This window comes from Myotis lucifugus, unplaced genomic scaffold (assembly GCF_000147115.1).
Source record: "Myotis lucifugus unplaced genomic scaffold, Myoluc2.0 scaffold_181, whole genome shotgun sequence".
Classification (NCBI taxonomy): domain Eukaryota; kingdom Metazoa; phylum Chordata; class Mammalia; order Chiroptera; family Vespertilionidae; genus Myotis; species Myotis lucifugus.
The window spans coordinates 2,540,389-2,653,565 of NW_005871229.1; the positions used below are offsets into that span (position 1 = coordinate 2,540,389).

Sequence of the window (113,177 nt, forward strand, 5' to 3'; positions counted from 1 at the left end):
GGTCTTTCTGGCACCTGCTCCCCGGGAGCCCCCGGTGCGCGCGAGAGGCGCGGGGTCTGCAGCGTCCCAACTTGGTTCGGGCAGCCTCGCTCCCCTCCCCGCGGGCGCCCCCGGGTCGGGGGCTCTGGCCCGGGGGTCCTCACGCCCCCCCTGCTCCAACTTTGCGGGGTCCCCGTCTCCCTCCAACCGCGCGCTCGGCTCAGAGCCGTGCGCCGACGTTAATGGCGGAACCTTGGCACCGCTGGCTCCCCACCGCGGGCGGCCGAGGCCAGGGACGCGAGCCCTGGCGCCTGGGCACCTGCCCAGCCTGAACTTTCAGCTCTCCTTCACGCCCGGCTCCCCGGAGGCACGGCACCTGCGAGCCCGAGTAATGGCGGCCTCGTTAGCATCGCCAGCCGCCCGCGGTGGGGGGCCGAGGCTGGGCGGGCTCTGCTCCCGGAACGTCCCTCCTGCCTGGCTTCCAACTTTGAGAGGATCCTCCGTGCGCTCCGCAGTGATGGCAGGGCCGCCCGCACCCCTTCCTTCTGTCCGGGCGGGACTGGGGTGTCGGAGCGCTGGTTCCCAGGACCTGGGAAAGTTGTGCTTCCGGCTGGAAAGAGGCTCTGGGCTCCCCGTGCGCCTCCTTGACGGGCGAGGGGTGCGCTCCTCTGGGATCAGAAGCCGGACAGTGTGCACTGCGCGCGCTGTGTTCGCTTCCCAGTGGCCAAGGGTTGGAGCAGGGTCCCTGCAGGATCCAAATTCCAGGGACGCCTGGGGGCCTTGGGTCTGAGGGTCGCAGGAGGCTCCCCAGACCGAGCCCTGGAGACCGCAAACCTTTGCCCGGGCCCCCAGGGCACTGTGAGGTTCTCCGTGCGGTCCGGGGCGGCACCCAGCGTGCAGAGGGGAGCTCCAGGGGAAGGCAGGAGAGCTAGGGCAGGAAGCTTTGGACGGACGCCCCGGGTTCTGACCCTGGTCTTAGGCGAGTCACTTCGCCTCCCCAGCCAGCATTCTGCTGTCTGTGAAATGGGGCAACAGTGCAAACCTTGATCTCGGCGCTGTTACCAGCATCCTCATTGCGCTCATGGATGTGAAAGTGAAGCCTAGGGTGAGTGCTCAATTCACAGGAAACTGCTGGTATTTTATTAGTTTTAAATCCAGATCCCGGAGATCTGATGGTCAGTGGTTTCCTGCCCAAAGAAACGGGGGGACCGTCCCTCAGGCTACAGCAGGTCGTACTCACCTCCAGTGGTGCCCAGTGGGACCCAGGCAGCCCCGGGGTATGAGTATAGGTTCTTTCCCGAAGATGAAACCCTTACAGCCCCGCTCAGCCCGGGAGCTCAGGCCCCTGAAGAACGCACAAGCAGGGACCACAGAGGCCAGGCCCTAGGGCGTCCCCAGGCAGAGGTGCAGGGCTGGCCAGTGGGCGTAGGCACATTGTCTGGCCTCCTCCGATGGCCCAGGAGGGAGGAAGGGGTTGAGCCTCAGGCTGGTCCCCAGGGAAAGGAAGGAAAGTCTCCAGTAGGGGTTGGCATGCACTAGGGGTTCACAAAGATGCAAAGTAGCGTTGACTCTCCCCATCGTTATTTAGAACTTGGATAAAACAGGGTAGAAGCCTCCTGCCCGGCCTGTGGGAGTGGCATCCATTCTCCTCTGCCCTCAGGCGTCTCAGCAGACAGATTTGAGAAGCCTTGGCAGGTCTCTGAAGGGAGACGTTCTGACCCTCCATGCCCGCCACCCCCCCCCCCCGTCCTTTCTACCAGCCCCAGTTTCAGAAGCCCGAAGGATGCACAGCTTTGTGCCATCTCCAAGGCCCTGCCACATGCAAGGTGTTCCTGGAACACCCTCAGGAATACTCCCCCCAGGTCACCCGCACAGTGTTCTGAATCCCATTTTGCAGATATGAAAACTGAGGCTGGGCAAGCCAAGCAGCCTGCCCACAGTCACCTTCCCGGTAAGTGGCACAGCCGGAGACTCCGTCCTGGTTTAAGGCTTCCTATTTGGGGAATTTTTACACCTCCCTGAGCATGTAAGCCTGTTTATGTGTGCTCCTCCCAAAGCAACCACAGCCTCATTTCCTGATACATCTGTTCAGCCAGAGGCGACCCCAAAATCAGGGGCGGACTTTGTCTCCAGAAATTGTGATTTCCCCGAGTCCCAGACCTTGTAGAGAAAGAGCAAGCAGCACAGTAAAGAGGTCCGGTAAGGATTTCTACTTGAAATCAACTTAGCTCACTGCTGGCTGTGTGGCCTCGGCTGGTGACTTAACCTCTCTGAGCTTCAGTTCCATTACCTGCAAAATGAGAACAATAACGCCCACCAGGAATTGTTTTGAAGGTTTTGTGATACGTTGTTCTGGAAACAATAGCTTTATGCCAAGATTGGTGGTTGTACAAAATAGGGAATCCCAGAAGTCTTCTGTAGCAGCCATTTGGGGCCAATAGTGTGGATATGGTTTCCGGACTAGCCTGCCCTTTGCTCTTCCTGCCTCTTTTTCATTTTCCCCAGATGGCCACAGCAACCCCCCACCCCCCAGTTTGAGTTTTTCATTAGGGAAGGACCACCCCTGGGAAAGGTGAGAGGCTAGGAGTGGACTGGTGGGGTAGGCTGCTTTCTGAGGGTCTCTGGAGCTGAACTGAGAGGCGCTGTCCAAGGTACCACCCAGACAGTTGTCAAAACATTTCCTTGCAGATTCTGATGTTCAAGGATGCAGGAAGATTTGAGTGTCGGTTCACCTGGGTGTTATGAGCACGCATAGGTGTGGCTGTGCTGCCTTTTGGAGGGTATGTCTTGGGGTGTCTTAGGATAAGACTCCGTGTGCTGCCTGTCACTCAGTTTCTGTGGGTCTGAGTCTTGGATCGCTGTTGAGAGCCACAGGCGACCATCTGTACTCTTTAGAACTGGCGCTTTTTCCTGTTAGAAAGTTGAGTTTGGTGTCCCAGGACCAGTTTTCATAGTGAACCAAGGAGCATGCTTGCCACTGAGGGTCAGTTGGGTTTGTGTGGTTAACAATACGAAGGCTGCGGTGATGGTAGATGTGGCCATTCTTCCCATTCTAATATATGATAGCAGCGAGTCGTCATCTGGTCTAGCACATGCTCTACAACAGCCAGGGGACCCTCAGCATCAGACTCCACAAGGTCCTGGTTAGAAGAAGAGAGATCCCACCCCTATCTAACGACTCAGCGTCCGCAGGGCAGATTGAAGTTTCCATGTTGTTAATGAGACTTCTCCAGGACACTGTAATGCCCTCAGCTCTTGTGCGTCAGCCCCATTTTACAGGTGGAGAAACTGAGGCCCAGAAAAGGTATGTTACTGGCTGAAAGTCACACAGCACAGTATTGACAAAGCCAGGATAGAACCTGTGTCTTAACTCTTTGTAAAGTGCTTATATGTGATAACATCACATTTAGCCCCATCGGTTGACTCATCTGCCCTTTCAAAGAGGAAATTTCTTTTTAAAGTGACTCAGTGGTTGAGCATCGACCTCTGAACCAGGAGGTCACGGTTCGGTTCCGGTCAAGGCACACACCTGGGTTGCGGGCTCGATCCTCAGTGTGGGGCATGCAGAAGGCAGCCAGTCAGGGATTTTCTCTCACCATTGATGTTTCCCTCTCTTTCTCCCTCTCCCTTCCTCTCTAAAATCAATATATATATATTAAAAGTGACCTTTATGAACCAAGTGACACAGGAGCTAATAAACCCTGTCTAACTACCACTGGTTTCACCAAAGCCACTGGTTTGAGCTTATTTGGACAGCTGAGTCCCCCCCCCCCAATACACACAGAACCTTTGCAAGTCCTGCTCAGGCTGATGTTGCTCACACACCTGTTCCAGGAAGGAGAATCGTGAGCAGCATCCTGTAAGTCTGGGAAATTGAGTCCACTTGACCTTATTTAAGGAAAATGATCTGTCAACAGAAAATGCCCCTAAGTCCCCAATGAAAGTAGAGGCAACAGGATACAGTGGGCGTAGATCTTGGCATGGCCGTGTTTAGTGATGATAAACCGATCAATGATTCTCTTTCATCATTGGTGTTTCTCTCTCTCCCTCTCCCTTCCTTTCCCTGAAATTGATAAAAACATAAAAATGTTTTTAAAAAAGGAATGCAAGAAGGAGAGACCCGTTTAGTTAGCCAGCTGATGAGGGCCGTGCCCCTTGCACTCACTCAGCCCCAATGTTCTGTTCTGTGAAATGAAGGAGCGGGGACTCAAGGGCAACTCTGCAGGTGTGTTTGAGTTCGCATTTTGGTTTGGTTGGTTTGGTTTGGTTTTGTCTTTTTGTTGTTGTTGCCTTTGGGTCACAGGCCGCAACATTAAATATTGTTTATGTCTTGCCTGGCCCTTCAAGACATTTCAGTTTACAGCCCTGAGACTAACTTCCCTCAGACATGTTTATCATAACGTTCTGTGTCTTGCCTGAGACAAACGTGTGCCCGGTCCTCGTCCATTGGTTGCATCCGTGATTTCTGCTGACGGGTCCTAAGAGAAAGACCGCTCGCTGGGACGGAAGCACGGGGCCAGTTCCCATTTCCAGCCGGGGCGGCGTTTTCTCTCCCCACCTCTGATTTCTGAACACTGTCACCTCTCATTATACGATCACCACTTCTCAATTGGGGTTTGCCCAGAAAACAGAGGCCTTCTTTGGGGCGATCCACGATGCTTTGGGAGCCTTGGTCTAAAGGCACCTGAGAGAAATCCCACATATTTTCAGGGGTGTCCTGCTGAGTGTCCCAGCTTCTGCCGGGACCTTTGCCCAGTAGCATTAGCTAATATTCGGGAATCTCCTTATGCAAAACCTGCAGCTAAGTGGCTACCATGGGGACGGAAAAGGCGGGCCTTTCTGGAACCTGTCTCCAGGTAGAAATGAAGAAAGGAGCTTGCTCAACATCAGATAACACTGCTGAGCACCCCATGTTTCTCAGCAAGTCAGGGAAGCCGCTTCTGCATCGAACAAGCAAGCTCTGACCCCCAGCCCGTGCCAGGCCCCATGAGAGAGGCTGAGGCCAGAGGAGTGGAAGACCCTCAAGTGCTCCCAGTGCTCGAGGCAGGGGTCAACTTGCCAGTAACTAGGACGCAAGGAGACCAACAGTGTGGTCCGTCCATCCTCTCTGGTCAATTAAAGGGCCATGCGAGTCCCCATTGGTGCTTTTTTTTCTTCCCCAGGATTTTTAAGGCATAACCAATTTTACCTTCCCGGGTTAATTCAGATTATTCCTTGGATACCAACTGCCAACCTTGCCATTTTTTTCTCTTTAATTTTTGAAGCAGTCTCTTATTTCTAAAACACTCGGTAAGGAAAATGAAAGCCAATTATTAATTTCCATGTCCCGGAATCCGGGTAATGAAAGGAGTCAATAACTTCTGGGTGTTAGTTTATTAAGACCAGTCTTAGCTGAAAGGGCCTCCATTGTCGTTTTCCCCGTGTAGGAATTACCTTTGTTTGTGCCAAGCCATGATATAAAATGATGGGCCTGGGTGGATGTTTTCGGCTTGATATTTCTGTTGTTTTTTATTATTTTTAACAAACATGCCCAAACCCCTACGGGTAGATATATGTGGCTTCCTTCACTGCGGCCTTCCCCGCCCAGGATTTCTTGGAGGGTCCCGGGCCCGGGGGGGGGGGGGGGGGGGGGTGGTACCTTCTTCAAGACTCGCCCTCAGACATGAAGATATTTCTTTTTGAGTGGCAAGGCCTTATCAGTTTATATTTCAGAAACGGCAAGAAGTCATCTGGAGCCACATCTGGCAGTTAAAACGGGTGATAGTCTTGGATGAGATTTAGTTTTGAGGGACAGGGGGGGCTCTTTTTAAAACCACGTGGTGTAACCAGACGGGATATCTTGTCTGGTCCCAAACTGGTGTCCAGGTCAAGCTGTGAACCCTGGACACTCCATCTTGAGACTGACGGCCAGAGCCAGCTCCCAGGAGGCCAAAGAGCTGCCCCTTCCCCCCCCCCCCGACCCAGAGCCCTCAGCAGCCCACTGCTGGCCCTGGCGGTAGATGAGCTTCTCTCCGAAGCAGCGAGGCCAGACTCACTACTCAGGTTACCATCGTGTCAAAAACCTTAGCTGGTGATGTGGTACGATTTTCCCAGTATAGTTAACTTTCTTAGGTGTAATAATGGAACTATGGGTTTTATGGGAGATTGTATTTATTCTTAGACTATGTTTGCTTTAGAATTTAGGGCTGAAGCATCCTATTTTCAAATGGTTCATTGTAAAAGATAAGGTAGGTAGGCAGGTAGATGAGTAGGTAGGCAGGCAGGCAGGCAGGTATGTAGGAAGAAAGGAGGGAATGGAGGGAGGGAGGGAGGAACGGAGGTGGATAGAAGATAGGTAAGGAGGGAGGCAAGGAGATAGATGATAGATCGATAGATAAATGATGGATGGATTGATAGAAGGATGGATCAATCAATCGATTGATAGATATGGCAGACAGACAGACAGAGCAAATACAGCAAATGCTAATAGTCATTGAATCTGGTTGGAAGTTTATAAGTGCTGTGCTCTTTAGTTTTCTGCGTCGAAATATTTCATAATAAAAGTTGGGCAGCCAGAATAGCTTTAGTGAGACTTTCCTCTGTGTTAAATTTCCCATTTCTTAGGAGAATAATATTCACCCTCCCAACTCTAGCCCCCCCCCCCCACACACATATACACACCTGCACACGCAGACACACACACTCATGGGCACCTCTTTTCCTGGAAGAAATCACCCTGCATTTTGCAGAAGGTCACTGTTCTCCGTGGCAGGCTTTTTTTACATTTTCCCCTCTGCATTTTAATTAGGGCTGTGAGTCACTGTGCTTTATGAAGGCTGGTGACAATGTCATTTACGGCTGTTTAGCATCCCAATTGAGCCCTCTTCCGCGGTGCATTGCATCTCGGGCACTGAGCAGGCGACAGTTCCCTCTGTCAGAGGCAGAGCAGGCTCCCAGGCTCTTGAGGAATTCGGGAATGAGCTTGAGGTTCGTCCCTGCAATACCTTCTCAGGTTGCCTCTTCCACCGCCGGCTTCCTAGCCTTGGCGTGCCCGAACGCATATGAATTCTGAAGGGTGATTCAGAACTGCGGCTTAGACATCCTCTCGGGGTCAGCAAGCTTTTCTCCCGGGCACAGGGGTCTGACTTGCCGTGACGTGGGCTCTGGATGGGAGGGGCGGGGGATGGGGGCAGGATGCTGGAGCCCATCCGGGCTGGATTTGAGTCCACCCACTGCCACTTACTCACCCTGTAACCTTGGGCAAGTTATTCAGTCTTTCTCTAAACCTTTTCCTCTTCTGTAAGCAGGAGGATAACTCCACCTCACTGGGTTAGTGGGACCATGAAATGGTTGGTACAGCCCAGCCGTTGAGTGTCGAATTAAGAACCAGGAAGTCTGCCCTGACTGGTTTGGCTCAGTGGATAGAGCGTCGGCCTGTGGACTGAGGGGTCCCAGGTTCGATTCCGGTCAAGGGCATGTACCTTGGTTGCGGGCACGTCCCCAGTGGGGAGTGTGCAGGAGGCAGCTGATCGATGTTTCTTTCTCATCGATGTTTCTAACTCTCTATCCCTCTCCCTTCCTCTCTGTAAAAAAATCAATAAAATATATTATAAAAAAAAAAAGAACCAGGAAGTCATGGTTAGATTCCCAGTCAGGGCACATGTGGGCTCGATCCCCAGTGTGGGGCGTGCAGAAGGCAGTCAATCAATGATTCTCATCATTGATGTTTCTATCTCTCTCTCCCTCTCAGTTGAAAAAATTATTGGCACATATTGGGTGCTCTGTCAGGTTATTAATAAGGATGAGGATGACCATTTGGATAATTCCACTTAGACATGCCTTGACCATTAGGGTTGCATCTGATAGACCCGAGGTGCAATGGGGATTAAGAATTTTGGGTTGAAGTATCTTATTTTCAAATGGTTCTATGTTAAAGGCAGGTAGGTAGGTAGATAGACATGTAGATTTGTCAGTCAGGGTCAAACTAGGATACAGAAGACCTGCAGCTGGGATTTCCAAGATGATGTAATGGAAGAATCATTTAAGGACACAGTTTAAAGTACTGACAAGGGAGGGTTAAGTGCCAGGGTCTAGCAACAGGGGCAGTGTGACCGCCCAGCCTGATGAAGCAGGGAAAGGACCAGTATGACCAGAACCCTTTGGGCCCAGGAATAGGGCAGCTGTGCTCAGAGAGGAAGGCAAAGTTCTCCAGACCACAGGCCTCAGACAGGAGTGAGCAGGGGAAGCAAGGGTGACCTCTCTCTCCTCCCTGCCTCCCTCTCGTCTCCCTTGTGCCTCTCATCGGCCAAACCCAATCAAAAGCCATAAAGGCCAGCCTCTTCCTGGGGCCCAGGTACGTTTTGAGAAGGTGGAGAACAGATCTGGAGGCAGAGGGAACAGGAAGAGCTCACTGACCATTGGCGATAAACTACCCCCACCTCACCAGAGCCGAGCAGAAGGATGCTTCCCCGCACTGGGCAGGGGGGGGGGGGTGCTGGGATGTGCCCAGTGTTCTGCAGGGTCCTCATGGGATCCTGGCAACAAACCAGGCATTTCCTTCCATTCCAAATGCCAGAACATATCTCCAGGTACCGGGGAGTGGGCATTCTAAACCCCATTGAACGGGGCCAGGGCATTGCGACTTAACCAGCAAACTGTAGGGTAGAGTGCAGGGGAAATAAGGCATGCACTCTGTCCGGGAGGCAAGGATTGTTGAATAAGCTGCTGAAATAGGTTTTGTGTTCTGTCAACAAGTAACCAGTGTGGTGTCTGTTGAACGTGCACTCTGTGTTGTTCCGAGCGCACATCGGGGGCGATGGCCAGCTGTGTCGTGCCAGCCAGGTGTGCGTCTTGTGAAAGCAGCTCTCGGGTGACAAAGCAAAGCATTCTTGTGGCGGTTTCCCAGCGGCCCTGGGATTTTATTGCCGACCTTCAAGGAGATTAAATCGGAGGAACTTTCACGGTGAAAGCAGCGTGCGTTGTGGAAAGAGCCCTGGAGTGGGAGCTGGAGTCTGGCGTGGCTTTGGCAACGACAATGACACTGGCCAGCGTTCTCGGCACACTCCCCAGGGCCTGGCGCTGCGGTAAGTGCTGGGCTCACATCAGCACAGGTTTTCCAAAATGTGGTGGATGCTCCACGGGTGGTACCCTGTTTTGTGTTGAGATAAAACTCACATAACATAAAATTTGAAGGACACGTTAGTGGCATTTACTACATCCACGATGTTTGACAACCATCGCATCTACCTAGTTCCAAAACATTGCCATCGTCCCAGTGGGAAAACCCCGACCCATGAAGAAATGAAAACAAGCGTTTAAACAAAAACGTGTACATGAGTGTTCTGAGCTGCACTATTCACAACAGTCCAAAGGTGGAAACAACCCGATGTCCATCGACGGATGAATGGTCTGCCCACACCATGGAATATTACTCAGCCACGAAAAGGAGGGGCGTGCTGATCTGTGCTCCAGCACCGATGATCAGAGAGACCAGACACAAGAGCCACGCACTGTGGGATTCCAGTGAAACCGCCGGAACAGGCAGATCCATTGAGACGAAATGATCTGCCAACAGAAAGTACCCCTAAGTCCCCAATAAAAGTAGAGGGAACAGGATACAGTGGACGTGGATCTTGGCATGGCCGTGTTTAGTGATGATAACCGATTGATGATTCTCTTTCATCATTGGTGTTTCTCTCTCTCCCGCTCCCTTCCTTTCCCTGAAATCGATAAAAACATATAAAAATATTTTTTTAAAAGGAATGCAAGAAGGAGAGACCCGTTTAGTTAGCCAGCTGATGGGGGCCGCGCCCCTTCCACTCACTCAGCCCCAATGTTCTGTTCTGTGAAATGAAGGAGCGGGGATTCGAGGGCAGCTCTGCCAGGTGCTGAAGTCGGGGTGGGGCAGAAGTAAAGGACTGTTTGCCTTGCACCCATTTTTTAAGAACTTTTTATTGTGAAGTAATTTTGGACTTGCAGAAAAGTTGCAAAACAGTGCGGTGAGATTCTTTACACTCCTTCTCCAGCATCCTCCAATGTAAACACCATTCCCAGCCATAGTGATCAAGAACAGGAAACTGACAGTGATAACATATTATTAACTAGGCTACAGGCCTTATTTGAATTTCACCACTTTTTCCACGAATGGCCGTCTTCTGTTCCAGGATCGAATCCAGGAGGCCACACCATTTAGAGTGCTTATTTCTCTCCGTCTCCTCGGATCCGTGACAGTCTGTCTGTTGTTCCTCGCCTCCGGTGGGTTTGACACTTTCAAAGAGCACTCGTCGGTCGTTTTGTAGAATGTCCCCCAGTTTGAGGTTGTTCAGTGTCTTCTGATTGGAGCGAGGGGGTATCTGTTTTTTAAATTTACTCACTATTCCTTTGGATAGATAATAAAAAAAAAAGGTAGCTAGCAACTTCATAACCATGATTCATGGATTTTATGACACAGTTATAGTAAATATTAAAGGTAAAAAGTGAGCCAACTAAAGGAAAAATGGTAAATTAGTCATTGCATAGGCAAGTCATAAGTGGCGTAGAGATATACGACATTATTTCACGTAACCCTCACAAGAGCCCTACAAAGTGGATCCTGTTATTATTCACCATTTTGCAGCCGAGGAAACAGACAGAGATCAATGTTGGCCCAAAGCTACGTAGTCAGTAAATGGCAGAGTCAGGATTGGAACCCAGGACCTATGCCATCTTATCCACTGCACTAGGGGCCCGATGCACGAAATTCATGTAAGGGGCTTGGCCCCCACTGCCACCACGGCTGCCTCTGCCTCAGCCCCGCTGCCACGGCTTCGTCCAGAAGGACATCCGATCTAATTAGCATATTATGCTTTTATTATTATAGATTCCCCATAAGCCTTCCTTCCCACCTGCGATGTCAGCTTAGATACTGACGTCACTCTCTTTCCAAAGTGACGTCATTCTCTTTCTTCCATGATTTTTATTTCAGGGGGAAATTTGCAGAGTTTTGCCGGGTGAGGCTGAACCAGGTGGGAATGTGTCGCTCAGTGCGGAGGAAGGGCTGTCTTCTAGGGGCTGACTGGGTGCAACGGGAGATGAACACCCAGCCCATTCAGGGAACCCCAAGGCACACACTCAGGACAATGCCTGGGGCCTGGGCCTGGTGCTCCCTGTGGATGGAGGAAGGAGGCTGGCTCCCCTCCAGCTCTTGTGGAAAGAGTAGGCATGGGCTGGTTTGACATCAAAAGCAAAAGCTCTAGCCCTAACCGGTTTGGCTCAGTGGATAGAGCATCGGCCTGCGCACTGAAGGGTCCCAGGTTCGATTCCGGTCAAGGGCATGTATCTTGGTTGCGGGCACATCCCCAGTAGGGGGCGTGCAGGAGGCAGCTGATCGATGTTTCTAACTATCTCTCTCCCTTCCTCTCTGTAAAAAATAAAATATTTTTTTTAAAGCAAAAGCTCTATTTCCAGAGGAAGGTGTCACTCCAAGAAGGGTCTTTGTGACCACCCGGAGGGGAGAGAAGCAGCAGGTGTGTGGGGTTAGGTCCTAACCGTTAGGATGACGAGTGTGTGAAAGGCTGTACCGCCCTCAGTAGCTTTAGCCCAGGGCAAAAGGTCAGGTGGGCAGCAGCCACGGGGCACAAGCTGGGACATGCAGAGAGCCCTCGGGAGGGTGGGGGCCTGGATCACCGGTAGCAGGTGTCAGCGCTTCATTCCTTTTTATGGCTGAATGGAAGGCCACCGTGTGGATAGGGGCACCCATGACAGGACCCAAATCACCAAGCACACCTGCCCCTTCATTGAGCAGCTTCTAAAGATGACCTGTCTTGCTTCCCTTTAAACCTCACTCTCCAGCAGGGGTCCCACAGTCAAATACCTGCAGGGTCCTGGCAAGAAACGAGTGAGTGAGGGGGTCACCTGGGGGCCGAGAGGAACGGGGGAGCTCATGCCCTGTCAAAGGGGCACCCCCCCCCCACTCCAGCCGTTTGTTGACATTCAGGCAGGTGGAGGCAGTGTGGGCACACCTTGCAATGTTCTGAGAAAACCAGAAATTTGCATTTCATGTGAAACTCCCAGTTTTTAACTGTGTTAACCAAAAGAAACTCATCTGTGTGCCTGTGGGGGTTTGTAGACCCAGGCGAGCGATCACCTGGGTCTGCAGCACTTTTGTGCAGAACAGTTTATAGTTTGGGTCGAAATTGAAATCTCATTCGAAATTGCCGTTTTTGTCGATCACAAAAGAATTGACTCTGCAATTTTACAAGGTTCAACCTAATATCACCCATCACACTCCCAGTGGTTCTCAACCTTCCTAATGCCGCGACCCTCTAACACAGTTCCTCATGTTGTGGTGACCCCCAACCATAAAATTATTTTCGTTGCTACTTCATAACTGTAATTTTGCTACTGTTATGAATCCTAATGTAAATATCTGATATGCGGGATGTATTTTCATTGTTCGTGACCCACAGGTTGAGAACCGCTGCAGACTGAAGTGTTCTGCTTGAAGCATTGCGGGACAGCAAAAAAGTAACACAGGCATTTAGAGGCCAGCTGGTTTCTCAAACTACACTCTGCACACCCATCCCCGGGGTCTTCTTAAAATGCAGAGTCTGGTGACTAGGTCTGCGTGGCCCCTGAGACGGCATTTTAAACACCTCTCAGGTGATGCCCACAGGGCATGCGACCACGTCCATCATCGGTCACTGTACGAACTTCATCAAGACCCTCCTCTTGAGCTCTCTCTTTTCTGAATCCAGTGCTGTTACCCAAGTATGCGAAGACTCATTAATTCATTCTTCCTTTTGTCATGGGCCATGTGACCACCTCCCTGCAGCTGCTTGGCAGGAAGTGAACGGCTACCAGGGCTGCCTTCCTGCATAGCAACCACCATCTGGAACGGTGCTCTGGACATGACATGGGCTCTCCAGGTGTCTGTAGTCTCCACCGCTCCCTCTCGCCTCCCACCTGGGCGACTTCATTCAATGGCTGTAGCCTTGGAGATTGAGACTCTGGTTTATTGAGCAACTGCTATGTGCCAGGCACTTTGCTGTGCACTGAGGGTATCCCAGGAAACCAGGAAAGCCTGATCTTTGTCCTTCAGGAGCGTACAGTCTCCTAGTTCATTAGGATGATCTGTTTTTAGAACAAAGCAGTTACTCCATAAAGGCTGAAAAATGAAGGAGTTGTTATTTATGGCTCTTTCAATAAACCCTACATACCGATAATCAGCTTTTTACTCTCATGAAATTGTTCTTTTAAAAATTTACCTTGACAAGCAACTTGGTTAAACCTCAACACGGAGCTGTGATTTGGAAGATCCAGTTCTTGATGTCCCACCTCGGACAAGGGCCACTACAGACATGGACAGTTTACAGAGGGCTCCTTACAGAGCTGATCTTACGTGATCTTCACAAAAACCTGGGAGGTCATTATTTCTACTTTTTCAGCTTCCCAGAAGGAACTGGAGATTCAAAAAGTTAGATAGATGACTTGCCCGGGATCAAATGGCCAGTCAGTGGCACAGCTGGGGAGTGAGCCAAGTCAAGTGTATTTTTCTGTAATCCTCTCTTCATTTTCAGAATTGGGTAAAGAATAAGGAGAGGTTGACTCTTGCAAGATGCTGGACCACCGTTAAATTAGTAATCACTACTCGGGAAGACTAATTCTGTCGAAGGATTATTCTTATCTTTTCTTTCACCCCAATTTTACTCACCCTCACGTTCTGTCTGTCGGGGAAGCCAGACTGGAATGTCACCGCGGACACCGCCTCCTCTCTTACCCCTTCCATCCAGTCAGTCACCAAACCTTGTTGGCGCAACCTCCTAAATATCTCTTTAATCCACCCACTTCCTCCCTTCACCACCCTAATCCTGACCAGCCTCCTCTCTCGTTTCTGGCCTGCAGCCGCCTCCTAACTCCCCGTAGCCAGCCTTGTCTTCCCACCCAGTCTCCATCCAACAGCCAGAGTGATGTTTACAAAATCCAAACCCGACCCCAGAACTTCTCTTCTCAAAACCCTCCCAGGCTTGCCATCACCCTAAGAATAGAGTCCAAAATCTTTAACGTGGTTCTAAAAGCCCCGCATGAACCAGCTCCTAAAGACCTCTCCAGCTTCAGAAGACACTGATTTTATTCTCCCGCCACAGTAGACTCTATCTGGTGCCTCCAATGCCTGCTCCCCTCCCACCTCAATACAGTCTCTCCTCCCAACACCCACTCCTTCATCTGGCCAACTCTGTATCGTGACTCTTCCTCTAGGAAGCCTTCCCTGACCACCCCCAAGACCGTTAGCTATCCTGTCCATGCCCCTGTTAGCACACTGCATTTCTATTTTGTTCTAGTCACTATACTTGTTGCTAAGTCTCGCTACACCCACCTCTGCCACCTCTGAGGGCAGGGATGCTGTCTGTCCTGCCCACCCTTACATCCCCAGTGCAAGATCCTCACTGACCCAGGTGGGGGCAATGTAAGAGTTAGTTAATGAGGGGATGGCTTGGATGAAAGAAAAGGAAGAGAGAGAGAGAGTAAGGGAAGGAGAGGAAGAAAAAGAAAGTAGAAGAGGGTGAGGTTTATTGGAGGTAGAAAATGTGCCATCTGTTTTTAATGGTTCTTAAGGGACGTCTCAGAGACCACTGGTAATATGTTTCCTTTGTATAGTAACAAGGCCATCCTCTGGGCGTGGTTATGTTTGCAAATCTGGCCTGAAATAGTTCATTTTCCTTGAGGTGTGATCTAAATTGACTCAAAAAAGAGTAGTTAACAGTGCCATGTACATTATGGGTATCATTCCACCAAATGCTTTCCCGTTTAATTGTCCCATGTGATTTGTTTCCATATTACAGATTAGGAATCTGAACCTAACGGGTGGTACGGGGGAGTCCCGAACCCTCTCTTCCTGGCCCCACAGCCCAGGCCTTGGACCACACGTGACACTGCCAGCCATGAGGTCTGGCGGAGGCGAGGAGACAGACATCTCTGGGGATTTGGGTGCCATGGAGGGTCCCTGGATGGAAGCAATTTAAGAATCTCAGTCCTGCCCTGGCTGGTTTGGCTCCGTGGATAGACCCTCCGCCTGCAGACTGAAGGGTCCCGGGTTCGATTCCGGTCAAGGGCATGTACCTTGGTTGCAGGCTCCGCCCCGACGCTCCTCCCCAGCCCAGGCTCTGGCTGGGCTTGTGCAGGAGGCAACCAATGATGTGTTTCTCTCACGTCGATGTTTCTCTCTGTCTTACCCTCTCTCTTCCACTCTCTCTCTAAAAAAAAATCAATGGAAACATATCCTCAGGTGCAGATTAAAAAAAAAGAATCTCAGTCTTACGCCTTGGAATTTTCTGTCTGTCTGATGGATATTGTGCTCTACAGCCGGCTGAACTAGCTCATAAAAACGAGCTTTGCAAAATGAAGATGAAATGAAGGCTCCATAATCCCCAGGTCTGTTCCAACACGGAGACACCCACCCTGGAGCTCTCTCCTGTGATGGTCTGGACCAGCGACCAGTAGCGCCCCGGCCCACCCAGTGGGAGCGACTCAACACCAAGGTCCAGGGCCTGCCTCTGCAGCTGCCTCTCCTGAGTTCCATGTCCCCGCACACCAGATCCTTGTCTTAGGGCGTTCCCAATAGGCAATAAGCAAAACAGTTCACAACAAAAAGTAGGCTTTCCTCCCACCGACCCCCAGCCTCCCCGCCCCCTTTCCCAGGAGCAGCCTCTGTTACTAACATCTTGGGTGTTTTTTCCCAGAGATTTTCCGTGCACCTTCGAGCTTATATGGGCGTATGGATAACTAAGTAGGGTGCATGTAGAAATACATTCCTATGCCATGTTCTCTGACTCGCAAGTTCAGTAATATCTCTCCAATATCTCCCCACTGACCCTTTTAGATCTTATTCCCCTGTGGTTCGTGCCTGCCAGGATTCCATTTCGGGGGCGTGCCACCCTCACGGTGGGTATTCAGATTTTCCCAATCTCTTGATATTCTTAACTCTTCAAGGAAGAGAGAGAGAGAGAGAGAGAGAGAGAGAATATGAATGTGTGTGTGTTTCATCTGCAGGGGCAAGTTGTGTGTGTGTGTGTGTGTGTGTGTGTGTGTGTTTCATCTGTAGGGGCAAGTTTTTTTGTTTGTTCGTTTAAATATATTTTATTGATTTTTTTACAGAGAGGAAGGGAGAGGGATAGAGAGTTAGAAACATCAATGAGAGAGAAACATCGATCAGCTGCCTCCTGCACACTCCCCACTGGGGATGTGCCCACAACCAAGGTACATGCCCTTGACCGGAATCTTCAGTCTGCAGGCCAACACTCTATCCACTGAGCCAAACCAGCTAGGGCTGCAGGGGCAAGTTTTAAAAATTGAATTGCCAGGTCTAAAAATTGGCGGCCAGGTCAAAGATCTGTGTGTTTTCAATGAGGGAGTAGATATTGTCACACCACCACACAGAGAGACCGTATGAAGCAACGATGTAAGGGAGTGTGGATTTCCCAAACCCTCAGGTGCAAGGTGTACGGTCAGGCTTTAAATAACTGTCCATCCTCCTGCTCCTAACTCTAAACCACGCTCCTTCTCGCCTCTGAGGTGTGGGCATTTGGCCGGGAGTATCAGAGTCATCACAGGCCAACCGTAGCCAGGAATCTGGGGGAATGAGGTGTCTGGGATGATCCCATGGGACCAGGGTGTCTGTCTGTGGCCTCCCCAAAACACAGAACAACAACTTATCCCCCGATTTGCAGGGGTTGGCGGGTTTGTGTGTGACTTGGCGTGGGAGAAGGCACATCAGCTTCTTTCCCGGGGGTGTGCTCTCTGGGGAAAGACTGCAAATTAGCTGTTTGAGAGATGGGAGGAAGTTGGTGGTTTTGTTGAGGGTTTTTTTGAGAGCACAGTTGGGTTACGTTTTCGGTCTTTTGTTTGTGTTGGAGGCAGCAGTTTTTGTTTCGCTTTAAGACGTGGAGGACTTGAATTTGTTTTTACATGAGATTGGGGGGAGACGGGATGCAGGGCTGTAATCCATTAGCGATTTTGTGGGTGCGCGCACTGAAAACACCGAGGCGTTGACAGGCGGCTGTTCTGTTCTTTAATATTGCTCATTTAAAGGTCACACACGTGATAAAAATAATTTAAATGATATTCAAATTGGAAGAAGAAGGGTATTCAGTGCTTCCTCCTACTTCTGACTTCCAATACTCCTTGTAGGATGCAGCCAGTGATGCTCCTTCCTTCCAGAATGGTCTCTGCATGTACGCACTGGTTTCTTTTCTTTCCTTTTCTTTCTTTCTTTTACCTAATGGTATATCTTGGAGCTCATTTTCTACCTGCAAATGGGGAACTGCTTTATTCTCTTCGATGAGACATTTATTGGATCCTCAGGTTAGATTTTAAAGGCCGTTTGGGTGGCAGGAGGCTGAGTACTGGACGGTCACCCCAGGGGACACCCTCCTGTTCCCTGGCTCTCTACAGGGTTCGCGCTGGGTTTTCTCCTTCCCCGTTCTAACCCCGTCAGCCTCATTTGCAGCGGTCAGCCTCAAACAGTGGTGAGATGTTTGCTAACCTTCTGTGTCAATTTTCCAGTATCTTTAGATGGAAGTATCTACTGCCTGGCTAAGTAGATTCCCGAGGGGACATACGGGACTGGGGGACACGAGGAAGAGCTCTGGTCCAGGAGCCAGACGCTAGAACCAGACTCCAGACCACGCTGCCCAGCGGCAATGCAGTGTGAGCCACAGGCGTGATCTTGAACTGTGTAGTGGTCTCATTCTCAAGAGTCAAAAGCAACAGGTGGATACATTTTCTAATCATTGTGCTTGACCCAATGTATCCAAGACATTATCAGTTCGACATGAGTGACAGAAACTGGAAAATTAGGGATATTTTATGTTCTTTGTGTCCTGCTGGTCTTTGAAATCCAGTGTTCATTTTACTCATACAGCTTATCTCAGTGGAACCAGCCACAGCTCAGGAGTCCCGTGGCCACATGTGGCCAGTGGCTGCTGTATCGGCGGCACAGCTCTTGACCCCTCAGCTGCTGCTGATTCCCGAATCCTCCGACCTCAGTGCAGAATTGGAAAGCCACGGCAGCCAGGGCAGGCAGGCCGGTCTCCCTGCTCAGCTGAATTTCTGCATCTGTGAAACGGGGACGGTCGGACGTGACCTTGGTCAGGTCGCTGCAGAGGAGGATGTGCTTCGGGGAGGAAAAGGAGGGAGGCCTGATTGTGTGGGATTATTGTTAGGATTGGGATTCACCTTGGCCAGGCCTCAGGGTCCACTCCCTTAGGCCCAGGGCTGCCTCCCCGTCACTCCTCTCAGCCTCGAGCACCTTGTCAGCAGCACCCTGCTTGACACACAGTAAACTCGGTCACTCGGGACTGTGACTGTCACCATTCCTCTGATCGCAGAAACGCGGCCCAGGGCGGGGAGCAGTTTGCCCAAGGTCGCACGGCAGTGAGACTGGGGTGGTGGCAGACGCTGGCCTATTTTGGCTCCCTGCTCCTCTCTGAAAGCCAGCCGCCGTTTCCACGCAGCCAGGTAATGGAGACAAATACACCGAGACCACTGAGCTACTTGAACGAGGCCCGGTCCAAGAATCGTTTCCCTGGCACTTGCTCGGGCAGCACGCACACAGGGTTTGTGTAAAGTCGCGGCTCCAAAGAGCAGAGGCCGGTTGTAGTCAGTGCGCCCACCGTGACTGGCGTGGGAGTCCTCGGTGTGATTTCAAACAAAGGGCCTCCTTCTAGGTGGCACGCGATGCACTGCTGGCGAGACTGCAGTGGAGTAGAAAGTGAGCTCAGTGGTCAGCCAGAGAGCCCGAGGCGTGACACCGTGCAACATGACAGGACGCCGTGTCTTCCTGAGCCTTCGCTCTGTGATCTTGCCGAGCACCCTGCACTCACTGGTTCATTTAATCCTCCCAGTTTCCCAGGGAGGTGATCATTACATGATGATCCCATTTTACAGATGAGGAAACTGAGGCTCCAAGAAAATAAAGAACTCACCCAGAAACACACAGATAGGGCCGGAAGGGGCCTTTAAAATCTTCCCTGGAGCAGAAGGGTGGCCAGCACTCCAGGTTGGCCCAGGACTGAGGAGCCCGCTGGACACCAGGCATTTGCAAGCGGGACAAGGGGCTCTCCCTGTAGTTGCTTAATTTATTCATCGGTAAAATGGGCATAGCCAACCCTGACACTGGTCCGGGTGAGAATAAAAATATGACAGCAGAGGAGGGTGTGCTTTGGGAAGGAAAAAGAGAGACACCTCGTATTGTGGGGGTGTTTTAGGGTGAGGATTGGCCACAGTGAGGACTCAGAATCCACTCACCTGGTCCCAGGGCTGTGTTCTCTGTCGCTCACTCTCATTCTGTCCCTCGGACTTGGACTTCTTCCTGCCTCTCGAGCCCAGCCCCTTTCCAATTCCTTCCAAATTTCAAGTTGCCTTTCTAGAGCCAAAGTCTGAGAAACAGCACCCCACTTTCCCAAGCACCTGCCAACAGCCCTGTCTGATTTGAAAACAGCTAAGAAAGAGAGAGGCGGGGCTGGGGGGTGGGGTTGTGAGTTGCTTTATTGCTTTTTCTTGAGCCAAGCCCAGCCTATGTGCTTAGGGAAGGTCCGGCCCAGGCCAGCGTGTGGAGGAAGCGAGCATGGGGGCCTCGCCCACCAGGAGCTCCCCTTCAAGTCTCTTCTTTAATTAAAGACCTCAGCCGAGTGCCCACTCAAGAGCGGTCGGGAGGTCCCCGCTGGCTCTGCTTCCAGCTACACAGTGAACATCCTGGGTTTGGTACCGGGAAGGAGTGGGCTCACGGAGAGCTAAGGCAGCAGGGGGCAGGGCGGGCCGATCCTCTCCCCGGCCAGGAGAGCACGGTGGTTCCAGAGCCCCTGCAGCAGGATGCTGGCAGACACTCCGCCCGTCGCCACGGGCCACACACGCACACTCACACAGCAGAGAAATGACACCGCGCGAGGCGATGCATGAATACACAGAGAGACACACACAGCAACACCAGATGGAGAACACAGCCTGGGCTGGGCCGGGCAGTCATTATTCCCTCACCCACACAGAGGGACTGGCGGAGTTACGTAAAGCAAGCTGTAAAATGGGGGGGGGGGCCTAACTTGCTAACCAGCCCCGTGGGGAACCCAGGAGGGGGTACCTCCTGCTCATGGGGGTGTCTGCATCCACGTCCTGCTCTCAGAGGTAGCAGGAGCCTGTCATCTGCCTCAACCCAGCCCCGGGGTGACCCCGGGAAGCTGCTAGAAGGGAAAGGAGGGAGGGAGTTGTTAGCAGTGGCAGATGGGAGCTCCCTCCCTGCGCTAAGGCATGGTGAATGCCCGCAGAGGGGTGGATGGATCTGGGGGTAAGGAAAGGGCTGTACGGGTTCTCCACTGCCCCCCACTTGTCCCCAGTCCACCTGCCCCAGCCCGGACACATAAGACACACCTGCATCCCTGCCCGCTGTGTACATGCCACAGGCGCACACTCCTCACCTGAGCCACGGCGGCCTATTGGCCTTCGGCTCTCCAAGCTCACCACTCAGCTTCCCTGAGCCTGGAGGAGCTGGTGGGAGTTGTAAAAATACAGTGGGGCCTTGACTTACGAGTTTAATTCGTTCCGTGACGGAGCTCGTAACTCAAATTACTCGTATGTAAAATCAAAAAGTGAACGAGTGAGACACGTGATGCTGGGCTGATGTTGTGTTCACTGTGACGTTTGCTGCGCCAACTAGCAGTGGGGTATCTGAAGCTGGCTCGTAACCGGAATTTTAGCTCGCAACTCAAAGCAAAAAATCGGCCGAGAGACGGCTAATATCTCGAAAAACTCGTTAGTCGGGACACTCGTAAGTCAAGGCCCCACTGTAACTAGAATATAAATGTTTTAAACCTAGACTATAAGTTTAAAAGCTTAGGCTCAAGAGTGGGACCAATCTGAGTTCAAATCTTCCCTCCGCCATCATTCTCTGCTTGACCTTGGACAGGTCACTGACCCTTCCCAAGCTTTGGTCTTCTTGTCTATTGAAGGGTTACTGTGCGAATCAGAGAAGAAACATCCTGTTAAGAGTGCCTGTGCTCAGTAACTGTCCACTCTGTTTAGTCTTTGGGGATTTTTCTCCACTCAACAAGCACTCGCTGAGCACCTGCTCGGTGCTTATGTTCACCTGGGCATGCACAGCCCACTCTCCTGGTGTTTCTCCGTTGGGGTTTCAGGTGGCCTGTGAAGTACCATGTCCCCCAACGCGTTATAGGGACCTGTGTCTGGTACATATACCCAATTGGGTTTGTGATGGTGGCCAAGTCTGCCCTTTTGAATGTGGAACGAGTCAATAATTATAAAAACGGTCATAAAAGCCAATTGACATCTTTAACCGGTGGCTCCGCGGAAGGCAGTGTCCCCTTCCAGGGGCTGTGGCGGGGGCTTTGGGAGCAGCCAGGTAGGAGAGCCCACAGCTCCGTGCTGGCCGAGCTCCTGAGCCGTGGATGGAACATGTGAAGCAGAGAGACACAGGCCACGGGTGTGACCAGTTGGAGGGGTGGCTTCTGGTGGTGGGAAAAAATAAGAGAGGTCTTCTGAGTCTTGCCTTCTGCTTCCTGGGGCTGAGAGGACTGTGAGTGGTTACCCAGGGCTTTGGTCATGGAGATGAACCCAGGCAGTTTGCAGCCAACTGGGAAAGTACCCTCCTCGAAGAAAAGGGATTTTGTTTCTGGGTTGGTCCCTCCGGAGCGTCTGACGGCTGGACGTCTCCGTGTGCCGGCTTCGTGTTGAAGGTAGTGTTGGGCACTCCCACCTCGACCTCTTCTTAAACTCTCTCCATTCTGTCCCTTGTTCCTTCTCTTCAGCTCAGGAAGCTCCGGATCTCGTCTGTGTCTCACGGGCTGGCGATGCCCAGGGAATAGCCCCCAAGAGCATGCGCGGCCTCTAGACACTTCCACCAGATTCTTCCCCTCACAGTCCGCCTGACCTGTTGCTTAGGGACACGTCCCACCGCTTCTCCTGACGTCTGCCCGGTCAGCCATCACTTCCTCAGAGAACAAGGAGGGAGGCAGGCGCGTGAAATCATGCCACCGACCGCCGAACAGCAATGAGTGGGTGATACCGAGTTGACGTCAAAGTCAGACAAGCCCAAGAGACTCGCCGCAGCCCCGGCTCCTTCCTCCTCCGCACAGCCTGAGCGGGGCTCCTCCTGGCGAAGCCACCTCGGCCCGGCCCAGTCTGAGGTCTGCAGACCCTCGGACCCTGGACACCATGGAGAATCACATGTTCAGTGTCCAGCAAATCCAACCCAACGTGATTTCTGTCCGCCTCTTCAAGCGCAGAGTGGGGGGCTTGGGGTTCCTGGTGAAGGAGCGGGTGAGCAAGCCCCCCGTGATCGTCTCCGACCTGATTCGAGGGGGTGCCGCCGAGCAGAGCGGCCTCATCCAGGCCGGAGACATCATCCTCGCGGTCAACGGCCAGCCGTTGGTGGACATGAGCTACGCCAGCGCCCTGGAGGTGCTCAGGGGCATTGCTTCCGAGACCCACGTGGTCCTCATTCTGAGGGGCCCGGAGGGCTTCACCACGCACCTGGAGACCACCTTTACTGGGGACGGGACCCCCAAGACCATCCGGGTGACACGGCCCCTGGGCCCCCCCACCACGGCTGTCGATCTGTCACACCAGTCGTCAGCCTGCAAAGAGCAGCCGCTGGCGGTGGACGGGGCCACAGGCCCCAGCAACGGGCCCCAGCACGCCCAGGACAACGGGCCAGAAGCCGGCTCGCTGTCCCACACCAACGGCCTGGACCCTGCCAAGAAGAATGCCGGGGCCGCCCGTCAGTGCAGTGAGGAGCACAATGAGTTGCTCAAAGAGATCAAGCCTGTGCTGAACCTTCTCACCTCGGCCGACAGAGGGATCAACGGAGGGGGACCTACCAAGGCGGAGACAAAAGATGCAGAAGTTCAGGTGGACAGGTAAGCCCCGCAGGTGTGCATGCGCGCATGTGCTGCAGCTCAGCCTCACAGCCCGGGAGCCAGCCTGAGCTGCCCCCGACATCTGCTGGGCACAGCCACTCTCTCCCCCTTGCCTCTTCCCTTTAAAATTGCAAGAGCAGAATGGGCGTAGCAGCTAGGATGTATCCCTTGCCAGGAATCCCAGAGCTGTCAGTCATGGTAGCTGGTGTCATGTTTTCCGATCTTGATCCCATGTAACCCTCCAGCCACCCCGAGGATGGGTATGTTTGCAGTCCACGTGTCCCGGGTGAGAAGATTGAGGCTCAGAGAGGAGGGGCTTTCCCAGGCCACCCAGGAGGTGAGGTGGGTGTCAAGGCCTTGGGAAGAGAGGAGAGAGCTGAGCATTGGGAAACCTCAGGCTCAGCCGGTTCTCTCCTTGGGCAGCCTGTCGAGGGCAACTAAGGCTCTAACAGAGGGGGAGGAATCAAGGTAGAGAATTGGCCCCAACTCCCCCAAACAGGGCTCCTGCTTGGATCAGGTGGGAGGCGAGGCTAGAACTTGAAGAAGTGGGTGCCAGCCCCTCCGTGTTGCCCAGGCCGGCGTGTTCTGATTCTGTGGGGAGGAAAGCTGGCAGCCCAGTGGGTTATTCCAGCTCCTTCTCTGGGGAGGAGGCAGCAGCCGGGCCAACCTGGCACGTCGTGCAATTGTTTGACTGAAAGCAGCAGAAAAAACTGTTTTGCAGGAGGTAAGATTTGGGAGAAAGCAATGCAGGGCAAGTCCAGGGCTCCATGAAACCACTCACATAAATGGTAAGGATGAGGGATATTTAATGATAGCACGTGTGCCCCTAGCGCAATGGTTTAGACCCATGCTGGACTCAAAGTAACCACCCCCCCCCCCCCCGCCTTTAACAGATCTTTTATTTAAATATTTTTGTATTGATTTCATAGAGGAAGGGAGAGAGAGAGAGATCAAAACATCAATGATGAGAGAGAAACATCGATCGGCTGCCTCCTACATGCCCCCTACCTGAGGATTGAGCCTGTAACCTGGTACGTGCCCTGACCAGGAATCGAACCATGATCGCCTGGTTCATGGGTTGACACTCAACCACTGACCCACACTGGCTGGGCTTAACAGATCTTTTTAAATGTTCCTTTACTAACCAGCAGCTAATTCATGGATCATATAACCTACCCACACTTGACATTTTAAAAATCAATTTAATGCCCTAACTACAAAATAAAGGAGACAGAGCAAAAAATAATTGATGATAAAAGAACCTACAATTTCACATTAGGGCTCAGGCCCGACTCCACTGGAATGGTCAGTGTTTGCAGCTAAACATAGAATTGCCGCCAACACAGCCGAGTCAGATGCAGATCGACACACGTGTGTTGTTTTGGTACCTCGCATGCCACCAACGGCGGCGTCGCCTTGGTGATGTGATTTCCTGAAATGGTGAACGGCTCCCAATAAAACGATGCCATTCCTCTGATTTAGTTGCAACAGTGGCATGCCTGGGAAAATCAGTCTATTTTAAAGCCTATATATACATAATAACAAATTGGGATCATGGCTCAGCAATTTAGGCATTTTTTTAAAAATCTGTGTGAATGTCCCGAGGTGGTGTGGCAGTCAGGACCCTTAGTGCTCGTGTGGGGAGTGTTCCTGGTGTTGCAGGATGTCCGTCACCCCAGAAGCCACCTCCCTCCCACTGTGACAACCACAGGTGCCCCCACAAATTGCCAGACGGCCTCCTAGCGGCTGAAATAAGTGCCTCACTAAGAACCCGTGTCCCCGGTCAGGAAAGGAAACGCAGGGACAGTGTCTTTGGGGTCACTCTCGGGGCTGGCAGGCCGGGCACAGTCCAGGCCCCTGGAGCATGTGGCTGCCTGGAATGATGCACCCTCCCAGGGGCCTCTCCACCCAAGCTGCATGTGGGGGTGGGATGGGAACTGGCACCCCAGATGCTGCATGAACAGGTGACCATGAGGCGGGCAGCCCGCCAGGCCCTGAGCCCCGCACCCAGGTTCGTTTACTGGTCTGTGACTTCTGGGTCTGAGCAGAGGCTGGTTCTCAGCGGTGCCCCTGATCTCCTACTCTCTCGGCCTCATTCCCTTCCTTCTGTCCCTCTTTCCTTTGGACAGACTGATTCTGCTCCATCTAGTCCCTCTCCCTCACGGGGCATCCCTGGTCCTTACCTGGGGGTAGAAGTGATGCTTAGTCTAGACACAGCCTCATCCCTTCATCCCAAGGTGGCGGGGCGGCCCTGGCAGGTGGTGGCAGTGTGTGAGGGATTGCAAGGAAGAGAAACTCGGGGCTTCCAAGTCCTCCTGCACTTGGGAGCGATCACTTTAAAATGCTGCCTAGCAGAGGAAATCCAGGTTGTCAGCTTGCTGCCCTGAAGGAGGGTTCTAAAGAGGCCAAGGTCCCCAGTCCAGCCTCCATCTGGACCAGGTGGTCAGCCTCGCCCTGGGCTCTGATAACTTCTTTGCCACTTGGGGTTACTTACAGATTACCTCCTTGCAGGAGTTAGGCTCCCTAAGTAGGCCATGTGGTTTTAGCCCCCTTTTATAGAACTGAAGCTCAGAGAGGTTAAGCAACCTGCCCGGGGACACACAGCACTGTCCTGGTTCTACCTAGAAATCTCACAATGAGTGTCCAGAGTTAAAGAGAAACCAGGCAATAGAATGAGGCTGGAGGAACGGAAGTCGATTTTGACCCTAGAGTATTAGCTTAACTCGGGGGCAGGGGAGCCTTCTGTGACAAGCATGAGTTTCGGTTTTTTGGCAGGTTTTTTTATTGTGGTAAAATTGGTATACAAGGTTATATATATTTGAGGTGTATAACATTATAATATCTGTATACACTACATAGTGTTCACTATCGTAAATCTAGTTACCATCCTTCACCATAGAATTGATCCCCTTCACCCATTTTGCCCTTCCTCCAAACCCCTTTACCCCTGGTAACCACCAACCTGTTCTCTGGATGTATGAGTTTGCTTTTGTTTGGTTTTTATATTTCACGTATACGTGAAATCATACAGTAGTTGTCTTTCTTCCTCTGACTTATTTCACTTTGCAGAATGCCCTCAAGGTCCATCTACGTTGTCACAAATCGCCTGGGTTTTATTATCATTATGTTCGGCCGCTACAGAGCACTGCAGGTGGGCCTGGCCCCATGCTAAGGTCTTTGCTCCTCATAGCACCCTGTTTTCCTGTTACTTGTCCCAAGTCACACAGCTGACTTTGTAGATTGCAGTGTTGGCCACAGATCACTTGACCACTAGTCATCAAGTTTCAGAGGTCATCAGAGTATTTTCTCAGAGTCTAAAAGGGAAACTGAGGCCCTGAGATGCCTCGGGGGCCGAGGGGGGGGCTGTTTCGGGCTCTCCAGTTTCCCAGGATCCAAACTCAGCCCAATCCCCCAGCCTGGGCCCTGGAGACACTGGAGAATCCTGCCCGGCGTTTGGGATACGAGGTGTTACAGTCATGACTAGTCCCGAACCCAGAGGCCCGAACCCCATTCTCAGCTACAGCATTTGCCGTAGAATTCTGACTCTCAAAGGCATACCTTTCTCTTTATGGAGACCGTTTTCCTTTCTAGCATGCTGAAATCTTGGAGAAAAGCTTTGCCCATACCACAGGCCTGGTTTCCACAGTCCCCACATCCACCTGCTAGAACTCAGCTCCCAGAATCCACGACCAGGTGGAGGCAGAAACCCAAGGCTATTGGCGTGGGGTGGGCGAGAAGGGGGGTCAAAGAGAGGGGGTTGTCTGCTGAGAGATGCAGGCAGGGCTTCCTGCCAGGACCGGCTGCTCCTCAGCAGCCCCTCGCCTGGCTGGGCCAGAGCTGGCAGCCCCCACCTGCAGGCTGTGCCCTGCACACAGGCCTGGCCCACCTGTTCCCCCTCCTGGGTCAGCACTGGGATGATCAACACTTGCAAGAACTCTCTGTGGAGTCAGGCCCAGACCCCCACACATCCCCATCCCCACTGTGTGCGCGGTAGGAGCGTCCTGCCTCGCAGGGAGCCTCGGTTGGAAGGATCTGGCAAAGGTTCCCAGAAGGTGTAGAGATGCTAGACCGGCTCTTGGCTCGGGTCTGATCACCCAGCTAGCAAAGTGGAAGAAAAATGGCTTTGGTTTAGACATTGCCAGAAAGCACAGAAAATGCTCCAGGTGGAAGACAGAGTGAATGTGAGGGCTGAGCATGGTGGGAGGTGGGAGTCTGGAAGGGAAGCAGAGAATCCCCAAATTCCTGGGCTCCAGGAACAAGATGTGATGGTTCAAAAAGGGTCTGAGTGCGACATCCCTGCCTCTGTCCCCCGACCCCCAGGGAAGGCACCCCCGTCCCAGGTAGGACCCATGGATGCCTCATTTCCCAGTCTTCAGAGACGTTAAGATTTTCAGCACCACTGTCCAATGCTATAGCCACTAGCCACATATACTAGTAGCTGTCTACACCCAGTTACAGTTAAAATTACACATTCAGGCCCTGGCTGGTTTGGCTCAGTAGATAGAGTGTCGGCCCACAGGTGGACCGAAGGGTCCTGGGTTGGATTCCTGTCAAGGGCACATACCTCGGTTGCAGGTTCAATCCCCAGCCCTGGTCAACGCATGAGGGAGGCAACCAATCCTTGTGTCTCTCACATCTATGTTTCTCTCTCTGTCTCTCCTCCTCCCTTCCACTCTCTCTAAAAATCAATGGAAAAATATCGTCAGGGGAGGATTAACCACAAAGAAACATGAAACATTCAGTTCCTCACTGACAGTAGCCATGTTTCAAGTGCTCGGTTGCCTCATGTGCTAGTGGCCTACGCCTGGACAGCACAGATGTAGAATGTGTCCGTCGTGGCAGGTCCCGCTAGCCCACGCCGGCTTGGAGGAATCTGGACTGTCTTACACAGAAGTACACTTTCCTTTCTCTGCTTCCATCTGATCGACCCATAAGCAAATGAGTAGTAAGAGCGGTGATGGTAAGTGTAAGGGCTGTGAGCGTGACCTCATTTAACCATTGCAACAAGGCGTTATTATGATTAACCCTATTTTAGAGATGAACAAACGGAGAATTAGGAAAGACAAGTATCCTGAATACCCCAAGTTGCACAGCTTAGACCCATCGATGCTAAGCGTTGAGCCCAATAGCCCGTGTCCTTACACAGGTGGCACTGCCCTTCCACGCCCATCAGGCAGCTAGGCCCAGGGCGAGTGCATTTGCAGCAATGAGCCCGATCATTTCCCGCAGACCCGCTTACCACTGACAGACTGGGGGTTGGGCATCTACCTAAATCTACTTCTAATCTGGCCCCTGCGGGAATGGGAGCCAAATAACTCAACTTGCTTGTTCCCCCTGGTGCCATATTCAAAGTATTCTTCTACTAATCACACGGGACTCTTAAAGAAGTGCATGTTGACAGAACACTTCAAAAGCATTATTTAAACAAAGTTGTTAAAGGCTTTTTAAAAAGGATGATGGTGAAAGTGCTCGCTCCCTGTCGATTCACACAGACGAGCCCCAGGAGCCATTTCAGAGTTGCCTAGGTAATTGGACCCTGTAATTTTTGTAAACGGGCCTCCTTCTGTGAGCGATGTTGGGTTGCTTGCTCTTTAGCCTCTGGCTTCGCATGAGCATCCTGACTAGTTTTTTTCTGTCTCTGGTGTTTTTTTTTTCATTTGTTTGTTTTTTAAAGGCAGGATCTCGGCCGAGCATCTGTCAGACCTAGTTTCAAATCCCAGCCCTGCTGTGTGCTTACCGTGGAGCCTTGGGAAACTAACCTAACCTCTCAGGGCTCAGTTTTCGCATCTGTAAAACTGGGCTTTTAATATCTGTTGCAATTAAATGAAATCATTTCTGTGCAAGGACCTGGTACATCACAGATGCTCAAACAGTATTAGCCTCCTCCCTTCTCTGCTCCTCCCTTCTCTGCTGAATCCGGGTTTATGGTCGTGTGATCTCACAGAGTCAGGAGCTGAGTGACATTTAGACGCTTCCTCTGTTTTTCACCACGTAGGTAAACTATTGCCTTGGGTTCTGTAATCAAGAACTACTCCCGGTGTGTTTTGGTGCCGGTGTGTTTTGGTGACATTTTACCAGTAAAGAGGGTAACACAGTATGTTCCCTCTGACACTTGCAGAGCTCTCCAAGCAAAAGAGCAGAAGTGGCTTTGACGAGGGCCACCAGAACTCTGCGAAACACGGCGCAGAGGGGTCTGGCTGGACCCCAGTGAGCAGCTGGAGCAGCTGGCTGCCCAGGGCCACGCTTCTGATTCATCCCAAACAGCTGTCAGCACCAGATTGGGGATCAGGGGAAATTCTGGAGCCAAGACCAGAGTCCCCAAAGCTGGAAACAGAGAACAGAAGGCTAGACAAGGGCCAGCCTAGACGCCCAAGGTTGGGGAGCAGACATATGCCCTAGTCAGGGTAACCCTGAGGGGAGGGTTGAAAAGAAGCAGGTTGTCAGGAAGCAGAGGGCAGCATTCGGAGGGAGGAAGAGCAGGTCTGGATTTTGACGCAGTCTCAGTTCCACCCCAGCCATGCTTCCCCTCCATCTCAGAGGGTGGCCAGCTGTGGAACCTGCCGAGAGCCTCCTCCTGAACCTACTCAAGGTCAGAGCCTGGGAGTGAGCTCTGGTTCAGAGGTCAAGCTCTAGAGTCAGGAACAAGCCTGAGTTTGAATCCCAACTCCACCATCACTAGCTGTGTTACTGAGGCTAGTAACTTAACCTCTCTGAGCCTGTTTCCTCATCTGATGATGACTGTGAGGCTGATAATAATGGTGGTGAAGGTCATGATGGAAGAGGATGGGGATGGTGGTGATGATAATGATGAGAGTGATTATGGCAGTGGTGATGGTGATACAGACAGTGCTAACACTGGTGATGATGGTGATGATGATTATGTGTAATGATGATAGTTAGGCTGATGAAGAGAAGTCGATGGTGTTGATTGTGATAGTGATGATGGTGATGATCCTGAGATGGTGGAGGCGATGATGGTGGTAATGGTAGTGTGATGGTGGTGATGATGATGACAAATGATAATGAGAGCCTCCACTTCAGAAGGATGTGAAGAGTAGGCTGGGATCCTGTGACCTTCAGCAATTTAGCTCTTGTCTCACCTCTACCATCTGTAAAATGGTGAATATTCCTATCTAACAGGGTTGTCACAAAGATTAAATTAACCAAGACATATGTAAAGTGCACAAAAAACACTAGCCATCATTTTAATAGTATTATTTTCACCTGCTCTGTTCCCCTGACTTCAGAATCATTCCTGTTTACCCTGGGCTGGTGTCATTAGCCTTGTTGTCAATGCCTAGCGTTGGGATGACCTACCACCCTGGCCCACGGGACTGGTTTCCTTCCCTATCCCTCCTGCCTCCTACTTCCTACATCATTAAGGCTGATGGGCATCACTGTGTCCAGGGATTCTGCCTGGGGTTCTGCTAGGAGGTGGGCTTCCTCTGTTCGTAGATCTTTGAAATGAGGGAAGGAATAAGAAGGAGCACAGTCCATGTCATGGCCATCCTGAAATGATGTCCACGAAGACGGGTGGATGCCAACCATGGGTGTCAACTTGGATGAGCTCACCTTTGTGTTTGACAGTGGGGCGCTGTCAATCCTACGAGGCAGCAGGCTGGGCCCCCAGTGCTCTCTGGCTCCACGTAGTCATGTGGGTGGACCATGGAGGCTCTGGACTGACTCGGGAATCCCAGACCAGGGCTACCAGCTCGCTGGCCACCCCTCATGTCATGCTTTCCTCACGCCACCCACTTGCCTTCCAGAGACCTGGATGCCAAGTCACACAAACCTCTGCCCCTCGGCGTGGAGAATGACCGTGTCTTCAATGACCTGTGGGGGAAGGGCAACGTGCCTGTGGTCCTCAACAACCCGTATTCAGAGAAGGAGCAGGTAAGAGCGGTGCCCGCTGGGAGGTGTTGGGGCTGAAGCCAGGAGCACCCATGCTGGGATATGGATTTTGCTTTGGTGTGTTTTTTTCTTTGTGAGCTTGCCATTTTTCAGATGCTAATTCTGTTTCTACATTAACAGCACTCACATGGTTCAGGATTTAAAAGATAAAATAGAGCCCTGGCCAGTTTTCACAGTGGTTAGAGCATCAGCCTGCAGACCAAAGGGTAGTGGGTTCGATTCCTGGTCAAGGGCATGTACCTCCGTTGCGTGTTCACACCCTGCACCCAGTTGGGGCACATCTAGAAGGTAGCCAGTCGCTGTGTCTTCCTCACATCGATGTTTCTCTCTCTCCCCCCTGCTCCTCCCTCCTTTTCACTCTAAAAAATCAATGGAAAAAATATCCTTGGATGAGGATTTAAATATATATATATAAAATATGTCAGGCTGGCATGGCTCAGTGGTTGAGCATTGACCTATGAACCAGGAGGTCATGGTTTGATTCCCAGTCAGGGCACGTGCCCAGGTTGCAGGCTCGGTCCCCAGTGTGGGGCGTGCAGGAGGCAGCTGATCAATGATTATCTCTCATCATTGATGTTTCTATCTCTCTCTCCCTCTCTCTCTTCCTCTCTGAAATCAATAAAAATATATTTTTAAAAAAGCTATAAAATATGCATGATGGAAAGTGTTTCTCTCTCCCCTAGTCCCAGCCACAAAGTATCCCTCCCTACCGTAAGGAATAGTTATAATTTTTTGTGGTCCTTTTAGCATAGAGAGACAAGTAGGCGCACATTTTTTACACAAACGAGAGTGCATTATACATACAGTTTTGCACCCTGCTTTTTCACTTACCAGCATATCTAGAAATTAGTACTACCAGTAACTAGTAGATAGAGTCCTCGTTCTTTTTAACAGCTGCATAATTTTCCATTGCATGCCTCTGCCATATTCATTGAGCCCATCCTCCAAAATGAACACTCTTGAGTCATTGCCAATATTTTGCTATGACATTGCTGTAAAGAACGATATCGTATAAACACCTTATTTGGCACATGGGCAGGCTTTTCAATAAAATAAATTCCTAGAAGTGGAATTATTGGGTCAAAGGTCATATTCACTTGTTATTCAGCAGATATTGAGAATTGCTCATCATAAAGGTCGTGCCAATCCTACGGGCTGAGTAGGAGCGTGGTTGTTTCCCCGCAGCCTCACCAGCTCCATCTTTGCCAATTTTCCCAGAGGTAGTTTGGCTGCTGGGCAGATATGGTTCCCGAGAGTCACTCGATTTGGCTAGAGAGCAGCAGCATCTCTTACTCCCCTGCCCAGGCAGCTAACGGGCCAGGCCCCAGCAGCCTAGGGAGGCATGTGAATCTGCCACCCCAGCTCTGCATGCAGCGAAGTCTAGGTGGAGATGGTCCAGGTCACTCAGTGGGTCATCTTCTTCCTGCCCAACACCTGCCCCGAGCCCCGGGTGGCACAGGCCGGGTTGCCAAGCTCTTTCTTCTGGTGCAGCGTCTATGGCACTTTCTCCACCAGCTCATCTAAGCAAGGACTCAGAGTCCCTCTACATAGCTTCACGGGAGGATGGGACGCTGCAGAGCCTCCGTGGGGATTGCGTCCTTAGCCAGGAAGAGAGGAGCATGAGGGATTCTGCGGTAGGTCAGACCCAGGGTCCCACTGGCCACTTCCTCTACCTCTTGCAGTGACTTCTGGGAATGTTCGGAGGACAAGCACAATTGTAGCTTCTTATGCTGCCTCAGAAATCAAGGTCATGCCCTAGCCGGCTTGGCTCAGTGGATAGAGCGTCAGCCTGCGGACCGATGGGTCCCAGGTTTAATTCCGGCCAAGGGCACATGCCTGGGTTGTGGGCTCGATCCCCAATAGGGGGTGTGCAGGAGGCAGCCGATCAATGATTCTCTCTCATCATTGATGTTTCTCTCTCTCTCTCCTCCCTTCCTCTCTGAAATCAATAAAGAAATATATTTTAAAAAAAAGAAAGAAATCAAGGTCATGCCCTGCCAGGTAGCTCAGTTGGTTGGAGTGTTGTCTGTATATGCCAAGGTTGTGGGTTTGATTTCTAGGCAGGGCACATGCAAGAAGCAACCACTGAACGCATAAATGAGTGAAAAATCAAGGTCACATTGTGAGCGTGAGGGGACTATTATCCATTAATGGAGAAATGAGCAGATAAAGTTAAAATAGTCTATATATTTTCTTTCTTTTAAAAAAAATGCATTTTTTATTTCAGAGATGAAGAGAGAGAGAGAGAGAGAGAGAGAGAGAGAGAGAGAGAAAGAGAGAGACATCAATGAGAGAGGCCCGGCTGGCGTGGCTCAGTGGTTGAGCATTGACCTATGGACCAGGAGGTCACGGTTTGATTCCCAGTCAGGATATATGCCCAGGTTGTGGGCTCAATTCCCAGTGTGGGACATACAGGAGGCAGCCGATCAATGATTCTCTCTCATTGATGTTTCTATCTCTCTCACCCTCTCCCTTCCTCTCTGAAATCAATAAGAGTATATTTTAAAAATAAATCCTATATAATAAAAGGGTAATATGCAAATAGACCGAATGGCAGAATGACTAGAACGCCTGTGGCCCCTTGCCCCAGCCAGCCCCAACCCTAATTGGCCCCCACCCCAGCCAGCCTGCCCCCGAAGATCTCCATCAGGGGCGGGCCAGCTGGACCCCACCAGTGCACGAATTTGTGCACCGGGCCTCTAGTAAATAAATAATGAGAGAGAATCATTGATTGGCTGCCTCCTGCATGTCCCCTACTGGGGATCAAGTGTGCAACTTGGTCATGTGCCCTGACCCGGAATCCAACCATGATCTCCTGGTTCATAGGTCAACATTCAACCACTGAACCATGCCGGCCGAGTTATATTTTCTTTCTTAATTGAAATAAAGAAGTGTTGCCATAATGAAAACCTTCCTAAGTCTAAGGACAGAAAGAGGCAGCCTCGGGCAAGATTTGGACTATAGACATGATTTGTTGGAGCTACACTGTCTTATCCTAAGACAGCGGTCACCAATCAGTGGTCCGTGAGGTCCGAAAGGTTGGTGACCGCTGTCCTAAGAGACAATTTCTATTTGAACTTTTTTAAAATATATTTTTTAAAATATATTTTTTATTAATTTCAGAGAGGAAGGGAGAGGGGAGAGAGATAGAAACATCAATGATGAGAGGGAATCATTGATTGGCTGCCCCCTGCATGCCCCCTACTGGGGATCGAGCCCGCAACCTGGGCATGTGCCCTTGACCAGAATCAAACCCAGGACCCTTCAGTCCACAGGCTGACACGCTATCCAGTGAGCCAAACCAGCTAGGGCTCTATTTGAACTTTGAATTTATTGCCAGTATTTCAAAATTTTATATAAATATCATATTTACAACTTCTCTTAAAAATGTGGACAACCTGACCACATTGATCTCTATTCTTATGATGAAACTAGAGGCCCAGTGCACGAAATTCATGCACAGGTAGAGCCCCCAGGCCTGGACAGTGATTAGGGCTGATTAGGGCCTTCCAGCTGCTGGCCAGAGCCTCCCTTCCCTGGCTTCCAGCTGCTGGCCGGGGCCTCTGTTCATTCCACAGAGCCCCCTGGTGGTCAGCGCACATCATAGCGAGTGATAGAACTCCCGGTTGAACTCCCATAGGGACACTTTGCATATTAGCCTGTTATATATATAGATAATCTCCTGGACTGAGTAGCAGCTGCCCCCTCTAGACAGGGCTCTCTGGTTTGCTGCAATCCCCACCACTCCCTATTGTGTCTCTCTCGGTAAGTTATAAGTAGCAGATTGAGATTTGGGGTACAGGGAAGAAGCAGAGGAGGCCTTGCCCCCACCAGAAGAACCCTTAAGGTCCTGCTGAAATCTGAGCGGCAGGACTCTGGCCATTTCCTTTCATGCCGTCCACCTCAGTTAGACAGTGTTAACCCTGAACATAGCCCTGAACTTAAAGCCTGGGGGGGTGGGGCTCAATGCTGGGAACAGAGCAGGCATGATGACTAGCACCGCTGGCCGCCTTTGTAGGATATCATGGTGAAATGATCAGTGTCTCAGTCCGTCCAGGCTGCCAGAAGAGAATACCATGGCCTGGGTGGCTCATAAACAACAGAACTTTCTTTCTCACTGTCCTGGAAGCTGGGAAGTGCAAGATCAGATGACAAGGAGAAACTGCTTGATTGTCCATTCTCCCTGCAAATCCTTAGCATGGAATCAAGCCCTCTTGCTTTCTCTTCTGATTAAGCACCTAGTCCCTTGCCTACCTGACTTGTTCTCCTAAGGAGCAAGGGGTGGCACCGTGCCCTGCTTGAAGGCAGAACGTCTATTTTCACATGCTAATTAAGCATCAGTCCAGTCCTCAGTGGGTGCAAAGTGGGTCTCGGGACTGAGGGAAATGAGATTTCCATTTGGCGCTCTCCCCTCTTATTCAGCCCACTGCTCCTCTCCCAGCCTCCGGCTGACAGAGGCAGTCAGGTGGTCAGAGAGATGGCTTCTATTGAAACCCCCTCTCCACTTCCTCCACCTCATCAGGAGCCTGGCACTCCCTCACCCCTGGGGACATGGGGTTTCTGGATGTTTTCCAAATGTCAAAATCTGTTGAGAAGCTATTCTCTGCTTCCAAGTAAGTGTCAGCGTCGCCCCACTCTGGAGAGCTCCGAATGATGAGGCAATTGGGGAGTGCTTGTGGCTCCCCAATCTTCAAAAGACCAGGCCTCGTGGAGGTCCTTTTTCACACCCCAACTGGCTAGCGAGTGCTGGCTTTGCTGAAAACCAAAAAGGGGGCAGCCGGAGCCAGCTCGATTGTGTCCAAATGAAGACAAACCAGCGAACACCCTGCTCTCAGTGACAGCCCTGAAACCTTCTAAGTCAGCTCTGACTCACTGCGCATTAATGATGTTGGGATAAAAATAACAATAACAATAATACTGAGAGCAATACCACCTTGTGGGCGTGTGGCCATCCCACCCTCCTACTCCTTTACCCACAGTCCTGGGCCAAGCACGCAGCACAGGGGTCTGCCCAGGGTCAGCCTCTTCCTGCTGGTGACCTTGGGCAGACAGCTAGCATCTGCACCGAGCCTTCATTTCTTAGTGGGTCTGATCGGCTCATGGGGTTGTGGGGAGGATGAAATGAGATCCTGTGTGGGATGATAGCATTACCTATAATAACTAGTGACCCAGTGCATGGATTCTTGCACATTGAAAGGAAATTAATTGAAAGTTGGCTGGTGGGGGCGGACTGGGTGAGACGGGCCGGACACGCCCTGGAGCCAACCTCCCTCGGTCCCTCACTAGCTGGCTGCACCTGGGGTGGCGCCGTGGCTCGAAAGGCATCTGTGGAGTGAGCGGGGTCCCTCCGGTAGGTGGGGTCCCTCGGCCTGGCCTGCATGGATCGGGCCGAAAATGGCTCTCCAACATCCCCCAAAGGGGTCCCGGAGTGCGAGAGGGCACTCTGCAAAGTTGCTGTCATACAGGGTGTGGAACACAAATGCAAGTGTGCAGTAAACCAGATTCAGGGCCAACAGTGGCCCAGCAACAACATAATCCACGTCCGAAGGTGGAATCGTGCGGCCCTGTGAGGAATCGGTCTCCCTCCTCTCTGGTTTCAGGGTGTGTCACCCAAGAACTTCTGCTGCCAAGTCACTGCAGCTTGGCTCCTGCATTGAGCATCTGCCCCCTGGTGGTCAGTGTGCATCATAGCAACCCATCGGATGGAGGGACACTTAACATATTAGCCTTTTATACATATAGTACAGGCCTGGTGTGCGAAATTTGTATAGGGGGCGGGGCACGTTCCCTCAGCCCAGCCTGTGCCCTCTCCCAGTCTGGAAGCCCTCAGGGGATGTCCGACTGACGGCTTAAGCCTGCTCCCTGGCATTCGGACATCCTTAGCACTGCTGCAGAGGCGGGAGAGGCTCCCACCACCACCGCTGTGTTCACCAGCTGTGAGCCTGGCTTCTGGCTGAGCAGCGCTCCTCCTGCAGGAGCGCACTGACCACCATGGGGCAGCTCCTGCATTGAGTGTCTGCCCCTTGGTGGTCAGTGCGCGTCATACCAACTGGTCGTTCCAACATTCCGTCAATTTTCATATTAGCCTTTTATTATATAGGATAGGATAATAGCTAAGTTCCTTTTTAAAAAATGTTTCTTTGATTTTAGAGAGAGAGGGAAGGAGAGGGAGAGGGAAAGAGAGAAATATCAATATGAGAGATAAACATTAATGAGTTGCCTCCTGCACGTGCCCCCATGTGGGGGGTCGAGCCTGCAACCTGCGCATGTGCCCTAACCAGGAATTGAACCTTCGACTTTTTGGTGCATGGGACAATGCTCCACCCAACTGAGCCACACAGGCCAGGGCATAACTAATGTTTCTTGAGCCAGGTCAGGCACTGTGCTAAGCCCCTGAGGTCTGCAGTCTCACTTCATCTCCATCCCAACCCAATGATGTATTATTATTGTTCCCACTTTATAGATGAGTAAACTGAGGCACAAAGAAAGTGTTTAGTAGCTTGATGAAGGTCACATGACTAGTGACTGGAGGAGATGGGACTTGAACCCAGGCCATGGAGCCACAGTCCACTCTTAACTCTGTAGAGCCTGGCAGAGAGTAAGTGCTCCAAAAATGTGTATTGTTGTTGTTGTCATTATAATTAGGCTAATTATTATGTCACTAACTGAGGTAAAGATATATTACTGATTCTTATTTTGCTAATGTGAGGCAGATAGGGCAAGAAGCACTATTCCCATTTTACAGATGGCACCCTTGTGGCCCAGAAAGGGAAAGGGAGTCTTGGTGACAGGGCTGCACCTCTGTCCCACCACGACCACATCATCATCCTTGTCGATCATTCAAGTCACTGTAGCATATGTCATTCATTCCTCCTGGGGCCAGGCTCTGGGAATGCGCAGAGGGGAACGCAGTGAGGCCTGGAGTGGACAGGTAGGAGCTTCGAAGCCCTGATCCCATGCCCCCTGCCCGGTTGCCTGTTAGTTGTTAATTTGCAGATCGTCACCTCACCTCTCAGAGCTTCTGTTTTCACGTCTGAAAAAATGGGTTTCCATGAAGATGCAATGAACCAGCAAATGTGCAATGGCCTCACCCAAGTTGGGCGCAAAACAGGCATTTACTAAACGTGACCTTGATTGCTGCCCTGGAGGAGTTCACGACCAAAGTGTCAGCTTTTCATCAACTATTGGCCTCAACCTCCAGAAACTTCCACATCCAAGACCAGCTACAGACATAGACACACACACAGCGTCCCCGTGATGGTTGGGGTTTTGTGGGATCGTGCCCAGATGTTCCCCACCTGGCTGCCTTCAGCAGACTCTTTGGGCCCCCATCAGGTTGACATCTCAGGGTGCCGGTTGATGACTCCCTTCCCTAAGCCCCTTAGAAGCTTGAGAAACCTCCTGTGTTTTGAGATTCATTTCTCTCTGTGGGAGGGTGCCCCAAATCCCTAGTTATAAGTGGTTATTCAGCTCATTTTTGCCCCCAGCTCCATCAGGCTGTCTCTCCCTTCTCTCGATCTGGCTCATGACCAGAGTTAGACACCAGGCTGGATTTTCCCCAACAGCATGTTTAGTCCCCTCCCTTTCCCAGTGTTCCAGGTGCCCTCGAACACAGGACAAGGACCCTCAGCAAAGATGCGTTCCAGGAATTTATATGGAACAGAGATGTCCCCAGGCCCTGGTGGGAACCGAACCCAAATCTTTTTTTTTTAATATATTTTATTGATCTTCTACAGAGAGGAAGGGAGAGGGATAGAGAGTTAGAAACATCGATGAGAGAGAAACATCGATCAGCTGCCTCCCACACACCCCCCACTGAGAATGTACCCACAACCAAGGTACATGCCCTTGACCAGAATTGAACCTGGGACCCTTCAGTGCCCAGGCTGACACTCTATCCACTGAGCCAAACCAGCCAGGGCCCGAACCCAAATCTTGCTGACCTTTCGCTTCCCTTCACCCGAGTCGTCACCTGCTCGGTGACCCCAGGATCTCTGTAGGTCACTTAGCCGTGAGACCAGCCTCCGTGGGCGGTCAGAGCCAGGATGGAGCCAGGAAGTGGGGCCTGAATTGTCGGGTGTTTGGGTCCAGCCCTGCTGGAATTTCCACTTATTTTGCTAACTATTTATTTTAATAGTGAGTATATTCAATGCTGGATGTTGTCCGAGTGGGACAATGACATTCTGGTTCGGGGACCAGTGGCCCAGCTCTGCACATTCATTCATCCCCTCCAACCCCAGCCACACTCAGCTTCTACCCAGAGAGGCCACGTCGGGTCAAAGTCATGCTTCCTCTCTCTGCAAATCAGTGTCAGTGGCCAAAACCCAAGCAGAGAGTCTCAGAGGTCAGTAGAGACCCAACCCACGTCCATTTTCTGAGGGTCCCAGGTTATCTTAAAAGGTAGAAACATAATCACAAAGCTTGTGCATTATAACTACATACATTTGGCAATTTAATTCTCTAGTAAATACACACACACAGTCCAATGTAATATACTGGAGGTAGGCCACAAGACAATTACAGGATTTCTTTTAAATTAATTCGTAGGGGAATACGTTCGGCTCCTCAGGGCTAGCTCCGCCCTTCGGGACTGGGCTCAACTATTCAGGACAAGGTTCATCTCTTGGGGGTAGTGCCTCTTCGGGTGTAGGCAGGACTCTTCAATACTAGTGTCCGCACTTAGGGACTGGATTCGGCTCTTAGGCCTTGGCTGGGCTATTCGGGCCTAAGCTAGACCTTTCGGGATTAGATTCTGCCATTCAGGACTGGGTTCCACTGTTCCAGTATGGGTTCTGCTCTACGGGGCTGGCTCCGCCCTTCGGGACTGGGTTCAGCTGTTTGGGACTAGGGTGGGGTCTTAGGGCCTAGGCTTGGCTCTTTGGCATGAGTGTCAGCACCTTGGCTGGGCCATCCCGGGCTCAGTCCATTAAAAACCAATTGACCCGGCCATGGGGGAGCCCCGGTCCCCACAAGACGGCCTTAGAGGAAAGGACCCTTCAGTGAGCGCACTGGCCTGGGAGCCCGAGGTGGAAAGGGCTGCTGACTCTCCAGGGGGAGGTGCCTGTGGAAGTCACGGGGACACACTGAGGCTGGCTCCCGGGGGCCTGTGGGAGAGGGGGGCTTGCTTAGGGGCGAGGCTTTGGAGCGAGGTTCTGCCCTTCGGGACTGGCTTCAGCTGTTTGGGGCTAGTGTCAGCACTTAGGGATTAGAAAAATAAAATAAAAATAAATAAAATTAATTCATAACGCACATGTACATTCTCGTGTGGTAATGGGACCAAGTTGCAAATTGTCTATCTGGTTATCTTGTGATTTCATTGCAACGATTAGCGTAAACCCATTTGGATAAAGTCTCCACAGTCTAACTTAAAGAACCCTCATCGCCAGAGGCCCTCATCCGTGGACCCCCCTGTGATGGGACTGACTCCCTGGCACCTCCTCCACCCCCTCCAGAGTATAGACCATGGACTGTAAAATCAAAGTAGGGGGAGAAGAAGAAGCGATGTCAAGCTTCCACAGAGTTATTATAAAGAATGAATCACTTGCGAAATAATGCTTTGAATACACTACGAGGAAATTATACTCCGAGGCATTAAACACAGTTGGTTAAGTTTGTTAAGTAGCAATTTTTTAATTGCACGGATGGGTGGGTACTTGCTGGTTTGCAGGTCTGTGGTCCTGAACCCTGAGCTGCCGCAGCTCATAACCGAGTAACACTGGCTGCCCGGGGGAGGTGGTGCCCGCAGGGTGGAGCGTGCTGCAGGGGCCCTGCAGCGAAGGGCACGGTGCGGGGCGTCTGGCCCCTGGTGTGGATGGCCTGCTGCCCAGCTCAGCCCAGTGTCTGCCCTCATTTGCGCAGAAGCCAAGCGGGCAGGTTGCTGCAGGCGTATCACAGAGGAGCTGTCACTGGTGTCAGTGGTGAACGAAAAGGAAGCTTCTTGCTTTGTACAGGTTGGGCCTTAGCCCCGGGTCAGTTTCCTGGGCTGTTGTAACAAAGCACCACAGACTGGGCCTGAAACAGCAGAAATCAATGGTCTCCCAGTTCCGGAGCCCACAAGTGTGAACTCAAGGAGTGGGCAGGGCTGGGTCCCTCCGGGGGCTGTGAGGGGAGGCGCTGCTCCGGCCTCTCCGTGGCTTGTCAATGGCCGTCTTCATGTCCGCGTGGCATTCTCCCTGGGCGCGTGTCTGTCTCCAAATGTCCCCTTTTTATTTATTATTTGTGTGTGTGTGTTAATCCTCACCTGAGGGTATTTCTCCACTGATTCTTAAAGAGAGTGGGAGGGAGAGGAAGAGACAGAGAGAGAAACATTGATGTGAGAGAGACACATCAATTGGTTGCCTCCCACATATGCCCCAATCGGGGCTGGGGATCGAGCCTACAACTGAGGTACATGCCCTTGACTGGAATCGAACACAGGACCCTTCAGTCCAGGGGCGGACCCTCCATCCACTGAGCCACACCAGCTAGGGCAAATTTCCCCTTTCTATGAGACATCAGTCCTGTTGGATTAGGACTGCCCGGATGACCTCATTGTAACAGAATCCCTTCATTAGCAACTCTACATGAGGTCCTGTTCTGAGCTCCTGGAGGTAGGGCATCACCATATGAATTTGGGAGGGACCCATGGCAGTTCCTGAGGTGCTCTGTGTCTCCCCAGGCCCCGCTGTCATGCTCCTGTCCCTGTATCACTGAGAGCCTCCTGTATAACTGGGGAAGGGCAGGGGCCTGGCTTCTGTTTCGAGATCTTCCAGATTCCTGTGTCTGGTGTCCACCTTCCTGCCTGAAAATCCTCCCTCCTTCCCTCCACCTTCTCATCACCCCCAACTCCTGCTCTAAGGCTCACTGGCTCCCACCCACTCAGGCCGGAAGCTTCTGAGTCAGTGTTGACTTGGTCCTTTTCCTTCCCACCCTCTCACACCTCTGGGCTCTCTCCTGGCACCCCAGTCTCCATCTCTTCCCTTCCTGGCCTGCAGGCCTTGCAGTCACACTCGGCTTTGATAAGGTCACCCCCTCAGTCAGGTAGCTTCAGGGGTTCTTTAGTCTCTGGCTAAGCATTTAAGGGACTCCGAAATTAAAAAAGTATTTTTTTTTTTATTGACTTCAGAGAAGGAGGGAGAGGGAGAGAGAGATAGAAACATCAATGATGTCAGAGAAACATTGATCGTCTGCCTCCTGCACATCCCCTACTGGGGGTCAAGCCCGGAACCCAGGCGTGTGCCTTGACCTGATTGAGCAGAGACCTCCTGGTTCACAGGTTGATGCTCAACCACTGAGTCATGCCGGTCGAGCAGACTCTTCAGTTTTGACATGCGTTTGATCTTATATGAGTCAGCTCGAGCTGCCGTAACAGAATTCCACAGACTGGGTGGCTTACACAACACAACACTTGGTCACAGTTCTGGAGGCCAGATGTCCAAGGCCAAGGTGCCAGCGTGGTCACATTTGGTGAGGGCTCTCCTCCTGGCTTGCAGACAGCCACCTCTGCTGTGTCCTTACGTAGCCTTTCTGTGTGTGTGTGTGGAAATAGAGGTGTGTCTTCCTCTTCCTTTAAGGGCATCAATCTTATCAGATGAGGGTCCCACCCTCATGACCTCATTTTACCTTAAGTACCTCCTAACTACCCCATCTCCAAGTACAGTCACACTGGGGGTTATGGCTTCAATGTATGAATCCCGGAGGTCACAATTCAGTTTACAGCTGACCTCAAATACGGGCTGAACATGTTCTACATGCTGGGCACTGGTCTGGGGGCTAGAGATAGAACAAAGTGAACAGTGGGTAGGCCAAAAACTATATCTAGAGAGACATACATAAATGTGTAAGATACAAATATTTACATGCACGTGCAAATACATACACTCCCACAAGAATTGCAAGCAGGGGGAAGTGCTATGAAGGAAAATAAAGCATAGTAAGGGTGGGAGGCAGCACCGAGTAACAAGTGAGGCGTTTTAACAAATGATCAGAAAAGATCTCTAATGTGGTGACATTTAAGCAGATGGAGACAGTAAAATTGCTTACAGTTCAGCCAGTGGAATCCAATGCTTTCGTTCAGGAGTCTGCAAACTTTTCCTATGAAGAACAAGGTGGGGAAGAGTTTTGGCTTCGTGGGCCCTACAGTCTTGGTCTTCATCACAGCTACTCGCTCTATCATTGTATTGCAAAAGCAGCCATAGACAATACAGAAACGAGTGCGTGTAGCTGTGTGCCAATAAAACTTTATTGGTAGACACTGAAATCTGAACATCATGTAACTCGCATGCATCATGAAATATTAGTCTTTGGATTTTTTTCACTTAACAAACTAAAAATGGAAAAGCCATTCTTAGCTTATAGGCTGTGCCAAAACGGGGAGCAAACCAGGTTTGGCTCGCGGGCCTGAGTTTCCTGCCCCCGACTTAAGGACATGCAGCCTTAAGGTGCTTCTCCCAGTTGTGGGATGACAGTGGGTCCACTGTGGAGCCTAGAACACCAGGCCTGGCACACAGTAGGTGCTCTGTATGTACTTGTTGAAGGAGAGAAGGAAGGGAGGGAAGGACAGGAGAAGCAATCGGGGTGTCAGAAGTCCTACAAGCATGAATTCTGGCTTGGAGCCCCAGGCTGACAGTGACCTTGCCTAGCTGTCTCCCCTTGGGCTGCAAGGCCCTTTCCCTCCACTTCCTCAGGGCCTCTGCTAAGAGGTGCTGACCCAGCCTCTGAAATGCCCCCGAGCTCAGAGCCTTCTTTCCAAAGCTGGGAGCAGGCAGCCCTCAGGACCCACTCGATCAAATCTGTGTCCCCCGCCACCTGGAACGCTCCCATTACCCACCGCAGACACCAACTCGGAAAAGGACGCACAGAGCCGTCGGCCCAAAGCCCACTCACGCCCTGTGCCCAGCATAGTGACTCACAGGTCCACTAATTGCATTTCTAACCTGAACTTGGGTCCCCACTCAGAAAAGTCATTTGCAACCCCCTCACAGGGCCCCTGACTGCTCTATTAATCTCCCACTTGTCCCCTCTTGAGTCATCTAATATGACTGCTGGCTAATTAAAACATCAAAGCCCTGATACGGCAGCCCTGCCAGAGGCCTCCTAATGCTGGGTTTCAAGTGTGCACTCGGCACAGCCCGGGGTGGAGAGCGGCACGCCTGGCGCTCGGGCCCCAATGACTCGGCTGATGACCACCCCTCACACATCTGGCACCTCCACAGATGGCCTCTTCTGTTCATCCCGTTAGCTCTGCTCCTGCCACACCTCTTCCTCCTGCCTTACTGGGCTCCCACCCATCTGCCCTCCCACCCTCTCCCTGGGTCCTGGGTCCCACCCCCACACCAGCACCACCTCTGTTTTCCCTCCTCCCCCCGGATTCCAGCTGCTCCTCAGCCTCCGGGGCGTTAATGTGATTGTCCAGAGAGTTTCTAAACTGGCCTAGTGACGCCTGACGTTTAGGGAGGATGTCCAGGTGCCTCCCACATGGGCAAGGGAGGACCGCTTCTTCTCATGGGCACCGATTGTCGGCACCATCAGAGGATTTTGTCGTGACAAAGGCTCGCCCAGGTGTGACTTCCACCACCTGTTCGTCTGCTGGAACAGACAGCAGTGGAGACAGTCCTAGAGGGGTATTAGCATGTCTTTCCGGGCCTTCAGAGGAAGTGCGGTTGTTTGTATGTAGCTTCACAAGGGGACGCAGGTAAAAGAATTTAAAGTTTGGCAGGATGGAAAGTGCCAAAGGGGAACAAGGGAAGAACTCATCCAGGTCCCTCTCCTGCTCCCAGCCGGGCAGTAGTGTAGTTACAGCGATAGTTATAGTCGTAATGCCAGGTGTTGCATTGTGTTAACAGAAGATTGTAGTAAGTAATGGCCAACACTTAGGAGGTAAGCGCCGTCATGCAAGTGAGAGATGATGGTGGTTGGACAGAGGAGCAGATGGACTCTAGAGCTACTTAGAAAACGACAGTGGGTGGGGGTGGGGGGTGGGGTAAGTATCGGAGGTAAAGAGGAAGATGCCCAGGACAGCTCCCCGCTGTGGCTGGCGCAGATGGATGGATGGATGGTGGTGTCCGGCGCTGAGATGGGACCACTGGGGATGACCAGATCTGGCCAGGGCAGGGAGGAGTGGGAGCTCATGAGTCACGGCAGTTTCCATTGGTTCTCTGCTACCGTTCCCTGCTCTGTTCTGGAGCTATCGGTTCACCTGCCTCCTGCTTCCCACTCTAACGTGACGGCATGGATGCTTTAGCACAGAGGTAGCCAGTGGCCAGTGGCCAGAAAGGTGGCTATGATAGGCCACTCACCTCACGACCTTTGCACAGCTGTTCTCTCTGCCTGCAAAGCCCTGCTGCTCCCCCTTCTTTGTCTGGTTAACACCTACTTGTCCGTCAGGTCTTACTTAGAAGCCAAATGCTCTGGGTCAGATGCCTCTTCTATGTGCTTGCACAGACCCCTGTATACTCTCACTGCCACATGTTACTGTACCCATTGCTCTCAATTATAGTGGCTCATTCAGTAGTGATGCCCCTCCCACTGGCTGTGAACTCCATGGGGGCAGAGGTCACATCTGTCTAGTTTGTCACAGTGGCCCTGGCCATTGCTGCCTTGCCTGGTACATAGGAGATACTCACTCAATAACTGTGTGTTGAATGAATGAATGATGAATGAATGAATGATGAATGAATTATGCATAATGGCCAAGAAGCAGGATTGTCAAACAGGAGCAAGGTTTGAGAGTCATACTGCCTGGATTTGACTCCTGGCCCCGGCTTACTAGCTCTGTGATCTTGGACAACTTGGTTAACCACTCTTTGCCTCACTTTTCTCATCTGTGAAATGGGGATGATAAGGTTATTGCTTGGCGCATATGAAGTGCTCATTGAATGGTAGTTTTCAGTAGTAGTCTTTCAGAGTTCTCTGTGATCTCTGTCCTGGACCTAGTCCGTCTAATGGTAATTCACCCAACTCAGGTCCTCCAAGCTGATGTAACGTGCACCCTGCCTTCTTTCTGACTTCGTATCCTTGTCCTCGCCATGACACACATACTCCAGGCACACTGGCCTCTTTGCTGGTCCTTGGAATGTAGCGTACTCATCCCTACCTCAGGACCTTTGCACTTGCCTTTCTCCCCTCCACTTAGTCGTCATCACCTCCTTCTATTTCATATTCTTAACACCACCTGAAATTATACTGTGTGTGTATTCACTTACTATCTCCATTCTCCCACTACAGTGCTCCAGGTCAAGGAGGCTGTCTGACTCTTTGGTGTCCCAGTGCAGCACCTAGCACATCGACGGGGCCCTGCCTCAAGGTCACGGCCCATTGCTCTACTCTTTGGCATGAACGTCACTGAACGTCGCCTCTTCTCCTCCCCTCCCCTGCTCAGCTGTTGCATCAGGGCGTGCCTGTTGCCTCTCCCTTACACTTGCGAGTGGCCGATGCTTGTCAATGCACGGGCACACCTCTTCCGGCAGGTAGACAACTGCTCAGAAACGCCCAAGACAGAATGTGATCCTTTTACGTGTCTGAAATGGAGGGGCCAACATCGGTCAGCCCAGGACTTACCCCTCCTCACCTACTGGGCAGTTTTATTGCAGAGGTGAAGACAAATGGAGAACTGAAGGTGTTCAAGACGGGGGAACGGGAAGTGCAAAGGCCCCGGGACAGGGACATGCTGGGCATCGTCGAGAGGCAGGAACCTGAAATTTGGGGGAAACATTCTATGCTGCAAACCTTTCTAATTTAAACCTCCTGTTTCCCCAGTACCTGCTGGAATTGGTGAATTCGGGCTGTAGCAGGAAGGCCCGGAAAAGTAACCTGACCCAGCCTCCTGTTTGACTCCTCAGCCCGGAGGGCTTTATCCTTCGGAGAAACTGATGGTGTCCTTTCAGTCCTGTATTCATTCAGCAAACTTTCATCGAGGCCCAGCTCAATGCCAAGCCCTGTGCTAGGCACCAGGGGGCTCCTGACCACCTTTGCGTTCCTGACTCTCCTCCCCAGAACAGAACCCCAAAGGCTCTTCTGAGGCACCTCCTTCTGCAGAGGTGGAGGCGCCAGGCTCCCAGCCACCTGTCACGTGTCAGCCAGGGAGAGTCGAACCCCTTCTCTGTGCAGACAGCTGGTAACTCGGAGCAGATTCGGGAGGAGCGGTGCCGCTCCGTCCCAGCAGAGACCATTTCCCAGGGCCCTCCTGCCTGACGTCCCATCTTCATTCTCCCCTCAGGCCCCTGCCTCGGGAAGACAGTCCCCCCCAAAGAACGGCAGCCCCTCCAAGTGCCCCCGCTTCCTCAAGGTCAAGAACTGGGAGACTGACGTGGTTCTCACGGACACCCTCCACCTTAAGAGCACGTTGGTGAGTAGCGCAGGGGGGTGTAGCCGGGATCTATCCACCTCGGCACTGGCCACATCTGGGACCGGATGCTTCTCTGTGGTGGGGACTGCCCTGTGTACCTGGCAAGATCGGAAGACACTTTTGGTTGTCACAGCCTCAGAGGCTGCCGGCATCTAGTGTATTGCAGGCCGCTCACGAGGTGATGGAAGAGGCTCCCCCTCTCATGGGGCGTGGCCATAAAGTCCTATTGCAAGGGGTGTGACTAGAGGGAGGGGAACAGTCCGGGCTATTTCCTGCAATCAGCGCACCATAGACGTGTTCAGATAAGCCACGGTGGCTCCTTGGGAGTCAGTACCGAGGGAAGGCCAGTCACACAGCCGCTCTTTCCCTTGTTGAGTTGAACAAACATTTTCAGAACCTTAAAATGCTGCTTATCATCCCTTGCCTGGGCTGATGACCACATCCAACAGTGATTTGAAGCTGGTGCTCGAGACACCCCCCTGGGGAATTAAAGGCCAGGTCAACACCACCGTGAATATCCCATGCAGGTCTGTGGCCCAGTACCTGCCACCTCTGGGCAGAACCGAGTGATGGCCCAAATCTCTCTTTTCCGTCCAGGAAACGGGATGCAGCGAGCGCATCTGTATGGGCTCCGTCATGCAGCCTTCTCAGCAGATACGGAGGCCTGAGGACGTCCGCACTAAAGAGCAGCTCTTCCCTCTCGCCAAAGAGTTCATTGATCAGTACTACTCGTCCATTAAAAGGCAAGTTCACGTACACAGAGGTCGGAATTTGGTGGCCCAGGAGCCAGATCTAGCCCCCAGAAATGTTTCTGTTTGGCCTGCAAAGTGCTGCTTACATTTGAAACATTTCAAGCAATTCCATGGCTGGATATGTAGCCTAAAGAAACTCTCACACTTTTGCACAGAAGGCATCCATAAAAATGTTTACCGAAACACTGTTCGAATAGAGAAAAAATTAAAATTAAAGAGCCAGCTGGAAACCACCTCAACAGCATCGACAGGAGAATCTATAAATAAAATGCATTATTTTCCATAATGAAATACTATACAGCTGTAAAAAATGAATGGGTTAGCACTCCATTTGCTCATGGGAATGAAGCTCACAAATAACTTGGAGTGAAAGAAGGAAAGGACAGGTGTAAAAGGGTACATTCAGGTCATCACCATTTATATAAACATTTTAAACTTGCAGAACAATACTGTACATGATTCAGGGGCTCTCTGTATACGTAGACAGAAGTGTAAGCAAAAGCTTGAGAATGTAGATGCCACATGCAAAATAGCAGTCACTTCTGGGAAGAAGGTGGGCCATTATGGGGAAGTAGTCCCCAAGGATTGATATTAGTCCTTATTTACTTATTAATTCTTAGGCTTGGGGCGTGGGTGTTCATTGTATTATTCTCTATACCTTTTCATAAGTCTGACATTTTTCATAATAATTTTTTTGTACTTTCTAAAATTTAATTCACTGCCATCATTTAAAATGAGAAGAGTTTTCTTTAAAACTCAGATTTCCAGTTTCTTCGAAAGATCTACAGCCGTGGGCCCCCCTTGCTCTCAGGACGACAGCTGGCTGGAACAGAGCGGTGGCTGTCCCCTTCGGGCCAGGCATGGACCCCACCCAGCCAGTTCAGTCACTGCTGGACCTTTGTGGGCACTTTAGTTTGCAGCCTCTACTTTGTGCTTGAACATTGTGTCCAGAAATCAACTCTGACTTTCTGTGACTTCTGGCCTCCTGTCACAGCTCCCTCCTTTCACCAACCTCTAATGTTGGAGAGAAGTGACGCTCCTCCCTCCCTCCCCTCCTTACTCAGATTTGGCTCCAAAGCCCACATGGAGAGGCTGGAAGAGGTGAACAAGGAGATAGAAACCACCAGCACCTACCAGCTCAAAGACACAGAGCTCATCTATGGGGCCAAGCACGCCTGGAGGAATGCCTCCCGCTGCGTCGGCAGGATCCAGTGGTCCAAGCTGCAGGTAGGTGGTGAGGCTTAGCTGCCTTGAGGAGCCCTTTGGTGGAGAGGGTGGTAGGTGCAGGGGTTAGCTTTAAAATGGCTCAGCTGGAGGCCAAGGTGAAGTACCACAGATGGTCGTCATGGGGTCCCAGATTCTCAGATCATGGCCAAATCTAGTCATGTCTCATGACGATAGCCAACACAGTGTTTAAAATGAATTTGCATATCTCTTGTTAAGGCTTATGTACTCCAGTTGACCACAGACCCCAACACTCCCTTTTGTCTTGCACCTACTCTCTGCTTATTGATGTTATCTGCCTGCTCACCAAAAACATCAGATTCTGTGTCCCTTGGTATGACTTTTCTCTGGGGAATAGTTTCAAGATGGAAGTAGATTAGTTTTCGAGCTCAGGGGTTTCTTCTTTGTTTTTTTGTTTGTTTGTTTGTTTTGTTTTGTTTTGTTTTGTTTTTGATCCCTAATAACCTACTAAAAGTCTCTCCCCTCCTCACCATCCCTTTCCTATATCACTTACACTCCATGCCTCCGTTTAGGGATTTTTCTGGTTTGATGGGGTGGTGAGGTGCTCACTATTCCAATGGGGTAGCAGCTGGAGTGGGCTCTGGGCTCTCCTCCAATGGGAAGGCTGCCTGGGGGAGCTGAGGAGGGAAGGAGGAGGCCATCCGTCCCACAATGCACCTCTTCCAGGTGTTTGATGCCCGCGACTGCACCACGGCTCATGGGATGTTCAACTACATTTGCAACCACATCAAGTATGCCACCAACAAAGGGAACCTCAGGTGAGCTGACCGCCTGGGGAAGGGGCGTCCCCCCAGCGCTGACCGTTGGGTCTGGAATTGGCTCAACCGCCAGGGAAATCCTCCCCGCCTCCTCTCGGGGAGATGCACCAGGCTGGGAGCGGTGGCCTGGCATCCTTGTTCCACCGCCATGTCCCTTCTCTTCTGGGAAAAATAGAATTCCAAGTGGTTTCCAAAGCTACAGCAGCCAAAATCACTTTTAACCCACGGTTCCGTGTCACCATGGAGGGGGCAGGAAGGGATGTTTCTCATTCCCAGGAGTAGGAAAACCCCATTGTTTGTGGTGACCTGCTTCTACCGGCTCCTGCTCTTGTCTGGGGCACCCTGAGAACCCCCCTTTGGTTGGAAAGGCAATTAATGTGTCTTCCCACTGCTGTGGGGATGACTCCGTCAGGTTCCACTAAGCCAGCTCCTCTTGCCCCGTATGAGGAACAAAGCCACCAGGAGCAGGCCAAGGCGGAAGGCACCTGTGTGGGCTGGTGGCTTTCACCTGGCAAGTTGCAGCTGGGAAGGAGCAGCTGGAAGGGAGCAGCTGGGGCCCCGCAGATGGGTGGTTATACTTGTTCGTCCTTCCCTGGCATCTGTTCCCAGCTCCTGAGGACCAGCCCATCTCAAAGCTGCTGCAGGGATATTCCCTAAAGCATCTGGGCTGCACTGAGCTCATCCCCAAAGTGGCCTGTTGGCATGAAGCACGGGTTTCCTTGTATGTGTCCCTTCCTTGAGAAGGAAAGTGCTTGCCAGCTGAGCCTCCGTCGGGGAAGGCCTGTAAGCTGCACCCCGGGCCTGCATGGGGAGGTAGTACAGTTGACCGTTGAACCAGTACAGGTTTCACTGCACAGGCCCACTTAGATGCAGATTTTTTTCAAGAAATGCAGTAAATGTGTTTTCTCTTTTAATTTTCATAATAACATTTGCTCTTCTCTAGCTAACTCTATTTATAAGAATACAGTATGTAGCCCAGCCAGTGTGGCTCAACGGTTGAGTGCTCATCTATGAACCAGGAGGTCATGGTTCGATTCCCACTCAGGACACATGCCTGGGTGGTTGGCTCCATCCCCAGTAGGGAGCGTGCAGGAGGCAGCTGATCAATGATTCTCTCTCATCATTGATCTTTGTATCTCTCTCTCCCTCTCCCTTCCTCTCTGAAATGAATAAAAATATTTTTTAAAAAAGAATACAGTATATCATACATGTAACCTACAAAAATGTGTTAACTGGCTATTTATGTTATCGGTAAGGCTTCCAGTAACGGTAGGCTAAGTTCTGGGGGGAAGTCAGAAGTTAGCTGTGGATTTTCAGCTGCATTGGGGGGTCACTGTCCCTGAACCCTGCATTGTTCAAGGGGCAACTGTATATCTTTTGACTAAAAGACCTCCCCCTTCAGAGAAAATCCGGCACATCCTGAGCGTTGAAGGAGGGCTTGGTTGAGATCTCAGCCTCACAGAGCTGTGGGCTGTTTTGGTAGTTTTCAAATGCTGTTGTGACTATAGGGCGGGGGGGGGGGGGGGCGGTGTCACAGACCAGGCAGTGCACCTGCACTTTGGGGAGTCTTCTATTAAAGACAATATTCAGCTGATTCTTTTTTTAATACGTTTTAAAACCACACATCTGAACACATACATAAGAGCATGTATGCTATGTATAGAAATCATCTAAAGGTAGAAAAGAAAGGCAAGCAAAGTAACAGGAGGGAGGAGAGAGAGAGGTAACTTACACAGCGCGGGGTTTTCGACCTGCCACTGATTACGATTAGGCTTCTAAGAGGTGGGGTCTGAGAGAGAGAAATGTGTTCTATTTCCGCCGTTGGTCTGGTGCCTGCACACAGTGTCTCATCCCACTGTGTGTGACTCTGCTGTTTCTAAACACACTGTTTAAATATATAAATTACACAAACACCCTGCAACTGGTGCTCAACCAAAGGAACGGCTATGTGTTTTACTGCTGGAGGGCAAACGGATGGACTGACTTGCCCTGTGTTGATTCCCCAATATGGCACCTTTGCTAAGAGATTTTTAAGAGTGCCTGTGGTTCTTTGTGACTTTCACTTTCAGCCGCCCCCAACCTGGACTCACCGCCAGGTGCATTGCACCATCGCTGCAGGGTTAAAGGCAGTGTTGTCCTGTGCGGACAGTCAGACCTCAGTTGGCTCAGGTAGAGGCCTTGGGAGCCAGATGGGGCAGGGATGTTATGTGGGGAAAGCGGATTTGAGTCAGGGCTTGGATTTGGAAGCATGACAGCAGAGAGGGGTTCCAGCCGAGGGGGCGGAGTTCCAGGAGCAGGATGTGGACGGGAGAAGGGCTATGAGCGATGGGTTGGACCCACAGTGTGACTCCCATGCCAGCACAAGCCATCGCTTGGGATTCAGTCCAGTGAGGGGACCAATGGATCCGGGTGGCAGGAACTGGCGTGAGACAACATTGAACCACATCGTGAAAAGTTATTCTCCTTTTAATGTTTATGAATCCCTCTGCTGCTGCTAAGGAGAAAGTCTCAGTTTTGTGCTAACCCATCGTTAACGCCCCTCTAACACCGCTTCTAACAAACAAAGAGCGGGGCTCAGCTAGGTGCTTCAGCTGGCAACAGCTACAACTCAATAACAGTACAGTCTCATCGTTGCCTAGCTAGGCAGGCGAGGTCAGTGGCAATCTATCGTTTCAGATTAATACATGGAACACAATGGAAGTTGGAATCTTTTTTAGTCATAAGTCTGCAGACTTTGGCCTGGAATGGGTTGGACGAGAATTAACAACGGCAATAATTACGGTAGGAGAAAGACTAGAAGTAGACATTGATAGTGCATTCTTTTTAAGATTGTGTTTTTTTTTTTAATATATATTTTTTATTTATTTTAGAGAGGGAGAGGGAGAGAGAGATAGAAACATCAATGATGAGAAAGAATCACTGACAGGCTGCCCTCTGCACACCCCACACCAGGGATCGAGCCCACACCCAGGCATGTGCCCTGACCGGGAATCGAACCTTGACCTTCTGGTTCATAGATAGAAGCTCCACCACTGAGCCATGCCAGCCGGGCGATGGTTCATTCTTTTTATTATTATTACTAGAGGCCTGTTGCACGAAGAGATTCGTGCAATAGGCCTTCCCTTCCCTTGGCTGTTGGCACCGGTTTGCCTCTGGCACCCGGGGCCCAGGCCTTCGCTCTGGCCGGGCTCCAGCCAAAGCCGGCCCTGGAGCCATCCGGCTTCACTGCTCCAGCCCCGGAGCCATCCGGCTTCGCTCCGCCACTTGGAGCCTACGTATGCAAATTAAACGCCATCTTTGTTGGGTTGATTTGCATACTCTCCTGATTGGCTGGTTAGCGTTGCAAAGGTACGGTCAGTTTACATGTTTGTCTATTATTAGGTACAGTTCATATATTTTTATTTATTTCAGAGAGGAAGGGAGAGGGAGAGAGAGAGAGAAACATCAACGATGAGAGAGAATCATTGATCAGCTGCCTCCTGCATGCCCCCTACTGGGGACTGAGCCCTCAACCCGGGCATGTGCCCCTGACTGGAACTGAACCCAGGACCCTTCAGTCCCCCAACACTCTATCCCCTGAGCCAAACCAGCCAGGGCTGATGGTGCATTCTTAAAGGGAAGCGGGGCCTGATGCTCTTTCCCTGGCGATTACCTGCTGCTAAAGGACTCCCTGGGAAACGCCCACGTCAAGATGGTTTGAAAGTGCCATTTGAGAAGCATTCCTTTTCCTTCAGCAAGCCGGCACGGGCCCCCCGTTCCACACTTCCTCAGACACGGGGAGGTACAGGGCAAGGCCCCTTCCTCCCGGCAGCTGCTCCCTGGGCCTGGGGACCTGGGCACAGATGGAAAGATGGAATCCACCCTGAGCCTCATGCACTGGGTGACACCTTTTCCAGGGTGTCCCCAAAGTGCAAGCCCCACCCTGACACCAGGTGTCCCCTTCTGTCCCCCACAGGTCCGCCATCACCATATTTCCCCAGAGGATCGACAGCAAGCACGATTTCCGAGTCTGGAACTCCCAGCTTATCCGCTATGCTGGCTACAAGCAGCCTGATGGCTCCATCCTGGGGGACCCAGCCAATGTGGAGTTCACAGAGGTGCGTGCCCCCCAGTCCATGCCCACCTGGGCTCTCATCTCCCCAGACTGTTTCTATTGACAGACTTTTCTTATTTTGATGTTATCCTCATACGGAGAGCAGCAAATGAACTACTGCTTATTCTTTCCCAAACCTCCTTCTCTGGCTGCCCCCAGAGAGAACCAGCTGGTTCTCTTACAGGTGGTCAGTTGGTCATTTTCATGCTATTACCTTGCCTGACCCTCATGATGGTAACCATACTCCCATTTCACAGGTGGGTAGACTGAGTCTCACCAAGGCCAAATGAACTATCCAAGGCAATGAATGAACAGAGAGAAAGCTAGAAATACAGTCCAAATCTCCTGCCTCCCACCTGGAGGAGAGGAGCTGACATATGGAAACCATTGCCTGCATCCACCTTTTCTGAGTTGGGTAATATGTCAGATTCATATCATTCATTCATTCATTCATTCAACAACTATTCAACCCACACAACCCTCGTTGGATGGGCTGGACTCTCCATGGTACCAGCACAGACACTATTGCTGACAGCCCAAGTCAACTCATAAAACACAGAAACACAAACACCACCATCCTAGGCTCCTTCCAGGTGAGGCAGACAGCACAGCTGAGGCACAGCAGCTTACAGCGTCTGTGCCCATAGCAGAAACCACAGGCAGACGCCATGCCTGCCATGACCTCAGGCACACAGGCCTGGTACCCCCTTTTCTTAATCACCCAGTCATCCCAGTTGAACGTCATCTTGTCCTTTCCTCAAACCCCCCTCAAACTCCCCCCAGTATCTCCCCCAAGAGGATCTGGCCAGGCAGGGCCACTGAACTCCCTCAGTTGCTGCTGACGGCCTTTGCATCCGGCTTTCCTGATTAGGTGCTACTCTCCTAAGGAAGGGGCAGTAACCAGGGCGACCAGGAGTGGCACCTGTGCCGATTTAGACTCAGCCAGACTCTCTGCTCCACTTGGCTGCGAGCTGAGTGTAGAGTTGGCTGACCTTGTCCCCGTGGCCACCAGAACACAGACACCAGGGCCTCTTCCTCTTCTTCTGTTTCCAGAAACCTCGCTGACAGGACATGTTCTTTTAAGTGCATCATTTCATGCTCCTTCTTGGTACGAACAGGGCAGAAAGAATCACCCAAACATAACCACGGAGCTGTATCTTTTGAAACCCTCTCCCCCTGAGCTGTCTAATACAGCAGCTGCTGGTCACACATGGCTCGTGAGCACACAGTCTGCATACACACCAGATCACCAAGACAGAAACCAAAGAGGGAGGGTGGGGAATATCTTATTAATAAGTTCTTATCTCGAGTATTGAAAATGTTATAGTGGGTAATATTGGGCTAACCTATTTATTATACTTATTAATAAAGTAATATACTTATTGAGTTAATAGATATAATTATGTTAAATAGCTTTAAATGTTAATAATTTATTTAAAATTTATTATCTATAATAAAAGCGTAATATGCTAATTAGACCGGACAGCCGAACGACCTTCCGGATGACCTTCCAGATGAAGCCGGGGCTGCGAGGGCCGAGCCCCTTGAACGAATCTCATGCATCGGGCCTCTAGTTAACAAATAAATGATATCTAATACATTTGATTACGTTATATACTACATGTTATAGACTCCCTCCCCAGTGGGCAGGGAAGACCCAGAAAACATAAAACTGGTTTCTGTCTCTGTGGCCTGGTATTTTACACTTATGGCACTTAGGGTCTCGGTTCGAACCCACCACATTTCGAGTGCTCAAAGCCTGGTGCTGGGCACAGTTTTACCCTCTGTCTGTGGGCCCACGAGAAGCGGTGCTGGTTACGTGGTGATGTCGGGGAGACCTTGACAAAGGAGGCGCGTGGCCCGGCCCCTCCGGAGGAACGGGCTGCTGGGGGGTAGCGCTTGGGCTCTGCCCCTGCCCAGTGCCGTGTGTTGGGAGGGTCTGGGGGCCCGAGCCGGGGCCTGACCAGCGGGTCTGCTTGCAGATCTGCATCCTGCAGGGCTGGAAGCCCCCGAGAGGCCGCTTCGACGTCCTGCCACTCCTGCTCCAGGCCAATGGCAATGACCCCGAGCTCTTCCAGATCCCCCCAGAGCTGGTGCTGGAAGTGCCCATCAGGCACCCCAAGTAAGAGGGCCGGCATGGAGTGGGTGAGGGTGAGTGGGTTTCCCCAGTGCCCCTCTGCCCGTTCCTGGACCCCCTGGCTCGCCCTCTCCAGCCCAACACAGGCTGAAAGGGGCTCTTGATTCCAGTCCTCACCCTGGGACCTGGGCACAGAATCAGTATTTCCTCCTTGACCAGCCGGGGAACTGCCACCTTTTCTGAATCATAATCTCCCTTCTTACCCCATTCCTAAGCTACCGATGCGGACCTGCCCTTTCCCAGCCGGAGGATCAGAAAGCAGGAGAACCTGCTATCCTGTTGGGGGCTCAGATGTTAAACAGAGGGAACTGTTTTAAACTCTGTGACTTGAGGGGAGTCACGTCCGAAAGGAATTTGGAGTGAAGGAAATCCACAGGGGCCTTGGGGGCAGAACGGAGGCGGCACCAAAAGACTCAGTAATCAAGATAAATAATATTCTAATGCAGTATTTCTTAAAAATCAGAAATAGCCCGGCTGGCATGGCTCAGTGGTTGAGCGTCGACCTATGAACTATGAACCGGTTCGATTCCCGGTCAGGGCACATGCCTGGGTTGCAGGCCCGATCCCCAGTGTGGGGCGTGCAGGAGGCAGCCAATCGATGATTCTCTCATCATTGATGTTTCTCTCTCTCTCTCCCTCTCCCTTCCTCTCTGAAATCAATAAATATATTAAATAAATATATTTTTAAAAAGAAAGAAAAATAAAAAATAATTTTAAAAAATTCCTGTGCTGTACAGTGTGTCAGCATTTTAAATAAATACAGGATCCAGTTCAGGGCTGAGACTAGAGAGAGGCAAACCAGGTGAGTCATGTGAGTGCAGCGTGGAATCCTCTCTCTCTCTCTCTCTCTCTCTCTCTCTATATATATATATATATATATATATATATATATATATATATATTTATATATATATATATATATATAAAACATTTCCGCAACCCTTGAGCGGAATCAAACCCGGGACCTTTCAGCCCACAGGCAGATGTTCTATCCACTGAGCCAAACCGGCTAGGGCTGGAATCCTGTCTTTATTTAAAGTTTTGATCTTACCCAAATAACTTCATTCCAATAACATGCTGCAATAGAAATTGTATGGTGCCTAGAGGCATGAGATCACCTCACCCGTACCCAGATTGGGCATCAGGGAAGGCTTCCTAAAAGAGCAAACAGCATTTTAGCTGAGAATTAAAGTGCAAACAAGAGCTGGACAGACACAGAGGAGAAGAGATCCCAGGAGGAAAAAGCGGTTGTGCAAAGGCCCTGGGTAGGAGGGAACTCGCTTCCTCCAGGACTAACTTGCAGAGTGGGCTTAGCGGATAAACAGCAGCCCGAGCAGTGGTTTCCAGGCCTGGATATCCCTGCACACCACCTGGGAAACATGGTAAGATGCATATTCTCGGGCCCCAGCTCTGGAACCTGTGATTCTCCAGCTCTGAAGCAGAGCCCAGGAATCTGGTTCTGACATGGCCCCCGTCAGTCGCTGGCATCGCAGCATCCCCAGACTCAGCCTATCCCACCCTCTGTCTGCCCGAGACTCCCGCCCCGTGGTGAGCTGGGCTGTGTCCTTCTCCGCAGGTTTGAGTGGTTCAAGGACCTGGGGCTGAAGTGGTACGGCCTCCCCGCTGTGTCCAACATGCTGCTGGAGATTGGCGGCCTGGAGTTCAGCGCCTGTCCCTTCAGCGGCTGGTACATGGGCACGGAGATTGGCGTCCGCGACTACTGTGACAACTCTCGGTACAACATCCTGGAGGTGAGGTCCCTCCTTAGTCACCAGGCAGAAGGGCTGGGCTCAGCAGTGCTTCCCCACAGCCAGGCTTTGGGGCTTCGAAACTGGAAACAGGTGACAGCAGAACCTGCAATCCCAGTGCGGCATCCGTGGCACTAACTGTGTACGGACTGGGTGCTAGGCGGTGTTCAAAGCGCATTGCATGTATAACATGCTCATTTAATCCTCACCACAACCTCCAGGTTAAAAAAAAAAAAAACCCTCTCACCGATGAGAAAATCAAGGCCTTTGCAGGGATGAAATGACAAGCTCGAGGTCGTGCCACTAGGAAGTGCAGAGCTGGGATGCAACCCCAGTCTGGTTTTGTGGTCCAAGTTCATCACCACGCTGCTACACTGCCTCCCGGTGTCAAACTCTGTGAGAAGGGTTTGAGAATGATGGGTGAACTTGGGACTTTTTTTGTCTCTTTTCTGGAAAACCAGGCTGGAGGAGAGTCCATGGTTTTCCACTAAACACATTTCTCGGTGGAGGTCTGATTTCCTCCCTGGCTGAGTCACCCTCATCTGCTGAAAAGTGCCGGGCAGAGAGCTTCCTGGGGCCCAGCTCTGGTGAAAGCTCAGGATTGCCGTGGTTTTGTCAGCAAACGTTGTTCCTGACAACAGTCTGCTGTCGCTGGCCTTGTTTCAAAATAGGCCCCTGAGAAGCAGAGAGCTGAAGTGCTGGCCTGTGTCACACAGCAACTAAGGTGGAGTCAGGATTAGACCTCAGAGCCAGGCATTGGGTGTCTGTGGCTGAAATCCGTCGGTGTTCACATGGACGGCCCTTGAGGGCATTAGGCCACGTGAGCTCAGTCAGACAGACAACGACAAAGGCGGTGTGATCTCGCTTCTGTGTGGATTCTGCTCTCTGGTGAGTTAGAATGGTGGCTGTGGGGGTGGGAATTGGGGAGATGTTTTAGTCGAACAGGTAAATAATTTCTGGAAATCTAAAGCACAGCATCGAGATTATAATCAACAACACTCTAGTATAAACTTCAAAGTTTCTAAGAGACTAGATCTTAATTGTTCTCACCACAATAATTACTTACAGATGTTAACTAATGCTACAGTGGTAATCATATTGCAATATATAACTGTACCCAACCAACACCTTGAACTTTGTACACCTTGAATGTGCACAACATCATATGTCAGTTCTATCTCACTTTTTAAAAAAAACTCCATGGTTGTTCTCCTGGAAGACAGAAGCCAAGTCCTCAGCCTTGCCGTCCACTGGAACTACCAGGGTAGCACAGCGATGCCCGAGACCCCACCCCCAGGATTTGGATGGAATTGCTCTACAGGGGGGGAGGGCATCAGCATTTTTCATATCTCCCTAGAACAGTGGTCGGCAAACTGCAGCTCGCAAGCCACATGCGGCTCTTTGGCCCCTTGAGTGTGGCTCTTCCACAAAATACAGACTTCTGCGCATGGGCCACAAAGTTTCAATCGCACTGTACGTGTGCGCCTGAACATGGTATTTGTGGAAGAGCCACACTCAAGGGGCCAAAGAGCCGCATGTGGCTCGCGAGCCGCAGTTTGACGACCACTGCCCTAGAAGATTCTACTGGGGCAGCCACCGATCTGTACAGACTTCTGGCAAGAAAGGAAAAGACAGTTTAGTTAACGTTCATAGAGATGCCTTGAGTCACATTTGGGGATTTTTTTTTTAAGTTGTATAGGTGTGTTTTTTTCCTGCAACTAATTTCTCTTTTGTTAACCAAAATAATGCTGTAGAAGTAACAGTAGCAGCATGACTGGCTAGACACCTCTCCTCTTTTGTATAATAACTCGAGCTTTATATGTACTTATGTAAAGCAGCAAATTCTTTACTGCCTGCATTTGTGTCGCTGCCCAAAGGCCCCAAGCAGAACCTAACGCTTCAGCCCCAAAGAGTGAATCAATAAGTCCGCCTCCATGATCTTGCTTGCATTTCGACTGCATCGAGTAGTCACTGGGAAACTTAAATGAGACTCCCTCCCGCCCCTGCCTCCAGTTCCAGCTGCCACTCTGTACAGAGGTTGACAGCTGAGGCTGGGAAGCGATTTACCCAAAGCTGAGAAATTGTCGCATTCTAGCCCCATAATGAGACCCGGGTTCCCACGAGTGACTAGAATTGACAGAGTAAGAGAAAAGCTAGGCTCTAATTAGTGCATTTGCTATTGGGTCTTCCTCACCCTTGACATCAGCTCCTGCTTCAGCTGTAACAAACAGCAGGGGTTGTTTTTTGCCAGAGACGCCGGCTGGTTGGGGAGCAGCTCCCAGGTTCTGGGCAGTACGCATCTCCCTGGGCTCCAGCTCTGAGGCCAACTGGCTCTACAGAAGTCGAGCAAATCCAGGCACCTCTCTGAACCTCAGTTTCCCCATCTGTCAGATGGAGTCAGTCAAGCTCAAAACGTCCATGGTCTAGATTACGAGTAGTGGCCACTCCAGGGGTGGAGCAGGTTGGGTGGAGAGCTTTTCCCACTAAGAAGTAGACAATGCCACTCCCAGGCCCACATCTCTGATTAAAACCCTGCGAAGACCCTCCTCGTTACATTTGGAATAAAAATCCCGGCTCCGTGGCACATCCTTCAAGATCCTGCCCTTCTCACTAACTCCCGCGGCTCCCCACCCTCCGCGTGCACTGCCCTTCTTTCTGTATCTCAGATGCTGTGAGTCTGAACCTCCTCGGGGGCTTTGCACGTGCTGTCTCTGCCGAGACCCTCGCCTCCCTCCGTCTGCACATGCCTTGCTTTTCCTCCTCGTTGGGGTCTCACCGGGTGTGCCCCCTCCACGTGGGCCTTTCCTGACTAGCGTGGTTCAGTGAACCCTGCCCCATATCCCTCCTCGTCCCATATCCTCATCTTATTTTCTCCGTAGGAATTAGCACTGATCACAATATAAACTGTTCTCTCCCACTACAAGTTCCACTCAGTAATAAGTGGCCAGCCACGTCTCTAGTTTCCCACCACCGGTAGGTCCTCGGTAAGATATCTTCAGAGGGAGTGACTCGCTCTGCCAGTGAGCTGACTGATAGTTAAGACGTTCATTCATGACACGAGCTAGCCCTTCCCCTCCTTTGCCTGAAGCGTCCCAGCCCGAGAGTCTGTGCTCCCTTCTTCTTGCAGGAAGTGGCCAAGAAGATGAACTTGGACACGAGGAAGACGTCCTCCCTGTGGAAGGACCAGGCGCTGGTGGAGATCAACATTGCCGTTCTCTACAGCTTCCAGGTAGTGCTGGGGTCCCGGCCGTCAAGCCTCAGGGAGGAACTGAACCTTTCAGAGCCTTGGAGCAAAAAGCCCAAGAGCCCTAGCTGCCAGGAACCACCTTTGGGGAGATCTGTCCACCAGCGAGGTCAACCGCCCATCATGCATGCCTGCCTCTCCATGTTGATCTTGAGTGTGGACGTTTGAGGAAGAGATGACCAGTAGGGGGGGTTGTGACTTGTCACCTGTGGTTTTTCAGAATTGAGATGTCAGGTATCGTCCGTGTGTTGCTTAGGGACGCAGACTATCAGCTGACACAGGATTTTGTATCCCCACCATAAATGGAGAGCCAAGATCAGTTGCCTTAAATAGAAGAGAATTGTTAGTTTAAAGAAATAAACAAATACAAGGACTAGCAAAACGGAGTTGTTCCATTCTAGCTACATAAGAGGTTCGTTTGAGAAAGGGTAGGGGAGGAGAAAGGAAGACTCGCTAGAGAGGCCTGTTAGCAGCAAACGGAGACTTTCTCCCGGGTACAGTCAGAAGGAGAAATGCAGAGAAGTATTGGGCACTAAACCATCTCCAGGACCTGTCCTTCGGGAAACGCCACTCTGGGAGAATCCGGAAACACCCCGGCTCTCTTACCTCCTGACTCCTGTCCCCTCTCCACCCACAGAGTGACAAAGTGACCATCGTCGACCACCACTCGGCCACCGAGTCCTTCATTAAGCACATGGAGAACGAATACCGCTGCCGGGGGGGCTGTCCGGCAGACTGGGTGTGGATCGTGCCCCCCATGTCTGGCAGCATCACCCCTGTCTTCCACCAGGAGATGCTCAACTACCGGCTCACCCCCTCCTTCGAATACCAGGTCCTGCCCCTCCCTGCCTCTTCGCGCTAAGCCTTCGGTAGCCTGTGTGTGTGATGCTGAGAGCACGTCTCAGTTCAGACTAGCACTTTGGACACTCAGGTGCTCAGTAGCCATGCTTGGTTAGCGGCTACCATATTGGACAACGCAGCTCTAGCAGAGAGATTCCTGGAGACTAAATGAGTCGTCTGGGGTCTCAAGGAAAGTCTTTGGGAGGGACTGAGGGCTGAGTGGGAAGGTCTAGCACAGTGGTTCTCAACCTTCTGGCCCTTTAAATATAGTTCCTCATGTTGTGATCCAACCATAAAATTATTTTCGTTGCTACTTCATAACTGTAATGTTGCTACTGTTATGAATCATCATGTAAATATCTGATATGCAGGATGGTCTTAGGCGACCCCTGTGAAAGGGTCGTTCGACCGCCAAAGGGGTCGTGACCCACAGGTTGAGAACCGCTGGTCTAGCAGGGCAGTGCAGAACGGCTGGGCCAGCTGCTCTGTGCCAGGACCCCTGTGGTCATCACTCGCAGAATCACTCCCTTCAAGGCTGCGGGTTAGGCATGGCTGGGCAGCCACAGCCCCCAGGATCCTGAGTACCTTCCAGGGGAGCCAGGTTCCCTCACCACAGTAACCGCAGTAACCGCAGTCCTTTCTTCCCAGCCGGACCCTTGGAACACCCACCTCTGGAAAGGCACCAACGGGACCCCCACCAAGCGGCGAGCCATCGGCTTCAAGAAGCTGGCAGAGTAAGTCTCCTGCAGTAGGTGGGGGGTGGATGTGCCCCGAAACTTGGAGAGCCCCCCAAAAGGAAGCCAGGCAGCTAGTCATGCCTCTGACTAGCGCGATAAGATTTCTCTACTTTCTCTCGCCCCCTCGTGCCTTCTTTGCCTCAGAGTCTGGGATGTAAATGTCGCCACAGTTCTTCTCCCTCCCGATTTTACTTTCCTCACCCAGTTTTATAAATTCTTTTCCTGGAGGCAGTGGTGTGTTGGTAAAGCAGCTTTCCTGATAATAATATTAAAAGTAAAAATAATAGTAGATTTGTAATGTTGGCCAATTGCCATAGTGTAAATACTCCCATTATGGCCAGTTTTAAGCTACCAACAGGAAGTCACTGAACCCGTAGTAGAGAGGAGCTGGGATGAGCTGGGTCCAGAACATCACTGCCAACAGTGCTCTTGTCCAGGGCTGAACTCTAATTTCATTCATTCATTCATTCATTCGGCCCACAAATGGATACTGAGAGCCTACTCCCTGCCAGGCACTGTACTAGGCTCTCGGGAAGCCATCATTAGCCAGGCAAATGTGGTCCCTGCCCTCTTGAAGCTCACAGCCATTCATCTGTCAGAGAACCACACAAATACAGTCAGCACTTCAGGTGCCCTCGAGGAGTGATCCATGGTGCCAAAGAACAGACTTAACCGAGTTTAGGCAAGGGCTTCCTTCAGGAGGTGACAATTGAGCTGAAGAATAAGATGAATAAGTCCTAACTGAGCACAGAAGGGCGGGAAGGGGGTTATGGACCAAGGCCACCAAAGAATAACTGTCCTGACGTATAGCCAGCCCAGCTGCTATGGCTGGCTCAGTGGTTGAGTGTCAGCCCATGAACCAAGAGGTCACCAATTGAATTCCCAGTCAGGGCCCGTGCCTGGATTGTAGGCTTGATCCCCAGCAGAGGGCGTGCAGGAAGCAGCCAATCAATGATGTTTCTCTCTTATCGATGTTTATGTCTTTCTACCCCTCTCCCTCTCTCTAAAAATCAATAAAAACATTTTAAAAAATAAAAAAGAACGCGTAGCCAGCCAAGGGGCCAGCTGACAAGTAAGGTGGAGCCAAATGAGGTGCTCTAATGGGGATGCCAGGCTTCTCCTAAGAAAGAGGTCCGCCGGCTCTCGGAGACACCCTGTTCAGAACTAACTTACTTTTTGGCAGAGGAGCTAAGTATGCACTGAGCTCCTCACTCTTTCCTGAGCGCCCTCGGGTCCAGAACTCTCTCTGCATGGGGGGTAGTTGCAAAAAATAAAAATAAAACAATTGGTGCCATCCATGCCACAGACCCCAGAAGCAAGACACTGGTGGGTCTTGCAGGGACTCAACCCTGGGTGCTGGCTCTGTTAATATGGCCCATGGCATCTCTCTCCCTTTCTCCCCTCCTCTCTCCTTCCACCTAACCCCGTCTTCCAGCCAAGCAAGGGCACCTCAGCAGCCATTCTTTCGCTAATGAGAGATCACAAATATTCTCAGGGAAGGCAGCCCCTGGCTTCCCTTCAGTTCAGCTGTCTGGCGGGGGAGGAAGGGGGGAATCTAAAACATTAACCGCACTATTAAGATGGAGCTAGAAACAATGGAAGTTAATTATAGCTGCCTTTTTATGCTCCCATCATTCAAAGGGAACCCTCCAGGCACCTTTTATGTCTCTCTGTTTCTCCCCCTTAGCCCAAGTGCTCCTGCAGCGTGGGTGGTTTCCCTGATTCTAAAAAATGATGAATTTACCACCAATAATCCCCCAGCAGGAGTAATTAGCAAGTTGTCTGCTTGGAGATGCCTGTTAGAGCAGGGATGCTTGCTCCGAGGGGAGCCCAGGCGTTCCTGGGCCTCTGGCCTGGCTGCCTCGCCCAGGCCCTCATGGACGGGAAGGAAGAACAGTGGTTCTGGACTCTCCATTTAACTACAAAGGGCCTAGACTTGACATTTGAACTCCCCACGTCTTCAGTGGCAGCAGCATCTTTAAAATTCATTCCTTTGCTAGATATGTATTTAGTGCCTATTAGGCATCAGCTGTGCAAGACCCTGGCTATGCACGCCTGACTAAACCAGACCTGGGCCTTCACTTCTGAAATCCCTTTGAGCTCAATACCTAGTGATTTGTTAGTGATCTCTCTCTCTCTCTCTCTCTCTCTCTCTCTCTCTCTCTCTCACACACACACACACACTAATGTAAGCCCCATCACAGCTGCTTGTCCACAGCTACATTCTCTATGTTCTTCAGCTCCTATCACAATGCCTGCACATACGTGGTTAACACACATTTGATGGATGAACAAATGAGTGCATGAATGAATGGTCATCTTTTGGGGACAATGCTTGGCAAAGCAAGGTCCTCAAGACTGGGATTGATCCATGAACAACCCAACACAGTTAACCAACCATTTCAGCTCACGACTCGTTGCTCTGGAGGGGCTTAAAGGGGTCACATGGTGCCTAAACTCAGGCTTTGAGTTCCCAGAGGCCATCAAAGATCAGGAGAGTAAGTTCTCTCTGGTTAATGTCATGGGTCATGCTTCTGCTCAATGTCCCAGCCTGGCATTTCCCATGTTCTCTCCCTCCCCTTCCTCCCAGAGCCGTCAAGTTCTCAGCCAAGCTGATGGGGCAGGCAATGGCCAAGAGGGTCAAGGCGACCATCCTGTATGGCACAGAGACGGGTAAATCGCAGGCCTATGCCAAAACCCTGTGTGAGATCTTCAAGCACGCCTTCGATGCCAAGGTGGGTAGGGGCACTGCCAGCTCTCCAGCCCCTCCTGGTGATTAAAGTGGGGAGGGGAGAGAGGGAAGTCCACAGAGTAGAACCCTTTGAGAATGGATGAAAGCACTTCCCAAGTTGCCCGTCAGCACACACACTCACATTTTCATAAATTCCAGGGGACGGCGATATCCCTCTCTCTGCGAACCCCCCAGGAGTCCAGAAATCACAAAATGAAACCCCCAGATCTAGAGGAAACTGTTAGAGGGTTTTATGAAAATCCGTTCTGGAGTCAGTTTAAGAAGCTCTGCGTTAAATACAGTTCAGTGGGTTTCTTTGCTGCAGGACTTGTCAGAGCCTTTAGTCTGCACGTCTGTGTTGTCATCTCCAAAAGAGGAGGGCGGAGAATGTAAATGTTCCCCAGACATGTTTGTTTATGGCTCACTTGTTTTTGGGAAGCATCTCCAGAGACTGGGCTTCCCTAGAACCGCCGTTGAAAACTGTTTCTCGAGCGATGCTAGGATACAGGGCAACAATCTTTCCCCAAAGCAGGCCTCTCAGACTGGTTTGGCCCAGGCCATCCACCCTGCTGGAGGGAGGCTAGAACGGAGGCTGAGCAGCCGTTGGTCAGACCCAGTCGGCCAGGTCACTCCCAGCCTAGATGTGGTCAAGGAGCTTCCAAGATCAGTTGGTTTTAAAAAGCTGAAGGGTCTCCATTGGGACCTGTCTCTACTGGCGGTCACCCCCTGCGCCATTTCCCCAGATTCCCTTCGGCCTCCAGGCCACAGTGACCACAGGAGGTCCCACCCTGCCAGAGGCTTGCAGGTCTACCCATGAAATAGCAACACCCCACACATTTGGTTCTTCCAAAGGAGAGGGCTCAAGATGACTCATCTTCTGCTTCTCCTCCTCTTCCTCTTCTTTCTCCTCCTCCTCCTCCTTCCCCCATCACTTCCTCCTCCTCCTTCCCCCATCACTTCTTGTTCTCTCCCACCTTCTCTCCTCATCACCTCTTCCTTCCTGCCCCCTCTTTGCCATGGAAGACTATGACATTGTGCACCTGGAACATGAAACGCTGGTCCTGGTGGTCACCAGCACCTTTGGCAATGGAGACCCCCCTGAAAATGGGGAGGTAAGATGAGTGTTCGCCTGTTCTAGCTCGTGTTTCCATCAGCAGGAAGAAAGAGGGGCTACCGTTGCACCCGCTGTTCAGTAGCACATCCTCCCAGGGCCTCAAAGACGGTGGTTTCAATGTGGATCTAAGCTCGGCCAAGATGGGACAATTCCAAGTCCTCTGTCTGTTGGCACCCAGGGCCTGGCTGGCTCCTAGTGAAACGGCTGTCATCTGAGTGAGCTGCTTCTTTGGAATAGATGCTCAAACCAAGAGCTGGGTGTCCCCTGGAGCTTGATGCTCCAGATGAGAGAAGTGGGGACAATATTTTTATAGAGAGAAAGCCGCCACCAAGGGGCTTGGTGTGCTGGGGGTCGGGCGTCCACTTCTGCAGTTCTTTAAGCAGCTGACCCTCCCGGGTGCGTCTGCAGCGCAAGCATGGCTGCCCTGCCGAGCCCCTCGCCATCTCACCATCTCGGACATCCGGGCCCCCGAGCATCAGACTCCTCTTTTTCCAGCCAGGACCCCAGCCCCTCGGGACCTGAGCATATCCCAGTTTTAATAATACACTCCTGACATGTCACTCACCTCTTTCGCTCTGCAGAAATTCGGCTGTGCTTTGATGGAAATGAGGCACCCCAACTCTGTGCAGGAGGAAAGGAAGTAAGTGGACGGCTCTCCACGGCCGCATGACCCCCCTGGGGGGGACTGGAAATTGTCTTTTGGCACCTGGGGTTCACGTTTGAGGTCTGGGTGGATGGCGGTTGTGACCGACAGTCCAGCTGTGGCCGATTTCAGCCGCTGGGTGCGTGCGCCCCACCAGCGCGGATGCTCTGGTCCTAATTAGAGGGTCTTGGTTTGGTCCCTTCACGGCCCTGCGCCTCGGTTTCTTTTCCTATCAAGTAGGGTTTATTGCACCTGCCTGGGCTCTCCAATTTGTAAGACGCGAATTAGAAACTAGATGTGTGTGCCTGTGAGAAACTGAGAGCCCTGTGCAAACGCCAGTTCTCTCCACCCCCGGGACCCGACCTGCGGGATCAGTGAAATGCGCTGCTTTCCCTGGCACTGTGCCGCCTGATGCTCAGGGTGGCGCTGCAGCTCGGGTGGGGGTGCCATTCAAAAGAAGGCAGAGAGTTGCCTGCGGTCAAACGATGTTCGCGTGAAAGCGCATCCAACGTGGGGCTGGGTTCTGAAGAGATCCCGTGATCTGAGAAACACCTGGAATCAGCGTTACCCTTGGAAAGCCCTTAAGTCGCCCACAAAGTGGAGAACATATGGCAGGTGCAGACGGAGCTGCCTTTCAGTGAGGCCAACACAGCGCCGCCTCCAGCTCAGAGCAGACCCCATGTCTGCCGTTGGGCACCAAATGCCGCCGCTGGCCGTGGTTCGCAGAAAATCCCTCCTGGTTTTCTTGCAGCCAAGCACGTGTTGCCAAACTCGCATGCTTTCCGTATCCAGGGGGTGGCTGAGTCCCCTGCACTCAGCCCTCGTTCTGTGCCCAACTCCAGCACTCACTGTCCCTGCCCCTCTCCTGCCCATCCCAGCCTGGGTGGTCTCCAGCAGGTCCCCTCCTTCAGGGAGAGATAGGGCACCATCCATTCTCCCCTCTAGGTACCCGGAACCCTTGCGTTTCTTTTCCCGTAAAGGGCCTCCCCTCCCCCGAGGTGACACAGAAGTCCATGGTCTGGCTGCAGCCCGTGACAGCCAGCACAGGTAGAGCGGATGTGCGTGTGCATACATGCACCCGTGTGCATGCGTGTGTGCAGGGAGATGTGTGTCTGCACGCGTGCGCATGCATGCCTGACGCGCGAACCTCCAAGGCCACATCCAGGTGTCAAGGAAACCTGAGCTTCTAACCCAGGCTGTGCCACTAACTCATTAAGCGACCTGGAGCCAGTCCCTTGACCTCTCGGGGCCTCAGTCTTCCTCATCCACCAAATGGGGAGAAGCTCTCTGTCCTGACTACGCCTGGGAGCTGGCTGTTGTGCGGGCCAAAGGATAACAACAGAGAGGACAGCAGAGGACAGCATTTGGGACACCATAAACCTCATACAGAAACACGCGCTGTCATTCTCACCCCACAGCCACCCACCATCCCTCCCACTAACACCACGGCCACCCCCTGGTGTGTCGCATGCCTTATTTGGGGAAGTGACTCCATGTGTGACTATTTTAGGGCAGAAACGACGCTTACGTGTATGTAGACCTTTCCGGATCCTGGAGCAAGAACTGAGGATCCCGCTTAGGACCCTGCTGCCAGAATGCGCAGTTTCTTTTTTTGTCTTTTGTGCTCAGATTGATGTCTTGAGTTTTTGTGTTTCGCTTTGCTTTGTTTCTTCTGTTTGGAGGTTTGGATCTCTTGGTTTGGTTTTGTTTTGGGGGGTTGTCTTGGAGACGTTTTTTGTTTTGTTTTGTTTCTGCCCTGTCTGAGGTCAAAACTGACTTTTAGAGAAAAACTGGAAAACCAGGTGTGTGTTTTCTTGAGGCTTCAGGCTCCTGGGCCGCTAGTGCTGAGGTTTGAATCCCATCTTGCGTACTCAAGTGAGGTTTGAATGACATCTTCCTTCCCCTTCAAAACACGTTAACGAGAACGCCAGTCTCCTCTCCTGCCCCTGTCAGTGCTGAGCGCTCTCCATGCTGACGTGGAAGGTGGGAGGTGACAGACCCCGGAAATGTCTAAGGACCACAACCGGACAGAAAGAGCCGCGTCCAGTCAAACTTCCCAGGGTGACGAACGTGGTCTGTATTTGTGCCGCACGTGGTTGTTGAGTGAGCAACTGACGTGTGGCTAGTGCAAGTGAGAAACAGACTTTTTCGTTGTATTTCGTGTGAATTAATTCGGCTTTACATTCAAATAGCCACAGGTAGCCAATGGCCCCCACAGTGGACAGTACAAGTCCAGGTCCAGGCTACGCAAAGTGAGGTCTGGGGACCAGCGGCATCGGCATTTCCTGGGAGTTTATTAGAAATGCAGACTCTCAGGCCCGGCCCCAGATCTTCAGAATCAGGATCTGCCTAACCCAGCCCCAGGCTGATCCTTACGCACGTTACAATTTGGGTAGCAAGGAAGCATGGTCTAATGGTTAGGGGTGGTCTGTTCTACTCCCTCCTGCCTTCTTGCCTCGTCAGTCATTTTGACTGTTAGGCTTTCAATTTCCTGAGCTGAGTGTGGTCAGAAAGAACCCCTTTAACACACATGGCATCAAGGACAGATGGCTGGCTGGCACGGTGGTGGGCGGGGGTAAGTTGATCCATGTGGAGGAGGCCTGAGGATGCCGTGGTCTCACTCATCACACGTGAGAGGGTCCTAGAACCAGGACTGGTCCTTTGAAGATCCAGGGCGGTGACCTCAGGCGAGGGCTCAAGCCAGAGCTCATGACTCTCTCTCCTTTTGGCAGGAGCTACAAGGTCAGGTTCAATAGTGTTTCCTCCTATTCCGACTTCCACAAATCATCAGGCAATGGGCCGAACCACAGAGACAACTTTGAGAGCACCGGCCCCCTGGCAAACGTGAGGTGAGCAAGGGGCTCAGGCCTCAGGGATGACAAAGGCTCTTGGGGAACTGGACTCAGCTGCAAAGTGGGCTCTTTGTTGTGGGGGTGTCTTCCTTCCACATGTCTCCATCCCTGGAACAACCAGTTGCACCCTGGCTGCACCGGACTCCTCTTCGTAAATGCACAGCCTCATTGCCCCCACAATCCCGTTTTCCCCCATCACCCACCTTTCACCCCATCACCCACCTTTACCCCATCCCACACCTTTCACCCCTCACACACCTTTACCCCATCCCACACCTTTACCTCATCCCACACCTTTCACCCCATCCCACACCTTTCACCCCATCCCACACCTTTACCTCATCCCACACCTTTCACCCCATCACCCACCTTTCACCCCATCACCCACCTTTCACCCCATCACACACCTTTACCCCATCCCACACCTTTACCTCATCCCACACCTTTCACCCCTTCACCGACCTTTGACCCCATCACACACCTTTCACCCCAGAAACACCTGTCACGCCATCAACACGTTAGACCGCAGCAAACACACGTGACCCCCGCGCCAAGATCGTACCCCATCAGCTGCGTTACAGCGAAGGAGCGACATTTCAACCATCACACACCTTTCACCCCATCACACACACTTCACCCCCTCATCAGCATGTCACTGGTGATGGAGAACGTTGACCCCTAGAAATTACGCAATGAGCTGTCCTTCCCAAGTGATATGCTGCACACTTGATAGAAGCTTCTGGAGACAAACTGCCATAACCCAGTGGTTCTCAAAGCTGGGTGTGCATTAAAAGCACCTGGAGATGTTTACAATGCACCCATAACCACGCCCACCTCCAGAGATTCTGGTGTAATCGGCCTACGATTGGGACCAAGCATTGCTTTTCAAAAAAAAAAAAGCCTACTTCTCCCCTCCCCCAGCCGGGTATGTCTATTGTTTAGTGTCATCCAATACACCAGGGTTGTGGATTCAATCCCCAGTCAGGACATATACAAAAATTAACCAATGAATACATCAATAAGTGGAACAACAAATCGCTCTCTCTCAAATCAATAAATGTTTAAAAACTGAGAAAATATTTCCCCAATGGACTCCAATGTGTAGTCAGATTCAAAAGATTCTGGCCTAACTCCTTTATTTTCAAAAGCATAGTCACATGCCAGGAGGTAACTTTAGGTAGTACATGGACATATATTTTGTACTTCAATAGTTGTGTCTTCAGTTTAATGGATATTTGGAAAGAAATAAAACTGGATGTCATGCCAAACCCTTGGTTTCACAGATTATCGGTCAAGACGAGGCTGATACAAGCACAGTATCCAGGCCTGGCCAGGAATCTCTAACTAAACCTGGCCACTAACTGAACCTTCTTCACAGATGCTCAGAGCAGTGCTCAGCAGATGCCTCAGATCACAGGGCTCCTCGATAGTGAAGCATTGTGGCCATCAGTCCACTCTTTAAAAGACTTCATTTTTTTAAAAAGCAGTCGTAGGTTCATAGAAAAATTCAGGGGAATGTACAGAGACTCCCCATATACTTTCTGCCCCACAACACATACATACACAGCCTCCTCCGCCATCAGCATTCCCACCAGAGGGTACATTTGTACAGTTGATGAACCTGCATTGACACGTCATGATCTCACCAAGTCCATGGTTTACAGTAGGGCTCCCCCTTGGTGCTGTCCATTCTGTATAGGGTTTTTTTAAAAATGTATTTTATTGATTTTTTACAGAGAGGAAGGGAGAGGGATAGAGAGAAACATCGATGAGAGAAAAACATCGATCAGCTGTCTCCTGCACACCCCCCACTGGGGATGTGCCCACAACCAAGGTACATGCCCTTGACCAGAATCGAACCCGGGACCCTTCAGTCCGCAGGCTGACGCTCTATCCACTGAGCCCAACCAGTTAGGGCCTGTATAGGTTTTGAAATCTGTACACTTTTTTTAGTTTGACAATGTAATGTCAGCTGCATAGTTTGACAGTCAGACCCATTTTTCCCTCATTAAATCCACCATGGCTTACAGCAGGTGATGGCAAGTGACAGCCATGGTCCAAATACAGCCTGGCCACTGTCTGTCTGTGTACAACCCATGAGCTCAGAGTGGTTTTCACACCTGAACGCTTGCAATTCATTTAATGATTTTTTAAAAAAAACACTACCTTTGAGCCCCAATTAAGCAAAATGTTATCTCCCATGAAAAAGAATTACGTTCTCATGAGTACATATGTTACTAAAAAATTATACTGAGCTATAATTATTATCATTATTAGTAGCACATTTTTAACTTCGTTAGTAAAAAAAATGTGTGGGAATTTGTTCTTTCTTGTTATAGAAGTAGCTATATAATCGTTTCCATTTTGTTTCTTCGCCTAAAAATATTTACTCTCTGGCCCCCTGGACAATAAGTTGGCCAGCTCCTGGTGTAGAGGCTTAAAATAGGACCTCTGAAGCCAGGAGGTGAAGACGGGGATGGAAACGTGAGTCTGGGAAGTGACGATGATGCAGGTCTTCAGGTGCATCGGGAAGCACATTCATGAACTCACCCCTTGGACCATCTGCTGTGAACACATGTGGGCCAGAGGAGCTAGTCAGCACAAACTAAACGCAGGTTAAACAGCGCTAATGAGGAACAGAGTTGGGACAGTCAAGTCTGGTGGATGTCACAAACATTCATATTGCAGATTTGGGGCGCAACGCCTTAACCACGGCAGGCTGGTGCTGGGGTTCCCAGATCTGCTCAGGCTGAGGGTGGCCCTCCAACCAGTCCACTCCTGGTCACCAGCTCTCTACCCACCAGCTGCCACCCTGCGAGGAAAGGGGGAGGAGTCCAGGTCCAGGAAGATCGTAGGTGCAGGAGGGATGGGGGAAAACACCGCCTGCTCTCATTCACTTTCCGTGGAAAGGCTCTGGAACCAGGAGGAATGGAGGGCAGGAAAGAGGAGGAAAGTGAGATGAGAAAGGAGGGGATAACTTCCATTTGACCTGTGAGACACCTGGACCTATCTCAAGTTCATTCTCCATGATGCAATTTCTTCCCACTGTCTCCTGCCTCTGCCTCTGACCCCCCATCTCACCATCTTGGACCCCTTGTCCTAAAAATGAGATTTGGGGACAGCACCAGACCCTGGATGGAGTAGGTTAGACAGCTCCACTCCTTGGCGTGTCTCCATGACGGTCTGCAGCAGAACCCTGACCTGGGAAAGAAGTGGGATGGGGTGCGCTTGTCCCGCTGGGAACCTGCCACTCCAGTCCCGAGAGGTCAAGACCTACAGCCGGGACCAAGCCCTGGAAGTGTGACATCAAGTGTCTGTAGGACACACTGAGCTAAGAATAGGGGCCACCTGAGGCCCAGCCCCCCACTTCCCATGCCTGAAAGCAGCCAGCCCCCATCTCACTAACTTGACCCCCATCTATTCAGGGAGCAGCATCTTGGTGGTGGCTGTGCAAGGAGGGTTTGTGAGACCAATTCATTTCACAGACATTGCAAGGGGCGGAGCCAGCACATTCACAAGCCCCTCCTCCCCTTTCAGAAGGGCCTGTCCACACCCACATGTGACGTGTCGGCGACAAGTCCTCATTGATACAGGCCCCCGAGGACCTCTGTGTTATAATTTCCATTGTCTTTGTACTTAAAACTGCTCTGGTTTGTAGAATTACAAAACTTGTAGAATTTAAGCTTCCCCATAATGTAGACAAATATTCCCAATTAGTCCAGCTTAGAAAGGGACACACAGGGAACAGCCAGTGATTCTGGATGGTCACCACCCCGACTCATCGTCCTTAGGACAAATGGGGAATTTTCTCCTGAGGACAGTATTGCCCAGTACAGCGGTTCTCAACCTGTGGGTCGCGACCCCTTTGGCGGTCGAACAACCCTTTCACAGGGGTCACCTAAGACCATCCTGCATATCAGATATTTACATTTACAATTCATAACAGTAGCAACATTACAGTTATGAAGTAGCAACGAAAATAATTTTATGGTTGGGTCACAACATGAGGAACTGCATTTAAAGGGCCAGAAGGTTGAGAACCACTGGCCTAGTAGATACCAGAGGAAGGGAGAAGCCCCCAGGGGAGGGAGCTATTTGAATGATAGCCTTCTCCAATAGGCTTGGGGTTGCCTGACCATCATGGCTAACCACAGTCCTTCTGGGAGAAAAAAAAAACAGGTGTATTGGTCTGCTTGGGTGGCCTTAACAAAACACCACAGACAAAGTAGCTTCAACACTTGAAGTTTATTTTCTCACAGTTGTGGAAGCTGGAAGTGCAAGATCAAGGTGCTAGTAGGACTGGTTTCTGGTGAGGCCTCTCTTCCTGGCTTGCAGACAGCCACCTTCTTGCTGTGTCCTCACCTGGCCTTTCCACTGTGCACATGCAGAGAGAGGGAGACTCAGGTGTCTCTTCCTCTTCTTTTTTTTCCCCTTTAGTGAATAAGATGTTACAAATGTGTCCTTATCCCCCCAATGTCCCCTCATCTCCCCAATCCTACCCTCACCCTCACCCCCTGTTGTCCACATCCATCACTTATGCTTATATGCATGCATACAAGTCCTTTGGTTGATCTTTCTCTCTTCCTCTTCTAATGAGGACGCCAGTTCTATTAGATTAGGGCCCTCACGTTATAACCTCATTTCATCTCAGTTACCACCTTGGAGGCGCCATCTGTAAATACAATTAGTTACATTGGGGGTAGGGCTTCAACATATGAATTTGGGGAGGCATAGTTCTATTCATAGCACCAGGCACCCCCTCAGCCCAACCTCACATGAGCTTTCTCTTGTCTCGTTGGCAGGTTCTCAGTGTTTGGCCTTGGCTCGAGGGCATACCCGCACTTCTGCGCCTTTGGCCACGCTGTGGACACCCTCCTGGAAGAGCTGGGAGGAGAGAGGATCCTGAAGATGAAGGAAGGGGATGAGCTCTGTGGTCAGGAGGAGGCGTTCAGGACCTGGGCCAAGAAGGTCTTCAAGGTAACCATCCTCCCAGATCTCAGAGACCCAGGGGGAAAGGTCATGCTCCCCTTGGCCCCCAAAGACAGACGGCCTAAACCATCGCAAAGAGAAGGAACTTGAGAGGATCCCGGGTACTTCCCCCAGGCATCCACCCAGGAGGCAGCTTTAAACAGCTCGATGAACTTGGGTGACCTTACAACACACATTCTCCACCCTGAACCCAAACTCCTGCATGTGGCTAAGGCAGCCGTGGGCAAACTACGGCCCGCGGGCCGGATCCGGCCCGTTTGAAATGAATAAAACTAAAAAAAAAAAAAAGACCGTACCCTTTTATGTAATGATGTTTACTTTGAATTTATATTAGTTCACACAAACACTCCATCCATGCTTTTGTTCCCGCCCTCCGGTCCAGTTTAAGAACCCATTGTGGCCCTCGAGTCAAAAAGTTTGCCCACCCCTGGGCTAAGGAGTTGGTCTACAAAAGAAATTACAGAGTCTTGGAATTTCTGGGAGGAATCCAGCCCTCACTCACATTTGGTCGACAAGTAGACAAAACACATAGAATTGATTAACTAAACCAAGGGCCATGCCTTGACCTGGAACTCAGATCTCACCAACTTGTCTACTTGGAGAAGCATATTCCTCTTGTGCTAAATATTAACTGGCCATTGTGGGAGCCACTAGCCACATGTGGCTATTTAAATCTAAATATGATGAATGGATAAATAAAATTAAGTATGCTTATGCAAAAGAATACTCTTCAGCCATAAAAAGGAATGAAGTCCTGACACATGCTACAACATGGATGAACCTTGAAAACATGATCTAAGTGAAAGAAGCCAGACACAGAAGGCCACATATTATATGATTCCATTTATATGAAATGTCTGGAATAGGCAAATCTGTAGAAACAGAAAGTAGATTAGTGGTTGCCAAGATTTTGAAAAAAGCGGAAATGGAAGTTACTGTTAATGATGGTACAGAGTGTCTTTGGGGTCACGAAAATGTTCTGAAAGTGGATGTTAGTGGCAGCGGCGCATCCTTGTAAATATACTAAAAACCACTGACTTGTACATTTTTAAATGGTGAATTTTATATGATATGAATTATCCCTTCTCTATGAGAATATGTAACTATATAAAATATAGTTCATTTATATATAGTTCATTTATCTCATTCTCTATATATTCATTCTATATTAATAGGTTATTCTATATTAATTTTCTATGTATACATTAAATTGGGTTAAAACGTCCATTTCTCGGGAGCACCAGCCATGTTTCGTGTGCTCAAAAACCACCAGTGGCTGGTGGTCACCCTGTCAGACAGCACAGAGCCATCCATCCTGCCAGGACATCCTATTCCAGACATGGGCCACAGGAGGATGAAGGACTACTGGCCTCCTGTCTGCGTGTGGCGCATGATTTAGTTGCCCCTGGGGGAGAACGAAAAAACAATCACTATAGACCCACCTTTACCCGCTCTTTCCTCGGCCCTGAAGAACCTTCTTACCAGCAGCCCCTGGAGAAAAAGGGCTACAACAACCTCCTGTCATCCAGTTGATACTTTTCATTCTGAAAGCAAATGCAGGTGTGGAGCAAGAGGGAAACTGAGGCCTCTGAGCTATAAAGAAACCTGTGTGGGGAGGCTGTCAATAGCCTGTTCCTGCTTTCTTCCTAGATGGGGAGAGTGGAGATAACTTGGCTTTTCTCACACCTCAAGATAACAGTGTGGTTGTTGACTTCAATCGGCCAACTTTGAGCATCCCAGAAGCAGGGTCTGTCACAAGCCACTCTGTCCTTGAGCTATTACCCCCCTATCCTCCACTCCAACCCCGGCCCTGGCAACCACTAATCTGCTTTCTGTCTCTATGGATGTGCCTGTGCTGCACATTTCATATGAATGTGGTCTGTCATGCCTGGCTTCCTTCACTTTAGCATAATATTCTCAAGGTTCATCCATGTTGTAGCATGTGTCAGGACTTCATTCCTTTCTTTTTTAATATTTTTTATTTTATAATACATTGAGATTACAGAAAAGTAACAAGGATGTACAAAGAGTTCCATAACAAAGAGTTCCTGTTAACATAACCATGGTACACGTGTCAAAACTAGGAACAGTGATACAGTGATACAGGCTTTCTTCAGGTTTTACCCGTTTTCCCACCGATGCCCTTTTTCTGTTTCAAGATCAAATCCAGGGTACCATATCGCATTGTCAAAACATCTCCATCTCTTCAGCTGTGTTTCTCAGTCTTCCCTTTCATGATCTTAAGAGTTTCTAAGAGTACTGGTGAGGCATTTTGTAGCGTGTCCCTCAATATCTTTTTTCAAGATTAGAGTGGGGTGATGGGTTTGGGGAAGAATATCCCAGAAGAGAGGTGTCCTCATCACATCATGCCAGGATACCGGGGTCAACATGACTTATTTTAGAGATGTTAACCATGATCACTCGATGAAGGCACATTCCTTTTCATGGCCAAATATTCCATTCTATGGATATACCGTATTTCGTTTATCCATTCATCAGTCAATGACATTGGAATCATCTGAAAATCAACACGAGCCCAAAAATTGGTGAAAAGCTATCCTTGAGAACCTTTGGAGTTATCCATGGCTTTTATCTCTAAAAATAATTCTGAACAGTAATTCTTAGGATCACTAGAGTTAGAGAACTTACAAACTTAGCAAATGAAAAATAAATGTATGTGCAGGTATACAGACATTCAATACATTCTGCCTTTAATGTAACTTTTTAAAATCTGTGAGGAAGATGGATAGGAAATTCTAAAATGTTTACTTTCTTGTTTAATAGTAGACCTCTACACATGTTGGTTTTATAAATAAGTGCAGAGAGTTACATGCAAAATAGATGTGAGGTCCTAAAGACAATAGTAAATGTGATATGTCCAGCACATCAAAGGCACTCAAAAAAATATAGGATGGATTAGTGGATGGATGGATGGATGGATGGATGGATGGATGGATGGACCAACAGACTGGTGGGTGGATGGGTGCGTGGGTGGATGGTTGGAAATTGGAGGGGTTGATAGATGGAGGGGTTGAGGGATGCAGGGGTTGAGGGATGGGTGTGTAGGTGGGTAGATGGATGGATGGATGGTTGGAAGGTGGGATACATGCCATGACTCAGAGCTGTTGGAGAGGAGCCCCTCTTGGCTGACGGAGGCCACTGAAAGCCCTGTATGTGCCACAGACAGCCTGTGACGTGTTCTGCGTGGGAGATGATGTCAACATTGAGAAGGCGAACAACTCCCTCATCAGCAATGACCGCAGCTGGAAGAGGAACAAGTTCCGCCTCACCTATGTGGCCGAAGCTCCAGAGCTTACACAAGGTACCTCTCACCAGGCTCCGGGTGGGCGCTCAGGACAGTGGGGCAAAGGAGAGTCTGGAGCTGTCACATGGGAAAGGTGCTGAGAGAAAGTGGGTGTCCTCGCTTAGTCCCTTCCGTTCAGTCCTCCCAGTGAAGACACAGCTGCTGCCTCACACTCCGTGAAGCACACACATGGACATCTCTCTCTCCTGGAGGATGGAGCGTTACCCAGAACCGTCCTCTTCTCAATCAGTCCAACCAGACTTGCTCTGTGTCCTGCATTCCCACAACCACCCCACCCACCCCAACCACTGCCGCCTGACCTCTTCCTCCTTTTCCCTTCACTTTACTCCAGAGCAGCGGTCGACCACTGATGGCCCGAGAACCACTGGTCTGTGAGGTCCGAAAGCTTAGCGACCGCTGCTCCAGAGGACAGTGGGGAGTGTGAGTAGAGTCAGTAGAAGCTGAAGATGTTCTACTGACAACTATTTAACCCATTTCAGGAGGACTTTGTTTTTCTCCCCGCAGGTCTATCCAACGTGCACAAGAAGCGGGTCTCAGCTGCTCGTCTTCTCAGCCGTCAAAACCTTCAGAGCCCTAAATCCAGGTGGGAACCTTATTCACCCAGGTACCACCCGCTGCTCTAGAAGCCCCCACAGGGAGGCGGGAGTCCCTGCTGACTCCAGACACCGGTTTCCCACCACCATCCTGAGTGCCATGGAGACCCCGTTGCTGCTTTGTAGCATGTTGGTTTCCTGCTTTTCCTTTGACAAGCTCCCACCTGGAGGGACAGAAGGAGGTGGTGGTGATCACTGTGGATAGAGAACGGTTCTATGAAAAGTTTGCCATGTAGACCTCTTCCTTGCAGAACTACTAATTGTGCCATAGCATCTCAGTCAAAATCACTTAGTCCAGGCATCGTCTCCTGTTGGGTAAGGCTTCTCTAGAGTCCTGCTTACAGGCTTTTGGAATGACGGGAGGCTCATTACTGCACAAAACAGCCACTGTGTGTTTGAAGTCCTGAGTGTTAGGAATCGCCTTACTGTGGCTTAGAACAAAGCATCTCTCCCTAGCACTTCATTTTGATCCCAGTGACACCCTCCGGGGACACCTACAAAAATGTTTGCTTCTTCCAGATGAAACACCTGCAAAGAGTCAAGACCTTGACCAATCTCTCCTGGGCCCTGATTCCTTCCAATTGCTCTTCCTAAGACCTGTTTTCCCACGCCTTTTGCCTTAGCAGAAGGACACACTCTGTCCTGCTGGAAGTGTCATTGCAGACCTGGTCACAGTGCAGTGCAGGTCCTGTGACCACTGCCAAGTGCGCTGAGGCTATTGTTACCATCCCTGATGGGAACACGACGCCCGAGGCGCCGAGGTTGCAGGCCTCGTTCTAGCAGCCATGCTGAGCTCCCGTGTAAGCTTAGGGATTTGCTGCTCTTAGCTATCAAGTCTTTACTTTTTAATCCTCACCCGAGGGTATGTTTTTATTGATTTTTAGGGGGAGGGGGGAGAAAAACATCAACGTGAGAGACAAACATCAATCAGTTGCCTTGACCGGGGATCAAACCCACAACCTTCTGGTGTACAGGCCTATGCTCCAACCACCGGAGCCACCTTGGCCAGGGCGACTTAGCTTTCCGATCTTTTCAGAATGACCCGTCCAGGTCTGTCCATCCCTCCACTCGCGTAAGCAAACTTCTTAGCACACGTGAATATCTTTGCATCGATCCCCATCGACTGGAATCCTTTTCACTTTGCAGTTATAGCACATGAAGATCTTTTTAAATCTCGATTCTTTGCGTGCATGGCATAGGACAAAGAGTGGCCTCCAAGCTGGACAGCCCTGGCTGGTGACCCCAGCTCTGCCATGCAGCAGCTGTGTGACCTTGGGCAAGGCCTTCGGGTCCTCGGAGCCCCTGTCTCCTTATCTCAGATGACAGTGAGGACTACAAGGATAGCTGACATGTATCTAGTACTTTGTGCTCCAAGCACCATTCTGATCCATTCTCTGCAGGATCTCCCATAATTCTGACCAGCTCAGGAAGGAGGTACCATCATCATCCACATTTTCAATAGGAGAAATGGCCATTAGAAATGCAAGTGACTTTTTCAAGGTCACACAGACTTGGTTTCTCTAACTCCAAGGTCAAGACACTGAATGCCTATCCATATGGCCTCCACCGCATTGCAAGGCTGCTATATTATAGACACGTACGCAGAGCGACAGTTATATTCTCCTTTCCCATGGCTAGTCTGCATCCATCCCAGCTTCATGCACCTGCAAAGTTAGTGTGCCTGCTTTCTTACGTGGACTTCAAGACTTTGACCAACAGGATGGAATCCCGGGCCTCTCATGTTCTCTCTTAGATCTTCAAACATTAAAGAAATGGATTGGGAAATTGGTCCTTCTGAATAGCTAGTTAAATGCAATATGCACAACGTAACACTCTCTGATCTAGAGAAGGACTCTGCATTTGAAATACTGCACATCTTACTTCCCCTTTCTGTCCTGTGCAAAGGTGTGACTTAGGCAGCATTATAAGAGAAGGGACTTAAGAACCTACTAGAAAAGACCAGATCATAAAAATCACTCCCTATACCATCGCACCCAACAAGCAAGTTAATTGGCAAATGTTCTGATGCTAAGTTGGGCCGAAGTCCCAGAATAACTGCCCTCCCACCTCTGCAAAGGGCAGCTGCCTCCATGCCCAGTGGCTGCTCCAGGAGCATTACAGCAAGGTCAGGAGCGGGGCGGCAGCGTGGATTCGCACAGAAGGATCAAATGGTGTCGAGGGTTTATCTCTTTAAAAGCATGTTCTGTATCACTACCTGTTTGGGGGCTTGCTACGAGTTCCAGCTTTATAAGGTTTTTTGAAGGGTTAATTGAGTGAAAAAGCATGACTCTCCCCTGTTTTTCCCGGCCCAAGGCCCAAGTCGGGCTGTTGGACCCAGGAGACCGTAAGCAAGCTATCAGCAGTCACCCCACCGGAGACCCTTAATTGCAAGCAAAGTGCTTAAGAGGAAGTAAACAGCCTTTCAGGGGTGGTCCTGGCAAATCTAAAGAGAAAAGTGGTCGCAGTTACTGCCTGGCCAGAAAACACATTTTCTAATGTCTGAGCACCAATTAGCAAACAGTGCAGAAGAGTGTATAGGGGAGCACTAATGGGCGGGGTGTGCCTGGGCGTCCTGGAGCAGGAGGAGGAGGGAAATGCAGGACGGGCTGAGCCAGGCTGGTGAGATCGGCGGAGGGACCTGGCACAAGAGAACTAAGGTACACAAGGGCCTGAGCACTTGGCGGCCTTAGATACTGGCGGGACCATGCAAAGGAGAGGTCTTGATGGTTGAAATTTTATTTTTCGTATAACTGCTTTTTTTAAATGTGTTTTTATTGATTTTAGAGAGAGAGGAAGGGAGAGGGATAGAGAAGTAGAAACATCGATGAGAAAGATACATTGATTGGCTGCCTCCTGCACACGCCCTGCTGAGGATCGAGCCCACAACCCCCAGCATGTGCCCTGACCAGGAATCGAACCAGTGACCTCTTGGTTCAAGGGTCAGCGCTCAGATGGTTGAGCTCTTGATTTCCGTGTCCCCTCGGATACATTGCCTCTCTCCAGCCTTCACCATAGCAACAGAAAACATCAACATTTGGCTGAAGCCAAAACTCCAGTCTCCTCACCTCCTCTTACACTGCACATCCGGGTCCCAGGTGCCACCTTGAGCCAAGCCATGATGACCTCTGGTCTGAGTGGCTGCAGTAGGCACCTACCCTGTCTCTTTGTTTCTTGGCTTTTCCCTCAAAGATCCAATCTCCAAACAGCAGCCAGAGGAATCTTTTCCAAATGCACATTAACACCTATCCCTCCACAGCTGCACACCCACTGAACGTACGAAACCTCTGGCCTCCTTGTGGTAGCAGGTCGTGACCTCCGCCCAGCTCCCTGACCTCCTCCTCCACCACGCAGCCTGTCTCCATCACTCTCCAAACGCTCCAGCCTCCTTTCCCTTCCTCGGCCACACCACACTATTTCCTACCTCAGGGCCTTGGCACGTGCTGCTCCTCCTCTCGGAAACGCTCTCCCCCTACACCTTTGCATGTCTACCCCTTCTCATTGTTCAGGTCTCTGCTCCAATGTCAAATCTCCAGAGAGGCCTCCCTGACCACTCTTATCTGGTGGCCTCAGCCCACTGCCCCCAACCCATCACCACCCACCATCCACATCAGCAACTCTATCTGAGATCTTTTTAAGTCACCTCCCAATGAAGTCAGGGTACTTTGTGCTAGCTCCAGGGAGGGAATTAGCAGTATCTGCCACTGGCTCCCCAGTGCCTAGTACAGTGCCTGACACTCAGGATAAATTTGTGGAATGAACCTATTAACTCAAACTGCTCTTGACAGACAGTGTTTACCCTTTTCTTGAAAAATGTAACAGTAGTTGGGTGTTGTTGTTGTTTTTTTTTTTTTCATTTAATGCTGGGCATTAGCAGACTATTGTTTTATCTGGGAACCTGGCATTGAACCACTGCCAAGCACATGCACGCGCGTGTGTGTGTGTGTGTGTGTGTGTGTGTGTGTGTTATGCTTCTGTGTGTGGATATAAATACAGCACAGGCAGGGGCTACTCTGGGGGAGGAGGTGAAGGCCCAAATGGCTGCTACCTCCCCAATACTTCCCTTCATTCTCCCCTAATACTTTTAAAAGGTCCATAAGTGCCCCAAGGTGTGTTTTTTAAGAAGGCCTAGAAAATCCTACACTTAGAAACCGCCAGCAGGACTAAGATTGAAGACATTCGGTCTCCAGGCTAGTGTTACCCACCAGGGTCAGTTTCCTGCGAAGCTTCAAGGACCCAGCCCATCAAGGTGCCCTGGGACCATGCGGACATTCTGTGCTGGGGTTGTCAGCAAGCCCAACCCGGTCAGAGCCTCGCTCCCCTGCCAGCTCCACCCCCATCCTGCCCCTTATCTGCCTGGCCACCTTCTGCTGCGTTCAAGAGGACTTGGGGCCAGTGGCTGTGAACGTGAGCCAGCTCAGCAAGTTCGTGTCCTCTGCATTTGTATTTTGTTCCAGCCAAAAGAACAGAGGCAAATACACTTCTGAAAGAAATCGTGATGATCTGGGAGAAAGTGGAATTGATTCGCAGGCCTTTCAACGGGTTCCTGTGGTTCTCAGGAGGCTCCCAAATTAGCGGCCCCACAGCGCCACCTGCTGGCCGTCAGTCCCTGCTAATTCCCTCCCTGGAGCTAGCAGTGGGTCAAGTCTTGTGGGAACCAAGATGGGTGTGAGCTCAAAGCAGGATCAATCGTGCGTAAAATCAGTGCCCCAGAGAAGGCAAAGTGGGACCCAGGCCCTCACACCGCCATTCACAATTTCAGTCGCCAAATTCCCCTCTTTAAAAAAATACTTGACACCCAAAAGAGCAAGCGTGCCAGCACAGCTATTTTTAATAATGGCGGCTATTTGCGGCACAAAAGGGCTCTGGTTCCGCCAAAAGCTCCTTTAAATAGCAAGCCCCATTGGTTTACTCAAGTGATGATTATTCAAGGGAGAATGGAAACTTCCTGTTGAATGTCAAGTTCTCCATCAACTGAAAACCAGTTGTCAAAGAAGAGGAAGCAGAGCCGAAATGCGATCATAACCCAAGGTGTACGAGGGATTTGATGGACCAGCGTGTGATCAATCCCCAGGCTTTTAAATATTGTGTAAAACGTAGTGTCTGTACTAAAACTTGACACCAACCAGAATAACCGAAGTCTGAGAAGTCTTTCCTGAGGCCCCCATTCCCCTGACACAGGCCTCCCTGCACTGGACATACAAGAGTCCCTGAGAAAGGGCGCCGGCAGGTGGGAACGAGGTTCTCTCTGGGTTCTCCTTAGATCTCTCCATGTTTATAGCATCGGGTGGATATGTGTTTAACAACAACCCCAGCTTCAGGCCAGGTCCTTTTCCCCTTTTCCATGGATGTGAGGACGTCCAGTTGCAAAAGGTGTGAAGTTTAGGATTCTGGGGGGACACCACTGCCTTCGCTCCAGGTGTCGAGAGGACCCCCATTGCTACTGAGCCAAAGCTTGTCCTGGCAGCTGGGAGACTGAGGTGCCTTCAACCAACAAAATATTTCTTGAGCACCTACTATGTGCCATGCACTGTCCTAGGTGCCAGGAATAGAGCCCTGAACAAAACAGACACACCAACCCCCTGTCCTCTAGAGTTTACGGTGCTGTGGGGGCCAGAGGATGGGCAGGGGGACGGGCCACAGACTGGATAACAAAGTAAATGCTACTGTGGGTCAGGGGATGGCCACTGCGATGGAGAAGAGAAAAGCTGGGGCAGGAGATGGAAAAACAAAGCGATCTGAGGACTGAGCCCTGGGAGCTCCAAGGTCCAGAGTTCGGGGGGATGAGAAGGAACCAGCCAAGGAGACTGAGCGAGGGCAGCCAGAGGGGAGGCCAGGACCCGTGAGAAGGAAGACAGAGGGGCTGTGCCTTGTGCCGCGCCCTGACCAGCGTGAGCGCTAGAACTGGCTGTTGGATTCGCGAGCTCCCAGGTGACCCTGCTTAACGCCGGGGTGTGGAAACGAGGGGGACAGGAGTCTGGCTGGCCTGGGCCCCAAGGAGAATGGAAGGAGGGAAACTGCAGCCACGGGACCCCCAAAGGAGCAAAGAAAGGGGGCAGTGGCTGGTGATGCCTTAGCTCATTGTTCCGGGTCCTTCCCTCCAGCCGGTCAACCATCTTCGTGCGTCTCCACACAAATGGGCATCAGGAGCTGCAGTACCAACCTGGGGACCACTTGGGCGTCTTCCCTGGCAACCAGGAGGACCTGGTGAATGCCCTGATCGAGCGGCTGGAGGATGCGCCCCCTATCAACCAGCTGGTGAAAGTGGAGCTGCTGGAAGAGCGGAGCACGGCTCTGGGTAAGGACGGCCACGCGGGCACCCCACCCGCCCCTCCCAGGCCCTCCCCTTCTCCGGGAGTCCCAGAGGCAGTGGGCGTCCGGGGAAGAGGAGACCTCTTCCTGGTCCCAGTCACCAACCCAGGTAGGAGAGTGGGTCTCTGTTGCCTCCAGCTTAGGAGACGGAACACTCACTCCCCATTTCTCTTGGCTGAACAACCTTGGCCCAGCTGGCGCTCTATTGTCTGTGATGCCAGGACACCGATGGGGAGACTGATTGGAGCTGGGCCCCTCTGCTTCCCTTTGTGTCACTGCCGCCCCCGTGCCCGCAGAGTAAACAGCAACTGGAATCTGACCCTGCCTCCTCTGAGGGTCCAAAGGCACTGTCTGCAGCCCCACGCCCACCAGGCATGAGGCCGCGTATCAGACCTCATTGTTCACGTCCCCACCTGCTTCCTCGGCCGTTCTTGACGTTCCCACTGAAGAACCTGCAAAGGCAGAGGAGTCAGTGCTTCATCTCAGTAGGTGCAGGTGAGCGCAGGGCTCAGGACAGGAGCGGCAGTGGCCTTGCGGGCCGCCTGTGATACAGTGAGTGGCGTATCGCCGCTACAGAGGAGCTCGGGATACAGTCAGGGCAGAACGTGAGCACAGCATGTAGGCACAGGCCTGCTGCAGATCCCCCAGGAGGGCACCACTTGGAGAGACACACCTCGGAATCGGTCCCATGCAGTGTTGGAACTGCGCCTGTTTCTCTTGGGTTGAGTCCCTGCTGAAGGAGAGGCTTGTGTTTGGGGGTTATAGTGAATGAAAAGTACACAGAAGCAATACAGTGTGATAGTTACAAGACAGACCGCTGACTTCACACTTACGAGCTGTGTGACCCTGGGCAAATTCCTTAAACTCTCTGGGCTCCCATTGATCTCAGCTGCAAAAGGGAGAGAATAATAGCACGTACCGCCTAGGATGGTGGTGAGTCTGGGAGATGAGAAGGAGTCTGGGAGTTGATATAAAGTGCTGAGCCCAGGACTTGCCACATAGAATATACCAGGTCAGTGTTAAGCACGGTCGTCATTGTAAACACGAATCCCGCTCAGAGCAGGGAGAGGCCGATCCCGCCAGAGGACAGGCGTGACTCGCGCTCAGTTGGTGGCTCACCGCGTGGAATGCCTGGGGACTGTCTCATGCTACTTCAATACTTGCTTTTTAACTTTTGGACTAGTTTGCCTACAATGGATTTGGGATACGCTCCTCGCACATGAGGTGTAGATGTGGGATGTGGAAGGTGGAGAGGCGAGGGGTTGCTGGGCTCAGCCAGCCCCATCCTGACTGGGACCCAAGCCCTCAGAGCTCCCACTCTCCTGCCCCACCCGCCCCGACCACCACTGCCTCCGCAGGAGTCATCCGCAACTGGACGGATGAGCGCCGCCTCCCGCCCTGCACCATCTTCCAGGCCTTCAAGTACTACCTGGACATCACCACGCCGCCCACGCCCCTGCAGCTGCAGCAGTTCGCCTCCCTGGCCACCAGCGAGAAAGAGAAGCAGCAGCTGCTGGTCCTCAGCAAGGTGGGTCCTGGCCCCCTCAACCCCAGGGCGCGCCTTCCACCTGCTCAGCCTGGCCGAGTTGTCTGGTATTACAGCACACGTCCAGCAGATGGCAGTCTTGAGCAGACATTGCTGGTTTCTAGTTCCCAGAAAGTCCATCGGGGTTAGTCCAGCCAGTGGTCGGCAAACTGCGGCTCGCGAGCCACATGCGGCTCTTTGGCCCCTTGAGTGTGGCTCTTCCACAAAATACCACGTGCAGGCATGCACGTACAGTGCGATTGAAACTTCGTGGTCCATGCGCAGAAGTCGTTTTTCGGCCTGGGTGAGTCTATTTTGAAGAAGTACTGTTGATATTTGGCTCTGTTGAATAATGAGTTTGCCGACCACTGGCACCGTCTCGCCTGGTTCTGAGCCCTGATAGGACAAGAGTGACCTCATTGAATCTCAAAGTTCTTGGACCACAGTGGAAACTTCTTAGCCGATGCTTAGAAGAAAAAGAAATGGGGAACCTCACAGTGCCGTTTCACAGCTAAGCCTTTGCCGGTGCAGAGCAGCTGTCGGTAAAGGTTCAAGGTAAAGGAGGGCTCTGGTGGAAAGGTGAAGCCAGCGAACACAGCTGCTCCACCCTGGCTTAGAAACCGAGGGCCCGTCTGCTCCAGCTGCTGCCAAGCCTTGCCCAGTAGGAATCCCACCCAGTGGGGGCTCTCCCCTGGTATGCAAGCCACCAGCAAAGGTGGTTTAGCTTTCTTCTGCTGCCAGAGAGGGGATTGGATGGTGGTCCGAGAGGCAGGGCCCATGCAAGGCGTGCATGTGACTTAGAGACAGATAAGCAAACAGCAGAAGAAACGCCTCTGGGGAGCCGGAAACTGATGGGAGGGGTGGAACAGAAGGGCATTCTTTTCCTCATAAGTTGTGCAGAATTATTTAACTTTTTAAACTGTCCATGTATAACTTTGATTAAAATTTTTAAGTTAATGGGAAGTGTGACTAATAAGAGGAACCAGAACTTGCTCTGCTTCCACAGGATTTAAAAAATATATTTTTAAATATATTTTTATTAATTTCAGAGTGGAAGGGAGAGGGAGAGAGAGAGAAACATCAATGATGAGAGAGAATCATTGATCGGCTGCCTCCTGCACACCCCACGCTGGGGACCGAGCCCGAAACCCGGGCATGTGCCCCGACTGGGAATCGAACTGTGACCTCCTGGTTCATAGGTTGATGTTCAACCCCTAGCCACGCCGGCCAGGCCATTGGATTATTTAAAGTAGAATTGGATGTAACTGTATTTTTCTTTCCAAAGAGCATAAATTACAAGATTGAATGAACAGGATTTTTATTCGGGGATAGACCTGGGTGAGAGAAAATGGGAAGGGGTCAGATGAGTCGGGGAGAACCATCAGACGTCAAAACAAGTCTGACCCCAAGCAAAGGAGCCGGGAGGAGGTGGCATGGACGGGTCCCCGGTCGCACAGGCATTCTCGGGCAAGGCCCGTGCAGGTGGTCATTTGGTGTCGGTGGATGTCACTCAGAGAGCAGCTGCTGGGGCTCTTGGCCCGTTGGGCCCCTGCATTGAAGGTCACTGAAGGTCTGGGAGGCACATCCCCAGTGACGCCACACCCTGTCAATAACCCAAGGATGGCCTCTAGAGACATGGGAAAAGGCGCTGTTATCCAATGCACTGTAATGGCCTTTCCCCTCCTCAAATCTGAGCCTCCTAAACCCAATAAAGGACTGCCCGGGGCAGCTTCTGAGATGTAGGAAGAATCACTCCGGAGCCCCAGGGGACCCTCTGTTCCCTAGTCACAGCTGGGCTTTACTGGCAACATGCCCCCGAGCACGGCCCCCCGCCCCCTGACCTGTCCCTTGGGGACTGTCATTTACCGTCTGAGCATGCTCTCTGCAGAGGCACCTGCACCCTTGCAAACCCACAGATTGCACGTTGGCATTCTATATCTGGGAGTCATGACTCCCTCCACAGTGCCTCTTTTGACCTTCACATACTGCAGGCCAGTGTGCAGGTCAGGAGCCCAGATTCTGGGGCCAGGCTGCCTAGGGTAAGGCTCCACACATTTTCTCCGTAAAAGGGGCCAGGTAGTAAATGTTTGAGGCTCCCAGTCCTTTCAGTCTCTGGCAACCACTCGGCTCTGCTATTGTAGTACAACAGCCTAGACCCGTGGTTGGCAAACTGCGGCTCGAGAGCCACATGCGGCTCTTTGGCCCCTTGAGTGTGGCTCTTCCACAAAATACCGACTTCTGCGCATGGACCACGAAGTTTCAATCGCACTGTACGTGCGCGCCTGTACGTGGTATTTTGTGGTATTTTGTGGAAGAGCCACACTCAAGGGGCCAAAGAGCTGCATGTGGCTCTCAAGCCGCAGTTTGCCCACGGTTTGGGTAAAATATATATGCAGTGAGTGGGTGTGACTGGGTTCCAATCCCACTGTATTTATGGACTTTGAACTTGAAATTTGATTTTTATATCATATTTTAGGTCATAAAATAGTGTTCTATTTTGAATTTTATATCACACTTGAGGCCCGGTGCATGAGATGCATGCACTTAGTAGGGAGGAGATCCCTCAGCCCAGCCTGCGCCCTTTGGCAGTCCGGGAGCCCTTGGGGGAGCAGGCCTAAGCTGTCAGTCAGACATCCTTAGCGCTGCCACAGGGGCGCCCGCCACTGCCACTGTGCTCGCCAGCCGTGAGGCCAGCTTCTGGCTGAGCAGCGCTCCCCCTGTGGAAGCTCACTGACCACCAGGGGGCAGCTCACTGACCACCAAGGGGCAGCTCCTGCCTTGAGCGTCTGCCCCCTGGTGGTCAGTGTGCATCATAGCGACCAGTCGTTCCGCTGTTGGGTCGATTTGCATATTAGCCTTTTATTGATTCTTAGGTCATAAAATAGTATTCTTCAGATGTTTCCCTCAAACCATTTAAACAGACAAAACAGGGGATTAGCCAGATTTGGTTCGCAGGCTGAAGTTTGCCACCCCCTGACCTAGATTCAAAACCCAGAATCACCGTCTTGTCAGCCATGGCACCTCTATGTCCCTTATCTGTAAAATGGGTGTAACAATCATACCTATTTCAGCATGTCCGAGCGAGAGTGAAAACCTGACACAGAGTATTGACAACATTAAGTGTTAGCTATTATTATTTTTATTTGCCTTCTTCCCCGGCCCCTGGAGCCCCCCGTGGAAATCTGTACCTGGAGCTGAGTGCGAGTTCTCCTCTGCCCCTCTCCTTGGCGCAGGGCTTGCAGGAGTACGAGGAATGGAAATGGAGCAAGAACCCCACCATCGTGGAGGTGCTGGAGGAGTTCCAGTCCGTCCAGATGCCTGCCACCCTGCTCCTGACCCAGCTGTCCCTTCTGCAGCCTCGTTACTACTCCATCAGCTCCTCCCCGGACATGTACCCCGAGGAGGTGCACCTCACCGTGGCCATCGTCTCTTACCGCACTGGAGGTGGGCAGAGGTGCTGGGGGAGCCTCCGGGTCTGCGTTCTCCCCCCAGGGGCCTGGCGGCTCTGCCAAATCCCAAGTCCCTGGCTGGAGACCCATGCCCATGGCCAGGAAACTTGGGAAGAAGCAGAGCAGGCACACTGTCCCCTTAGGCAGAGCCAGCTCCATGGGCAGCTAGAAAAGAACAACGCCTTTCCTCAGAGCTGAAGGGGGGGGAGGGCCTCCCTGCTGCCGGTGTCCCGCTGGTCCTAGGTCAGTCAGATAACTGGACATTTTCCTCCCGTACTTTCCCTCCTTGATCAAGCAATCAGAATGCACGGTGCCAGAGAGTTTTCTGAGACTGGGATCCCGGCAGCCCACGGAGAACACACTGACCAAAGCCCTTTCCGTGGCAGGATTTGAATCCGACTCACCCCTCCCCAGCAGCACCCTGGGCACTTTCACAGCTCACAGGCTTCCCCCAGTTGCACCACTTCCTCTTCCCCGTCAGAGGAAGGGATCCGGACCAGGAGCTGCAAGGCAGACGCTCGGCATTGGGGCGGGGGCCTGCTGGACTGAAGGGAGGGGGTACCAATGACCGGAAGCTCGGGGACAGGAGGTGAGCCAGGCCGCCTTGTTTATTCTCCTAGATGGAGAAGGACCAGTTCACCACGGCGTGTGCTCCTCCTGGCTCAACCAGATACAGTCCGACGAAGTGGTCCCCTGTTTCGTGAGAGGGTGAGTGCGAAGGAAGAGCAGTGAGCAGCCACCCCGTCTGCACACTGCTCTCCCGAGCTGCGGTGGGTGGACCAGCCCAAAGGGTTCTAGAGAGACGGCTGGAGCAGACGGGCTCGGCATTCCGCGTCCCTCCCAGGTGTTAAGGCAGCGGGATCACAAGATAGGACCCGCAGAAGCTAAGAAAGCCCTCAGCCAGCGGCGTGTGCCCAGTGCATGTCCTCAGCTCGATGCGGCGGCTGCAGGAGAGCCTCGATGCAGGCTCAGCCTCCATGGCGTTTGCAGACCAGGGGAGGCTCTGTCCAAATTCTAGAGGACACCCCGCTGTCCCCAGTTTCTTAGAAACAGGATCCAAACATCTCTCACCACCATCAATCAGAGCCTTCTCCCAACTCCGTTGTAAAGGACATTCCTGCCTGTGATTCCAGTACCGCCTTGTGCACTTAAAAATCTGTTAAGAGGCTAGATTTCATGCTTAAGTGTTCTTATCACAATCAGTCAACCAAATAAAAAATATTACTCTAAAAAAATTTACCAACAAAGGACATGCCTGAGCGTAGGCCCAATGTAAGTGTCTGCTTTGTCAGTAACTTCTCTCCCTGAACAGTGGCCTTGGCCCGCCACTTTGCTCGGCTGTTGATGGGATGGTCCCCATACCTTCTGGGTGCTTCAGAAATAGAGTCCCAGCCCTGGCCGGTTTGGCTCAGTGGATGGAGCGTCGGCCTGCGGACTCGATTCCAGTCAAGGGCACGTACCTCGGTTGCAGATTCCATCCCTGGCCCTGGTCGGGGCCTATGCAGGAGGCAACCAATCGCTGTGTTTCTGTCTCCCCACTTCCTTACACTCCCTCTAAAAATCAATGGGAAAATATCCTCAGGTGAGGAGAGAGAGAGAGAGAGAGAGAGAGAGAAATAGAATCCTAGCCCAGACTGACTGACCCCTCAGAAACCTGCACCCCTTTTAACACCCCCAGGTGATGCTTGTGTCCCCTGGAGTCGGTGGCTCCCTGGTAATAGGAGCTCTCACGGGAGGTGAAATCAGCGATTCTCAATGGGGGTAAGGGCTAGGGGGTGGGGGACGTTATATTTGGTGATTCTGGAGATGTCTTTGGCTGTCGCTGCTGGAGGGTGTTCCTGGAATTTAGAGGGTGGCGGCCAGGGAGCTGCTCAATAGCCTCCCATGCACAGGATGGTTCCACCACAGGGAAGTATGCACCCCCGAATGTCAGTAGAGCTGAGGTAGGAAACCCCACTGCCCTTTGTGGCTCAGCAACGGGGCTCATTGGGAAATGGAGGGATAGGCAGATTGGGGACTCCCCCAATCTGTGGGACCTCCCACCCTGACGGGGGCACCTGGCCAGGCCGAAGAGCTGCAGGTCCTGCTGTTTTCTACCCAGGACGGCCCTGGTCTCCCTAAGACCCAACTGTTCTTTGTTGTTGTTAACCCTCACCCAAGGATATTTTTTTCCATTGATTTTTAAGAGAGTGAAAGGGAGAGGGGAGAGAGAGACACACACACACACACACACACACACACACACACACTGATTGGTTGCCTCCCACACTCGCCACGACCAGGGTCGGGGACCAAACCTGCAACCCAGGTACTTGACCAGGACTTGAACCCATGATCCTTCGGTGTGCGTGCCGGCGCTCTAACCACTGAGCACACTGGCCAGGGTGACCCAGCTATTCTTCGTCACAGTTGACCCAGCGAGCCTTCTGACCTCCTCTTCCTTGTCCAGAGCGCCCGGCTTCCACCTGCCCCGAAACCCCCAAGTGCCCTGCATCCTGATTGGCCCGGGCACCGGCATCGCCCCTTTCCGAAGCTTCTGGCAGCAGCGGCAGTTTGATATCCAGCACAAAGGTGGGTCCTGCCCAGTAGCCACGGGGTGACCGTTATCTCTCCAGGGCCTCGCCGCCCAGGAGGGCTGGGGAGCATCGCTCCGACCCGACCCCTGGTGCCATGCCCAGGACCTGCCCGAACGAATCTTCCCCTCGGCTTATGCTTGGGCCCGAAAGCCCCATCTCTTGGGCGGTTAAGATCGGACCCTCCTTACAATTCAGCCCTGGAGGGTAAGCAGGAAGCCTTCTCACGTGGCGTGTTGATGGGATTCCTCAGAGGAGAGAGCCACAGTGTTGGCGTCAGACAGGGATTTAATGAGCATCTAGTAAATGCTGAACACTGCGGTAGGCGCTGGAGGCATCCAGTGACCAAGACAGAAACAACCTAGAAAAAACAGCCGCCCCAGGGAACTGTCGCTCGGGTAGAATAGCTAACATGTGTACTGTATTCGCTTTCTACCAGGCGCCGTTCTGGGGTCTGACATTCATGTCTAACAATAACCCTATCAGGCAGTTGCTGTGGTTGTTCCTGTTCTGTACGTGGGGGAAACGGAGACAGAGAAGGTTAAGCAAGTTGCTTGTTGTCAGACAGAGCTGGGGTTGGGAACCCAGGCTGTGTAGCTCCAGAGTCTGGGGTCTTAGCCCCTCCCAGGGGGTCAGGAGGGAAGATTGAGACTCAGAGAGGGAGGCCTGCCAAATCTGAGCGCACTTCACCTACCTCCGTGTGTGGTGTGTGTGTGTGTGTGTGTGTCCTGCCCCTGTGTTCATGTCCCCTCTAGCTCAGCGGTTCTCAACCTTTGGGTCGCGACCCCTTTGGGGGTCGAACGACCCTTTCACAGGGGGTCTCCCTAAGACCATCGGAAAACACATATATAATTACATATTGTTTTTGTGATTAATCACTATGCTTTAATTATGTTCAATGTGTAACAATGAAATTGGGGGTCACCACAACATGAGGAACTGTATGAAAGGGTCGCGGCATTAGGAAGGTTGAGAACCACTGCTCTAGCTCCATGGCACCCGCTGGGGTTCCCAGTACCCACCCCCAGCACCACCAGCCACCCCCCAATCAGGCACCAGGCGGTGGGTGACATGAGGTCTTCTGGTCCCAGGAATGAGTCCCTGCCCCATGATCCTGGTCTTCGGGTGCCGGCAGTCCAAGGTGGACCACATCTACAGGGAGGAGACCCTGCAGGCCCGGAGCGCGGGGGTCTTCAGAGAACTGTACACGGCCTACTCCCGGGAGCCCGACAGACCAAAGGTGACCCTGCTCCGTCCCGGCCCCACCCCGACCAGGAAAAACGTTCTGATGTGAATTTAAAAAAATATTTGATGGCCCAGAAGAGACCCTACCAGTCCAAATGGAAACGGCCACAGGCCTGGAGCATGCTCCTGCAGGGTCTGGGGTAGGCCTGGGGGGGGGGGGTCCCGGGAAGGAGGCCAGGACAGCTGGGGTGAGGGGGAAACTCAGAGAGTCTGGACCGTGGCCATTTGACAGCTGCTGTAGAAATACATCAACATCAGGACAGCCAAGCCAGGTGGATAGCTGGATGTCAGCCTCGGCCGAGGGGAGTTTCCTGGGCCAGAGGCATCGGAACAGCCTGTAGCAAACCCCCGGGGGCCCCTCCCATCCCCTTAGCCCACTTCCTGCTCCAGCTGCAGCAGCTGGCTTTGCACAGGTGCGGCCTGGCAGCCCTCACCTATCCCGCCTCTTGCTGTCCGCCTGGGGCTGCTCTGTCAGCATAGGACACCTGTGAGAACCCCACTCCTGCCAGGCCAGCGTGGCTCAGTGGTTGAGCGTCGACCTATGAACCAGGAGGTCACGGTTCGATTCCCAGTCTGGGCACATGGCCGGGTTGCGGGCTCGATCCCCAGTAGGGGGCGTGCAGGAGGCAGCCAGCCGATCAATGATTCTCTCATCATTGATGTTTCTATCTCTCACTCTCTCTGCCTTCCTCTCTAAAATCAATAAACAATATATATATTTAAAAAAAAAACCTGCTCCAGCAAGTATATGGCGTCCACACCCCATGGGGGACCCCTGATGGTTGGAGAGAGGAGCAGGTAGACAATGCTCCCCTTGAATGCCGCTCCAGGGGAAGTTCTGGGGGCCTCCGCAGAGCGAAGTGCAAAGTGGGGAGCCGCTCCTTCCCACAGCCTCGGGTGGGCTGTCCTCCCGGCTTCACTCCCGAAACCCCAGAGATCACCCCCTGCCCGCAGCCCCCACGTCGGCTCTGCTCCCCGGGGCTCACGCAGCCCCTGCTCCCCACAGAAGTACGTGCAGGACATCCTGCAGGAGAAGCTGGCGGAACCGCTGTACCAGGCCCTGAAGGAGCAGGGGGGCCACATCTATGTGTGCGGGGACGTCACCATGGCCGCCGACGTCCTCAAGGCCATCCAGCGCATCATGGCGCAGCAGGGGAAGCTCTCGGTGGAGGACGCGGGCGTGTTCATCAGCCGGCTGAGGGTGAGTGGCGGCCGGCCTCCCGCTTCCCGGCATCCGGGGTCCTGTCCCGATGCCTGGGGAGCCATCACGACATCCCTGCTCCCACTTGGCCCTCTCTGGCTAGGGTAGAGGATGGGGGTGTCCCAACCCCCGCGGAGAGAGGAGGAAGGAGGGCGGCGTGCAGGGGAGCAGGTGGGATGTGGCTGGGGCTGTGGTGTGGCGGCAGCAGCGGGCAGGTCACTGGGAGAGGGCAGGGGGTGCGGAGGCTCCCGTGTGACCTCCCCTCCTGTCCTCGGGATCCACAGAGCAGCAGCCTGTTCCTGGACGGACCCAGGGTGCTCATTGTCACCCGGGCTGGGGACACCAAGGGCACTCCCGGGGGTGCTGGAGCCGCGTTTCTTTCGGGCCTATTTTCTTTCGGGAGAGTTCATCCTGGGTGTCCACGTGCCCGCCCTCTCCGTGCCCGGGGCTGGGCTCTGAGGGCTGTTCCCTGACTGTTTCCGTCCCCAGGATGACAACCGCTACCATGAGGATATCTTCGGGGTCACCCTGCGAACGTATGAAGTGACCAACCGCCTTAGGTCTGAATCCTCGATCGCCTTCATTGAGGAGAGCAAAAAGGACACGGACGAGTAAGCTGGCCCCGTCCCGCGGGCAAGGGGTGGCAGCGCCCTCCCTCTGGTCCTGGTGGGCAGGGGCGTCTGACCTCAGGAACGGGGCCTTCCCCCGGAGGGGTCCCTGAGACGCGGCAGCAGCGCCGGGGAGCAGTTAGAAACGCACCCTCCAGGCCCAGGCCTGCAGAGCCTAGGCCTCGGGGTGCAGTGGGTCCTCTGGGAGACTCTGGGCCCTCAAGTGTGGGAACCCCAGCTTCCGCCTGGGGCGCCCCCTAGTGGAACGACGGCTCAGGGCTCTGCAACGTTGTCTTGGGGTTCACACCACGTCTCTCACCCCCCAGAATTGCTGGGAACGCTCTCATTGATGCAGATTCCAAGTGGCATTCTTTTGACAGCTTCACGCCTCCCTTAGAAATGGCTGGGAACAGTCTGGGGCACCCAAGGCCGGGATTGAGTCTCCCTGTTTGCGGCTGACCACAGTGCCATGACACGCCAGCCTGAGTGTAACCTCACGCCCCCCTTCCCCGCCCCAGAACGCCTCGCCCCCCCTCCCTGGGCCCTGGAATTTCGGTGGCAGAGGGCACACGCTCCGGCTCTCACATACCCTCGCGGACTTCCCCTGACCAGCCGGCCGTCTCGAAAACACACTCGTGTGTCCAGGAGGCTCACGTTATTGCTGTGACCATCGCACTCCTGGGGCTGTCACTGAGCCCCTTACATGTCCCTCCTCCATTCGTTCGGTCATTCCTTGCAGGTCCCCGCTGGGTGCCAGGTGCAGGCAGAGAGAGCAGGGAAGGCGGTGCGGAGTGTAGGTGGCCGTCCCCGTGTCCCTAAGCTCACAGCGGCCTGGCGCGGCGGCGCTAACTCCTCCCCACTTCTTCTCCCACAGGGTCTTTAGCTCCTAACCGGAGGCTCTTGCCCCCACGGACGGCAGGGGTCCGCCCCATGCGCTCCGGCAGGGGTGGCGGCAGGTTCCCTAAGCGTGGACACCAATGAACCTTTCCCACGGGACCCGCGCGGCCCCGCTCTGCCTCGTCCTGTCGCCGCCTGTCCTGGCTTTCCTCTCCCGGGTCCTCGCCTCTCCGTGCGTCCTTGGCCTCCTGGGGTTTCCTCCTGAGTCTTCCTGCTGCGATGCGACGCCTTTATGCTCCTCGGCGGCTCTGACAGCACTGCCCGCCCCTCCTGACAAGGACAAGTCCACGCTCGTGGAGGCCCTGGGACGTGGGGCGCTCGCGGCGGGCTTGTTTTCGGGGGTTCCCCTGGGAGAGGCGCAGGGATCACACGGAAGAGTCTTCTGAGCCAGTCTCCCAGCGCTGAAGCCCCACCTTATTACCTTGTACGGGATGACGTCTGGTCGTGCGTGTGATGGGCCTGGGTCTCCGTCAGGCCCCTTGCCCACGTGAGCGCGTTGCCTGCAGACCCCGGGGCCCAAGAACCACGGCCCAGCCTGCGTTGGCTGCTCACGCGTCCTGCACTGAGGGACTGCGCCCGGGTCCCTGTAACCCTTGGGAGCACCCTAATGGTCCCGGAAATAAAGGGTCCGGGCACGGAGAGGGCATGTGAGGATTTAGGGGGAAATCTCCAAGGAAAGGGGAATCAGAGGACGAGATGCATTTAGGTTCTTGCACCAGGAGGGCACCCTGGCTGGGAAACTCACCCATCTATTGGATTGGGCAACCCTCCCCCAGCCCGCCCACCCCAGGCCCTCCCAGAGCAAACCCCTCACCCCCACGAGGCCAGAAGTGATGCTGTCCAAGGGAACGGGCTGCAAATAGGAATCTTCTCATCTCGGCCACCCCCTGACTTTGGACAAGTCTCTGGTCCTCGGGTTCCCCTTGCTGTAATGTTATAAAGCTAAGAAGTATGAATGGATGCAACTTTGAAGTTGTGAAGACTGGAAACAATATTAAGGAACAGTGTCATCGTTCTGCGTTTATTCCCCCAAATAGGGCTGCTGCTGCACCCTCGGCGGGAAAATCCCGGAAGCCCATCAGGGTGGATCAGGTTGGGCAGGAGCACCGCCTGGCTTCCTCTGCAGGCCCACAGCCCAGGGTGGGAAGGGCCTGGCCTCCAAGCTGTAGGCCTTCTACAAGGCATCCCCCACACGTTTAACCTGCTAAAATAACGGCGACAAATAAATTGTCCTCGACAGATTTCTCTTTAAATGGGCAGCAGAGTCGTTAGCAGGAATCAGAGCTGGAACAAGTTCTCCCTGGCAGGCAAGCCGCGGCGTTGACCCTCTCAGACTCAACGGCATGGGAGGCAGGGAAGCGCTACAGATCAACGCAGGCAGCACCCACCAGAGAGCCGAAAAGTCCCAGTGCCCACCCCCCAGGGCCTGGCTCCGGGTCTGCTCTGGGCTGGGCCCCCAGGGTTGGGAGGGAAGCATTCAGCCAGGCCCATCCTTCTGTTGGGTTTGGTCACAGAAAGACAGCCCAATGGGCATTTCTTTCTCAATGCTCCGTGTGTGTTTGGGGGGTGGGGGTACCAAAGAGAAAGTGCCCCGGCCTCTTTGGAAAGGCCTTAGGGTGGGGGTGCCAAAGAGGTGTTGGGGAGGACACCCTCCAAGACGCTTTAAGTCAAAGGGCAAATTATATCTCGTCTTTGTCCACCCTCCCTGGGAGCTCCCACTGGTGCCCCGTCCCCTGGGACAGAGCTGTGACCTCCCCGCCTTCCTTGAGTCCTGTTTGCTCCTGCTCAGACTTCCAAGGCCATAGAGACCAAACGCTCAGCATGCTCCCCGACCCTTTCGAACCTGGAGGGAAGCCCCTCGTAAAGCCCGGCTCTCCTGCAAACACGATTCTGTCTCCTAGCAGCTTTCTTTCCAACCCCCTGAGCTTTTTGGAGGTACCGCCTGCGATGTCACTAGCTCCCCGGGGAATGTGTCCAACCTCCGTCAAATCAAGCTTTATGCACGAATGCTTTTCCGTCGCCGAATAAAGACTTGTGAGCACTCTGTGCCAGGCGCCTTCCTCCTCTCTATCCGCGTCACGTCCATGGAGAAGCAGGCAGGCAGAGGGAACCGTCCTCTAGTTTTATCAGGGAGGCCAAAGAAATGATTAGCTAGCCAGGATTCATCTTTCTTCCCGGAAGGATTTTTTCCTTTTTAAGTAAACGCCTTTCCGCCGCAACACAGCTGCTTCCCAGCTCCTGGCTCGCAGACGGCAGACTAGACTGATGTGTTTCTCTCCTTTGTCGGAATCCCTGACACCAAAAGCCTGGCTGTAATGAGCCTTTCAAGGGATGGAGAGGGAGTCCTCGAGGGTTTAGCTCTGATCCAGGGTGTGTAAGTGCTGCCCTCTTGTGGCGGGTTTTCGCTTGGTCCCAGTAACCAAAAATTTGGTTTAGCAAGAGGTGAGCCAAAGTAGGGTTGGCTGGGCACTTGGGGGTCACCCAGTGTACAGACCTTTGATTTCCCTCTCCCCAGTGAGTTGGCCTGCAGTCACTGCAACCCCATTTAAACAAAAGGTCTAAACACGAGTTTGGCGGGAGGAATGGGTCATCCCTGAACAGTCACGCTCTCCAGTCGTTACTCAGAATCCAATTCCCGCACCTTGGTTTCTATGGAGTGAGACCCCAGGTAGCTTTCTTTTGGGGGAGAAGGCTTCAGACCCACCAACATGGAGTTTTGGAAGCTGGCCTGAGTTCATGCGGCCCGGTAGAGCTTGGCCTCTTGTTTTTAGCTGGCCGTGTTTACTTGTAGATTTCCTCTCCACCGCCTGTGTCTCCACATGAGCCCCTGCTCCTGCAGACGGCTGTGGGCTGGCGGATTCCTCACCTTTCTGAGGCTGCATAGTCACCTGTAGGACAAGGTGGATTACCTGAGATACTGCCCCTAAGATGCCCGTTTATAGTACCTGACCCACTGGGAGCGATCACCCTTTATTTTTTCACTTAATCTATAGCATTCTTGCTTCTCCAGAATGCAGAAGGCATGGTACGGTGTACAGAGCAAAACACAGTTCCCCCTTTTTTTTTTAAATATATTTTATTGATTTTTTACAGAGAGGGAGAGAGATAGAGAGTCAGAAACATCGATGAGAGAGAAACATCGATCAGCTGCCTCCTGCACATCTCCCACTGGGGATGTGCCCGCAACCCAGGTACATGCCCTTGACCGGAATCGAACCTGGGACCTTTCAGTCCGCAGGCCGACGCTCTATCCACTGAGCCAAACCAGTTTCGGCCACAGTTCCCCTTTTATAGGAGGGTAGAATCAGTATGCAGAGGCACGATTCTTAGAATCAACATAAATGTCTGGGGTTCGAGAAGTGGGTGGATTCCACCAGTAGGTTTGGGAGACACGTGTGCCACAGAGTAGGAAGGGTGAGAGCAAAGCCAAGGACCAGGGTGGGGCATGGAGGGTACGTGGGGGATGGTGTCAGAGATACCCAGCTTTGGAAGGCTGTGGAGGGTCGGAATGGCAAGAGAGACGCTGGGAAGGTGGGCAGGGACCAGGCGGTGGGGAGGGGAGAGTGGCATGTTAAGGAATTTTGACTTTATTTGGTAGGCAATGGGGAGTCCTTAAGATTGTTTTTAAAAGGGAAGAATAAGGTGGTGATTGGAGTTAAGCCTGGAAAAGAATGTTCTGGCTGCAGCGCAGAGCTCGGAGGGCCGGCCGGTTGACCTCTGGGCAGGTGATTGCAGGAACAAAGGCTGGAACGAGGAAAGAAACAGATATGGTGATACAAGAGGTTCCAGGGGCTGAATCAACAGGACTGGATACCCATCTGTCCTGAAAGATGAAAACAAGAAAGCCGAGATTCTGGCCTCTCAGCTGAGACGGGGCTCGGGAGATAACACAGGCCCCGGAGAAAGATGAGTTCGCGATGCGGACGTGACAGCCAGCTTCTCCCGGGAGTCCACAGGGTCAGCCCTCCCCAGGGTCAGCCGGGCTCGGCCGCACGGAGAGAGCTGCCCCCCCGCCCCCCGCCCGGCCTGGAGACCGTGGCCTCTGAACAGAGGGCTTTCCTGCCAGACAGGCTCTCAGCGGCCACCTGCTTGGGGCCCCAAAAAGAGGTCAGATTTGCCCTAAGTCCAAAACCTGTGAGATTTTCTGACCGAGATCTTGGGGCACAGGGGTCCTGCCAGAACGGGCAACCCGGACGTCCGGCCCCTTCGCCCTGCAGCTCCGCTGTTTTCAGCCGGTCGTGTTTATTTGTATAGTTCCACCCCCACTGCCTCTGTCTCCAGCACGTCACGGTGCCACCTTGTCCACAAAGCTCTGTCTGAATCCGCCCGTGAATGAGACGCCTGCAGGGGACCAGAAGAAAGCAGCACTCACCTGAGCATCCCATACGACCTGACCTGACTCCCTGCCTTCTCCCAGCCCTTGCCACGTCTCCTGCATCCAAATGCCCTGTTTGGCTCAAGAATGAAAGGCCAGCAGCAGGGACGGCGGGAACCGAGATCTGACCGTCTGAGGGAGGGGCCCTGCCTCCCGAGGATGCAACCCAGACGGTTCCGATGAACTTGGCAGGTGACCCCTGCCCGGCTCTCCAGTCCCTGCCGGTGGCAACGTGGCCCAGGAGGAAAAGCTGCCCCTCCCCACACACTGTTGCGTCTCAGGTGTGAGGACCTCGTGAGCGCTCACGCCTGGGAAGCAGTCTGTCCCGGTGTTTCTCTGAGCAGAGCTCGGGCTGGGGAGGGGTCGGAGCACACGTGCCTCCGTGTGTTCGTGGGTCTGTTTTGTCCTGGAATCGCGGGGCGGCTCTGAATGGGGAGGCCGGGCCTGTCTGGTCCAGGACGAGCCCACCCTCAACCAGGTGGCCCCGTCAGGCAGCAGCAAATCTGCCTGGAGGTGCTGCCCTCCATAGTTTTCTAGAAAAAGACTCCAGGGCATCAGAGTGCCCAGATGGGGCTCCTGGGCTCTGGGAGACGCGGGTCTGTCAGCCTCGGCCCTGTGGGCCTTTGGGGCTGGAGGGTTCTTCGTGGGGGGCTGTCCTGGGCATTGGAGGATGTTGAGCCAGTAGTCGCCCCCTCACCGTGACAACCGCATAGGTCAGTGATGGCGAACCTATGACACACGTGTCAGAGGTGACACGCAAACTCATTTTTTTGGTTGATTTTTCTTTGTTAAATGGCATTTAAATATATAAAATAAATATCAAAAATATAAATCTTTGTTTTACTACGGTTGCAAATATCAAAAAATTTCTATATGTGACACGGCACCAGAGTTAAGTTAGGGTTTTTCAAAATGCTGGCACGCCGAGCTCAAAAGGTTTGCCATCACTGGCCTAGGTCTTCGGACATTACCCGATGTCCCAGGGCCAGCCGAGCGTTCCTCGGCCGGTGGTTTTGTTTCTCTTGCCTGCTGCCCCACCGGGACTGGAAGGATGTGGAGGGGGAATGAAAAGATAGGGTTTCACAAACTGCCTCCCAAGTCAGAAGGATGACAGTTCCGTTTCCATAACAGGCTGTGCGCTGGGCATCGTTCCGATGAAGACACCCAGAGGCCCAGTGCCCTCCGTGCCCGGCCTCCTGCCTCCACCCTGTTCTCCATGTGGCTGTGTTGTCCTTGTGATTGTAAGACCCACTCTGGGTTCGGCAGTGATTTCCCGGAAGGCTGAGCGAGAGCGGTCGGTCGGTTGGTCAGTCGGTTGGTCTGTCCCCGTGGGATTCCATTCCGGGGTTGGGAACTGGGCCGGTGGGCAGGGCGGTGTCTCATCTGACCACACACACCATCAGGAACGCGGACTCCCCCTACCTCTGAGCTCTCGATGCTGCTATCTCCGCCAAGTGTCCCGTGCGCTCCGGCACCTTCCTCAGAGGACCGACGCCCGCCTCACGCTCTTTGTAAGGCCGTCCAGGCTGTGTTCACCGCATGCTCTTCCTCTGTATAGTTCGCATCTTCTAATTGGATGGAATTCAAGCAAAAATCTACTTACGCCTGTTTGCATTATGGATAAAACATTAAAAAGTGGCCCTGACTTGGCTGACTGCTGTCTTTTGTGTGGTTTGCCTGGAATTTCTCATGCCGTCGCTCACTGTCACAGACCGGGGTTCCCCGGAAGCCCACCCTGAGACAGAGGAGTCGGGAGGCTGATTGGGGAACGGTCTTGGCGAAGGGAAAAGAGGGGCGCGGAGGGGGCGACACAGACCAACAAGTTAGAGGAAAAGCAGGGGGTGCAGTATTGTCTCAACCAAAACTTCTGCCAGCCCGGCAGGGGATTCTGAAGGTGAGATGCAGGTCAGAGGTGGAGCAAGAGGCAGCGCCTGGCCCCTGCAGAAGTGCTTCGTTGATTAAAATAATGGCCAACAGTTATTAAGTCCTACCCTTCACCACGACACTCAGACATGTTATCGTTGCTCTCCCCGGTTTAAAACTTGGGAAACTGAGGCAGAAGGGGTCGGCCCGGTTTAAAACTTGGGAAACTGAGGCAGAAGGTGGAGTTAGGACCCAGACTGTTCCATGCTAGAATCCGCATTCTTAACCACCATTTTGCTGCTCAGAGACCCAGACTATCCAGGTGCAAATCCCAGCTCCCCCGCTTCCTAGCTGTGTGACTTTGGATAAGTTAACAACCTCTCTGTACCTTCATTTCTTTACTGTAAAATAAAGATGATTGTTCCAAATTCACTGCATTGAGATAAGATTAAATGCGGGAATATATGCAGCACAACCTGGGATGGAACGGAACGGAACAGAACAGCCATATGTTACAGAACAAAAGGAGTTCACCCATTGGGGCTAGCAGAGCCAAACACTAAACACAGAAAGATTGGCTATTTTACTACGAATGGGAAGCAAATACTCCAGAGCCCGAACTCCCCCATGGCATGGAGGCTACAGGGCAAAACCTCAAGACACGGTGGGTGAAGGGGTGAGGGCTGTGCTGGGAGCTGATGGGTCGGAGGTGGGAGGGCAGTAAATCGTTTCTTCAGTCCGAGCACAGCTCTGAGGTCTGCTCTGGCGTCCCTCTGTCTGGTTTCATCGGAAAGTAGCCAGGGGGTTGTTCCACCTTGGGGCTCAGGAGCTGAAAGATACCTCAGGTCAAGATGTTATCGGGAGCCTGCCGGAGGCTCGGGCCTTGTGATCTTCGGTCAGGGCCGGGCTCAGGGCTGCTGCTGCCTCAGGGGTTGCTGGTCATCCAGGGGAAAGGCTAGGTCTCCGATGGAGAGAGACACAGAGAGAGAGATGGTGTCTGGAGCTAGGATTTAAAGCTAAGTGTAGTCAAAGTCTTAAGGAGCCTTGGTTTCATACACACAAGTAAATAAAGATGGTGTCTGGTTCCTCCCAGCTTTCTCAGCCCTTGTCTCTTATTGAACCCCAAGCAGCCCCATCTTGATGTCATTTGCCATTTGATACTTGGGCGCTGGGTTTCTCGGGGCCTCCTCAGCCCACCTGCCCTCAGAGGAGCCACCTGGCCCACCTACCCATTAGCATTCGCTGGGAACAAGGTCTCACACCTGCTTACATTTTTAACCATCTCCCCTGTGTGATTCGTTCGTTCATAGGCTCAGCTTCCGAGGTGGCTGGGGACAATTTAACATTGATATGCATCCTGCCTGGGGTGGCGTCTGTTGCCTGGCAACCATGTGAAAAATGCAAGTTTATGTATGCATCCATATAACCATAACTAATGGACATAAGACACTGGGGGGTAAGGGAGGGCAGGGGCTTGTCAAGGGTGGGGGGGGAAAAAGGACACTTATGTAATACCCTTTGTAATACTTTTAGCGAAAAATAAAAAATAAATAAATAAATAAATAAATAAAAATAAAAAAAAAAAAGAAAAATGCAAGTTTACATCAAAACAGAACCTTCCCAACCTCCAATCCAAAAGAGAAGGGGGTGGGAAACAAGGCGGGGGGTGGGCGGTAAACACAGGATTTTTAAATTTAATTTATTGGGGTGACATTGATAGAGTTCTATGATACGTGATCTGTATATAGCATTGTGTCCCCACCACCCAAAGTCAAATCAGCTTCCGTCACCATGTATTTGGTTCCCTGTACTACCCTCCCTCCTTCTGTAACCACCACACGGTTGTCCGTGTCGGTGAGTTTCAGTTTTATATACCACATGGATGGAATTAGAGCAGTGGTTCTCAACCTTCTGGCCCTTTAAATACAGTTCCTCATGTTGTGACCCAACCATAAAATTATTTTCGTTGCTACTTCATAACTGTATTGTTGCTACTGTTATGAATCGTAATGTGAATATCTGATATGCAGGATGGTCTTAGGGGACCCCTGTGAAAGGGTCGTTCGACCACCAAAGGGGTCTCGACCCACAGGTTGAGAACCGCTGAATTAGATGGTCCTCAGCTTTCACTGTCTGACTTCTTTCACTTAGCATCCTATTCTCAAGGTCCAAACAACCAAAGTGTCCTTCCGTAGAGGATTGGATAAAGGAGGTGTGGTACATACACATGGAATACTACTCAGCCATAGAAAAGAGGAAACTGCCATTTGTGACAACATGGAGGGACAAAGGATCAATAGAGAATATATTCAGCTTCACAGTCAGTTACGTAGTAAAAACGGACTTTTTTTTTGTGCTCTTGGCAAAATCAGGGAACGTGTTTAGAGTCAGGTGGGTGGCTATAGACAGAGCCTAACCCACATCCCGAAAGGAATGACTTTGACAAGGGCCTCTGGAGGAAAATAAGATTGGTGACCAAGTAACAGAAGATCGAAGCCAGAGGAATGAATAAGGTGATTTTTAAAAAATCTTAAATCTTTACACTAGACCTGGGGGCTGGGGAGGGACGGGTGGGTGGTTTCCCGGCTTCTCTGGAACTCTTTTCTCCGCTAGAACTCAGGTGAGTGTGGAGGCCGCTGTCTGAAGCCTGACTCCGTTGCTCCCTCATTGACTGTCTCCAAGAATTTTGAGATCTTCCAGGGTGATGCATTCTGCTCTCCACTCCGCTCCCTTCCTGGTCTGGGAGGGCTGTGACCGGTAAAGAAACCAACGCAAGAGAGCCTCAGAGACAGCCTGTGAACTCAAGCTGTTGTGTCTGTGGCCTTAGTTAAGCCTTAGGCCCTGAGAAATCGAATCGGTTGTGTTAGGGCTTTAAAGAGTCGCTCATGGAAATGCAGTTATTCGCAGAAGAGCTGCCGGCAAAGTCTGCGGGGAGAGAGACACCTGCTTCTCTTCCCTCCAAGAGGCCACCATCGCCTTCCTTGAAAAACACACACTGCCCTCACGTTGCCCTTCCAGAAACATCTCTCTCATCCGGTCAGGCCTTTGCTCAAAGGCATCCGGTGTCACTGGGTCAGAAGAGGAGGACCAACTCCCGCCCCCTCCCCCAACCCCCCCCCTCCGCCCCCAGCCAAGATTCAGTGCCTGCTCTGGCCACCAGCAGCTTCTCTATTTCTCTCCTTCCCCATGTCACACAAACCACCCCTGCTCCAGATCTGCCCCAGTAGTTAGTTCTAATCACGGCTTTCATTCTCCGCCAGCCTGGCCTTTGCTCCCGGCGCTCCCCCTCCCTGCAAAGCCCACCTCCTCCCTCACCTCAGCCAAGCCCATGTCTATGGTGACGTTCTGACCCAAACCCTGTCTTTCGGGGCTCTCTCCTCCAACGATACTTTCTGTCTGCACCAGTCACTGGGCACCTCGGAGTCTTGCTATGAGCAGTGATGTGTGTGTGCCCTGTGACCTGCCTCTGGGGCCGTTACCTATTTGCCACAATAATGGTGAGCAGCAATCGAGCCATCTCCCTGGCTTAGGGCGTCATGCTGTGCAGGTTGGAGTCATGTGGCTGTGAGCCAAGGAATGTAGGCAGCCTGGAGCCTCCAGACGGAGCACAGCTCTGCTGACACCTTTATTTCAGCCACGCAAGACCCTCTTGTGACTTCTGACATCCACAGCAGCTAGGTAATAAAGGTGTGTGTGTGTGATCGTAAGCCATTAGGCTGGGGTGATTCCTGCAAACAACAATAGGAAACTAAAACCTGTATTAGCTTTTGATTGCCATGTTCCAGGGAAGAATCCATGTCCTTATGTTGCCCAACGTCTAGAAGCTGCAGCATGTCCTGGTTTATGGCTCAGCACCATTGCAACCTGTTTCCAATGTCACAGCTCCCCTCTCTGACCCCTGACCGGTCTGTCCGGTGCTTGTAAGAACTCTGGTGATCGCACTGGGCCCACCCAAGATTCCTAACTTAATCACATCCACCGTTACTTTTGCCATGAGGGGTAACCGTGATACTGTGATCTATAAGAAGGAGTATCTATTTGGTCTTCCCCCCACTTCTGGTAAAGAGCTCCTAATTCCCTAAGTGACCAGAGCAATAAAGGTGCCTTGTTATTCTTCACAAACCCTTTCAACCACTCCTGAGTTTATTTTAATGAGTGACTTATGGACAGCACCTGGCCATGGGGGCGAGTTGCCAGGGAACCGACCAGCTGATCAGAGGGTTGAACTCTTCGGTCCTGCCCCTTGACCTTGGGGCCGGCAGAGGGGCTGGAGCAGGGGTCCTCAAACTTTTTAAACAGGGGGCCAGTTCACTGTCCCTCAGACCGTTGGAGGGCCGGACTATAGTTTAAAAAAAAACTATGAACAAATTCCTATGCACACTGCACATATCTTATTTTAAAGTAAAAAAACAAAACGGGAACAAATACAATATTTGTATTTGCATGTGGCCCGCGGGCTGTAGTTTGAAGACCCCTGGGCTGGAGGTTGCATCCTCCAATAGCTGGTGATTAATCAATCATGCCTTTATCACGAGGCCTCCATGAAAGAAGGAAGAGGGTTCAGAGAGCATCCGAGTTGGTGGCGGTGGGGAGGGACTGGGAGAGTAGGGCCCCTGGAGAGGGCGTGGAAGCTCTGGGGCCGTTCCCCAGGCCCCGCCCTGTGCATCTCTTCCATCGGCTCTTCCTGAAATATGTCCTCTTATTATAAACCCATCATCTGGTAAGTCAGATGTTTCTCTGAGTTCTGTGAGTCGCTCCCGCAAATTAGCCGAACAGGAGGAGGAGATTGTGGGTGCCTCCATCCCGTAGCTGGTCCGTTGGAAGCACAGGGGACAACGTGGGCTTGCTATTGGCTACTGAAGGGGGTGGGCAATCCTGTAGGACTGATCCCTTAACCTCTGGGGCCTGTCTCCAGGTCATAGTGTCAGGTGGACCGTGTCAGAATGGAGTTGAATTGCAGGACACCTAGGCAGTGACAAAGAATTGCTTGGTGGCGTCAGGAGAACCCCCCACATAATAGTAACACCAGACAAAAGTGTGTTTACAGTTGCTCAGCTGGTGTGGCATTGACCTATGAACCAGGAGGTCACGGTGCAATCCAGTCAGGGCACATGCCCACGTTGCCAGCTTAATCTCCAGTGGGAGCCCATGCAGGAGGCAGCTGATCAATGATTCTCTCTCATCATCATCTCTCTCTCCCTCTCCCTTCCTTCCTCTGAAATCAATAAAAACATTTTTTTAAAAAAATAGGTTTAAGCTGTAATACAAATAAATAATACAACCAGTAATAAATAATCCTATATAATGAAAGGCTAATATGCAAATTGACTGAACAGCGGAACAACCGGTCACTATGACACACACTGACCACCAGGGGGCAGACTGGTCAGTGCACTCCCACAGGGGGAGCACTGCTCAGCCAGAACCCTGGAGTTGGGCTCACGGCCTCTCCCACCTCTGTGGCAGCGCTAAGGATGTCCGACTAAGCCAGCAAGAGGGAGCAGGCTGGGCTGAGGGACTTCCTTCTGACCCCCCACATGCACGAATTTCCTGCACGGGGTCTCTAGTAATATAAGAATAAAGTCTTCTGTTTCGAGTACTCACAACTGTGAACCTACTTTTGCCCACCCTGGTGTTTTCACAGGTTTTAGGGATTAGAATATGAACATGCTTGGGGGCCATTATTCAGGCACTCTTCGCCCGCCCTCTGGCCCTCTGAGATTCTTGTCCACAACTCACATGCAAGGCACTTTTGGCTCAATTGATCTGCATTTAGAGGATTAATTCACACATTCAATGGAAATGTAAGGAGGCCCTTTTGTGGGCACTGGAGATCAGCCAGGATTCCTTTGCACTCTCCTGGAAGGAGAGAAACCATCAGCTGGTTTTTGTTTTTTTTAAGGAGGATGTTAGATGGTGATGAGTATTTTTGGAGAAGAACAAAGCAGGGCAGAGTGACAGAGTAAAGAGGGTGGTCAGGGAAGGCCTCATCAATAAGGTGACTCTCGGGAGACTTGAGGAAGGTGGGAGCGAGCCGCAAGCCGTGTCCCTGAAGGCGTTGGCGGGGGCTTAGTTGGACTGCAGACTGTCTCCATAGGAGACCCTCTCACCTAGCCAGGACATGCAATAAATACCGTATCTGAGCAAAATCGGACAGGGGCCCGGCTTTCACTGGGTTTGCATTTTATAGACAGAGACCCATGGGCCCTGGAGCTAAGGAAGCTAAACTTCAGGCCCCTCCCTTGCAAGACCCCACCCCAGGCGCCTTCTGTTCTCATCCTGCACAAACGCTCTCCCATTGACTTAGGCCTGGCCGTGCTGGTGGGTGAACGCAGGAGTCCAGGGCACGCATATTACGGCAACTTGGGCATGTGGACTGAATGAAAAGAAGGGGTCCTAGGAGGGTGCGGGGCAGGGCCTGTGGTCAGCGGACGTGTGTTTCTGCAGGCAGGGGTGTGAGCTGAGACCTAAAGGAGCTGGGAAGCCAGGCCTCCAGGGGAACGCAATGGATCCCCAAAGTCCCTCGGGGTCGGGTGGAGGAAGAGCCTGGGAAGATGGACCAGAAGAGAGAGGATGTTTTTGTTTATTTGGAAACTAAGGAAAGCTAGTGAGGATCCCGAGGGAGTTGAAATGGTCTCTCTGGCTGGATTGTGGAGACCTTATGGGGCACGAATGTTTAATCTCCTGTCAAAGATCGTAGGAGACACGCCATAGTCCTCGAGGGTGGGTTTCTGGGCTTGCCGCAGCGGGCGGGGCACCTGGCGACACTGTGGAGGGCTGGGTCCGTGGAAGCAGGAGGGGATTGCTCTAGGGCCGTGGTCGGCAAACCGCGGCTCACGAGCCACATGCGGCTCTTTGGCCCTTTCAGTGTGGCTCTTCCACAAAATACCATGTGTGGGCGCGCATGTACAGTGCAATTGAAACTTCATGGCCCATGCACAGAAGTCGGTATTTTGTGGAAGAGCCAGTATTTTGTGGAAGAGCCACACTGAAGGGGCCAAAGAGCCGCATGTGGCTCGCGAGCCGCGGTTTGCTGAGCTGCAGTTTGCCGACCACTGCTCTAGGGTTCTGGCTGGGTTAGCTGATTTCAGCAAGTGCTAGGGTAATGAACAGCTGAATACGGCTGGCTGTTCAGCAAGAGGGTACCGTGGGGTAAATTTTAAAACAGAACTTTCCCTGTGGCCACAGGGCAAAGACAGCCATCCCTCCTCTCGTTCTTAGAGCATCTCCTGGAGAAATTGTGTGAGAGTCATTCCTGTCTTTGATGGGTGTGCAAACCTATTTTGTGTGTGCTGTTATTTTAAATGTTGGTAAAACAGATATAACAGAAAATTTTCTACTTGACTATTTTTAGGAATGCAATTGAAGCCCCGGTCAGTTTGGCTCAGGCCTGCGGACTGAAAGGTCCCGGGTTCGATTCCATTTGGGGGCAGGTGCCTCCTTTGCAGGCGCCTCCATTACAGGCTCGATCTCAGGCCCTGGTCGGGGCTTATGCAGGAGGCGACCAATCGATGTTTCTCTCTCTGTGTCTCTCCCCATCCCTTCCACTCTCTCTAAAAATCAATGGAAAAATATCCTGGGTTGAGGACTAACCACAAAAGAATACAATGGAGCGGCATTAAGGACATTCACAGCGTTGACTAGCAATCTCTCTCCAGACTTTCTCCACCTTCCTGAACAGAAACTGTGTCCCTATTAAGCAATAACTCCCCATTCTTACCGCCCCCCCCCCGCCCCCAGCCTCTGACAACCTAGAATCTACATTGTCTCTATTTCCTATTCTAGATATTTCATGAAAATGGAATCATGCAATATTTGTCCTTTCCTGTTTGGCTTCTTTCACTCAGCATCATGTTTTCAAGGTTTAGCTACATTGTAGCCTGTATCAGTGCTCCATTCCTTTTTATGGCTGAATAATATCCCATTGTATGAATATACTACAGTTTACAGGTCTTAAATAAATAAGCCTCATGCCAGTATGACAACCCAGGAAGTTTCTTTTTAAAATATTTTTTATTGATGAGAGAGAAAGAGAGAGAGAGAGAAACATCAATGATGAGAGAGAATCATTGATCGGCTGCCTCCTGCACACCCCACACTGGGGATTGAGCCCGAAACCCGGGCATGTGCCCTGACTGAGAATAGAGCTGTGACCTCCTGGTTCACAGGTTGACACTCAACCACTGAGCCACGCAGGCTGGGCAGGAATTTTTTTTTTTAAGGTCCTGGGAACCAGCTCCTTGAGATGAAATTTCTAGGCAGGTAGTGTCTCTATGTCCCTGTATGTGGGAGTGCAGCCCGAGTGCCCTGTTCCGAACTGTAATCACCTGCTTGTCATAAAAATGAGAAGCTGTATTATCCCTGGAGACAAGAGCAATTACATAACACAGTGGGTACCCCAACTACCAAGTCAGCGTAGGCTGAGCTAGGCAAGTTATCATGAATCTCTAGAGCATGTGTGTAATGCAATGCTTGGCTGTGTTTAAAAAGGGTAGGATTTCCCTCTGCCTTTGTAATCTCGTTAGCAGATCACCTGTGATGTACACCACAGTCTAGTTTAATGCTTGTTCATAATAAAACTGTTCTTCTTTGGTAGAGTTGTGGTGAGGACTTACTGGATTGGCAGGAGCTTTTAATTCTCCCCCACCCCCACACACAACATCTTAATCATCTTTGATCAGGAGAAAGAAAAACAGAAGGGCTGGGATGTCATTGATAAGAAAGCAATAGTCATTCATAAGAACGGCACCAATCATCTGTGCAGCTGTGGTGTCTGCCTTCCACCTAACATGTGGGAAACTGTCTATCAAGGTCTGAGTGTCATGGGAGCTGATGTTCACATTCTCAGGGCCAGGGCGGAGCTAGGAGAACAGTTAGGAGCCACAGGGCAGACGTGGACTGGGACTGTGGCCGAGGAGACAGAGAGAAGGAGCCAGATCTGAGAAATATTAGGAGTGATCTTTTAGAAAAGAAAAGTGCTTCTCTGTTCCCCGAACTGAAGCACAGAAAACTTAACCTCTGTTGGGCACTTGAACTTGGATAATGCCTCTGAGCACATGTAAGATAAAATCCCAACCATCTTCCAGGCCCTGCGGGACCTGTGTGTGGTGGTTGAAAACAATGCAGTAATAGTAATATCTATCCTATTTAATGTAATAGGGAGAGCTATTGTTATCCTCCTTTTATAGGTGAGAAAACCATAAGTAAAGTGCCTGGCACAGGATCCACGCAAGAATATCAAAAGTTTGTTATGATTACAGCACATTCATTTAGAGCACGGTCAAGCCGAAGTCCAGCAGATCCGGATTAGAATCTAGGTAGGACAAGGGACCCCTCTTTATCTCCCTGAACCTGTTTCCCCAGCTGAAACTTGGGGGAAATAATTCATATGAAACATTCGAGGACGCACGTATAGGAAAGATGGGCATTATGATTCGTTGGTTCGCTGGTCCAAGGCCCACAGCCCAGTTATTTTCCAAAAACGCGTTTCTTTCCCTTTTGAAGGGCCGCAGCATTCCCCAGAGCCACGGGCACAGGGGGTGTGGCTACAGGCATGGGCGGGGCGAGCCTTTGCCCCGCCCCCGGAGGCAGGCGGGTGGGCGGGCGGCATGGGTTTCCCCAGAGCGCACGCCGAGCCCAAGCGCCCCGGTAACTCGGGACAAAGATGGGCGGCGCGGAAAAGCGAAGGAAGGGGGGGGAAGGGCCCCCCGAAAGAGCACCCGCCCTAAGGTCCGTTCCCTCAATAGGCGCCACAAACTGTGCGGGGGAAGTGCGGTGGGGGACACCGTGGACGGCAGACCTATTACAAGCACAGGAAATTATGACCCGTCGCCCAGGACGTCGGCGGGGGGGCGGAAAAACTTTCTGAAGGAGCGGGGAGAGGGGGGAGAGAGCACTTCCCGAGACAGGAGGGACCCCCGAGCGCCATACTGAGTCCTAGCACCAATGTGTGTACGACCCAGGAGGGCACCAGTCGAACCGCAGAAGAATAGAGGATCGCACAAGACAGGGTAACCAAAGAAGTAGGACGATGGAATAGCAATCAACTGGGAAATGGCCCGACGGGGTAGACCATGTCTTTCGTGCTTCATAAGTACGATAGTAAGGGTATCGGCATCGCATGGGGCACGGGGGGACAGCAAAGTGGGCAAAGAAAACCGCGAGGCCGGCACAGAACACGCCTCCACGGGGTGCTGCACACGCATTTGAAAAAGTTTAAGAAACGTAACGAAACGGG

The 113,177-nt window shown here is 51.9% G+C and overlaps 1 protein-coding gene across 1 annotated transcript; it reads left to right on the forward strand.

The window, feature by feature from the left end:
• The first annotated feature begins 22,137 nt into the window (after nucleotides 1-22,137).
• NOS1 (nitric oxide synthase 1) lies at nucleotides 22,138-95,812 on the forward strand. The gene is made up of 27 exons (XM_023760404.1): nucleotides 22,138-22,859; nucleotides 30,626-30,752; nucleotides 46,966-47,094; nucleotides 47,692-47,837; nucleotides 48,911-49,073; nucleotides 49,758-49,849; nucleotides 53,805-53,946; nucleotides 55,925-56,064; nucleotides 57,656-57,830; nucleotides 60,955-61,056; nucleotides 61,709-61,903; nucleotides 62,560-62,645; nucleotides 65,239-65,387; nucleotides 66,391-66,491; nucleotides 67,075-67,133; nucleotides 69,869-69,985; nucleotides 74,791-74,965; nucleotides 78,161-78,299; nucleotides 78,807-78,885; nucleotides 84,997-85,190; nucleotides 86,563-86,732; nucleotides 89,963-90,173; nucleotides 90,799-90,886; nucleotides 92,628-92,749; nucleotides 93,843-93,991; nucleotides 95,003-95,197; nucleotides 95,687-95,812. The coding sequence occupies exons 1-27, from the start codon at nucleotides 22,156-22,158 to the stop codon at nucleotides 95,810-95,812; spliced, it is 4,275 nt and encodes a 1,424-aa protein (XP_023616172.1). The 5' UTR covers nucleotides 22,138-22,155.
• Nucleotides 95,813-113,177: the final 17,365 nt, after the last annotated feature.

What these genes read in the sequence shown, in the direction of transcription:
- NOS1 (XM_023760404.1), top strand. Translation starts at nt 22,156, where the DNA reads ATGGAGAATCACATGTTCAGTGTCCAGCAAATCCAACCCAACGTGATT. An exon ending in CCGTTCTCTACAGCTTCCAG is followed by an intron (nt 61,057 to 61,708) that starts GTAGTGCTGGGG and finishes CTCCACCCACAG; the next exon opens with AGTGACAAAGTGACCATCGT. An exon ending in ACCCCCCTGAAAATGGGGAG is followed by an intron (nt 66,492 to 67,074) that starts GTAAGATGAGTG and finishes TTCGCTCTGCAG; the next exon opens with AAATTCGGCTGTGCTTTGAT.